Below are 115,581 nucleotides of genomic sequence, written 5' to 3'. Positions count from 1 at the left end.
TTTATCTGTATGGGCAAAGATCACAACTTGTGCACGCTTGAGTTTAGGTTGTGCATTATTTAGATCTTTATGGTGATTTGATTAGGTGAGAGAGAAGATTTGGAAGATGAACTTATCCGCACTTAGGAATGAGAGAACAGACAAAATAATCAGTCACATGCATGTTTGCAAACATGTGCAAAGAAACTGGATGGAATTTGATTAAGTTTGCTTTGAATGATTGAGGTTGAGGCTGTTTGGGGGCAATATAATCTTAGTTGATCCGATGGCCAACTCTATGATTGAACACCAACCTCGATTGTATCTCAGATAATAGTTTATTTTTCGGTCAACATATTTTAGTTTGTAGATATTTTTGTTCATAGTTAGATTCATGAACGGAAAGGTTTTTTTTCTGGCCTTCCCAAACAAGTCTAAGGCTATATAGATTCAAAGAAAAGCAGAGAAAAAGAAAGAAGTCCATGACTCCATGTGATTACTAACGTTAGGGAAAATATATATTATTTTCATGCTACACTCTAATGAAAATATAATAGATTCTATATTAAAAATAGTCTAGCCTTTACGTGGACCAGCCAATTAGTAGTACAAACATGCAAACTTTTCTTTAAAATGTGCTCTTCAAATCACATTTAGTGATATTAAAGGATGGAGGTAGTAGATCACTCTCAGGTTGGATTCAACTTCAGCAGGTTTCGGGGTAGTTTTATGTTGTTATATCGTGCTTACGTTTTATTTTTCAATGCTAGTTTAGGAAACAAGTGGTAAAAAATATAATTCCCTTTTGTGAAAATTAACACTTCCCGGCTCTTTTTTTACATTCCAAAGCTTTAAAGGTTATGACTATACAAAAGTCGGATATGATCGTTTTGCAGCTGATAAGTCGTAGAAATATGAGTTAAGGAAAAAAATAATTAATAGGTAAAACTTCCATAGTTGTATTATTTGTAGTTTTAAAGTCAAAGCTGAAAAATAGACTATGCTTAAAAAAACTACAAAATTAAGTTTCAAATTCTGACTTTGGTTGTGGCTAATCAAGCAGAATTAGCATATGTCACTTCAATTTGTTAATAAAATTTTGGACCACATTCAAGATGAGATATGCGCTAATTTGTTAATAAGGAATGCTAATTTTTCACTTGAATAGAATATCATAATCCCATTAACATATGGTGACTATGTTTTAGAAAATACTATACACCAAAGCATATGAAAAGAAAAGAGTAAATTTCAGAAAACTGCAACTTTAGTGACAAATGTATCAGTTTGCTGCAACTTTAGCGACATGTTTCAGTTTGCTGCAACAATAGCACGGGAAATTATCACAAAACTGTAACTTTTACGTTATATGCTGCTACAGTTTTCTGAAATTTACTCAAAAGAAAATGACAAATAGGAGAGTTTCAGAAAATATATATGTTACCTCCATCCTTGACTAATAACCTGCCTGGTCCTGCCAATGCTGAGGTAGGCAGCGTTCGTTTGGAGGACATTGAGGGAGAAAGCACCTCGTTTTCCGCACGTACGCTTCCCAAACTACTAAACGGTGCGTTTTTTTGTTAAAAATTTTTATAGAAAAGTTGCTTTAAAAAATCATATTAATCCATTTTAAAATTTAAAATAATCAATACTCAATTAATCATGAGCTAATGGCTCATCTCGTTTTGCGTATCTTCTCAATCTACTCAATCCCCTTCTTCTCAAAACACACCCTAGTGTCTAGGGAGCAGAAACTCTTCAATGAAGCTTCCCTTCAATTCAATCAAAACATTCTCTCTCATCTGTTCTCATCTCTCATCTCTGCTCCCTGATTGTGCCTGTGTCTGCATCTGCATCCCCAACAAGAACACAAATGCAAACGTCAAAAATCCTGAGCTCCAATTCTCTCCTACTACTACCTGCCTGCACAACGCCATGCCTGCAGCACTCGATGACGCCTGCTCCCCTTTCTTGAAATGAACAACGCCGCAGCACCGTCTCACCATGCATTTTTCCTTGCAGTTTTATCGGGGTTTTTTTCTTTTTCAGGCCATGTGTCGCTCGAAGCCTGAAGAAACCTGCATTTTTTTTGCTGGGATAGACCGGTCAGTGTCATGTCGCAAATCATAGTACTCCTGACTGTCGATCTCTGAAACAGATGACGATGACAATGTTCAGAAACTTGGACACTGGATACGAGCAGAAAGATTCTTCAACCGAGCAGTGTTTGTTTTGCAGGAAGCTTTTAGATTACAAGGCGAAATGGGAGCTGGTAGATAGATACACCCCATCGAAAATAATGAACTTCTAAGAATAATTGGTTCTCTTAGAACAGAGGAAGTATTGGTGTTCATGATGTGACGAGATTGTCACGCACAATTTGAAAGTTTCTTGATGAGTATTAAACAGAAATTCCGATTAATTTTGATGGACACACCTTGCAAAAAAAACTTGAACATCTATAATGGACAGCCAAAATTTAGGAAAGATATGTTAGTTTTTTTTAAGCTAAAAGATACTACCACCATCAAAAAATATAATGAGTTGAAAATTGTGTTTGGTTGAAATATTTGGTACTAAGGAAATATTTGGAATTAAATGGGAGAAAATTGTGATTGGTTGAAAAGATGAAAGTAGGTGAAAAATTTAAATTCGTGAAATGTTATGATCGTTTGAGAAGAGAATGTAGGTGAAGAAGTGGTTATATTTTAGGACCGATTTTAAATGCTAGAAATTTATATTTTGGGATGGAAGAAGTATGTTATAATTTGATCATATTCCTAAAAAAGAAGGGTGGTGATTAGGGGCTGGTAATTTGTCAAAATACTCCCTCCATTCTAAAATATAAGCATTTTTAGCATAGTGACAAGTCAAACATTTTTAAATTTGACTATTAATAGAAAAAAAATAAAAAAGATCAATCATGTAAAATTGATGTTACTAGATTTATCATTATACAAACTATCATAATATCTAACTCTTTTTATTTAAAACATCTTATTTTTATATATATTGTTGGTCAAAATAGTATCTCGGAGACCATGTCAGAGTTCAAAAATGCTTATATTTTGGGATGGAGAGAGTAGTAAAAAAAAGAATAAGCAATATTAAGTTAATAGAAGTGTAGCTATTTTAAGTAATATCTCATGATCCAGCTGAAGAATCCTTGCAGAGTTTCTGACTTTGCACAGATCCAGCTCCAGAACTTTTTCAATTTCCAACCCTCGGTTGCTTTGGCCTACGCACAATTGCAGTCTTTTTGCATGCATGATCCAAACCTTACAAGTTACAAGAACATGAAAACATCAAGGCTTGTGTTCTGGAACTTGTCAGGACTCAGGACTATCAAATGCACAATTTGCAAGATAAAATACTGGCACTGGATGGAAGATTGGAAGATATCTGCAGGAAAATTTCTTCGTTGTGATGAATGCATTGACACCATCAACATTGCGGTAAACAATAACTGACATTAACAGTAACATTTTAAGAAAAGATGACAGACATAATGGCGTCAAAGATGATAGGCAGATGCCATGGTTGAACAGACAAAAGCTAAAAGTGTCAGCTCAGTTTTGTGCTGCTACAAACTTAAGGATCACCAAAATATCATGAGGTTAACATTGTCGTCGTTGTCATGAGCCAGATATGCCAACAGCTGAACTCGAAGTACCCTGTGAAATTGTGGGAGTTGGGATCAAATACAAGAGTTAGTCATTGCATGCCAGGAAATGCAAAGTGCAATACTTATTAACCCACTGCAAGACAAAAAGGTAGCAGTATTTCTTATATTTCTTTCTTTTTTCTTATGGGTAAAGGATATGCTGCTGGCCTAAATGATCTAAAACCATGTAAACTGTGACGATTATTTGCGGTGCACTTGTTATCTTACCTTTTGTCTTTATGATGAATGAAACAGTGCACTATGGCTGTTCATAGCATAAGGTAAGATTGCACAAATAAAGGTTTTGTCCTCAGCATTATTTATTCAACATTTTCAGTCAGCATGTCAATTGTGTTTATGTGTGTGTAGTCTGGGGTGCAAAACATCAATAAATTTGGTGTCAATAATAAAAATATGATTACAAGACACAGCTACGTAAAGGGAAGTAGGGAACACTGTCATACCAATATATGAAAATAGAAGGTTATTATTTCATTTGTTTCTTACTGAAAGAAAACGGTCAGAACAGGAATAAATAACAAGAGCCCACAGGCGCCTATTTCAGTGAACATATATCATATCTTTATAAAAAAAGCTACCTGATCTGCCACATAGCTTTCCTTATTATGGGCAGCACCAGTTGTGTTGTTCATGACCTAAATATAGGTAAATTTTGTCAGTTTTACAAGACACAAAAACAAACCACAAATAGTTATAATTAGGCCCTCTTTGTTTTTATGAGCTGAAAAGTGTAAGTCTAAAAAAATAAGCAGTTTTTTCTTTTGGCTTTTTTAAAGCCATAAGCCAGTATTACACTATTAAGCTAAAAGCTAGGTTGGAGAAGTTTTTTTTTTTTGGCTTATGTGAGATAGAGGTATAATTTCATCCTTAAATTTAGGACTTTAAATCCATCGGCTTATAAATTATATAAGCCAAAAGCTGACTTAAAAAACTAAGCCTAAACAAAGAGACCCTAAGAAGTAAACACATCAGCCCACCCACATACCGTTAATACTTCATGCATGTTGTCGAGATTAACACACAATATCTCTAGTACCCGCCTATACTCCAACCAGTTGATCAGCCGCAGGGAACTATCCTGCAGCATTCACACACAAGATAATTGCAATAGTTTTAATTACAATATATTCACAGCTATTTTTTACCAGAAATATGAAAAGCTGCACAACTTCCAATTCGATGCAGAAGCAGTAAGTTTACCAAATCTGGTGTCTGCTGCAAATCTAGTTTGATCTCCATGCCCATTTTATCTGCATTTTCCTACAGAAAAGAGTAACTATGAGTTAGGAATTTGTCAAACCATCAAGAAAAATTCGTGAATCCTATTATGTAAAGAAAGTCTAGCTATATACATAAATCTTGTGTTTCATATCATGGATACTTCTGCAATGATTCTCTAGTCGATGGAGCCTATCCATCCACACTTCCCACTTCTTCAATTTCCAACCCTCCTGTCGCTTTGGCCTACGCACAACACCAGCCTTTCTGAATGCATCCAACCGTACAAGCGACTTCACAAACATAAAGCATTGCACGTTGTTGCGGGGGCTGAATCTCACTTGCTTCACTAACTTGCTCGACTCAATCTCAGAATTCTTCCCCATCAACTCATAGAAATATAGGTTCTTATTAAAATCATGCAAGATAATCTTATCACCGCAGATCCAATGTGGTCCTGGAACTTCAAGCATTGATAAGCGAATGTTGTACTTCTGACTCCAGCTTTGCTCTATCTTGCTGTCAATTGTCCAGATATGCAGCTTCCCTGTCTCGTAATAGCTTACAGACACATTGCTATCAACCTCTGTAATCAGCCACTGGTCAGGATCACCAAGCACATAGTTTGCAGGATCAACTGCTGGGAGCTGTAACCACTGGAAAAGTTCTTCACTGAGATCAAAGGTCACAACTGCATGTTTCCAAACACTTTCCTCATCTTCAGTCAGCCAATACATTGCCCCATCAACATTGACAACTCCAGATCTTTCCACACATCTCAAGCTTAAAGCCTGTGGAGTTCTAACATCTCTCCATTTCTCATCACCGAGTGTGTAAACTTGAATTATGCTGAAGCTAGTACCAACATGGAGGTGCTCGTCACGAAGAAAGTGCATTACCTTGTATTGTTTTGTCACTGGGTGAAACCCAAAGCTGTAATAAGAGAAGTGATCAGTCTTTGAGTTCCTGACAGGTTTTACTAGATGCATACATTCACCAGTTGCAAGGTTGGCTATCTTGATTGTTGATTTATCCGAGTATAAACAAATAAGTCCATTGCATGAAGCACATAAAAAATCATCAGGCTCGATCACAGGTACAACCCATTTTGATGGTGACCATGCTTCATCAAAGAGGATTGCTTCACTAGGGTAGAGGAGATGGACTAAATTCTCTCGTTGAAAGAAAAATAGGGGGCGACGTGGCGCACGCTGGATGTGCGCCATGGCAAACTGAGGATCCCGAATAATGCCATCCCATTGCTTGCAGACACCACGGCACCTCAGCAGAGTGCTTACCGGAAGCCTCAGAAGTATCAGTTCAACAATGTCTTGCGGCAACAAGGTCATGCAAATTTTCTTGCTTGGCTGCATTGCCAAGGCTTTCTTAGAAGCCATGGTTTGCTCCTGGGATCTACCAGATCTTCCTGAAAGCAATAATTTCACAAAATTTCAGAACAAACCAAATCGAGGAACGTATAAACCATGCATTTAATACATTTAAGCAATATAATTCAAGTCAATTTTAACTACCACAGAGGTTTTTTAGATAATGGACTATCACAGAGGAACAATGGAACTGAAGAAACTAATCACCACCATATCAAGATTACCCCTTTCTCCTCCTTATGACTGCCCAAAAGCTTCATGGTACTAACATATCTTTGCCCATAAAAGAGGGGGGAAAAACTTTTTTTTTCTACTCTGACAATATCATCCACTCCTGCATTCCTTCGCTTTCTTCCCTGTCATAGTGTCACTCCTCTGTTAGCCAATTTCCAGGATAAGCATGCTCCTACTTCTGAATCTAATTCAGGTGGGATCAATCAAGAAAATTCAAGATCAAACACCCCTCAACTCAAGGAAAGCCATCACTATTCATTTATCAACCTAAAATTCACACAAAATTCTCCCCCACTCCAAGACACAAAATTCTCCCGGAATCCACAGTAACCACACGAAGAACCCTAACCACATCTCATCTTGTCGCCAAGGAACCAACAGAAACCAATACCGAAGTAACACCCACTCCAGAGAAGGCGAAATTTTGCGAAACTTTGCCACTTACGAACGCATCGACGAACCCCGCCGCCGCCTCGGCGTCCGCTCCCCTCGCCGCTGGTGGGTTTCGGTGGTTTCGAAAGGGAAAGAGATCTTATTTTTTTAATTATTTTAGTAGGGAAAAGACAAGAAGTGTATACTACCTTCGTCCAATAATAAATTCATTTTTAATTCTTTACATTTGTTCTGAAATAATTTTATTTTTAAAGTAATTATTACATCAAAATTTGTGAAAGTAAAAAATTAATTGTATTGGAAATAGATAACAAAGTAAGAAATAGTTGTATTGTGATTCGATAAAATAGGAATATATTTTTTTATATTGGAATATGTGTGAGATGGATAAAAATATTGGAAATATCTACCAACGAGAAAGAGGAAGGCCCAGTATGACCCACAAGGCCTAGAAGCACGTTTCTCCCAGGAATACGTTTTTGCTACGGGATTACGAATTCGGAAAAAACGGTTTCACTTTTGGTTTGCGCACTCTTATGCTCAAACTTTGGTTGAAGAAGAGCGAACAGCATGGGCCTCATGGCAGCTTATCTCACATCCTGGTTGGGATCACACTTCTATGCAAAAACTGACCACATTTTTTTTGTTTTTGCAAAGATTTCAGGCCACTCTCCAAGAGGTCTAGCATGTAATCGAACCGTATGAATTTCTAATACAGCGATAAAATTTTCCATGGATATAATAATAGCCATGAAAACTCCATTAGCATAATATAGATGGTGACTAAAACATCACTGGTTTAACATGACAGACAGCAAGAGTTCAAAAATCCTTCAAGAAAACAGAAGTAGAGGTTCTCAAAGAAAAACTAAACGATAGAACGGATAGTAGCAAGAATTCCTGCCACATAGAACCAAAATGCCATGTGAATTTCAGTAATCTTCAAATCGTCACCATCATCTCGCATGGCCACCATCGAGCAGAAGTGTTGAAGGTCGAAGCCACTAAGTAGAAGAACCAGATGTGGGAATCCACACACCCTGTGAAATGGAGTAAAAGTACAAGTGTTTGGTACTATCATCAAGTCTATGGGGGCCTAGCATCCCCACAAAACCTCAAGACAAGGGAATCTCTCAAATTCCAAAAGATAAATATATAATACTGGTTAAATTAACTATAGAAGAATACACCATGAAAGATTGGAAGTGTAGCGAAGCTTGTTCAGTTCACATTTTCACTAGAAGTGTATTTACTAAAACCTTGACAATTTGTTATTTTCATATTGTGAAAATATGCCATAAGTGGATTGCTAGAGTAAAGAACTCATTGAATTCAGTAGCTATACAACTTAACTCGTATACAAGATGGAACAATAAACACATTAGGGAAGTCAGTCATCTGTACAAATGGAGAGAACATGGTTAATTAGTTATCTTGCGAGAATTTAAATTCCTTGTATGTTGCAGATGGGATCAGATCGAAACATGTAAAAGGAGATTGCGACCTGTAACAGAAAAGATTAGCGCCTACATAGACATTTACCTGATCGCGTAAATAACTTGTTATCATCCTTAAGAGGTCACCACCTTCTTGATTTGAGGCAGATAGGCAGGTTAGCTCTGTCAATTAGCAATGTTTCAGCGATATATGTAAATATTGTTTGCTAGAGAATACCTTAACAGTATCTCTTAGTCTATTCGCATAAGCCTTTAAATCATCCAAGTCCTGCTTCTGCTCCAACCAATTAAGACGCCGGAGTGGCCTTGGATGCTGAACTCTCAGGCAAGATATTAGTTACAATACTACTTGCAGTTTACTTATAAACTCCTAATATCATCACGCCTTTGATAATACAAAAGCTTTTCAACTCCCATTTAAATACAGGATTACCTACCTGATTTGGACAATCTGATAGACAACGCAACATTTGATCAATTCCCATGCTTATACACTTCAATGCTTCATCATCCGGTTGACGCAGCAACAGCCAGTTGGTTACTGTGTGGAAATTCTTCCTAGTTACCTACAAAATGCAAAATTGTAAACTTGCATAACAAATATCTATTAACAGTGCTGACAGTTTAACCAACGTACAAGATAATCTTACTCCAAATGCTGCACGTCTTTCCATGTATCCTCTAGCACGCAACGGTTGCTCTCCCATGCTTCCCACTTCTTCAATTCCCAGCTTTCCTGCCGTTTAGGTCTACGCACAATACTAGCCTTCTTGTATGCATCTAACCGTACAAGTGATTTCACAAAGGTGTAGGATTGCATGTTCCCTGGCTTGCGGGGCGTGAAATCTAACAGCCTATCTGCATTGCTCATTTTAACCTCTAGGTTCTTTCCAAGCAACTCACAAGAATATAGGATGCTACCATATTGTTGCGACAAAATCTTATCCCCATGGAAAATATTTGGTCCAAGAATGCACTGCGGTGAGGACTGGATCATGTACTTCTGGATCCACCTTTGCTCTAGATGGATGTGAAGAGTCCAGATCTGAATCTCACCTATAAGCTCTCTGGGCTGATTTTGAGTAGTTTGAGATGTTGCGATGCATACCTTTCCATCTATCTCTTTGATCCAGTACTGATGAGGACCATAAAATGCGAAATCTTCAAGTACTACTGTTGGCAGTTGTATCCGTCCAAAACTTTCTCTGCTAAGATCAAAGGAGATGACTGCATGCTGCCAACTAGCTCCCTGGTCTTCAGTTAGCCAATACATTATTCCATCAACGTTGACTACTCCAGAGTTCTTCACACAGTTCAAGCTTAGAGCTTCTGGGGATCCTACATCTTTCCATTTCTCATCACCAAGTGTGTGAACTTGAATGGCATAGAAGCTGTCTTTTGCACGGGGGTGAGCCTTACGGCTATCACCAAGGAAGTATGTGACCTTGTATTTTTTGGTCACTGGATGAAATCCAAAGCTGTACAACGAGGAATGATCACCAGCCAAATTCTTTGCAGGTTTCTCGAGATGTAGGCATCCACCAGTTGCAAGGTTTATTATCTTGATTGTTGTTGTCTGTGTGTATAAGCAAACAAGCCCAATATTGGATGAACCACAAAGGAAATCATCTGGCCCAATCACTGGCACTGCCAATGTTGACTGTGACCAGGCTTCATCAATGAGGACAGAATCACTAGGGTGCTCACTTGAAACTGACTCTCGAGAGAAGAACAGGAGCGCACAACGGGTCGCAAGCATGAGGTGCGATGTTACAAAATTGGGATATCAGATTATGCTGTGCCACTGCTTGCAAACACCACTGCATCTCAACAAAGTTTTCACCGGAAGGCTCAATCAGGTCTTTCGGGAGGCAGTCGATGAAGCATTCTAATTTCTATTGCTTACTTTACTTGATTCGGATTTCTCAGGAACCATAGTGACAACAATCTAATCCCCCAACATAGTGAACTAGACAATCCTTCTGCAAAAAGGGAACATCTTCAAGATGCTGATTGGGCATGCAGCATGGAGAGTACAGATTGAACTTACACGCAAAAATAACACAGAATATATGCAATCCATGATTAATTCATTTTTTAGTTTCATCTACTAAACAATTGATAAATAAATAATTCGTTAGCATCTCAAACATTATGCCCGCAGCCAAAAAAAAAAAAAAAAAAAAACTCTAAACTAAAATAATCCCAAAATCCTGACCCTTCAGCCAAATGATTTATCACTATCGCCACAAAAGAAGATTTTTTATTAAATTACCATTCCCCTTTCCTCTCTAACTCAAGAAAAAAAAACAGACACCATTTTTACCACTCTACAAAATTCAGATGATGCTTACTACTCATCATCGCGCCCGTCGAACCCTAGCCGCCATTACAGACGGAGAAAGAAACAAAACAGCCAAACCATCCCAAAATCAAGCACGCGATGAGCGCTCCACGGGAGCAAAGCCGGCGAGGGGAGAGGATGGGAGGGAGACTTACGGGAGCACGATCAGATGAACTCCGCGCGCAGCCGCCGCCATTGGTGGGTGGGAGCTCTCCTCCTCCTCCTCTCCTCCGTCGGGTGGTGTGGGCTTCCGCGTCCCACGGCCCAGCCAACGGCCCACCTGGCCCAGTCGTCGCTTCCTCTCTCCGCCAAAAATACGCTTTCGCTTCGGGCTTGCGGGTTTCTTCGGCTCGCGCGCTGTACTATTCCGTTTTCCCTGATAGCTGACGGGTTTTATAGAATACGCCTCCGGAACTGGCAGAGGGGAACGGAAGAGTCTCCTTGTAGAGGGTGGTAGCCTAGGTAGGTCTGCGTCCCGTGGTAGGAGTATCTCCAATAGTCTCTCTAAATGTCTATTTGATCAACTCTCTATTTAATTTAGCAAATTAAATTGTCTTTTACTCTAACAGCCTCTCCATTCGTCCTCTCTATTCTGAGTCTATGACAATTGGGCCCACATGTCAGCCTCTACACCTCCTTTTTTTCCCTCATCTTTCTCCCCTTCTCTCCAAACCCTCCTTCCCTCTTCCATCCGCCTCCGCCGCCCCATCCCCATCCCCACCGCCGCTCGGGCTGCGTCGCCATCCACCGCCGCCGGGGGCTCCGCCCGCCGGTGCTGCTTTCTTCGCCGGCGGTGGTGCGGTGATGCGAGGAGGCGGGCGGCCGCGCGCGGTGGTGCGGCGGCGCGGGGAGGCAGGAGGCGAGACGCCGGCGGCTCGCGACGACGACCTCGACGCCGCTTGGGGTGGAGCTCGGTGGCGGTTGCTCGCGACGACCTCGACGGCGGATCTAGAGGGGGCGGCAATGGAGCTCGGGGCGGAGCTCGGCGGTGGCGGTGACGGTGGCCGGCCGTGGCGACGACGGCGCCCTCGTCACATTTGCGTGCGGCACTGCCGCGTGGAGAGAGAGGGGGGAAACAGGCGTGGGTCCCACATATGGCTAGCCGGTTTTGGCTGGCCAACTTTTGCTAGTCTGGTGGGGAATTTAGCCAACCGAATGGCTTGGAGAGGCATTTGGCTAGTCTGTTGGAGTAGATTTTTTTGTGCAAGTTAGCCAAATTTTAACTTGGCGAGCCATTTGGCTAGGCTCTTGGAGATGCTCTAACTGTGATAATAAGGCCTCAAGTTTATCAACAGCTTCATCTCCTTGCATCCGAGCTCAAATCTGCATATGCTTCTCGCCTGGTAAATCATGGGAAAACGCATTGCCTGTGTTCGCATGAGCGGGATGGGAGCTTATTCCCTTCGCACGGAAAACGAAACGATCCATTAGCACATAATTAATTAAGTATTAGCTAATTTTTTTTAAAAAAATAGATTAATTTGATTTTTTAAGCAACTTTCGTATAGAAACTTTTTTTAAAAAAACACACCGTTTAGTCATTTGAAAAGCATGCGCACGGAAAATAAGGGAGAAGGGTTAGGAACAAGGGGTTGCAAACAGGCCGGTTCATGGACGGAGACCTGGATGCTGTATTCCAGGGACCACTTATGTTCAGACTGAATTTGAAGAACCCAAACATCCAATTCTTTCAGAAATTTCTGCATTGTAGCGGCGACACCGGGGGACATTGGCTGTGGAATGGAGTGGTCACAAGACACACCTTGCCATCTACTCCTTCTGTTTTATATTAGGGTGAATAACTAAAGTGGTTCTCTAAGTTTCACCGAAGCTCAGTTTAGTCCTTGATGTTTCAATCTATCCATATTAGTCCTTCAAGTTTTCATTTTAGTTCAAACTTATCCTTAAACCAACAACTCTTTTCATAAATGACACTTATACCCCTCATCATTCACATATATAAGAGAGAAATTGCATGCTTAAATTTTTTATAGATAATACATAGTATATTATGTAAAACGAAAAAAAATTATGTACTAGCAAGTGTATATGATAGCAATTGCTTAAGTTTCATATGCATATGTTGAAATAATGGGAAGTAGATCTATAATATTGTTTATTCATGTTGGCTTTCTCTTTTCTAGTATATAGATGTATACAAATTAAGAGCAAAAATGATATTTTCTAATAGAAATATTGACTAGAAATAGCCATATGGCATATTAAGTGGACCCAAGGATGATTTCAAGCCAAAACAAATATTTGAAGGATCTATGTGGACAAAATGAAACGTGAAGGACCAAATTGAGCCTTCGCTGAAACTTGAGGGACTAAATTAGCTATTCACCCTTTATATTATAAGTCGTTTTGACTTTTTTTCTAATCAAATTATTTTGGGTTTGATAAGTTTACAGAATAAATTAACCGAAGCCTGACGAGTATCTCCTCGATAACATCTGGTGTCATTCTTATGGCAGGAGTTGCCATTGGGTGCAGTACAGACAACAGTGTTTAGACCAGTGTCCATTACAAGCACCTTTCCTCTCGGAAGGTTGCCAAGTCCTGTAGAAAAGCTAATTAAGGATGAAAATGTAAGCCACAAAACAGAAAGGAAGATACAAGCATCTGTTATCAATGGATGACTAAACCATGGAATCACATTTTACCTTGTAATCTTATCTGAAACAAGTCTTTTACCTTGTAACGAAAGAAAGCACTTCCTCACTAATCACATCTTATTTAACTGAAGAGAGGCAATATGCATTTCTTTTGAATAATGAACTATGGTAACTTGTAGTTAACCCTCTATACATGATAAAGAAATAGCGATATTTCGGTACTCTCTATTTATAATATTATACTATCAGTTGAAATGATCTGAATTGTTCGTTATTAAAGGTAACTTAGTAATTTAGTTAGGGTAACTTTATCATTTATATTTTTTTCTGACTAAATCGATCTACGGTCATCCATTGTGATGGCATCGCTCATATTCCATCGAAAAAACCTAAAAAGAAGGGGAAAAAAGGTTTGGTCGATGCTAAATGACGATTATACATCTCCATACTTCTTTTTTTCAATAGCGCCTCTCCACGTTTATACTACCACTAACTAGGGTGGTAGTATAATTAGATCCGAACCATTTAATTAAATAAGATCAACAGTAACCCAGTTATTTTACCGAAATTTCCTCCGATAAAAGAAAAATGCCATCTGCTGCACCAGAAGAAATACGTATCCCTGCTAGTACTGCTAGTCTACCACACGTAGTATTCGCTGATCCACTCGCCTACCCACTTGACCACTCACCACAGCGGCAACTCTCTCCCTCTATCTCCTTCTGCCGCCATGGTTGGATCCAGCTACTGATCGAGCCATCGTCGTCGTCGGACGTCCATTTCACGGCCTTGTTTTCACGCGTCAGTCGTAGTCGCCCTCGTCCTCATCTCCATCCACCTCAGACGCTCTCTGATGATGTGTCGACACACGCACACACGTCGCTGCCATCACCCTACAAAAGCGCAAAACGACCCGTCGCTTGCAGTAGTAGTACCGCCACTTGCGTCCTTGACGGAACGTACCCAAACATGCTTCCCCCAAGTGGGCGGTCTCGTATTTTCGCTTATTCTTACGTTTATTAATTAGAATTTTAATTTTTAACTTTAAATTTAAACTTGATTTTAAGAACTTTTTTCATCAAAGTTTAGTTTTTAGCTATTGTTTTTAGATCGCTAGGAAGACGTATGTAGAAGTTTTATTCATAAATTATTTTCGTTTACAGATATGCCGTTTGGCTGTTTCTATAAAGTCATCCACAATGTAGTCTAAAATTAGTTCATAAGTAATAAAATATTTCATTCAGCCACCTAACCACATTGTGGAACTAGTCCATAGCAAAAAAATAGCAAAAGTCACCCATAAGCATATGGGTTCCCCGTATAAAATAAAATATTTATTTATCTCTATTTTCTTTCCTCCTAATACTAGTTGCTATCTTTATACTTCCTCTGTCCAAAAAACAAATCTAGGACTGGATGTGATATATTCTAGTACGATGAATCTGGACAGATGTATGTCCAGATTCGTAGTACTATAATGTGTCACATCTAGTACTAGGTTGATTTTTTATAAAACAAAGAGTATATTGTGAAGATAGTAATAGTTATAATCCATCTATATGGGTACTATCGATATGAACTACTTTTGTTATATACATTGTTACTGCTTTAATAAGCGAAACAATGGGGACAGGGCTTGGCTGCCTCCTTCACCTGTCACCGGTACCGGCGCCGCCCGAGACTCGGATGCTCCGCGCCCGCCGCTGCCGGCGGCAAACCGGCGACCAATTCTGTTCCACCGCCGGCGAGAGGCGGCCGACCCCGCCGCCGCGCATTGGCCCCGCGCGACGGCGACGGCGATGGCTGCTGCTTCCTGCTCCTGATGGTTTGCCAGGTTCACCGCTCCGGGACACAAGACCAGTCCACCACCACCACTACGTCGCTCTCCAGCACGAGACGAGCCACGTGGCGACCACGTGACCTGGCGGGGCGGGGGGGCCCACCTGACCTGCCGCGCTGGGTGCACCGCACCGCACGGGCGGCGGCGGAAAGCAACGCCCGACGCGGCACACGTCAGCGGTCGCGGCTTCGCTTCGTGGGCGCGCGGCCACGTCCCCCCCCCCCCCCCCACCCTACACTGCAGGCCGGGCCTACCTACATAGCCCACTAGTACGAGCCATGCACCCATCTGGGGGCCCATCTTACCATCCTCCCCTTCTCTCTCACACCCACCCCTCTCCTTGTCCCTCCATTTTCACCCATTGGTAGATGACGAGTCAGATGACTAAGGAATTATTCGTTTTGCTCGTCGAACCAATTATACCAAATTTTATTAATGCTAAATTTTGATATATTTTAACTTTTATCAAATTTCAGTAGTGTTGGTTTTATTTGTTTGTATAATACTACCAGTAAAATGCAGCGGAACATCACTCATTCACCAAAATATAGTACTAATATTGAGAATTTAGTAAGGTTGATAGTGAACATGCACTAACCAAAGTCAATGACTATAAACCATACATATTGTTGCATAATTTTATATTTCACCCTTACTGAAACCTTCTAGAAAAAGGTGGTGGCCGGAACGTAACCAGACGCTTCCAAGCCGAAGAAGAAAAAACCGATAGAAATCAAAAGGCAGCATGGATCGATGATAGTGATCAGGAGAAGTATAGACTATAGAGTAGACAAAGCGTACAACACAAGCACCCACTTGACGAGCCCAACAAGTTGGGCAGGCAGGCAGAAAGGAAAGAGAGCAGCAAGCACGGCAACAATGCACGCACGCACGCACGCAGTCATCGGATGCCTCCTATCTATCGCTGTGGATTAGCGCCGCCCACATCATCCCCCATATGTAATTACTCTAATCTAATCTTCTCATCTCGATCTGGTCCACACGGCCAAAATCTCCACCCGGATCTCGCTTAACCGAGTCGTCATTACACTCGAAGCATCCATCCCATCGATTTACAAATTAATCCCCTCCAAGTAATTATAAGCCGGCTAAATACTGAGATGGAGGAGAGAGAGAAGAAGCAGACTATAAACTTACAGCCGGTTTGGACACAAGAATAAAAAAAAACTCAATGAAAGAGACAAGTGGACCATGTATTAATTATAAAGAGCTAACAATATATGGGTAGACTGAGAAGGCTACAAATAACCTAATACTCAATCGGCTATATTATTAACCTTGCTCTCACTAATCTAATCCTCCTCTGTACGCTAATTAAACTAGTCCGTTAGGGGGCGGGGTTCGTTAAATGTGGCTGCGTAATTAGGCGCTAATCACGCCCACCCATGCATGTGCTGTGCCGGTGTAATTAAACAACCACCCAGGACACAACATAGTACATTAGTACTGCATTAGTACCCAGACTTTGATTAATTATATCATCCGGTCGAGATAAATTAGGCAGTTAATTAGAGCAGGTACAATAACAGGCTATAAACCAGTTACAAACATATTTTAAGAAGATAAATCAAGAGAGAGAAGAGCAGCAGGTTACAGATTTATAGCTAGCTGTAGCACGGACTTCAAGACGTAGTGTGTCTATGACAGGTGGGACTAGATATTAATAGTGTAGCATATAACTATTGTATGAATAAGCTATTAGATTGGCTATAAATGAATTAAAGCTAATAGTTGGCTATACTATTGAACTTGCTATTAGGAAGAACTAATGCGAGAGCCAATGCGATGGTTCGGCGTGTTCAGGTTGTCCGGGATGCACCCCAACCGCGATGGCTTCTCTGACCCCTCGTCGGCGAACAAGGCTGGGAAAATTAATCACAGTACAAAAATTAATTAATGATCGATGCAAAATTAGTTAAGGCATATGGCATCTTCAGACTTGAGTTCATTTGGTGCGCTTAAAATTAAATTGGCTATCGCAATCTCCGGCCCGAGATCGATGTGAATGTTAGTTTAGGTGAGGAGCTAGCTAGCTAGTGGCTCGATCGGCGTATGAACGGAAATTTGCACTTTGAATTTGGCGAAATGGTTACAATATTCGAGTTATTAACCGACATGCTAGTGGAGATGAGCATTTGAAAAATGGGCCAAATCTTCTTCGCGATCCAACCGACTGTTCGAGGCGGTGGCACGCATGGCCTGGCCACGCTTGCTAATCCCCGAGTCAAGCCGGTGGCGAGGTCAAGTTCAGACACAAAACCAACATCAACAATTTTTTTTGTTGGAAGCGCGTACATCTAGGCAGGCGTGCAGTGATTATATTACTGCCAAGTGTGAGACGAGTGGCAGTTTAATCAGTTAATTTTTCCGGGTTAATCACCAGGTCCGAGAAATGGATTTTTTTTATAGATAACATGAACAACTTTATTCAACGAGACAGAATTTAGAGGATATACCCAGTACATCGCATGAGGATACAACTTAAGCTAAGAAAACCATCTCTAACAAGGTAGAGAGTAACCACTCTAAGAAAGCAAATTTTCTGAAGAGATAAAACAACAGTAGAGAATCAGATCGACAGAGTTGAATCCTTTGGCCTCCATTGATATGCACACCGCTTGACAGACTGGAAGGCTCCTACAGCAGTCACCACGATGAGCATTTCATACGCTGTAAGAGCGAGTATAATAGCAGGCTACAAGCTAGCTGTAAGCAAGAGAAGAGAATAGAAGAGAGAGGAGAGAGGAGAAAAATAGACTACAGATTTATAGCCAGCTGCAATACGGACTCTAATACGTTATGTATATATAAGAGAGGTGTGACCATATATTAATAGCTTATAGGTAATTATTGTATGAATGAGCTACTCTCTCCATTCCAAAATATAAGGCACAACCACACTTAAACTAAAGACCAAGAAACAATTATTATCACCTCTGAATCATCCCAACTAATATAACACATGCACCCAATAGAATTAAACATCTTGTGATTATAGGATTTAAAAAATAATAGTTTAGGAGAGAGGAGGTGCTATTAAATGTCATGCATGCATGCACGCCTTATATTACGAAACACCTTTAAAAAGTGGTTGTGTCTTATATTTTGGAACGGAGAGAGTATTAGATTGGTTATAGATGATTTAGAGCGGTAGTTGGCTATGCTATTAATCTAACTGTGAGACGAGTGGCAGTTTAATCAGTTAATTTTTTCGGCTTAATCGCCAAGGTCCGAGAAATGGAGGAGCATTTCACACGCCGTGGCACCGACTCCGACATCGCGTCGCGTCGCGTCGTCTCGTCTCTCTCTCCATCTTATCGCCTCGATCGCCAGCCTCGAGCGACACGGGGAGCGCCGCGGCAGCCGCCGCGTGTGACGCGTCGCGCCCCCGGGCGTCCCTGCCTCGGCCGGCACCGCCGCGCGGCGCGCTCCAGAGCGCGCGCGCCCACACCCATCGCGTCGCGCCGCGCTCCGCGGGTCCCCCCCACGCGCCTCTCGCGGACACCGTTGCGCGCCGCGCGAGCCATGCACGCACGCACCGGACACCGATCGATCTGACGCCGCCGCCTTGACCGGCTCGCGCCGATCGAGCAGACGACGTTGCTGGCGGAAAGCCCAAGAAAAATGACAGACACAAAAACACCTCCGAATTCTCATCACATTTTCGCCGATCTTTGATCTGAATTGTGCCCAAATCCACCAATCATAGCTAACGACGATGGAATTAGAATATGTTCCTCCATTAATCCGACGCATTCTGCATTTTGTACACATTACATATGATGATTATTTGGATCATTTTAGCTAGAATCTCTGAATAATTGGGGGGCTTCTCTTGAGCCGTGCACATTATTGGACGCCACGAACCAAAGCAAAGCCGAATTATTGGGCGCCCACGAACCGCACATGTGGGATGTCTCCCCCCGTTTGCCGATCCGACGGCCGGATGCTCGTCGGGGAGAGGACCCGACGGCTGGGATGGCCTCCGCGGCTCGCGTCACCCCACCCCGAGCTATAAATGCGGTTCGAGCCACCCCCCAGGCTCTCTCCCACTGTACGCAAACGCTTCCCACCCTCCACTCCTTCGCGTCGATCTCCCCGGAAGAATCGTAAATTACAGATAGGTCCTCGGATCGAGCGGGCTGAGATATTCGAGGGGGTTTGCTGCAATTTGTTGTGTTCGTCGGCGGCGAGCGAGAGAGAGAGATGGGGATCTCCAGCATGCCGGCGCCGAAGGATAGCCTCGTGCTGTACGTGCTGTACAACGCGGTGGTGTCGGTGGCGGCGCTGGCAGGCGTGGTGCGGGCGGCGCTGGTGTTCCTGGGGCTCCCCACGCCGCCGTCGCTGCTGCTGCTGCTCGGCGGCGAGGAAGGGGGGGAGGACGCGGCCGTGGCCGTGTCGGTCTCCGCGGCGGCGGCGGCGGCGGTGGGGCCCAGCCTGGCGGACACGTTCAGGGCGAGGTTCCGACCGGCGCGGTTCGGCCGCCGGCGCTGCGGCGGCGGCGCGACGGCGGACTGCCGCGTCTGCCTGGTGCGGTTCGAGGCGGAGGCGGTGGTGAACCGCCTCCCCTGCGGCCACATCTTCCACCGCGCCTGCCTCGAGACATGGCTCGACTACGACCACGCCACCTGCCCGCTCTGCCGCTCCCGCCTCCTCGCCGACTCCTCCTCGCCGCCGGCCGCCGCCGCCGCCTTGGCCCGGACTTAGCGAGTGAATTCGATTCGACTCGATTCGATTCTCCGACGAGCCGCCCCGCGCCGGCTACGCGCCACCGTCTCCGGGTGGCCTCCCCGTGTGGGCGTAGGAAACTAGAGAGAGAGCTCTTTGCCTTTTTTGCACTTTCACCCCTCACTTTGTCCCTTTTTTTTCCGTTTCGGGCGGTTTGTGCCTGTACCGTGTAAATACCTCGCAGCAAGAGAGTGCTCCTACGGGTGTAGCACTTTTTGTGAGCTTTGTGTATAAAACCTTCTCGGAATAGCAACCAAAAAAAGAAAAAATCGCATTTACACTGTTATTTATTTATATATTTATTGAATTTCATGCAAATGATATTGTGGAGTATATAGAGGAGAAATGATTTGGGGGGGGGGGGGGGGGGGGGTTTCTTCCGGAGAGACGGCAAGGAGAAATGATAGAGTAATGGAGTCAAGTGGACGGGTTGGTTACTTGATGGGGTTTCTTTTTTGTGATGAGAGAGGGGAGGGGGGAGACAAGGCGCTGAAAGGCACGGCAGCGGGAGCGGTTGTTTATGCGCGCGGGTCACATGGATACGTGCCTATCAACGTGGGGCCCACCCCCACCCCCACCCCCACCCCCACCCCCGGTGCGTCCGTCCGCATCGCCCGCTGGCACATGCGCCCCCCAACCGGATTCGGTTCCTCTGCAGCAGTGTTCTTGGTGTAACTGTAACTTAAGCGGCCGTACTACGGCTGTTCAGATGACATCCAACGGCTGAGATTATTAATTAGTGAAGACACTGTTTGCAACAAATAAATAAATACTCCCTACTTCCCTAAATGTTTGACGCCGTTAACTTTTTTAAACACGTTTGACCGTTCGTCTTATTCAAAATTTTTTATAAAATATGTAAAATTATATGTATACATAAAGGTATATTTAACAATGAATTAAATGGTAGGAAAAGAATTAATAATTGCTTAAATTTTTTGAATAAGATAAACGGTTAAATATGTTTAAAAAAGTCAACAGCGTCAAACATTTTAGGATGGAGGGAGTATGTTTATAATAGCATTGGGACTGTAGCACTCAATCTAAACCGTTTCTTGAAAAAAGAGAGGAAGGGATGAGATAGCATGCAGTCACTAACTTGTAGTTGTAGTAGTCACCGCATGTGATCTCAATCCCCTGCAACCTTGTTCTTTCTTCCTCCTCGCTGCTCATCCCTATCTCCTTCCCCTGGCACAACATGATCCATTTTTTTGAGAGCTTTGAGATTCTAATAAGCAAACTAAGAGTAGCTAAATACTACTCTCTCCCTATCCCAATTTAATCATTATCTAAGCAAATAGAGCAATTTAATCATCACTCTGAAATTAATCTTCATCGATCAAGATACTACATTGCTTCGTGTCCCATAGGTTGCATCGTGTTTTAAGTATTGCATAGAGGTGCACCAATAAAAAATAATCTTGGCTGGTTGCATACAGCGTATTCAATGATACCTATTTACCTTTTGCATAAATAGAGGAAGAGAATGATCACAGGATGTTCATTTTGGGAAGCAGGACCAAATATTAGATGATGATTAAATTGGGATGAAGGAAGTAACAAGAATTTATAAGTATTTAGTTTCTTTGTCTATCACTTCTAGTTTGTTTATGGATTCTTCATAATAATAAATTCTTAAAATCTTGATGGGATTTTAAAATATTTTAGGAGCTGAAGATTCTGGAAGAAATTACAGCTGGTATAATCTTCTTAAATATATATAATCCTCGACAATCCCCTTTGATCTTATGTATAGGGTCTCAGAAATGTCTTTGATACAAGTATATTGATCTTGTGCATAGGGTCTAATAAATTGTTTGCCGATGAATGCCGCTTGGGAGCGGTAATAGTTGGCGGTAATTCCAAATTCGACAAAATTGCTCTTGATTATCGCTCGATAATCAAATGAAAACCAGTAAAATTCGAATAATATTTGCTACAAGTTTGAATTCCAGTTCGATTCCAGAGGATTTTTGTCAATTTGTTGATCACTGCTGCTCGAAAATTGATGTAAACAAGTGAAATTCAGATAATTCTTAACAGAAAATTGAAACTTAATTTTTTTCTATAAAGGCGATGGTTTACTGAGTGGTTTCCCATGCGAGCCGGAATGAATAAAGAAAACGTAAATACCAACCGGTGGTTCTACAAACTTTACTCGTACTCCCTCTATTCCAAAATATAGAGCACAACTACTTTTTAAAAATATTTTATAATATAAAGCGTGTATGCATACATGGCAATTAATTAGCATCTCTTCTCTCCTAAATTATTATTATTTAAATCATACACTCACAAGATGTTTAATTCTATTGGGTGCATGTATTGTATTAGTTGGAATAATTCAAACAAAGAGGTGATAATAATTGTTTATTGGTCTTTAGGTCAAGGGTGGTTATGCCTTATATTTTGGAATGGAGGGAGTATCAGGTATAGATAATTACACGGTAGTTTATTTAGGAAGGCCATAAAACGTACTTTGCTCCAAAATATTCAAAATTATATTTTAAAACAGAGGAGTAGCTAATTGTACATTTTCTTTTAATACATGGATGGTGAGATGGTAGATGCTTTCGATGCAAGTTGCAGCTTTGCAACCAGCCTTGATCCTATCTCTTTGCATGAGATTTGCTTCGGTTGATTTTTTTTTTGTTAAATGATATTTATTAACATGATTTAGTAATAGCAAACATAAGATGCTCTCTCTGTAGTACTGTTCATTAATATGCAAGTCAAAGAGTAATTAAGAGTTAAGACCTAGGGTCTATTTGGTCCAACTTCAAGCTCTATTACTTTTGATTTTTTTTTTCTGAACGGCCAAACAGGTTGCTTGGCGTTATATTAATAGAAGGAGATTAAGTACACAACAAAAACTGAAGAAAAATAAAAAACTGTACAATGCTGACTGCAAACATGTTTGCACATTAGTCCACCTTGCACCTCATGGCAACAATCTCGCAACGTGCTTTGCGCCGACCAAGCTCCAACAACCTAACTCGTTCTGAATTTGGTTGATTATTTGATGGGTTGTCGCTTCCTTGCCTCAGAACATTCTCGCATTTCTTTCTCTCCAGATTTCCTAAGCAACTAGCAGGAAGATTGATTTGAGCCCTTTGTGTTTTGTTGCTTCTGGATCGCTTGTTCCTTGCATCCATCAATCTAGCAGATCCTTGCTAGTGCTCCACCTCGGGATGATGTGCCCTTATCGTAGCCAATGGAGCATGTCAAACCAGACTTGCTTCGAGACTAGGCATTCGAATAGCAGGTGGTTGATGGTTTCAAGGTTTCAAAAGCATAACTAGCAGAAGTAATTGTTTGGCCACCCCCTGATTTGCAAACTATCTACTATCCATACCTGATTTTGAATCGCAAGCCAATTGAAGATCTTGCATTTTGCTGGGGCCCATGCCTCCCAAGATAATGTTGCTGACGGCGGGGTTGTCATTCTCTCAAATTGGTAAAGATAGACAGATTTTGCGCTGTATTACCCATTTGCCGTCCATCTTCAAGTAATCAAATCCTCCACTCCTTCTATCAGTTGTGGGCATTGAAGTGCTAAGACCTCCCAAATCTTTATGTATTCTGAAAGAATGGTGATAGTGAGGTTATGACAGATGTCATTTATCCACCTTCCATGTTGCAAGGCATCATGTGCTGTGTGGCTTTTCCTATTGGAGTGCCTGAAGTGGTTCGGCGCTAGACTTTTGAACCTATGTCCGCCAATCCAGTTGGATTCCCAGAAGTTCGCCTTTCGCCCATCCCCAATAACGACTCTAGTCGATACCGCAAACAATTCCTTATCAAGATCATCACATGGTGTTTCGGTTCTTATCCAGGGTTTATTTGGCGCCTTCCATTCATACCTAAGCCATCTTAGTCGCAAGGCTCTAGCAAATTTTTCCAGGTTGGGAACTCCAAGACCGCCATAGCAGAACCTCATTACTTTGCATTTGCGCCCCACGCATTTCCTCATTACCGACCCAAAGGAAGCGTCTTCTTGCTTTGTCGATTTCTTGAAGAAATTGTTTTGGCGGCTTCAACACCGTGAGGACATACGTTGGGATGGAACTTAGCACCGAGTTGACCATAACCCGGCGCCCTCCTATGTACAACATCGATGGATTCCAACCTGATAGGCGGCCTTTGATCTTATCCTGCACCGGCTGGAGATGTACCTTGCGAGAAACCTAACCAAATGATTTCAGCTTCACGAGCTAGCTAGAGTGATCTCACAAAATAAAACAAGAGAGCTGAAGTTGGATTTAGGTAGCTTCACAACTCCATTTTATATTCAACTCTTAAAGTTAAATTTAAAAGTTACTCCCTCCGTTTTAGGTTATAAGACGTTTTGGTCAAAGTCAAACTAATCTAAGTTTGACTAATTTTGTAGAAAAAAGTAGTAATATTTTTAACCCAAGACAAATATATTATGAAAATTATTCAATTATAGATTCAATGAAACAATGCTGGTGTTGTAAATATTACTACTTTTTTCTATAGGGTTAGTCAAACCTAGAGTAGTTTGACTTTGACCAAAGTCAAAATGTCTTATAACCTGAAACGGAGGGAGTATATATGGCTGTGTTTAGTTCCTTTCAAAGTTAGAAGTTTGGGTTGAAATTGGTACGATGTGACTAAAAAGTTGTATGTATATGATAGATTGATGTGATGAAAAAAGTTGGAAGTTTGGATTTAAAGTTTAAATCTAAACACAGCCTATGTTAATGAGCGGTGATGCAATCATGCAAAGAACCCATATGTCCAATAACAAAGGAGGTGCTCCAGTACATACTCCTACGCACAAACTAGCAGCAAATGGTCGTTGTCAAACCAAGTTTGCAAGTTTGTTGCGACGTCGAATTCAGGTTGACATCTACGACTTGTCCAGCGTCAGCGTCGGCCGATCGTACGGCCTACGCAGCTGTAAAACCGGCGATAAGTATTGTGTGCATTATTTTGAACGAGACGGTGCGAGTTCTATTGATAAAGTAGAAAAAAATTACAAGATTACATCCCTGGAGGGTCGTAACCAGGAAAAGGAAAAAAAATACCACCTCCCGCACACCGGACCGGCCGCTGCTAAGCGTGACCGACCGCCGCTAGACCAACAAAGGAACACAGACAAGATCGTCCTCTAAGGGATGCCAAAAACGACATCTTCAAGAAGAGAAACGACGGAAAAAAAACCGCCGCCGCCGTCCGTCGGGGCTCAAAGGAGCCGAGACTAGGCTTTTGCCCGGCAACCGTCCTTGAGAGGTGAGGCAGTACGACAACGTCCTCAGAAGGGGAAATGAACCATCGTTGTCGGCCCGGCCAAGACCGGACTAGTTTTTTTTTCATTAGCATCTCTCAAAGAAAGCGAAACGGTATTTTTGCAGGCACAGCTATTTATGCAGCCGAAGAAACACTGCTGTCTGTCGTGTGAGCTGCAAAGCTCGTTTTGCTCACTTGTTTTCCATGTGTGCAATTGAATTTGTCAGCAGTTTGTGAGGAAAATATGCTGGAACGAGTTCCAACAACAATGATGCTAACTGCTAAGGCAGAGAAATCAGAGTAGTTTCAATGAAACTACGGAATTTTTTTGATCAAAGCACTTTGGTTGTTTTATGCATACATTCCATGGGGGACATGGGCGGATATAAGGAGACGACGATGTTGCTGACCTCGGTCAGGAGAAGAAAACGATGTTGATGACATGCTGCCTCGCGTCACTGCGGCCTGAAGATCCGTGTGTGTGTTATTTCCGTGCGAATTGCGGCCGATTTGTTAATAAGTGGAACGAACAAAATAGATTCAGACATGTAAGCTGATTTCAGCGGCAGAAGGAAGAAACTAGGAAGGCGCCGTTCTCACTTCCCATACTTGTCTTAGCTGTTTCTCATCTTGTCAAGTAGGAATAGTCCTTAGGTTTATTTGTAAATATATTTTTTAATTACAATAGATCCTTTTGTTATTACAAATATATTCTTTTCAATTTATTTTACAAATTCATCCTCAGCATAAATGATATTGCTATCACCCCCCTTTACATCAGTGAATTAACTTCCACGGGGAGACTAGGGGATGGCGTCAATGTCTTTGATATCATCAGGGGTCAGTAACGTTGGCACCGCGAAAAGAGTTTATTCTGGTATACGTTTTTTAGGGTTTATTTGTAAAATAAATTTTTAAAAAGGACAAAATTTTGAAAATTCTCCATAGACTCTCACTGAGATGCAGGTTCTGAACCAATCAGGAATATTTGTTTGGCTGCAGCCTGCAAGTCATAGCTAGGACAGGCGAAAAGTACGGTTCAGAGTTTCAGACTTGTACAGTCAGTCAGTCTCATTCACATACCAGTAAAAATGTTCCACATGTGTCAACCTCGATGAGAAAATTCTGTCCTGTTACGTCGAATTCAGGGGGGGAAAAAGCAATGCGATGGATCATGCAGAAAACAACAATTCTGAAGAGGATAGGATCGTATGGCAATGGAGCTAGTACAAAACTGTTGGAACTTCCAACCAGATTTTCTGCCCAAATCTCAGATGTCAGCTTGTGCAAACATGCCCAAATCGTTGCGGATTTGGATGCAAATTAACACCTTGCGCTTCCCGAACAGGTCAAAATTCCTTGAAACATTAACGGAGTAGTACTAGCAACGCTCAAAGTGATTCACAAGTTTTCGTTGAATCTTTTTTGTTCTTGTTTTGTTTTACCACTGCATCACTTGACAGGGATAGTTGAGGTCAAGGAAAGTACCCCTGAAAATGACGGCCTAAATCCCAGGTCAAAGAAAAATGATTACCCTGCTCTTGTACCGGAGTACTCCGAATTATAATCTCTATCTTTTCGCTTATATTTATTAGGCAAAATTTAAATTTTCAACCTAAAATTTAGAGTTGATTTTGTGGTTTTCTCATCGAAATTTATTTTTCAATATTTGTTTTTAGACCGTTAAGAACACATATATATATATATATATATAAAAGTTTTATGCACAAATCATTTTTCGTTTGTAAATATGCCAATCGATGGGACCGTTAGTGTACTACTGCCGGTAAGAAACTTGCATTAAAAATGATAATGACAATACACCCAACTAATCCAACGATGAAATGTCACCGAGAGACAACATGGCGTGTCTGATCTGATCATCTGATTGAGCCGATGAAGAGACAACACTCGAATCAGAGCATGTATGGAGTCTACTCCCTACATAAAAAAACAAACCCTAGATTTCCGTATCCAATGTTTAACTGTTCGTCTTATATGAAATTTTTTTATAATTACTATTTTTATTGTTGTTAGATGATAAAACATGTCCGTGACTTGTTTTTTTAATTTTTTTTATAATTTTTTTAAATATAAAACGGATGGTCAAACGTTGGACATGGAAATCAAGGGTTTGTCTTTTTTCTTGAACTGAGGGAGTATAGAAGACAAATTGTGCATGCAGAGAGAGGATAAGAACAGAAACACTGACGATGAAAAGGCGTACTAGGGAGTGGGATATTCGGTGTCGATTTTCCAGTCAGATTCAGAGTTTCAGACAACTTCCCCTGCTTTCGCGGGAGCCACTGCGACGTGATGCGCTCCTCCTCCTTGAGCTGAAACTTCTCCATTGGGCTAATACTGGATCAGTAGGCCCAGTTGGCCCAGCTGTATTTCTGAAGCCAACACTGCAGCAAAGCAACAGCCAACAGACATCTGAGTCATCTTTGTTTTGCCATGTGCTTATTATAAACTGTAACGGTTTATCAGCTAACAAAAAATAATTTATGGATGAAATTTCTGTATATATGCTCTTAGCTATTTAAAAGCCACAAAAAACCCTCAAAATCAACTGAAAATTAAGTTTTTAAAATTCAAAATTTGACAACTGCTTACAAGCTGAAAGCTCAAAGACAAATGATGGGCTATGACAGCATACAAGTGTTTCAGTCCCTACTAAACAACAGACGTTCTTAGATCATCGCCAACAGTATCTTGATATCATTTCCTACCTGATAATTTGAAGATCTTTTGGTCAAAAATCAGTTCCAACCGATCCCTCGATCACTCTGCTGGAGGGCTGGAAATTTTAGCACCTCAAATTTTGTTTAAGATTCCCAAAACTAAAATTTTGAGATGCCGTTGGTGATGCTTTTCTAGTTTGTGCTGCATGTCTAACGTAGTAATGAACAATTAAAATCATAAAACTGCAGTGGCCACTGAGAAGTCTGAGATACGAGTACTTGCAATGTCAGGTACATGTATCAGTAGCAGCATTTTCCTCTGAACAAGATGTATATGATCAAGAACATTCAGCTACATGGAGAGCAGCAGCTCGAAGCCTCCAACAAGTACTCATCAACAAATCCATTCAAGTAACACCGGTGGCTTTGAAAATTGCAGCACAGATAAGAGTCATGGAGACAAGAGTATGAACTTGAGTTAAGCAGTTCAATGGAAAATAGCTCGGGGTTCCAGAAATGAGCTTACAAATCTACAGCTGAAGAGTACCTCATAACCAGGCATATATATGCCTGGAGGAGCTCTACATGTTTCTCTTTGTTTCGCGCATCAGCTCAAATGCACAGTTTCGGATTTCAGAAACCACAAAAGAAAAAACCTAGAAAAATTCAAACTCTAGATAATTGTCTGAGCCCTTCTGGTTGGAAGCTGGTGCAACCTTGCCATTCGTTGACGGCACCTGCTTCGGGCGACAATCGAGCTCAACGGGCTTAGGAATGTCTGGAGGGCTCGCGCATCTTATGAGCGCCCAGTTGACACCCTCAAAGAATGGATGCTGTTTTATCTCAGTAGCCCCACGCTTGTAGCCAAGTCGGTGCTGAGGGTCCTTGACCAGCAATCCCCTTATCATGTCCCTTGCCGAGAAGCTCACTATTGGGGATTCTGGGAACCGCAAGGGCTGGCCAACGACATTGAAGAGCGTCGCTCGATTGCCTGAACCCTTGAAAGGGGTCTTGCCAAACAATAGCTCATACAAGAATATGCCAAAGGTCCACCAATCCACCGCACTGCCATGGCCCTCGCCTTTAATTATTTCTGGGGCCAAGTACTCATGGGTGCCGACGAAGGACATGGACCGAGCATCAGTTGGTTCAGCGATGAGCTCAGGGAACAAGCTAGCTTGGTTTGCAGCTTCAGGCTTTGATTTCTCTTTCTTGGACTTCGATTTGGACTTAGACTTGAAGAACCGTGGTCCAAAGCATGTGGTTGGAGCAACACATGATGGCTGAATGCACGATGGCTCTATGCAAGCAGGCTGGACACAGTACGCTGCATTATTCCTCTGCAGTGCATCTAAACCAGGATTTGCAGACTTGATCACAGTTGGGCTCACTGAACAGCGAAGAGAGAGGTCAAAGTCGGAAAGCATGATGTGGCCGTCCTCCCGAACTAGGACATTTTCTGGCTTCAGATCACGGTATATGATACCAAGCATATGCAGGTACTCCAATGCTAGGAGAACCTCTGCTACATAGAACCTGAAAGAAACATCAAGAGATTGAGTACCAGTTTAAGCTAAATGCTTGCATAAACTTTTTTATATTGAAGATTGATTTGGCAAAGACTGATAACAAACAGGCCCCAAGTACCTATATTTTTTCTACCCATGTAATTCAACAATAATCGAAAGAATTAGACCAGAGCAGCTTAGAGTTCTCTAATAGAACAATACATACAACATGAAACACAAAAATATTTCACGAGCATACTTCAATTTCCTGGCTATCTTGTGCGCAACAAATGGGCTGTGCATTTGTATAAACACATAATGAGTTTTTCTTTGGTCCTTGGGAGGTATTGAATAGTAGTATATGTACATCACATTGTTAATCAGGAGGTACATACCTCTTAGTAGAGGTATTATACCTCCCAATTAATACTAAAAATACCTCTACCCCCAAGAACCAGAGAAATGTCAGAGAGATGATACTGCTAATAGTACACATACTAGCATTTAGTCAACAAATTATTCATGATGATATAGTGATAAATTTATGAAAAAGAAGAAGAACATACTTTGCTGCTTGCTCTGAAAAATGTTTTCCAGGCTGCCTTTGTCGAAGAGTGTGGAGGTCCCCTCCAGGGCAGAATTCCATCACCAGACATGAAAATTTATCTGTTTCGAAGTGAGTATATAGGGTTGGTAGAAATGGATGATCAAGCGACTGCAGTATCTCAAGCTCAGTCTGCGATCGAAGAAGCTTCTTCCGACTTGCCAAAGATGCCTTATCCATGACCTTCATTGCAAAGTAACTCCTAGTACCACTCAATTCTGAGAGATACACGCTGCCAATATCTCCCGAACCTAACTTCTTAAGCAATCTAAAATGGTTTAAACCAAGAATGCCATCCTTGGTTTTGACCGTCTGGATCGCTTCCCACCTTGAATCATTCCCTTTGTGTGGCTTTGTGGTGGCGCTGCTCATGCTGCTGCGTGAGCTCTCATCACTTATGTCGCTGCTCGTGCTCGCGCGACACATGCTGCTCTTCCCACTCTCAGTGAAATTAGCCCTGTCACTTGTCTTAGCACTACCACTGGTCTTCCTCAAACTATTCGTCCCATCACTCACTTTAGCAGAAGCAAAACTATCGCTCGTACTACTCTTCTGTGACGTCTTCTTCTCCTGATTCCCATTACAATCCAAGTTTTGGATCTCCTTCAGTTCGCCGGAATCTTCCTCCTCCGCGACTAACGAATCATCCAGGATCCCAGACTCCGAAGAGAGGCCTGAAAGCTCCTTGTCCAGCGTAGATGCCGGAGAACCTTGCTGCTGGTCAGATGGTGTTCGCTCCTCGGAAACCACCTCAGCATCACCTCCCTGTTCCCCAGTGCCCTTCGGCTTTGCCGCTTGACCAGGCATGCTTTGCAGCGGTGATTTGGACGACATGAACTAAGCAGTTTATCAGAAACAATCAAGCGCGGAATCGGACAGCAAGGTGAACAAAATCCCTCCACCCCCAAATTCAAACAATCAAGCGCGGAATCGGACAGCAAGGTGAACAAAATCCCTCCACCCCCAAATTCAAACAATCAAGCGCGGAATCGGACAGCAAGGTGAACAAAATCCCTCCACCCCCAAATTCAGTACTTCAGCAGGGCGGTCAATAATTCCTCATCTGAAAAAAAAGGAGAGAAAAATTTCCCCATTAGCATTACCATGTTACCAACATAACAACTAGGGTTTGTTCCACAGTCACTCCGATTTCATTCACACAAACAAACAACTCGAGGGGATCAAGAATCCAACCAAAAAAAAAGGAGAGATAAAAACAAAGCGGCACCGATGAACCAGCCGGTCAAATCGAGCAGAAACCCACCTGAACCTTTCGAACAAAGAGAGAACCCAAAAAAAAACAGAAAGGGAAAAAAAACTTTCCGCGATTCAGGATCAAAGAAACACCTACGGATTCGACAGATCCAGCACCGCCACATCGCCACTCTCCAAAAAGGGGAAGAAGAACAAGAACAAGAGAGTGCTTGCTAGGAGGAAGAAGAAGATGAAATCACGAGGCCCCCGGCATTTCCCACAGAAATAGGGGGTGGTGGGGAGGGGAGGGGGGGAGCAGTGGGCCAGAAGAAGAGGAGATTAATAACAAAAGCTGGAATCTTTAAGATAATTCCCTCTCCTCGGCTAAAGGAGGAGGCAGCCACAGCACAGCACAGCACAGCACAGCACACACACTGCTGCTCCTCCTCCTACTCCTACTATACATTGCAGCATGCAACCTGGAACAGCACAGCACAGCTGCAAGCTCACAAGAAGCAGCACACCATGACACCCCTCCTCCCCCACAAAAAGGAGAAGAAGAAGAAGCAGGAGTCGTATGAGCACACACAGACACAGACACATGTGGTGTTTCCTCACCTCCACATCCCACAGGCATGGGAGCTCTGCCACCAAGTCGCCATTGAATGCGGCAGCGGCGGCGGCGGTAGATTTATATAAAAAAAAGATTGGATCTAGAAAGTGATGTGGGTGGCACACATTAAAGCAAAGCAAGAAACAGATCAAGAACGAACATTTCCTACATCCCCCACACCTGAGGAAAATGACACCCCCCAATCCGGGAAGGGAGATGGGGGTTGCAGTGGAAGGAAGTACCTGTGCTAGGGCCAAGAAGAGGCCATGGCAGTGGCAGGTTGTGGAGAGGGGAGATCTTCACAGATGGGATGCTTGCTGCCTGCTCCACCGGCTAGGGGATGTTCAGCTGTTCATTCACCCAGCTCTCTCTCTCTCTCTCTCTCTCTCTCCCGGACTCCATGGCAATGGCAATGGCAAAAGGCAAAGCTGGAGCTGCTGCATGCTAGTGGTGGCCTTGGGGGCTCAATTTGTGTGGGGCTTCAGGGTTCAGGCTGCAAACTGCAAAAGTGCAAAGGGACAAGGGTGTGTGGAGAAGAGAATTGAGGAGGAGAGGACGGGTCAAAGCCTCTCAAAGCTCTAGTGAAAAGCTGAGCTCAGGATTTAAAGATGTCTTATGGTAGGTGGAAAATCATTTTTCTATCTCATTTGCTAAACATGGCCTTTAGGTGTTTTGGTTTAACTCATCCATCTAGGCCATGTTATCTTCGGTTATTCGCAGGAGTATTAAAATTGATTAATTATTTGCTCCCAACTTCACAAAACATGATTCTTATACCGTACTACTAAGGCTGTTTTTTTAAGGAGTTTAAAATTATGAGAGCTTCTGAAATTTTTCTATTTTTCTGAATTCTATGGATTGTTAAAATCCAAAAATGGTAATTTCGATCGTTTAGGGGAGTTGGAGATTCTAGATAAACCAAAAAGAAGCTTCCCAAACATAGTCTAAGTTTAAGCTATTTATCAGCATAATTTTACTATTCTTAAGGAACTACTAAGAGGTATCATAATTTTTAATGTAAAATTTGGTCATTACATATACTTAAATATCTCGAGGTATTTTCTCAAGGATTGCTTATTCTCATATAAGTAATCGGTGATAATAATTCGCTAAAAAACTAAATCAACTGGGCCCTAACCTCTCTTTTTTTTTCTTACAGTAGGATTTTAAGACGGCTCATTAATCTAATCTTGCTTGTGCTTTTAGGACTTTGGGGGTGAGTGAGTGAGTGGTGACTCACTAATCTTTTGCTGGTTAATGCTTAAGACTACCAACTAATCTAATCTCGGTGTTGCTTCGGCATTTGGGGTGAGTGGTAGCTGCTGGTATAGCGTGCACTGGCGACGTTCTCTCGTGGCCCGGACCCAAAAATATTATCCACGGGGCTAGCTTGGAAAAAATCTGAATGGGAAAATTAATCCTGATAATTCACTTTACTGATTTCTAAAGAAGTATCTGGAAATTCGTAGGGAGAAGGATTTTACTGGATTTTTTTGTCAGATAAGTGCAGTTACTCAACAAAGGCTACCCAAGCAAACTCATATGCTTGTACTATACGATGCATCCATTTAAAACATGATTTTTTTTTTTGGGATCTTTATGTGTTAAAATCACATGTTCTATGATGTATGCGTAAAAATTTCTTCTTCTTTTTTTTTTCATGTCCAAATTGTCAACCTCTTATGTAAGGCTTCTAAATTATTCTGGTTTTCTTTCCTTCGGGAAAAAATAAACTATTCTGGTATGTCCAAATTGTCCTTTTATGTAGAGTGGTTTCCTTTTCTTCAATTTCCTTTTTTCTGGTGATAGCCAAACTTTAGATTTCACCAGCCACTGTTATTTAGCTGCACTGCAAACGATTGTGTTCACTAACCAGTGCCGAGTAGCAATAACCATGCAATCACCACTGATCAATCAAATGGTTTCCAGTCTACAGCCGGCAGTTTCGGTAATGGGGATAAACTATGTTGCTACTATCAGCATTATCTAATCTGTAATGTCCAAAGCTTACCTTGAACTAATACATCTTAAAATCTCTATTAGAGTGGGGCTAACCAATTAAGCTTACTTTGATGGGCTGGTTAATCTCACTGTGGGGTTCACCAATCTTGAGAGCTAGCAATAAAGCTAGAGCCAAGAAATTGTAATCATAGCTGCTACAATCGAGGGCTTTGTGCTTAGGTCACATGTATCATTAACAAGGGCATGAGAAATAAACTATAAAGAACAGTTCCATGAGCAAACTCAAGGTACACATGGAAAATTACTGTGTGATTACTGAAAAGAGTTGTAAAACTCATGCTTTAGGGTTCATCTTTTTTGCAAGATTGAAACAGTGATATTTTTTCTTGAAACTGTTGGTGTTTCTTGGCCAACTGGTGCCGGTTGCAACCATCATCTGACCAAAATTTTCATATCTAGCTAAGCAGTCAGTGAGCAAGGCAGGCAGACTTAGCTATCAACCAGGAATTTGGTGAATCAAATCAGAAAACCACATCAAAACTGGCACGTAGATTTCGACAATTCCATCAGAATCCATTGTCTGTAAATACTGTAATCTGAATCTCCACCATTCGCCTCCTGAAATCTGAACATTGCAACTGACCAAAACAGTTTGGCACCTCCAAGCAGACAGCAACCTGAAAACAGCCTATCGACAAGCAATTCGGCGACGCTCTTAAACATATGCATCTATATCTCCCTATCACTGTACATACACTCATATAGATACCACGTGGTCCATGGATCTACAGATACATAATTCAGAAAAATTTTTGGAATCTTTGAAGTGTTAGGCGTTAGGTATGCAGAACTCTGAACACTTGACCGTTCTCTCGCTCTTAATTTCAGTTAAACTAGCTGGGTGGCCCGCGCAATTGCGCGGCTAACACCCAAACAAAATCATATATTTTTTTAAGTATGATTTTACTTAAAATTTATTAAATAGCTATCTCATTGTCTTAAGACTTTGAAAGACCAAACCTTATCATCATCGTGTTTCTAATTATATAGTTTTTAAAAGTCACACCAGTTGTTACCCCTTATGTCTCATCTCCTTTTTTATTTGCTTGCTCGATCTACCACTATTTCTATTCATTCTTATTGGAACCTTTAAAAATTAGATTTTATAGTTTTTAGAGTTTATTGTCACGTTGGGTTTCATTTTTATAATTTCTAGATGTCCCGTCAAACGTTGCTATTATACTCCTCTACGACACGTCCACTGTCTTATCTCTTTATTGTCATTAAGAATTTAAAAATCGAACATAATTATCGTTTAACTTCATTTTTACTTTTTAGAAGTCCCGCCAAACCGTTAGCGGCTTTGCCATTGTAATCCTCTACGGCTCGCCCGTTGCCTCCCTTCTTTATTTCATTTTGATTTTAAAATCGAACATGATTATCATTGGTTTTTTTACTTTTCAGAAGTTCCGAACCTTTAAAAATTGGACTTATAGTTTTATTTTTAATAATTTTTAGAAGTGCCATCAAATGATGTCACTATGTCCCTGATCTACAGCCGGTCCGCCACCTACTCTTTATTGTCATTATGATTCTAAAAATTGTTTTTTTTATTTTCTACAAGTCCTGGCAACCGCCTTACTTGTTTGCTTCACGGCCTCCCTGACGTCTCTCCTTTTAATCGTCATTAGGATTCTATTTGGTGTTTTATTAACAATTTTTATATGTCATATCAACCGCCACCACTCTACTCCTTTATAGGCATGTTACTTAATATATCTCGTCATGTGTTTTATATGGTTTTTTATTTTAATAATCTTTATTTTTATCAAAAATTTTAGTTATTTATAATTTGTATTCCTAATTGAAATATTAATTTTCTTTTTCTAATTTTTAGAATTTTTTTAAAAAATTATTTAATACCGTATTGTGTTATTTTAATGTTTTTATTTTTTATTTTCAATTTCAGTTATTTCAAAATTGTATTCTTACTTTGAACTCTCTTTTATTGTTTTCTAACTTTGGATATTATTTTATTTTTTATTCTAAATTTTAATTAATCTCGTATTGGGTTCTTATATGGATTCTTTTTTCAGTATGCTTATTTTTAATTCCGAATTTCAGCTAATTTTAAATTGTATTCCTACTTGAACTCTTCTTTTAATATTCATTATTTTTAATTCCGAATTTCAGCTATTTTTAAATTGTATTTCTAGTTGGACTCTTATTTCCTTTTCTAATTTTGGATTTTATTTTATTTTTATTTTGAATTTTGATTAATCTCGTATTGGGTTCTTATATGGAAACTTCTTTCAATATTGCTTATTTTTAATTCCGAATTTCAGATATTTTTAAATTGTATTTATATTTGGACTCTCCTTTCCTTTTCTAATTTTGGATTTTATTTTATTTTTATTTCGAATTTTGATTAATCACGTATTGGGTTCCTATATGGACTCCTCTTTCCATATTGCATATTTTTAATTCCGAATTTCAGCTATTTTTAATTGTATTTCTACTTTAACTCTTTTTTTTCTTTTTTTCCGATTAATGTGGGAATTTCTAGCCCCACGGTGAACGTGGTGCCTTCGTTTCGAGCTGTCTTAATAATATAATAGATAGATTCTACGGACAATGGAACAGTATATTAGTGACCTGTGAGATGAGATGGATAGCTAGGCAGGGATTATTAATTAACAAATGGTGATGATTAGTTTAATCTCTACACAACAAAGGCTAGGTTTGGAGCCATGAGCACTGGCACATGGAGCCCCTCATGGCCAAAAAAGCTAGCTCCAGTAAACAACTCAACTAAGATGGCCTCACCTTCAAAAGAAAAGAAAACGAAGAAAAAAAAAGATGGCTTCAGAGACTAGTACTACTGTTTGAAATTCAGAGGCTGCATGTGCAGATGTACAACCTGGATGAATGACTTGGAACTTTGATGACGACAGAGACAGATCAGACCAGGTAACTAGTACGAGTTAAGTGGAGATTACAACTACTAACAGTCTATCAGAAGTGATGACTGGTAAGTTTAGTATGCACGCATATGCTTGTCATTTGTCAAGATGATGCAAAGTCACAGATTGATGTTGAAGTGTTGAACGGTGCAACGAAGAGATGAACAATCTGGTCGTCGGGTTAATCTGTCCCAAGATAAACTAGTAAAGATGATGGTGATGGGAAATTCAGAGTAGAAAATTTTGCAGTTGTTGCAGAAGATGCCCAACGACAAAGCTCACAAAAGAGACGGACTTTACCGGTCACCTACATACAACTACAAGTCTAAAGATAAGCAATCGAATTAGGATAAGCCAGGGAAGAAAAAGCACAAGACCTGCAAAGCATGACACGCACCAGCAACTTAACTGATGTGCAGAGAAACTAACACCATGGAGGCAGACAGAATGAAAGAAAGAGATTGTTCAGATGAATCCAAGAAGGCAGGAGAGATGTTGGCATGCAGTTGCAAGATGATCAAAAGCAATCTGGTAGGTTTTGGCAGGCAAGAGAGCTTCAGTTCAGCTGATCAGGAGATGCAGCAGCATCAGCAAATTCAGTAATGCATCCAAGCATGGATGAAGCGAGAGCACGACGCCATGGACAGCGACATGGCGTGTGATGTGATGTGATCCTGGTGTGCTGATACGCAGCACATGCCGGCGCCAAAGTTGCAGGCTTCTTGCAGCCGCATGCAGGTTGTTTAATTTTCTTCCCCCCCTTGCTTTTCTGAAAGAAGAAGAAGAAAAGTTCAGACATAAATCTCCATTTGTTGGTTACAGATTTGATGCCGAGAAAAAAGGTTGCAGGTGTGAAAGGAAATCCCACTTACAAAAAGAAATTTCATGCGGGGAAAAAAAAAGGCAAGAAGTAATCAATGGAGGCTGTACAGGAGAAGGCCAAATTGGCATTTGTTTTTAGTTCCAACACACAAGACTGAAACCAGAAATTGTGAAGAATTTTGGCTGACAATTGGTTGGTTTTGCTTTGGATAAAAATGAAAAGGAGGATACAATCCAACTCCAATACTCCATCGAATGAATTTTACCTAAATTCCAGTGTATATGCATTGAATGATTCCAAATCAAAGAAGATAAAAGGTTCAGAAATAATATACAGGCTATAAAGAGAACAAAAGAAACAAGAAATAGAGATCGTATAACTGGGCCTGAATCAAATTGCCAAAATGAACCTAGATCAAATTAACAAGACGGGCCCAAATGGGCCTACACGAATTTATCAAAATGGGCCTAAACTAATTTATCAAATAAGTCTAAGGGTACGTTTAAGAGATGAAGATTGAAGAAAATTGACAATATACACAAAACTAGGTAAGTAATTAGTACATGATTAACTGAGTATTAATTATTTTAAACTTAAATATAAATTAGTATGTTTTTAAAGTAATTTTACTTCATTTTTTTTAAAGAAAATACATTAATAATTATTTTAAACACAAAAATGGATTAAAATATTTTTTAAAGTAACTTTACTATTTTTTTTAAAAAGATTAATTGTTCAGCTGATCAGAAAGCGTGTGCGTGGAAAACGTAGAATTTTCTCACACTATCTTCCTCTCTCTCAAACACTGCTCTAAACCAATTTTACTAAATGGGCCTAACCAAACTGCCTGTATGGGCCTAGGAGTACATGGGCCTAAATCCATAGGCTCCCGTCTAACCAGTGGGCTAACCCACTTCCCATTCTCGAGGGCTCGTGTCTTGTCCGAGTCGCCGGCGGCGGCGGCGGCGGCGATGTTTCGGTCGGCGCTGCGCCGGGGAGGGGCGGCCGTGAGGCACGCCGCGTCTTCGTCGTCGTCGGCGGCGGCGGCAGCGGACGGATCTCCGGGTTCCCTTCTCCGGCGGAAAGTGGCGGAGCGGGAGCGCGCGCGGAGGCGGCCACGGGACCCGTCCCGCGACGAGTTCTTCGTGGCGACGCCGGAGTCGCTCGCGTGGCTCGACTCGGCCTCCCTCCCCATGGTGCTCACGGCGGCCGCCATCGCGCTCTTCACCAAGCTGCTCATGATGGTATCCCTTCTCCCGCCGCGCTGATTAGCCTTGTCACTGGGGCGATGTGCGTCCCCCACCCCTAGGGTTTACTTGCTGATGATGCTATCTTGCTAGCGCTGTGTGTTTGCTTGAAATCCGAGTGAGCCACATGATGAATGCGCCTGTGTATGACCACATTATACACTGGATTAAATTCCCATGCTGCGTTTGCGAATTGCGACGGAGCCATTTTGCTCTATTATGAGCGTGTGCAGCTGTTAACCTTTAGGAACAAGTAGAAATGTCTTTCGGAAATGATTTTGTAAAGTAATTGAAGATTGTTTGGATATGGAAAATAGATAGATATAGAAATGCCAAGATTTTCTTTAGTTGTTTGATGTCTGTCTGAATGTATAGTTTACAGAAAAATGTTTCCTATGGGATAGGGCTTGTTGAAATCTGCAATTCAATCATGGCCTTTGGATATGCATTTTTGTTTGATATTACACTTCAATCCATATTTGTCTCACTCCAATTTCACTTCATTACCCATGAGCTAATAACTGCCTTAAGTTTTGATGGTAAGATTTGGGAATTCTTCTTGACTCTTGTGAACTAAATCAAATTAGTTGTTACCAACTGCATGATGTGCCCTTCCATGGGAAATGACAACTGTGCTGAATTTTAGTTGTATGTTGTGGGAAGGAACATGATGCAACAGATCAAGAAAGGGGAGAACGCAAGATAAAGAATAGCCACCCTGATCAAGGAAAAGTAAGGATGCTTACGCGTGAAGAATGGGATGAGATCCAAGAAGTCAGGCCAAGGACCCCTTTTGAATCGAAGTTAGCTCGTCCTCATGCCCGTATAAGAACTGGGGAACCAGTACGGCTGGTTAGTAGCTGACATAACTTCTACATCGATGCATTTCCCCAATATTAATTTTGATATTCAGAATTAATTGAAGTTGGCATTCTGATATTCAGAATTGCTTCATCTACACTGTCGCTTCCATGCTGAAAAAAATAAGTGTTGATGATATATGCTAGATAGTGATATCGTTACATGTTTAAACAACCGAGAGCTGCAAGACTTCCTTGCAGCTTGGTTTGACTGGCATCCTAAGCTAATTAAGTTACTTCTTACCTGTATACAGTTTACAGTTTTATGCTTTTAACCACCTTTCTTTACATAGCTTATGTTAATGCTTCTCTTTATAACCCTTCTTTGTAGGAGGATGTCAAGGATTGGGCTACCGATATGATCATGGATGCTTTTACTAGAGCAGAAGAAAGTGCTAAGAAAAAATGATTCAGAAGTAATGGACAACACTAAATACGTATGCTTTGAGGTTCACCTGAATGCATAGTTAGTTAACTTTTCTTTTAATTTCGGTTCCTGTAAATGGCCACTTTTGTGAGTCATGATATCCGTGTAGAATAATATTTATGTACTTCCTCCTTTTCATATTATAAGACTTTCTAGCATTGCCCATATATTCATGTCTAGATTCATTAACGTATATATGAATGTGGGCAATGCTAGAAAGTCTTATAATATGAAACGGAGGGAGTAGTACCAATATATGCTTTTGGAACTGCACAAAGCTGCCCCCAAGCAGCCCATGTCTGTCTTGGCCTGAGCACCAGAGATTGAAGTTAATTGTACCATTTTCATTTTCATAGATAAATGGCTGATGGTCCAGCCCAAACCCAATAAATTGTGAGTTCGAGTGGCTCAATGGCCCAAACTGTCACCGGTTGAGCAAAAGTGGTGAAGTTCTCAAAGGTTTCTTCTGAGGTGGTGTTTGGATCACAGGGACTAAATTAGTCCCTGTCACATTGGATGTTGGGATACTGATTAGAATTATTAAACGTAGACTATTGACAGAACCTATTTCATAACCTTGGACTAATTCGCGAGATGAATTAATTGAGCCTAATTAATCCATGATTAGCATATGTGATGCTACAGTAAACATGTGCTAATTATGGATTAATTAGGTTTTAAAAATATTTCACGCGAATTAGCTCTCATTTATGTAATTAGTTTGTAAGTGGTCTATGTTTAATACTCTAAATTAGTATCCAAACATCTAATGTGACAGGAACAAAGTCCCTGATCCAAACACCCCGTCTGTTACAATACTGGCAAGTGGTGAACCACACCAAGGATCCGTGAATCTTCATCGTCAGTCCGGCCAGGTTCATCTGGAAAGGTAATAATGTACTTACTGTATAATCTCTTTAACCAGAGTTTCGGCACTCCTCGCTCTCGTGATTGGGCGACAATCGCGTGAGTCATCTGAGTTTGGATAGAGAGGCCAATAATTCCCATCTGAGTTTGTGACTTGGTCCTGATTGCTCAGATGTGCTTGGTTTTCTCACTTCGCCATCTTTTACTCCTTGGCCGATACTGCCACATTTACTGTGATTCCCTCGATGCACGCGAGTGCACGTCGTTGACGCAGACGCCAGACATGGACCGATAGAACAGGGACAGTTTTTGGAATCTGATTCGCTGAGTGAAGAGTGAAGTGGCATAATAGATTTGTTTGTCATTTGTGAATATTTTTGGATGAAGACTGATGGATGATAGATTTGTTTGTAAATGTGGCTGTTACCAGTTATTCCCTCTTTCCTTTTATATACTATCTCCGTCCTAAAATACGAGGGATTTTAAATAGATGTGAGATTGATGGTACTTTGACACTTTAATCCCTTATATTTAGGGATGAAGAGAGTATGATATTGGGACTAACTTAAAAAAATCAGAGAAAGTATACTATAAGGGCTTGTTCTTTTTATTATTATTAGCTGTGGGTTATTTGTGTCACGCTTTTATTCAAATGTTTTTTTTAAACAAAATTTACATCAACATTGCTTGAACCACTTGTTCTAAGCCATCTGTAAGGTGTATATATAATAGATACTCCAATATTTTATTCATCGCTACAAACAAATCTATCATCCATCAGTCTTCATCCGAAAATAATATAGGTCCTCAATCTCTCACTTATTAGTAATATGACAAAAAACACATCACCCTCAAAATCCTAGATGTTTTTCGTTTCGGGAGGGTCAATAACTGGCTATGGTTCCACAATATTCACAAAGGGTAAATATCTGGTGATAGTTCAACAAGATTCGGACATATGTTTGTCTCATTGTCCATTTTCCATGGATGTTTGGACGGATTATGGCAATCACTTATAGCATGAATAAAATATTAAATTACCTCTATTTTTAATATATGATACCGTTGACCTTTTAATAATTTTTTGACTATTTGTTTTATTAAAAATTTTCTGCAAACATAAAAGACCTTTAATATAAATTAAGTCACAACAAAATTAATGGCAATCACATATCTTTTTTTCACATACCTTTTTTAAATAAGATAATTTGTTAGACATATTTTAAAAGTTAATGACGTTATATATTAAAAAACGGAGGTAGTATATTATAAACTAAAAATAGCTTAGAACAAGTTATTTAAGCAATGCTAGCATTTTTTTTTGCGGAAATTGTACTTAGTATGGCAAAAATAATTTAACATAATCCATCAAACATATTCTAAAGACCGTACCTTCGTGGTCCCCAAAGAAACATAAATCTTTTACTTTTCTGCGATACAAGTAAAGCATGTTTTATATTTGAGTAAAATACATGACCGGTCCTTAAACTTGTTGTGTGGTGTCATTTAGGTCCGTAAACTTGAAAATTTTACGTTTAGGTTCATGAACTTGGTTTAATGTACCACCCTTGGTCCAATCGTTCTTTGACCACGTTTGACCGCCAACATGGCATGCCACGTATGCAACACTTTTGTGCTCAACTCCCTCCACATATACCTTCGCACATAACTTTGCCCTGACCAGTGCATTTCAACCCAAATCCTCCAAAATATCCCTAAATCGGCTAGGGTTTCAACGGTGAGGCTAGCGGAAGGAGGTCGAGAGGTAGCTTCTGCGGTGGCCTCGGCGGTGAGAATAGCGGTAGGAGGCAGCGCAGTGCACAGTGCGGCCGGATTAGTGGCGGGAGGCAGCGCAATGCGTCTTCCACGCTAGGCATCCCCATTGATTCTCCAAGCTCGTCCCCGTCTTGAAGTCGCCGGAAGAAGGTGTTGTTGATGAAGTGCCCGTTGCGCAAGGATAAGGTTATTTTGGAGCGCAGAGCAAATGGCAATTGTTAATCAAGACCACATTTTTTATATATGCAAGGAGAAAAATGAGGAGGAAGAACGATTTGAGGATTTTTTTTTTGATTCTGGTGTCACTATATAGCTATAAGGAGATATATGCGACGTGTTGTAATATGGAGGGGGCTGAGAGTAAAAGTGTTGCCTATGTGGGATGTCACGTTGGCGGTCAAACGCAGTCAAAGGACGTTTGGACCAGGGTGGTACATTAAACCAAGTTCACTGGGCGTGCAATTTTCAAGTTCACGGATCTAAGTGACACCGCAACACAAGTTTAGCGGCCATGTATTTTACTCTTTATATTTTAAGTATGTTTGCTTTCTAGAAACATAGTACAAACACAGAAGTTCACAACGCGCGCACACTCACCCTGCCTTTCTACGTCTGCTACCTCTGAGAAAAAACTAGCCATAAATGCGGGCACATATGTTAAATCTACGATTTAAATCCGGGTGGGTTGGTTCCACCACAAGCATTTAACCAGTTGAGGTACACTCACTTCGTCGTAAATACGAGCACATGTGTCAAGTATATTTGTCATAACCCAAACTTGAGTTTAAGAATATATATGTTTGAGATCTCCATACCATATATACAATCTACCCAAAACCCCTACCGATATGGTTAAAACTCCTCTAAGAAAAGATAAAAACTTAACCTCTGAGAAATATTCCCACCAGCCCATGTGCTTCAAAAATAATAGCACCATTAATATAATATTGCACATTCACAGATTAATTGGAAGGACATGTAATGACGTTAACTTTCATGAATCATACACGCACTAATTAATTGAAAGACGACAAGAAAAGGTTCCACAATTTCCTCTTCCTCTTGGACGACGCTGTCAACGTTGTACCAACAGCAAGTAATTAATGTACAAAAAGTGGAATCTATATCAAACTAAAAGTGCACATTAGTTTTTTTAAAAAAATTTATTCGTCAAACAAAGGTGATCGCCCGGCCCCGGCCGGCTGCTAACTCGAGTGTCATATAGCACTATAATCAAATGCCATGGTGAATTAACTTTACGTGCACTTTATATATATAATCCATAGAGGATTGGATTGACTCGCCAATCACTAGCTAGCTATATGGTCCATCCGTGACTTGAGTTCTGATGACTAATATTCTTTTCTCTTTTTAGTCATTACCAATTTACCATATACATGTAAGTCATGTGCACATACTATCTTCGTTCTAAAATATAGGAGATTTTATCTATATAACTATGTAAGACAATATATCTTATATTTTAATATTTTAGAACGGAGCTAGTACCTACTCCCTCTGTCCAAAAAAAGACAAACCCTGGTTTCCGTGTCCAACGTTTGACCGTTCGTCTTATTTAAAAAAAATATGAAAAAAATTAAAAAGACAAGTCACGCATAAAATATTAATCATGTTTTACCATCTAACAACAATGAAAATACGAATTATAAAAAAATTTCATATAAGACGGACAGTCAAAGTTGGACACGGAAACCCAGGATTTGCCTTTTTTTTGGGACGGAGGGATTAAGTGGCTAAGCATACTCTGTCAATACATACTCTAATCCTACTACCTCAGTCCCATAAAAATTTCTGCCTTTAAACATTTGTCGCATAAAAATCTTATTTCTACTAATATAGGACCCATCAAATTGATTACATTTTCTTGAAATCTTCCTTTCTTCCATCTCATCTCTAATCCGTTGTCTCAACCTTCTTTTTAATCAATCTTATATATGAAATGCGTGCATGCACTATGTTTGTTAAATAAGGTTATTATAGTCTATCCTCCTAATTTATTTTTAATTTCCTACTTCCTCCGTTTCACAATGTAAGTCATTCTAGCATTTCTCACATTCATATTGATGTTAATGAATTTAGACATATAAATGCTAGAATAACTTACATTGTGAAACGAAGGGAGTACATATTTAATTTTTATGGGACGGAGTTAGTACTAAATTTCTATTGAAGCATGTTTCTAGGAACTAGGATTTAAACTCGGGATGGATTTATGTACCCACCGGTATCAGCACACCTCCGGTTGTTTCTGTGACGATGAGGACATAATATTCTTCTAGTACCATAATTCATCATTTTCCATGCAGATCTAGGCACATATCTTCATCTAGTTTTCAAAAATAAGAAAGTAAAAATAGCTTTGCTACACGTGCACATGCGGCTGCACGCGTTCAGCCAAAGGACAAGGGCAGCATCACATACTGTACAATGTACATCATATGAGAACTGTCATTTATGATTTTATTCGCTCCATGGAAATAGGATGGAGGCACCAGATGAAATGATCACGCGACGTGGAAGAACGAAGGCCACACTTGACGATATACAGTATTATCGTGTGGTGTTTCTAGATTCATTAACATCTATATGAATATGAGCAATGCTATAAAGTCTTATACTACCTCTGTTTTTTAATAGATGACGCCGTTGACTTTTTCTCACATGTTTGACCATTCGTCTTATTCAAAAAATTTATGCAAATATATAAGATATAAATCACACTTAAAAGTATCATGAGTGATAAAACAACTCATAACAAAATAAATTATAATTACGTAAATTTTTTGAATAAGACGAATGGTCAAACATGTGAGAAAAAATCAACGGCGTCATCTATTAAAAAACGGAGGGAGTATTATAGAATAAAGAGAGTAGTAGCCAATCAAGCAGCTGGCAAGGTCTGTACGCGAGCAGTAGGATCTGTCCATCTGAATTACTATTTTTGTCCATCTGAATTACTAGTACTCTACTTATATGTCCATCTGAATTACTATTTTTGGCTGCGCTTGGCGACAGGATATGCATTACAAACAGCATATGCAGTCTTGTCCACTCCTGAGTCCTAAGTACTTCATCTGTCCGATAAAAAATCAAGTGAGGATTCCCGAGATCTATATCTAGATTCATTCTCTGAATTTGCTTTTTCCGTCCTAATATATAATTATATATATATATATATATGTATATATATATATATACATATCCTAATACAACGAATCTGGATATATCTCAGTCTAGATCTGTTGATTTAGGATATATTCCATCCACTCTCGTTTTGTTTTGACGATGTAGATTTTGGGACGGAAGAAGTAGAAGTAGTAGTAGTTGGTGCATAGCTAAAGATTTATCGTACTTATATATTTAAAAAAAAACTATGTTCGTGAAGTCGCAAGATATATATCCCATAACGAGTTTAATATATAGGTTTATGCACATAATTGCATACAACATAGTAAAAATTAAATTGATACCTATGTGTCTATTCTCTTTATCCCAAAATAAATCAATCTAATACATGATGTGACACTACCTAGCACTATATATTTAATCTGATTTATAGTATTAGATAGTGTCACATCATATATACTAAAATAGTTTATTGTGAAATGGGGAGTAATTTTTTTAAAAAAAGAGGATGCAGTAAAAAAAATAATAAAAAAGGAGGAGTTAACACTATAGAATCACAAGGAACTGAAGGCAACATCGAACAAATCTTTTCTTTTTATAAAGCTAATATCCACTAAACATCTAAAACTCAACATGCAAGCATAGTATTTATTACCACTCCTAAAAACCTGTATGCAAGCATACCACATCAACCCGTTAAACACACATGCAAGCATATAGTAATTATGTCTACGATTTATTTCATTCTAAAACTAAACATACACATGTTAAATCATCATTCTCAAATCATTTTCATAATATTTTAATTCAAATCATTTCATCATTTCTCTAATATCTAACATATATCCCGTAAGAAAGCACGGAGTATCATCTAGTTGAGGGAATGTTGAAGGCAAAATGTAGTCAATCAAATTAAGGGATATTGTCATGTCACGTATGCACCACTATGATTAATTCGTGCGCTTACCCCACACGATCTATATATATAAATATATAATATACATATATGATCCACGCGAGACAGCGAGACAACAACTGCTAAACAAAACGGGAAAAATAAAATCCGTATGTTTGAGAAATGGAGTCTCTTGGTCATGGAATCAATATCGATGCGTGTACACGTACGTGAAATTCGTATGTAGATGTGGACACGGTGATATATAACAGAATATCTTCCTGTTCTTTTTGTACCACCAAAAAAAATATTCGGATGTGTGCTAGTGCATACGATATTTTTTTTAATCTACGGAATTTGAAATTAAATTGGAGTAGCAGGCTTGCTACACAACTGTCCTTGCAGCCATATATATGGCATATTCGTATCGTCTCTGCATGCCGACGACGGTGACTGGCCTACTACCATTAATTAGCAAATAACACTGCATATTAAAACCATTCTACCCAAACATATATATATATATATATATATATATATATATATATATATATATATATATATATATTCAGATGTACTCCCTCTGGTTCTATTTTAATTGACGTTTTGGACAATGACACGGTCTATAAAATATATCTTTGACCTTACTTTTCTATTATAATATATACAATAAATAAATGCATGTTTACTTTTATTATAGTGCTTTAAAAGACAAATCTATATATGTTGTTTTAGTTTCTTTAAACTAAATATTTTTAAAGTTATTGATGGTCAAAGTTATAAAAATTTGATCTCAACCTTGTCAAAAACGTCAATTAATATAGAACCGAAGGGAGACGTAAGACATTGAACCTTACTAACCCAGTTATATTTAACACCCTAGCAACAGTTCTTGTCATGAAAAACTGCTGTTAAGGCGTTAAATATAATGTTGTCACATCAACTTCAACTTGTTGCCTAGAGTTTCCTATAAAAACGTGTTGTCTAGAGCTTGACTATACTAGTACGCATTTGAAGGGGTATTAGAGTTTATTTACGAGACTTACATCATATATTAGACTCATAAATTTCTCGATCAGAAGATGCATACGCACACAAACAGCGAATACATGTCTTAACATACGCTAAAAAGATAATACTAAAGACACCCTTAACGTCATTAAAATCCTATGAAGACGCCCTGACATACGTGTAATATACTGTATTAGTAGGCACCATTAAATTAATACTAGTGGGTGAAGTTGTATACCCATGACTACTCCATCACCACACCGCTCGTGCATCCTCATGTTGCATTAGACTTGTTAAAAAAACATTCATAATAGTAAGAAATAATCAGACGATTATAAGTAGCAACACTCTCATTATAATTTTAATATAAAGTTATATATAATTGATAAGTAATTTTTTAATGAAATCAAGATAATTACATTAGGGTCATACAACCATCTTCAAATCATTTTCGGCCTCTATATAAATAAGGTCCTCATCGGTTGTATATGGCTTGATTATATAAGCTGTAATGGTTTATTAGTGATAAAAAATAATTATGGATAAAACTTTTCATATGTGTCTTTAGTGACTTAAAAGCCAATACTGAAAAACAAACTATATTAAAAAAACATCAAAGTTGACTTCAAATAAAGTTTCAAAATTTAAACTTTGGCAGCGGCTTATAAGCCATAGAACAAACGATAAGGCCCTAAGATCCATAGGGCTCAGAAAACAAGCATCTATACTTCTTTAAATGTTCTCGGTGGTGGTATCGATCCGTTCTGCCTTCCCAACGCCACCACCATCTGACATGTGGGACCAAGGTCCAAGCCACCAACTCCAAGGAGGTCTACACGAGGGCGATCCATCCAAACGTACCAAGAACAATTGGACTTCGTTGGGCTCCAATCCACGCCACTGAGTCCTTCATTGTCCGGAGAAGACGGGAGAGGCAACTACCACGGTCACCGACTCATCGTCCCATGCCGTGTTGAATCCAATGGCAGCCGTGTCATCGTCGTCCTCCGCCGTCTTCAAGCAGTGGATCGAGAGCTGTCGTCGCCCGATATAGGGCCAGCGCCACCTGATCGAGGGCTAGTGTCGCCGGGAGGTACATGCTAGCTGAATCTGGCGGCGGGGTGCCCGTCAACCTCAATCCCTCGCCCTTCTTCTCCCTCCAAGGTGCCCTCTCCCCTTCCTTATCAGCGTCCTCTGCTCTTCATGAGAGGGGAATGCCCATTGTGGAGAGGCTCGGCATCCTCGGCGCCGCCTGAGGGAACCGCTGTCCACTACTGTTGTCGCCAAAACACCACCGAGCAACGGGGGTCGCCTTGGCTTCTTCCTTGCCGTTCCCTAGGTTCTTCGCTGCCGCGTCGATCGGTTTCTTCCTCACCTCGACCCGAGCTCGCTGCGTGCCGGCCAGGGAAGGAGGAGAGGAGGGGCAGCACGGTGGCAGCTGGTAGAGGGGCTGGCCTGCCGAAGAAACCGAGGGGAAGGGAAAGTGGAGAGGAGGGTCTTTTTTTTTTTCCTTTTCTACTATTTTTTTATCAGCTGTCCTCCGCATTCCTTTCCTTCCTTAAATTCCCATGTGCAGGAGTACTACGCAATAAGGAAAGACAACATACAATTCACCTAATTCTTCACTTAGACTAAATATGTACTTAATTAACTTAATAAGCTAGAAATACAATTTATTTTCCGTTGCAAAGCACAAACTCTTGGCTAGTATCCAAAAATTATATAGAAACAAAGTGTAAAGGTCCATCAATCCAAAGACACTTAGTAATCGTCTCCCATACATTTGGTCCTGGATAAAACACTCCCTAACCACGTGCTCCAGTGGCTGACACGGCACCACAACCAAATCTCATCAACCTGGCTTCTAAAGATATATGCTATATAAAATATATTCTAGTAAAAAACAATTTATATAGTATGACGTTATATATGCACATATCTGTGCATCAGAATTGGTTAGTCCATTTTGTCAGCTAGTGATCGATCGAGCTATATATGCATATATTACTACGGATCCTATGCTAGCGAAGATCGAGCTCACTGCTCTCTCCTACACAAGTACACAGAGAGAGTAGCTAGTTAGCCGCCGGCGATGGAGACGACGACGACGGAGAGGCGGCGGCTGTTCGCGACGGAGAAGGTGGGCGGCAGGGCGGTGTACAGGCTGCAGGCGGCGACGGTGGCCGCCGGGATACTGCTGGTGCTCTACTACAGGGCGACGCGCGTGCCGGCCGCCGGCGAAGGGCGGGCGGCGTGGCTGGGGATGGCGGCGGCGGAGCTCTGGTTCGCCGTCTACTGGGTCATCACGCAGTCCGTCCGGTGGTGCCCCGTCCGCCGCCGCACCTTCAAGAACAGGCTCGCCGAGAGGTTGGTTTGAATTTAACTTACTGTTATTTTTTATTTTTTGCATGTTTATTTATTATCTGAAGTGGCATCAAATATACTCTCTTTGTTTTTTTAATATATAACAATATTGTTTTCTTAGATATGTTGATCATTCGTTTTTATTTTATTATGACTTGATTTATCGTAAATGTTTTTTAGTATGACTTTGATCTTTTTTATATTTGTAAAATTTTTTGAATAAAAAGGAATGGTAAAAAGTTAACGACGCCTTATATTAAAAACGGAGGTTGTACAACATAACTACGTGTGTCTTTTGTATGGTTTTGAAAGCTGGTAGCGACTGGCCAAGCATTAAGCAAGTGATTGATTTTTCTTTAAGAAAAACACACACGCCATGCCAGACATACTTCATTATAATATTTTAATAAAACCACGCCATGTCAGATATATTTTATTACAATTTATTCTTAGAGCATCTCCAATCGAATTTATAAAAGAATCTTCAAATTGGAGGTGTTAATAAAATATGGACATATTTCTTTTAAATATCCTAGTACTATGTCGTGCTTTGTAACGTGATGGGAAGAAATACGATTATACAGGGATTAGTTTTATCTATCTGGTGTTTAGATGGGGTAGTTTTTAGGCAGGGTGGGTTTTAAGTGGTGGGGAAATACACTATTGGAAGAGGAAGATGACAACTCCGTTTTTATAACATTTTTGGATACACTATTTCACCTTCTCAAGGATGTCCTCCCTTCCACCCAACACCTCCACGTCACCGTCCTTCTTGTCTTGCTGTGCCTCCTGACACCGCCTCCTAACACGCCATACCTTACAGGCTTTTACACCGTGTTTAGATCCTAATTTTTTCTTCAAACTTACAACTTTTTCCATCACACCAAACTTTCCTACTCACATAAATTTCTAACTTTTTCATCGCATCGTTTCAATTTCAATCAAAGTTTTAATTTTGGTGTAAACTAAACACAGCCTTAGGTAGAGAGAAGCTGTTGCTGCCATCGCCGTTGCAATCTCCAGCCGCTGTCTTCCTCTAGGACAACCGGATTTCCGGCACTCACCTCTAGCGGCGGTGAGGAGGATCATTATTTAAAAACGGATGTAGCATTTGGAATGTCCACATAATCAAGCACAACCGCGTAAAGAGTCGTTCCTCCAACCCAAGCACCTTCTCTTAAGTGCTTAAGGCCCATTTAAACATATGCACCTGCTAAGCACATATGCTTTTTCAGATTAGGACACCTTCTATCTTTTTTTATTTATTTGAAAGGAACATTTCCTATCTTAGTTACAGCTGGTAGAATAAAATGGTTAGTTTTTTTTTATAAGCACTCCTCTCCTTTAAGCATTTGCATAGTTGCATCGGGCATGATCCTAAACGATCCACATACTGGGTAGGTGATCAGAACAGGGACAACCAGTGCTTGGAATTTTGGTTCAAAATTTCGGTAATTTCGACCCCCACCGGCAAGCACAAATCTCTCTGAAATTTTCAATTTTTTGTCAAATATTTGTAAATTTTGTCAAAATTTATTCAAATTCAGTCAAAATATGTTAAAAATTCAAAAAAATACCCAAAATTCTGAAATTTTGGTGATTTCAGTTTTTTCGGCCTCCACCGGCAAAAAAACAGGGTTTCAAAATTGCAACCCTGGGTACAACTGGCATTTTGGGCCCAACTTGTCTAACTCATCATGTTTCTTCAGGGGCGTCACTACTTTAAATCCATATTTTAATTTCAAATTTTATTTCGATAGAAACATGCAAAACTATATATACTCGATTTGTTAAAAAAATCTCATCCAGATTATGGCTCTGAGTGTTCTCAACAGTTAAGGCTCCCATCGGTTGCCATTTTACCCAAAATGGTTTATTTGGCTTATTAGAAAATTAAAATTAATTTATAAGTAAAACTTTTGTAGATTTGTTCGTAGCGACTTAAAAGCCAACATTAACAAAAATTACGTTAAAAGCATTCCAAAATCAACTTCAAAATCAAGTTCAAAAATTCAAATTTTGGCTTATTCTTTGGCTGTTTAGGCCAAACGATGGGGCTGTAACTCAATTAAATCATCACACCATCACGAGGACATTCATTAGTTTTTTTTTTCATTTTGCAACTTAATGTTGTTTTATTGTAAAAATATTATGGCCGAATACACATCGATGTAGAGGATGAAGTTATATCCATCATCGAGAAAACATATATTTCCCACAATTTAACACATTTACCATGTATTTTGGAGCAGATACAAAGAAAATCTACCTGGTGTGGATGTTTTTGTATGCACTGCAGACCCACACGCAGAGCCACCAAGCCTTGTCATCTCTACCATCCTATCAGTCATGGCATACAATTACCCATCAGAAAAAATAAGTGTGTATCTTTCTGATGATGGTGGTTCAATTCTTACTTTCTATGCTCTATGGGAGGCATCCATGTTTGCAAAGAAATGGCTACCATTCTGCAGAAGATATAACATTGAGCCAAGGTCCCCAGCTGCTTACTTCTCGGAATCAGAAGGGCATCACAATCTGTGCTCCCCAAAAGAATGGTCATTTATCAAGGTGTGTGCATTTTTAACATTCTTCTTTAAGGCATTTGTAATTCAACAAGTTGGACATAATTAAAATCAGCTCTCACATAATGAAATATATATACGGTTCCCCTAGGTTTCGGTAAAATAGGAGAAATCAAAACTCTCATATGACTGGCATGACTTTTTTTTTTCAGAACCTGTATGAAGAAATGAGAGAGAGAATTGATTCGGCTGTCATGTCAGGAAAAATTCCTGAAGAAATTAAACTAAAGCATAAAGGATTTGATGAATGGAACTCGGAAATGACCTCAAAAAATCACCAGCCAATTGTTCAGGTAAGCCTTTCACGATTATGATTTTAAATAGTACTTTTTTATATATATTTGAGAGGTTCTAAATGTTGCTTCTTTCCTAGGTTCTGATAGATGGGAAAAGCCAAAATGCAGTTGATGACGACGGAAATGTGCTACCAACACTGGTATACATGGCGCGCGAGAAGAGCCCTCAGTATCACCATAACTTCAAAGCCGGGGCATTGAACGCTTTGGTGTGTTCACTAACGTTATTTATTTATTTTTATGTTAAAACAAGCCTAACAATACTCCCCCTACTTTCATTTTAGGTTGCCCTTATATATCTTCTTATAAATGCAAAAACACTGCAACAAGATGCACCATGTTTTCATTTTTGAATTAAAAAAATGAAGTATCCAGTAGGTTCTACAAGTAACCACTAACCAAAAGGTCATCAAATGTTATTTTCTCATGTATCAGATGCTATGTGGATGTAGTCAATAATTGGTCAAGAATTTTTTTATGTATCAATTGCGCACCATTAAATCACCACATACAATTTATTGTGCATCATTCATTGCACAAATTGGTCACAAAATTTTCTCTAGTATTTTAATGTTCAATATATATATTCCTTATTCCTGGAAGTATTTTAAAATATGTTAATTTTTTCGTTAAATGCAGATAAGGGTATCAGCACTGATAAGCGACAGCCCTGTTATCTTGAATGTGGACTGTGACATGTATTCCAACAATAGTGATTCAATCAGAGATGCGTTGTGCTTCTTCCTTGATGAAGAAATGAGCCACAAAATTGGATTTGTCCAGTATCCTCAGAACTACAACAATATGACCAAAAATAATATATATGGGAACTCTCTCAATGTTATCAATCATGTAAGTTCCATATATCAAATCAAACTGTACTTAAATACATTCCCATGCTTGCAAAAAAAAAGAAATATGCTATCATATTTCTACACTAACAAAACAAATTTAATGTAAAGGTGGAGATGCGTGGTTTGGACAGTGCTGGTGGATGTCTCTATATTGGCACAGGATGCTTCCATAGAAGAGAGATCCTTTGTGGTAAGAAATTCAGCAAAGATTACAAGGAAGACTGGGGCAGAGGAATAAAGGAAAGAGGACATGAGAACATAGATGAGATTGAAGAGAAGGCAAAATCTTTAGCAACCTGCACTTATGAACTTAGGACACAATGGGGCAATGAGATTGGAGTGAAATATGGTTGCCCAGTAGAGGATGTCATCACTGGATTGGCAATACATTGCCGAGGATGGGAGTCAGTCTACATGGAACCTCAAAGGGCAGCATTTGTGGGTGTAGCTCCAGCAACACTTGCCCAGACAATACTGCAACACAAGAGATGGAGTGAGGGCAATTTCACAATTTTTCTTTCAAAGCACAACACCTTCCTGTTTGGACATGGAAAAATCAGCTTGCAGCTACAGATGGGCTACTGCATATATGGATTATGGGCAGCCAATTCACTGCCTACAATCTACTATGTTATGATTCCAGCACTAGGTCTTGTCAAAGGCACTCCCCTATTTCCAGAGGTACCGTTAAATTAAATGATAAGCCATACTTTGATTTCATTTTTGTCATTAAAACTTATTTTTATTATTGAAACTAACACTACACTTACATGACATTTAGATTATGAGTCCATGGGCTACACCCTTCATATATGTATTTTGTGTGAAGACCCTCTACAGTCTTTATGAGGCATTATTATCTGGGGATACATTGAAAGGATGGTGGAATGGACAAAGGATGTGGATGGTGAAAAGAATTACCTCATATCTATATGGCTTCATTGACACCATCCGAAAATTGTTAGGATTGTCAAAGATGTCATTTGAAATTACAGCAAAGGTAAGTGATGGCGATGAAGCAAAGAGGTATGAGCAAGAAATCCTTGAGTTTGGGTCATCATCTCCTGAATATGTGATCATCGCAACTGTCGCATTACTGAACTTCGTCTGCCTAGTTGCAGGGCTAAGTAAAATAATGGCAGGTGTGTGGAATGTGTTTTTACCCCAGGTCATTCTATGTGGACTGATAGTGATCACTAATATCCCAATTTATGAGGCAATGTTTGTGAGAAAGGATAAGGGGAGAATACCATTACCAGTCACACTAGCTTCAATTGGCTTTGTAATGTTGGCATTCCTGTTACCAATAGTTTGAGGTCCTAAAATGGGAAGCGATGCCTTGTAAAATGATTATGGAAATAAATTGCACTGCCATTTCTTTCAATTTTTGTTGGGATAAACTCTACCTGACATATTTCTTGCACGCTGATAATCATCTACCTACAGATGGCTAGCACAGATATTCAGAAGAAGGAGAAAAACATAAATTTCACAAGAATTTGTACTACAAGAATGCTGAGAAAGCATCTCTGAATTTCTCGTATAAAACTCAGAATTAATTAGTGCACTGATCTGCCACTACTTGGAAGTTGGAAAGAGAAATAGAGAAGCCAATAATTCCAGGTCCCAATTGTGTCTTGGTGACTTCGGAAAAGCTAATTGGCGAAGACGCACCAGTTACCTTGCTGGCGCGCACGCCGCGCGGCTGGCGCGTCTGCGCCTCTCCACGCGTTTTTTTCTCGTTTTTTCTGCCGATTTTTTCCTAGATTTTTTTTTAGAATTTGAGTTAAAAGTTTTTAAGATTTTGAATTAAAAGTTTTTTAATTTTGAGATGAAAATTTTCAAATTTGAGTTGAATGTTTTGAATTTGGATATGAAAGTTTTTAAATTCGATTTGAAAGTTTTCAAATCCTGACTTGAAAGTTTTCAAATCAGACTTGAAAGTTTCAACATCTTCTTAGTTCAAAAATTTTTAAATTTAAGTTTAAAGTGTTCAAATATTGACTTGAAAATTTTTCAATTAGAGTTTCAAACCTTGAAAGTTTTCAAATATTAGTTGAAAAATTTTCAAATCCTTAATAAATCTGAGTTGAAAGTTGCAATCAACTTTAAAAAAAGAAATATACGCATGGCGGTTTTTATCTTAAAGAAGGAATGTATATAGCTTTTTTTTTATCCAAAACTAAGCGCTAAAGCGCTATAAATACGGTGAAACGCGTGCCGCTTCAGTTCCTAGCGCGCACGTGTGAGGTAGGAATCCCATGGTGACTTGCTACCTGATGATTGCGTGGACGAGTTCACGAGTACTTGTTTTCCACTCCTCACTCTCCATCTTCTTCAACAGTTGCACTTCATTCGTCGCTTACTCCTGGTCGTTACACACAAGACAGAAAAGAGACGTGCATGAGCTGAATGATAGTAACAGTTGCGGAATTAATCTGATTATGTGAGTGAATTGGCATTTTGAACTATTTCCTCTATCATAAAATATACTCACTTTTGTTTTATAGTATAGTTCGATTTAACTTTTTCTAGTTAAATTATTTCAATTTGTAATCAAGTTTATATAAAATTTTAGCAACACCTATAACACCAAATTAGATTCATCAAATATAAAATTAAATATATTTTAATAATGTATTTGTTTAATATTGAAAATATTGCTATATTTTTTTCTATTAATTTGATCCAACTTAAATAATTTTGATTAGAAAAAAAATAAAACGACTAATAATATAAAACGGAGAGAGTAACAACATTACATGCTTCTTCCGTCCTATAAAAAAACCAACCTAGTACCGGATATGACACATTCTATTACTACGAATTTAAACATTCATCTGTCCAGATTAATCATACTAGAATATGTCACATCTAGTTTTATGGGACGGAGGGAGTATAATTTAGTACAGTACTACAAATTTATTTGGATAGCATCGATACCAGCTGACGGAGGGAGTATACAGTAATTCATGTTAGCAATAAATTCTTTTGGAAGGAGCTCAGAATTGGTCGGCAGCAGAGTGGCGCGAGCTCTCACAGCCTCTCACTTATAATAATATAATAACGAAAAATATCAAGTGATCTCGATGTTAGCCGCCACTTAGCTCAACGAAGTGCCTATGAAACAGACATAACTAAAGCTAAATTTTGATTTGTATGAGGAGCCTAACGATGATCAAGAGCTATATATATAACTAAATCAAGCGCTCACTGCTCACTGCTCTCTCCTGCACTTAAGCAACAAAGCAATTAGAGAGAGCGTAGAGCTGATCGATCGGCCGGCGATGGAGACGACGGCGGCGGCGACGGCGGCGGAGCGGCGGCGGCCGCTGTTCACGACGGAGGAGTTGGGCGGCAGGGCGGTGTACAGGGTGCAGGCTGCGACGGTGGCCGCCGGGATACTGCTGGTGCTCTACTACAGGGCGACGCGCGTGCCGGCCGCCGGCGAAGGGAGGGCGGCGTGGCTGGGGATGGCGGCGGCGGAGCTCTGGTTCGCCGTCTACTGGGTCATCGCGCAGTCCGTCCGGTGGCGCCCCTTCCGCCGCCGCACCTTCAGGGACAGGCTCGCCGAGAGGTTTGAATTCAAAAAATTAGTTTACTTTTGCATGTATTATTATTATTATTATTATTATTATTATTATTATTATTATCATCATCATCATCATCATCATCATCATCATCATCATCATCATCTAAAGTTATATCTACATACTACTTCCTCCGTCCCCAAATAGTTTAGTTATCTTATAAGTTTAAATTTTATCCCACAATACTTACTATTACTTAAGAGTACTACTTATCACATCAGTCACCTCCAATTCAAATTTCTACACATTCTACCCTCACCACACTCTTACTTCCATTTAAAGAATGGGTAATATAGTTTTTACTTCTCAAATCTTAATTTGTATTAAACAATCTAAAAAGATAAGTATTGTGGGACGGAGGAAGTAATACTTAATATATTATTGCTGGTAAGGTTCTGAAAATTGATGACAAACTGGCGAGTCATATTCACAAGATTTAGAACACATAAGCACCTGCTAAGTATGGATCGATGCTTAATCAAGCACAGATATTATAAACACCCATCCTTTTATCTTACGTGATGGGATAAAATGGTTAGTTTTTATTTTTAGTTGTATTGGACATGGCCCTATTATAAACGACCCTTACCAAGCAGGTAAGGTAGTCGGTACATGGAAAACTGGCCAGGATACTTTAAATACATCCTCCGTATTTCAAATTCAAATTTTACTTCGACACGGACATAAAACCTATACTCGATGTGTGAAACGATCTCATCCAGGGACTCTGTGTTCTCACAGCTAGCTCAATCAGATCATCAACCCATCATTATGATTATTTCTGTTAAATATCGAACTGCATACATAAACCAATAGAATGTCGGATCGGGGGTTTTCTCTTATTAGAACTCCATCGATTCGCAGGATAGGAAAAATATATGAATTGAAATGGTACGATTCTCCAATTCCACAAGAATATAAAAAATACAGGAAAGAAGATAGGAACTATTTGATAGTGCCATAGGAAAAACAAATGAAAGTTTACAAAGAGCTCATACTCTCTTACTGTTTTTCCTATGAAATGCGAAACATAGTAATGCAATTCTATGTAAAGTTTCCTTTCTTTCCCTACAAATCAAAGTGACAGAGAGGAAAAAATTCATAGGAATTTGAATGCTGCGAAAATCCTTTGCCAATCCTATGAATCAAAGGACCCTTATAAAAAAGGGGACTTCGGTAAAGCAAACTCTCTCCTCCTTCAGCACATGCTTAGTTAAGTAGAAATGAGTAGTACTGCTTGATGCTCCGATCGAAAACAAAATAGTGGAGCGATGCCAGTATGATCAAGTATGAGTTAGAAGGTCAAAAAGAAAAAGTTCCGAACTTCAACAAAAAAGTAGCCTTAGCTTGGCGCAGGAATGGGGCTAAACGCATTTCTTTGAATCTAAGGTGTTATGGAATCAATTAATCCTTTTCAATATCGGGATACATGGATGGATATATCTTTATCCATATATCTTTCACAATCAATCACAAATACTTAATTTGGTCACGAAACAAAGCACCGCTTTGCCCAAGGAAGCAAAGGTAGAGCCAAGTGCCGTGTGGTGTGGTGTACGCACTTCTAGGCCCTTCTCGTGTACTAGATCACCCAGTGCTTCGGGTACTACAAACCCTCTACCATCTATTATAGTAGGGCTATTTCATCAATTATCTATTTGCATTAAACTTATTTTTACTTAGCTATGTTCACTAGTTTGTTTTTTTCTTTTCACAACTTAAAAATGTTTCTTTATTGTAAAAATATTATGGCCAAAACATTTTTGACGTAGAGGTTGGTTTTATATCCATCATTGAGAAAACATCTATTTCCCACAATTTAACACATTTACCATATCCTTTGAAGCAGATATGAACAAAATCTACCTGGTGTGGATATCTTTGTATGCACTGCGGATCCACAATCAGAGCCACCAAGCCTTGTCATCTCTACCATCCTATCAGTTATGGCATACAATTACCCATCAGAAAAAATAAGTGTGTACCTTTCCGATGATGGAGGTTCAATTCTTACTTTCTATGCTTTATGGGAGGCCTCCATATTTGCAAAGAAATGGCTACCATTCTGCAAAAGATATAACATTGAGCCAAGGTCACCAGCTGCTTACTTCTCAGAGTCAAAAGTGCATCATAATCTGTGCATCCCAAAAGAATGGGCACTGATCAAGGTATGTGCATTTTTATAAGCATAATTCTTCGAGATTTTTATAATCAACAGGTAGGCCACAATTAAATCAGCTCTCACATATGACTAGAACTATATATGTCCTAGTCATAACTTCATAGTGCTCAATATTTGGCATGGCAACCGATTTTTTTTTTGGCAGAACCTGTATGAAGAAATGAGAGAGAGAATTGATACAGCTACCATGTCAGGAAAAATTCCTGAAGAAATGAAGCTAAAGCATAAAGGATTTGATGAATGGAACTCAGATTTTACTTTGAAAAATCACCAGCCAATTGTTCAGGTAGGCTTCACTGTCCCAGAAAACAGCACAAAGTTTTTCACTATACAAATTAAAGTAAAGAAGTTCATAACACTTCAGTTTTGATAATTTGAGGTTCTAAATATTGCTTCTTTGGTAGATTCTGATAGATGGGAAAAACCGAAATGCAATTGATGATGATAGAAATGTGCTACCAACACTGGTATACGTGGCGCGCGAGAAGAGGCCTCAGTACCACCATAACTTCAAAGCTGGGGCATTGAACGCTTTGGTGAGTTCACTAACTTGGTTTAACATTTGAATATTAAAACAAGGTTAACTAATTTATTGTGAACTCCCTAATCTCATTAGACGTTACCATTACCAATTTTCTTATAAATGCAAAAATAGTGCGACAAGTTGTTCCACATTTTCATTTTGAATTTTAAAAAATGAAGTATCTAGTAGGTTCTACAGGTAACCACTAACCAAAAGGTCATTAAATTATATTTGCTTTAGTAAGAAAAAATGCATATAGTTGAACAATGGATGAATTCAATCAACAATTTATCACATAATTTTCTCAATTATCAATTCTGCATATTAAACTACAACATACGATGGAGTGTGCATCATTCAGTCAACAATTGATCATAAATTTTTCTCAAGTAATATTTTGATGTTCAAGACATGCCTTGTTCCTGAAAATATTTTTAAATATGTTAAATTTTATCCTAAAATGCAGATAAGGGTATCATCAGTGATAAGTGACAGCCCTGTTATCTTGAACGTGGACTGTGATATGTATTCCAACAATAGTGATTCAATCAGAGATGCGTTATGCTTCTTCCTCGATGAAGAAATGGGCCAGAAAATTGGATTTGTGCAGTACCCTCAGATCTTCAACAATATGACCCAAAATGATATATATGGAAACTCTTTCAATGTTAGCTATCATGTATGTTCTATCAAACTGTAACTTCAATACATTTTCATGTTTGCAACAATTTGTTCTATCATTAAATTCATATCTTTCTGCGCTAACAAAACAATTTAATGTAAAGGTGGAGATGTGTGGTTTAGACAGTGTTGGTGGTTGTCTCTACATTGGCACAGGATGCTTCCACAGAAGAGAGATCCTTTGTGGTAGGATATTCAGCAAAGACTACAAGGAAAACTGGAACAGAGGAATAAAGGAAAGAGGAAAAGAGAACATAAATGAGATTAAGGAGAAGGCAACATCTTTAGTAACTTGCACTTATGAGCATAGGACACAGTGGGGTAATAACATTGGAGTGAAATACGGTTTCCCGGCAGAGGATATCATTACTGGATTGGCAATACATTGCAGAGGATGGGAGTCAGCCTTCATAAATCCTAAAAGAGCAGCATTTTTGGGTTTAGCCCCATCAACACTTGCCCAGAATATACTGCAACATAAGAGATGGAGTGAGGGTAATCTCACAATTTTTCTTTCAAAGTACTGCTCCTTCTTGTTTGGACATGGAAAAATCAAGTTACAACTACAGATGGGCTACTGCATATGTGGATTATGGGCAGCCAACTCACTGCCTACACTCTATTATGTTGTGATTCCATCACTAGGTCTTGTTAAGGGCACCCCCCTATTCCCACAGGTACTATTAAACTAATGCTAATTGCTAAACCATACTCCCTCCGTACTCGTAAAGGAAGTCGTTTAGGATAATGTTTAAGTCAAACTTTGGGAATATAAATCATGAATAACTCTTAAGTTGTTGAGTTTGAAAATGTAAAAATTATATGAATAGATTTGTCTTGAAAAATGCTTTCATAAAAATATACATATATCAGAAGTCAAAGTTATGTTTGGGAGACCATGTCGCTGTTCAAAACAACTTCCGTTACAAGTACGAAGGGAGTACTTTGATTCATTTCTATCATTAGAACTTATTGTTTATTATTGAAACTAACACTACACTTATATGTCATTTAGATTATGAGTCCATGGGCTACACCCTTCATATATGTATTTTTTGTGAAGACCCTCTACGGTCTTTATGAGGCATTATTATCTGGGGATACATTGAAAGGATGGTGGAATGGACAAAGGATGTGGATGGTGAAAAGCATTACCTCATATCTATATGGCTTCATTGACACCATCCGAAAATGTGTAGGAATGTCAAAGATGTCATTTGAAGTTACAGCAAAGGTAAGCGGTCACGATGAAGCAAAGAGGTATGAGCAAGAAATCCTAGAATTTGGGTCATCGTCTCCTGAATATGTGATCATCGCAACCGTCGCATTACTGAACTTCGTCTGCCTAGTTGGAGGGTTAAGTCAAATAATGGCAGGTGTCTGGAATATGCCATGGAATGTGTTTTTACCCCAGGCCATCCTCTGTGGAATGATAGTAATCATTAATATGCCAATTTATGAGGCAATGTTCCTAAGAAAGGACAATGGGAGAATACCAACAGCAGTCACACTAGCTTCAATTGGCTTTGTAATGTTGGCATTCCTAGTACCAATAGTTTGAGGTCCCTAAAATGGGATTTGATGCCTTATAAAACATTGGGTGTTTCTGATGATGATCATGAAAATAAATTGCATTGCCATTTCATGAAATTCTCTTGAATATTTCACACATGTTAATGATCATCAGCATATAGATGCCTAGAACAGAAGTTCAGGAAAAAAAGAACATATAATTCACAGGAAGGGAGAGGCATCTCCCTCTTCCTCAAAAATATAATTCAGAGGAACTTCTTTTTTGGGAACATGTGATCAGGTATTATGACCTGTGACATATAACTTCGGGTATTATGTTCCTACATGCAGATAAGAGGTAGCATGACATTACACGTTTACTATAGTTCCTGCATCAGATATGCATAGTCAAATGATTCGTATGAGCTAGTGATCGAGAGCTATATATATGTTAGCCAAGTGCTCACTGTAGAGAAAACGCATATAAGCAGCTTAATTTGCTAGAGAGAGAGAGAGAGAGAGAGAGAGAGAGAGGACAGCTGATCGGCCGGCGATGTAGACGACGACGGCGGCTATTGGCGAAGGAGAATATGGGCGGCAGGGCGGTGTACAGATTCCATTCCAGGCGGCGACGGTGGCCGCCGGGAAACTGCTGGTGCTGTACTACAGGGCGACGCACATGCCGGCCGGCGGCGAGGGGAGGGCGGCGTGGGTAGGGATGGAGGCGGCGGAGGTCATGTACACGGTACACCGTTTACTGGGTCGTCACGCAGGTAGGCCGTCCGGTGGTGTGCCCCGTCCGCCGCCGCACGTTCAAGGACAGGCTCGCCGAGAGGTTGGTCACTTTTGTGCGTTACAACTGTCTCTCTCTTCAAATTGGATCCTCGTACACGCATAAATTTTGACATGAATGATCATCAATCCTAACACATAAATCGAACGGTCAAGAACTTGGTCTCTCTCTTTCATATTACAAGAGTATGCTGTGTTTAGATTCAATGGTGAAAAATGTTGCCGTGTCACATCAGATATACAGACACATATTGAAAGTATTAAACGTAGTCTAATAACAAAACAAATTCCAAATTCCGCCTCTAAACTGTGAGACGAATTTATTAAGCCTAATTAATCCATCATTAGCAAATGTTTCATGTAACACAACATTGTCAAATCATAGAGCAATTAGGCTTAAAAGATTCGTCTTGCAATTTACACGTAATCTGTGTAATTAGTTTTTTTTATCGATATCTAATACTTCATGCATGCGTCCAAACATTCGATGTGACAGGATGAAAAAACTTGCGAGGGGATCTAAACAGGCCCTATATATATACTCCTTCCGTCTAAAGAAAGACACTGTAGGGAGATGAATCTGAACCGTGCATGTTTTCATCCATAGAAATTGGCTTTTTTTTTTTATGAAACAGAGTTGCATTGGGATTTTGTAGTATCTTTATTTTGTGTTGAAATTGTTGCTCTGTTTTTTTATAAATTTGGTCAAACTTGAACATGTTTGACTTAGTACAATCGTAAAATGACTTATAATATAAAAAGAAATGGAGATAGTATATTAAATTTTGTAAAATAAAAAAAAGACATGTATATTACCGCTCGTCTACAACTCCACACTGAGGGTGTGTTCGGCACCACATATTCCCAACTCCTCTCCCTAGTATTACGCGCGCACGCTTTTCAAACTAGTAAACAGTGTATTTTTTGCAAAAATTTTCTATACAAAAGCAGTTTAAAAAATCATATTAGTCTATTTTTGAAAAAGAGTAAAGTGTACAGGCGGTCCTTAAACTTGTAGGGGTATGTCATCTAGATCCCTAAACTCTCAAAATACATATTAAGTCCCAGAACTTGTCATAGTGTGTCATCTAGGTACCAAATCGCCACAACCCCTTTAGGATCCTACGTGGCGTTGATGTGGCATGCCACACGGACATAATGTGGCATCATTTTGACTGACAAATGGGACCCATTTAAAGTTTTTCCATTTTCTTTTTTCTTCTCTTTTTTTTCCCTTTCTTCTCCTTTGTCTGTAACCCGAGCAGAAGAATGGAAAAAAAGAATAATGAAAAGAAAACGAAAAAGGAAAAAAAAAGAAACGAAGAAAAAAAAAAGGGCATGTCACGTCCATGTGGCATGCCACGTAGGATCCTAGAGGGGATGTGTCGATTTAGGACCTAGAAGATACACTTTGACAAGTTCTAAGACCTGAATATGCATTTTGAGAGTTTAGGGACCTATATGACACAACCCTACAAGTTTAAGGACCGCCAATACATTTTACTCTTTGAAAAAATTAGCTAATACTCTCTCCATCCCAAAAAAAACTTAATTCCTAGGTTTCCATGTCTAACGTTTGATTGTCCGTCTTATTTAAAAAAATATGAAAAAATTTAAAATGATAAGTCATATATAAAGTATTATTCATGTTTTATCATCTAACAATAATAAAAATACTAATTATAAAAATTTTATATAAGACGGACGTTCAAACGTTGGACACGGAAACCCAAGAATTGAGTCTTTTTGACGGAGGGAGTACTTAATTAATCACGCGCTAATGGATCGCTCCATTTTCCGTGCACAAGAGATTGGTTCTCATCTCCTTCCTACAAAGGCAGCCTAACGGTGTCTCGCTTACAGTGTTTGAAATGTCAGTTGACCGACCAAATTTGGATTTCAAAAAACTGATGTAACGAGCCTTTCAACAAAGATCAAGATGCACAAATCTTATATGTATCCTTCATGTCTTAATACAAAGATATGCAAATCTTATACCGTATTCTCCATATGTTTATACACATGCGCAAATCTTATGTTAATTCTTAAAAAAAAAAACATTGCAACAAAGAAATCTCATGACTGGACAACCAGGACAGCAGTTTTTTTTTCTTACAACATCATTTTTTCTCTCAACTTCTCATATCATAAGTCATAACTTTTTTTAAGGGCCTAAGTTATAACTACAACGTGTAGGAACTCGCATATTAATGCACCAAGAAAATATAATAAAAAAACTATTGCGGCTTAGAGTTTCAGGGCTCAAAATATTTCGTGCATATAATGGTATTCCCTCTGTTCTTTTAATATACGACACCATTACTTTCTCCTCAAACTTTGAACAGCAATATTTATTCAATTACTTAGTTATAAGTAAAGTGAAAAGAGTACCCCCTAGATCTATCCAAGTACTTAAGTGTGCCTTGTATATTTGTCTATTTGCACAAACATTTCTAGAAAGGACAAAAAAGTCAAACAAATTAAAAAAAATCAAAGGTACCATATATTTAAAACCGGAGGTAGTATAATAGGAGTATATAGATTCTGTTAGCAAAATATATACAATAATCTAAAAGATCAACATTTCTTATCTCAGCTTTACTAAAAATGGCTGCAAAAGGAACAGAACTATCTTTTGTACATGAAAGTGTGTACAGAAAGAGATGTATTGTGTAATATGGGTTCGTTGTATTTAGCCTCCCAGGTCGGTATATCAAGGAATCTCAGAGATGAAATGGAAACCAATCCTATCCTACCGTAACAATTGAATCCTCTAGAATCCTATCGGTATACTCTAACAGTACACAACAAAAAATTGATGATTTATGCTTTGAATTTAGCAAAAGGACTTCAGAACATGTCCGGTTTGTTTCTAGTATATTGATCTCAAAAAATTGAAGATGGTAAACTAAAGGAAGGTAAAGGTAGACCAGTTTAGCTAGCTTAAATCATTGAAGGGAAGATCTCTTTAAAATGTGTTCTATTGTTTTACACACGAGCCAACATTCAAACAGCTATTTACCACAATAAGCCTAAACACATTTAACATGTCATTTGGAGCATGCATGAAAAAAAAGCTGGATATCTTTGTATGCACGGCAGACCCACACTCAGAACCACCAAGTCTTGTCATATCTACCGTCGTATCAGTCATGGCATACAATTACCCGTCAAAAAAATTAAGAGTGTACCTTTCTGATGATGGAGGTTCAATTCTTACTTTCTATGCTCTATGGGAGGCCTCCGTGTTTGCAAAGCACTGGCTACCATTCTGCAAAAAGTTATAACATTGAGCCAAGGCCACCAGCTGCTTACTTCGTGGAGTCAGAAGGGCATCACAATCTGTGCACCCCAAAAGAATGGTCATTTATCAAGGTATGTGCATTTCTTAACATTCTTCTTTAAGACATCGATAATCAACAAGTATGGGATGAATATGCACTCACAGATAATTACGGCTTATAATTCTCAACATTTGGTATGGCAACTGATCTTCTTTTATCGGCAGGACCTGTACAAAGAAATGACAGAGGATTGATACAGCTGTCATGTTAGGAAAAATTCCTGAAGAAATTAAACTGAATCATAAAGGATTTGATGGAAGGAACTCAGAAATTGCCTCAAAAATCATCCGCCAATTGTTCAGGTAGGCTTTACTGTCCTAAAAATTTCATGGTTACAAAGTAAAGAAATCCATACTACTTCCATTTTGGGAATTTCAGGTTCTAAAAAAAATGTTGCTTCTTTGATAGATACTTATAGATGGGAAAAGCCAAAATGTAGTAGATGATGACGGAAATGTACTACCAAGCCTGGTATACATGGCACGTGAGAAGAGGCCTCAGTACCACCATAACTTCAAATCTTGGGCTATGAACGCTTTGGTGTGTTCCCTAACCTTGTTTAGTTTTACCTTGAAACAAGGTTAACAAATTTATTATAAAATCCCTACTTTCCATTAGAGGTTACCTTACCCATTTTGTAATAAATACAACAATGCAACAAGTTGTTCCACACTTTCATTTTGAAAAATGAAGTATCAAGTAGGTTTCAGTTAAAAAAAAAAAAAGAAGTATCTAGTAGGTTCTACAAGTGCAACAACCAACCAAAAGGTTATGTATTGCTACTGTTTGCTTCAGTCAGAAAAAAAATGCATGGAGTTAGAACCATATGGTCAGTTGTGCATTGTTCAATGAACAATTTATCGCAGCATTTTCACAAAGTATTCTAACATTCAGGAAATGCCTTAGTCCTGAAAGTATTTTAAAATATGTTAAATTTCAATCCTGAAATATAGATATGTAACAACCCTATTATCTTGAATGTGGACTGCGACATGTATTCCAACAACAGTGACTCAATCAGAGGTACGTTGTTCTTCTTCCTTGATGAAGAAATGGGCCACAAAATCGGATTTGTACAGTACCCTCAGAACTATAACAACATGACCAAGAACAATATATATGGAAATTCCCTCCTTGTTCTCAATGAGGTAAGTTGTATCAAATTGTACTTTTAATACATTCTCTTGTTTTTAATAATCTATACTACCAATATACATTATTCGGCTAACAAAACAATTCAATGTTAAGGTGGATATGTGTGGTATGGACAGTGCTGTTGGCTCACCCTACATTGGTTGTTATGGGCATGGGCCAAGGCCATGCAACAGTTTAGGCATGATAAAATAGAAATAAGTCACATAAATATAGGAGATTACCTAATTAGGAAAGAGATGAGGTTCATTAGAAAGCTAGAGACAGAGATTGGATTGGTTTATATAATACTAGAGACTAGTTCCTTATGTATCTAGTCTGTCCTCCCTATATATATAAAGGGACCCCATGGACTATAATCAATCAATCAATCTCTAAAGTTAGCCCTAAGCCTCAGAGCCTCTTTTAGCTCAGCAGAGAGAAGCCCTGCCTCTGCTATTAGAGGGCGAGCGCCTATCCCCCGGTCTTAGGACCCTTACCCTAGCCAATCCATAACATTGGTACTGGACGCTTCCATATAAGAGAGATCCTTTGTGTAGGAGGTTCAGCAAAGACTACAAGGAAGACTGGGAGAGGAATAAAGGAAAAAACACAGGCAGACATATATGAGATTGAAGAGAAGGCAAAATCTTTAGCAACCTGCACTTGTGAACATAGGACACAGTGGGGAAATGAGATTGAAATAAAATATGGTTGCACGGTAGAAGATAATCTTCACTGAATTGGCGATAAATTGCAGAGGATGGGAGTCAGTTTACATCAATCCTCAAAGAGCAGCACTTTTGGGTGTGGGTCCAGCAACACTTGCCCAGAAAATACTGCAGCGCAAGAGATGGGGTGAGGATAATTTAACACTTTTTTTTTCAAAGAACTGCCCCTTCTTGATTGGACATGGAAAAATTAAGTTACAACTACAGATGGGCTATTGCTTATTTGGGTTATGGGCATCCAACTCACTGCCTACGCTTTATTATGTTATGTTTCCATCACTAGGCTTGTGAAGGGCACCCCTCTATTCCCAGAGGTAATATTACATGATAAACCTCACTTTGGTTTCATATTGCTCTTATTAAAACTAATCCTATGTTTATATGCCATTTAGATTATGAGTTCATGGGCTACACCCTTCGTATATGTATTATGTGTGAACTGTGAAGAATATATACAGTCTATATGAGGCATTATTATCAGGGGATACATTGAAAGGATGTTGGAATGGACAAAGGATGTGGATGGTTAGAAGAATTACCTCATATCTTTACGACCTCATTGATACCATCCGTAAGTTGCTAGGACTGTCGAAGATGACATTTGCGGTTACAGCAAAGGTAAGTAATGGAGATGAAGCAAAGAGGTATAAACAAGAAATCATTGAACTTGGGTCATCATATCCTGAATATGTGATCATTGTAATTGTTGCACTACTCAACCTCGTCTGCCTAGTGGAAGTGCTAAGTCAAATAATGACAGGTGTATGAAATATGCCATGGAATGTATTTCTAACCCAGGTCATCCTCTGTGGAATGATAGTGATCACTAGTATCCCAATTTATGAGGCAATGTTCCTAAGGAAGGACAAAGGGAGAATACCATCATCAGTCACACTAGCTTCCCTTGGCTTTGTAATGTTGGCCTTCCTGATAAAATACTAGATATTTCTTAGAATAAATTTTCTCCTGATATATTTCATGCATGTTTAGTGATCATCTACCTACAGATACTAGCAGAGAAATTCACTAAAAAAAGCACATAATAGTATGATACACAGGAAGTGTACTTGCATTATAGAAATTCCTTAAGTACCTTTCTCCTGTAAAAGTACATGTTTAGTATTACAAGCATTTCAACAAATGCTTATAATGTAACTCTTTTGTGTCCTCAAAAAATATATTTGCTGACTAAACTGAATCAATAAATGCCAATTTACATTTGGATGTAAACATCCAATCAGATTTCACCATTAAGGCAGTAACTTTAGAGATTATCTTTTAAGTTTTAATCACCGAGGCACCAAGTACGACCATTTAAATTATTGGAGAACTGAATACAAATTGTGACTCCGTGTGGTCCTAAGAAAGAAAACATGTGCTCAGGTGAAGGCCAAGTCAGCAGGTATGGTTTTGGGTACCTCTAGCTCTCAACATATATATCTTGTGGTACATCATCATCAAAATGCAGTTTGCCTGCCAGGAATCAGGATGACCTCAGCATTCTTCATTGTGACAGCTTATCTGCATACAGAATGAGAAGCAATATGAAATTATGAAGACCAATTTTCTTCTCTCTCTTTTATGAAGCCAAAGAACCATGCTGTTTAATGAGTAACGTGAAAGGAGAGATTACATGCATGTGCAGATACTGCAGATTTGCTTCTTAGAGGAGCAACTCGATGCACAGTGTTAGAAAAATAGAGTGGTTCTTTGTTATAATAAATCTCACCTATTTGTTGAACTCCTAGAGGACGGACCGAACAAGACGAGCAGCAAATGCCCCATCAATAGAGTGCTTAGTTGGACTTGAGGAATAGAAACCCTCATCTGTGACAAATTCAGCAGGAACATATCCATGCACGCTCTGTAGGACAAAGTCCTACAGCATAAAATTGATTTACAACATATCCATGCATAGCATAAAATATTGTCAAAAGCGAAATTATTAGTGCGAAAAAATACAACATTATGTGGCAACTCCATTTTAGTATATAAATGATGTCAAGGTTATAGAGATGGTTCACTAAAAAAGTGGTAAAACATGCTTAAATGTTTACATTTCGTGGAGACTTAATATGCTTGAAAGCTATATTACTGTTAAACTCACATCTGAACTATCAGGGTTAACAATATTAAAATGTAGTGTGAATGATGGGATCTTCCAAAAGCTGGATTAACATGTGCCAACAGCAACTGATTTTGTGATTATTACCTCGTTAGTTGAGATAAGTCAGTCTAAGTTGCACCAGAGATCATGTGCTTTTAGCACGTGTTTTACTAGCATGCTCAATATTACCAACAACACTGTAAACCATAAGGGACTTATTTTCTCAAATCAAACTTAATATTGAGTTTATTAACTTCCAGTAAATGATCCACGTTTGATGTTAAGACGAACTAGTACCGGATGCCTCTGAACAAAAGCAGTAATTCTGTGCTTGTTTTCTTCAGGGTCAATGGAACATGTACTGTAGACTAATATACCACCAGGCTTTACTAACCTACAGGCAAAACCAGAAAGTAATATCAGATGTTAGCCATATAAATTTTCTTTCACAGATTTGCAGGAGAAGGAATCCCACATTGATGCAGAATCAAGAAGCTCATCTTGCAAACACATTAGCTCCTCCAAATCTTCGAATTGTCTATTCCACCGCAAGTCTGCCCTCTTGGGAACGGAAAAAGGATTAAGGATTATCAGTTCATCAATCATTTGTTATTCAAGATTTAGATTAGTTCAGTGAAAGCAAAATAATGAACTTGCTTAACAAAGATACCTTGGAAAGAACTCCTAACCCAGAGCATGGAGCATCCAACAGTACCTTGTCAAATGTTGCAGTGGTTTCCTTCTGCAATTTTTTCATATGTATAAGCCTCCACATCATACATTTGGATAACGATTAGTAATAAGCTCATAACAGCCACTAGTCATATTCCTAATAAATACTTCCATTGGAGTGCAGTATCCTTAGATTTATGGGGACTTTCTATATTCTTGTTCCCCATTTTCTGGTTTAGAAACAAGGGATTTCCTCTTAAACTTACAGCATATAGTCGAAGATCAGCATGGATGTCACTGATCATAGCATCAAGATTGTGTAACTTTGCTGCCTCCATGAGAATTCTCAACCGACCTTTGTTTATGTCAAGTGCCCATATCTTCCCTGAATCAGACTACATGGTAAGTCCACAATATCAAATCTCTAAGCTACTATCATCCATGATGACCTGGAACTACCTCTAGATGGAACGTCAAAATGAGTTCTCATAAAACTATTTTGGACATGTGAGTTATATTTGCTTGTAATAAAATGCGAGGTTTCCTGGAATTTGCTCTAAAAATTACAAATGCTGGTTCGCGTTGCTGATGCAAAAGGATGAACTCATGAACAGTTACTTATAGCAATTAAACATTAAGAAAGCCACCACATTCTTCATTTTAACTCCATGGACATACTGCACTCACTAATTTTATATCTGACAAATTAACTAGATCTCAACAACCAATGTCTGCAGGTGCTCAATATTATAATAAGTTAATAAAAGCAGTAAGATGTGAAAAGTAATTCATTTCAGTGTGTCATTCTTTTTCTCGGAAACGCATGAGAACTGTGCTTCATTTCATTAAGGTGTGCGTCATTTTTTATGGACATAACATGCTAAATACATTGTCTATTTATATGTGCCATGTTCATAAAAAAATAAGTTTCCTACAACTACCTTGTTATGAGTGTGATATCAACAGATGATTGAACCCTCTCTCAATTCCATCTTCTTACCTTGTCCCGATAAACGGGCTGCCATGAACAAAGTTTTGCCACCAGGTGCAGCACAACAATCAATGATTGTTTCCCCAGGTTGTGGATCGACCACAGACACCACAAGACCTACAATAGATTCTTCATGTCTTAGCATAAGCTATCAAGTGCTTACTCAAATGAGAAGTACCACTATCACTTAGACATGGAAACCTCAAGGATAAAGGAAAAACTCAGGTTAATGGAAGTGACGGACAGTAAAACTGAAACGATTTCCATAGTCATAAGCCATGTACAGTTATTTGCAGTCAACATCACTTCAATATAGTAATCTTATTGTACTAATTAAGGCATATGCTTAGCGGTCAAGAAATAACTATCATAACTTGCCTGCACTCTCATCCTGCACAGCACACATGCCTTCTTTCAGTAGTCCAGCTTGCAGGACAGTCTGTACATGGAACAAACTAAGATAATTCTGAAATAATATCCCAAGAGGTATTATCAAGAAAATAAGAACAGTAAAAGTAATGTTCATACAAAAGTATGCAAATATAAAAGAATGCAGATATTTTGTTATGTATAAAGGGCACAATGGTGGTGCTCCATCTCCAAAGTTGCAAACCACAAAGGCTTCAAAAAAGTTGTTTCTTTCAAAATAAACGAACTTGTACAGCTACTGAGATACACAACTTGACTGATCCAATACATGTGGTGATCAATACTTATACTCTGAACAGTAAAAGAAATAATAATCATTAAACATCTAAGGCATCACAAGTATAAAATTATCTCCCCTTTCTTGCTACTGCACAAACATTATTTCATTTCTTATAAGTTCTTTTTAGATCATCTGCCTCTCAGCCTCACTTTCTTAGAACTGCAATCAATGTCGATATCTTATGTGCACGAACAAATTTAGGTTTTGAAACAGTGCTATTTTGTAAGTATACTGAACATATTGCGTTGTAGAAAAAAATACAAGGATGTCAATACATCATATTGATTTAAGTTTAACACAGCACTAGTGACTAGTCGTTGATTGAAAACCAACTATCAGTTTATTTACCTGCATACCCTCCTGAATACGGACAAATTCATCCATAGTTGACTTCTCATAATGAACCTACATAAAAGGAAATCAAATTATCTAGCAAATAATCAAGGCAGAATGTGACATCAATATGGATAAGGTATTAGAGTCCTGAATAGCTCTATATAATGAATTTATATACCCCGCAGCGAGCCGAATGACATAATTAAATGCCATTGCATAATATAGCACAAGGTACATGTTATATTCATTCTTGCTTCCTAATGAACTTTATTAAGCCTTATATTGATCAAGCAGAAGGTACTAAAGCTTAATGGAAGCACCTGCAAACTTTCCAATCGATCTATAAGATCAGCCCTTGTATACCCATTTGCTGTGTTGACCCTATGATATAAGGCATAAAAAAGACGAATCAACCATATGGACATGCATAAACAGAGCAGGTGACTGTATATTACAGTACATCATTTGGCTTAAAACCTTATACTGAAATGAGGATCACTGTTATTCCATTTCATTAATTTTAGAGCTTCTTCTTTGCCCAGAAAACGAATCCATCTTCTCACCATCCACTGCAGAGAAGAAAACAAATTATAGATTAAAAAATGAAATTTCTACAGATATTCTGTTGTGTTCTTAACAAATATTTGCCAGATAGAACTAGTAGATTGAATTCCACGTGAGTCCACAATCCTAGTTATCAAGGGCATTGATTGATAATTGGTCAAGTGGAATTGGTATGTTGATTAATGAATAATGTAGCACACAGAAAACTAAGAAACAGAAGCAAACTAAAGTTTAGAGGGTAAACGAAACTTACGACAGGATGAGAATAAATAATGGAAAGTGCGCGAGCTTGGGCACGATCATCACCTTCTATCTTTGGAAGAGGAAGAGAGTTTGCCTCCTGAATTGAAAAAACAAAATAACGATACTACAGTGCAATCCTACTGATCAGGCTGGCTAGATTAATTCTAATCCATACCTTTAGCAGTAGAAGTTTACGCAGAATTGCATTCACCAGGTTCCCAGCACCAGGCCTTAGAGCTACTTTAGCAAGCCTTACATTCTAAAATTGTGATTTGAAAGAAGCATTACTAGATTCTTTACATTTGTCAGGTACGTTAGAAATACAAATGGTAACAGTATGACATGCCTATCTCAAAGAAAGGACAAAATGCAAAAGATCAGTGAAACAGGTGAATCAGCTTCAGAATATTATAACAGCAGTATCAACAAAATTCACTTTATTAGGTTAGATATAGTATACTGGCAAATATCATAATTTAACAAAAATGTAGCATGTCCAGGAACATAATCATCCTCAAAAGCCCTTTTATCGCCACCATCCATAAAACTCATAATAGTACTACAGGAAATGAGAAGGAAAAGTACAAAAACTGTGGAGAAATCATGTTTAAATGTATTATCATTACCATAAAACAACAGCATTCATACAAACTCCGTTATGGAACAAAGCATACAGAGAAAGAGATATACGTTTCCACATTATTTTGCTTTTTGATACAAAATTTGATATGGTTGGCATAGACATGAGCTTTTTAAGGCCCTTGGGAGCTCCCAAGGAGCATATAAAAAATCAACATACCTCATCAACAGCAGCATAAGCTGGCACATTGAGCTTGAGAATTTCAAAGAAACCAATTCGTAATATCTGAAACCAAAAATGCTAAACTTCAGAGATTCTACAGTGTGGAGTTAACTACTGTAGTTGCAGGCCAAATTGTTTGGTATTTTCCACATTTCATCTAACATGCAATGGTATTTTCCAATTTCCACAGCTTTGTGATGGTACTTACCTAATTTTCTCAATATAGGTTGTCAATAAAGAATATAGTATACTGTAAGAGATATAGAAGAAACCTGCAGAAGTAGTGGTTCCATCTCCCTGAACACCTTCACCTCACTACAGAGTGACATGATCAGATAATCAAGGTACCGTTTCCAACGCACAGTTCCAGCGACTATGACAGTAACCTACAATCCAAGTATAACAGAGTCATACACAAGTCTTCTAAGGAATGTTGTCAACCCATGAACACATTATTTCAGCATCATTCACACATTATATCATATGACGTACGAGTAGACATAAGTGAAGAAAACAACACTGACAATTAGTTAGGTACATGTTATCAAATAAAGAAAGGACAATATCACATATGGTCATTCTGCAGGCCGCCTCCTACTTTATCTTTTACTCAAAACTCAACAATTGCCGTTTGATAGCTATAACCATCATGGTGCAAACCTTCTTGAACAAATCGAAGTTGGTGAATAGAATAACAAAGTAACATGCGGAATATGTAATTTTACCAATCTTATATCCCTGTTATCCAAACACCGTATGCTGAACCCTAGTGTCCTTTCGACATAGCTCATCTCATTCTCTCCGGAACTGTTTCCTTTCTCATTCAAAAGGTCCACAAATGCCTTCCCCTTCTCAATCCTTAGCAACCTCACTGCTGCAACTGCTCCAACGACACAAACAATGCAAATGATAAAGACAAATAAAACCATGAAAAATTAAAGCATGGCCAAAGAATTAGATAGTAAACTAATGAATAATAGATACAACAAAGAACCATTAAATTTTCTTGCTAACATAGTACCATATCATTAATGTTTTACCTGCTCTGTGATGAGATACCTCCAAATTTACATTTGAAACCTTAGTCCTCCCTAAGAGAAAAAACGAATTGGGTTAAAGAAGTGAATAGCTCTCGTTATTCAAGTAGTGATGAGATACCTGCTCTTTCAGTAGGCATCTCAGGACTACGATTTGGAACTCTAGTAATTCCTGAAAAAGATAGAATGTTTGGATTAGTAAAGACTCACATCACTTGCACGATAAGTCAGCAGACACCAACAACAAACAACAATGCTTTCAGGATGCGACGAATACAAGTGCTTGCAGGTAGACAAGCAAACAAACAATACACAAGTTTAGTACAGTACGTTCAGTATGTAAGATGTAGCAATCCTGGTTCCTGGATTGAGATTAGAAAGATACAATTCATCACTTCCAGACACACATGACAATGTTCTAAAGTTTAAGGTCATGAAAGTGGCAACTATCTCACTGTGTAAGTGTAACCTTTTGCTCAGTACTCAAATCTACAACTGAAGTATCTGAGGTGGCGTCAATCGAGAATACATGACAGAAGGGATTGCTAGTTCACCTAACTTTCCCCAAGCATGGGTTTCCTTTACTATTTTTGTTCTTTTACCAGAAAATGAGTCTAGAGGCAGCAAGTCCACCTTAGTTACTCCAATAAGCATATGTGTGACTTTTGTATAACACATGCAAATACTATTCCAAAAGTTTGTAAAAGTGACTTCCAGGTGCAAGAATTGCCGACTTTACAAAATGCATCAGGCCATCAGCCCTTCTGTACACATAATCAAACATGTGAAGTTTACCGCTGTGCAACTAGTTTTGAATTTAGGTGAGTATATCTTCATTCCATTAATTGCCAGTTTGCCACATGTGACATAAGGCAGTTGAATGTCATGCAGCCAGTGACACGGTTCAATTTCATATAGGAAAACACTGTCCTAGTGCCTAATCAGTCAACCAAACATGCTTTGCTACACGAGTGATTCTCAGTACCAAGCAGCATTTTTACCTGATCGGCGAGGTGGAGCCTCCGGGCTGTCACGCTTCCAAGTCCTACCTCTCCCTTCGCAGAACAAATGGAATAGACCAAATTTACAGTTTATCCATCAGGTAAATCAGCGGCAAAGCCATAATTAACCAATCAAACAGCACGACGAAGCTGCAGCCTGCAGCAACCTCCAACTCCCCCTCAATTTACCTGCACTTCTCGGATACGCTCCTGGATTAACCCTCGAAACCCTACTCCTCCCTTCCACATAAAAAAAAACAACAACCAACCAAATCCCCCATGAGAGGCAAGCTACAAATGACAGCCCCGATTAACCAAACAATGAGCAATCCCGTGGAAATGCGGGGTACTACCGGAGGCGCCGGAGCTCCTGCGGGCGGCGCCGGGGTCGGCGGAGAGCAGGATGGGCGAGCCGACGCCGACGCGCGAGCGGAAGTGCGGGAGTGCGAGGGCTCCTCCCTCCATCGTTCGCTCGGGGTTTTGGCTGGGGATGGCGTCTCGAGCGCGAGTGGGGAGCGGAGCGGAGATGAGGCGAGGAGGAAGACGAGGAGTGGTGATAGAGAAGTATCGCAGCGATAAAATTGGGCCGGGCTTATCTTCGTGGAGGCCCATATACTCTCCTCGTGGAGGACACGAATTTATTTAGGGCCCATTAAATTTATGGGCCGGATTTTGAAAAGCTGATCCAGCTTTTCACGGGATGGGCCGCAAATTGTAGGAATCAGAGCAATGCGTGGAATTAATCACGTTCAATCCTCGTAATCATTTTTATATGGGATTAATTGAACAAGCCCTAAAATGTTAAGAACGCAAAAAATCATTGGTGTAAACGGCAAAGTATAACAAGACACCGTTAAGCACATATTCTATAAGTGTATAACATTATCAAATTGCAAGTTTCTTTTTCTCATGATCCTTGTTATCATTCAAGGAGTAAAAAACATAAAGGTATGTTACAGTTACTGAGACCTACTTTTAAGAGCAAATACAGGCTATAAGTCAGCTGCAAATATATTTTAAAGAGATAAATAAGGAGAGAGAAGAGCAACGGGCTACAGATTTATAGCCAGCTGTAGTATGGACTCTAAGATGCAGTGTGTGTATGATAGGTGGGACCAGTTATTGATAGTGTAGTATGTAACTATTATATGAATAAGCTATTAAATTGGCTATAGATGAATTGGAGTTAGTAGGTAGCTATACTATTAAACTTGCTCTAATATTACAGTTCTTATTTTTGGCATAACTTTATCCGCTTAGGCTTTTAAGCCCAATTTTTTTGATTTTGTACTTTTATATCGCTTGCTTTTAAGCTAGCTTACCGTTTTGGAAAAGCTCTGAATGAAACGGCTACTAGTTTAGGCTACAAGTTAAAACTATTTTTATACTTATAAAAGCGCAAATAATCAGAGCCAAACAGGTCACTTCACACTCCTTTTTTTTTCCCTTCATCAGTTTGCCCCGGCGAACCCGCGACACGCAGCACGGCGGGGTCGCCGCGTGCTAATGGCGGCGTCCTCTTCCTCCTCCTCCTCCCAGCAGCTGGCCGGCGACGGCGAGCTCATCCTCGCGGCCTGCCATGGCCGGCCGGTCACGGCCTACGACGCGCTGTCGGGCCACGTCGTGGCCGAGTTCCCGGCGCCGGTGAACACGTCGCGGCACGGCCTCGCCGTCGTCGCTGCCCCGGGCGCCGCGGCGCCCTTCGTCGCCGCGTCCCACGTCTGCCCCGTCACGGGCGCCGGCTCCGTGCTCCTCCTCCACTGGTGGTCGCGGGCGCCCGCGCGGTCGCTGCCGGTCCCCGAGCCGGTCGCGCCGCTCGTCGCGGCGCCGCGCGGCGGCTCCCACTCCCACCTCCTCGCCGGCGGCCTGTCCGGGCGCGTCCACGCCATCGCGCTCCCGTCGGGCGACGTCGCGCGCTCCTTCCGCGCCCACGGCGGCAGCGCCCCCGTGTCGTGCCTCGAGCTCAGCGACGACGGCTCGCTCCTTGTCTCCGGCGGCTACGACGGCGAGGTGGCCGTGTTCGTGCTCCTCTCCGTCCTCGACGTCGACGCCGACGCCGACGACGCCAGCGTCTCCGCCGACCTCTCGCTCTACCGCGTGCCGGCGCACGCCGCGCCGGTGACCTGCGTCGCGTGCGGGCGCGGCGGGTGCGACGCCGTCGTGGCCACGGCCTCCATGGACGGCACGTGCAAGGTCTGGACGCTCAAGGACGGTAGCCACCTGCGCACCCTCACGCTCCCATGCACCGCGTTCTCGCTGACCCTGGACCACCTCGCCGCCCGCCTCTTCGCCGGCGGCTCCGACGGCCGCGTCCACGTCGCGTCCCTAAGCCCCGCCGCCATCACGAGCTCGTCATGGCACGCAAGCGGCAACACCAACGCCGCCCTCGTCGGCGTCGGCATGGCGAACGGGAGCAAGAACCTCGTCACGTGCACGGAGGACGGCGAGGTCAGCGTCTGGGACATACCAAGCGGGTTGCTCCTCGCCGCCTCGTTCCGGATCAGCGGCGCGGTGACCGACGTGATGGTGATCAAGAAATCCGCCGCCGCCGCCGCCGCCGGAGACATGGTCAGGCCACGCGACGGCGGCGTGGGCTTCACCGGCGTGCGCGACGGCGAGGCCTGGAGGAGAGCCGGCGAGGCGGCGCGGATGGAGCAGACGCGGCGGGAGTCGGAGGTGGAGAAGGCGAGGTCCGTCGAGCTCGTCGAGATGGCCGTCGGCGGGTACAGGAGATGCCTCCGGCTGATGCTCCGGGAGGTGACCGCCACCGTGGCCGGTGGCGGCCGCCGTCCGAATGACGTCAGCTCATCGGACGGTCACGTCAGTGACTAATACCACAACAACAAATTTTTACATCGATACGAATTGCTGGACTCTTACTACAGAGGTCAACTTCATCTACGTTACGTTTTTTGTTGTTACAATTCCATTAAAATTTGCTTCGATCGCAATTCACAGTTTTTCTCGCACAGATGGTCCTATCACCCACAAGTGAGAATTACATGACACACTCACATATGCCGCAGCAAGTGGCACACTACACTAGCGCTATGCCGCTTAGGGATGAAAACGGAACCGATACTAACGGTTGATATTCATACCATATTTATTTTCGTAAATTTTGCTAGACATAGAAACGAACACGAATAGCTCGGATAAAAAATAAATACTCCCTCCATTGTAGGTTATAAGACGTTTTGACTTTGATTAAAGTCAAACTGTTTTAAGTTTGACTAAATTTATAGACAAATATAGTAATATTTATAATACTAAACTAGTTTCATCAAATCAATAATTGAATCTATTTCATAATAAATTTGTCTTGGGTTGAAAATATTACTGTTTTTTTCTAAAACTTAAAGCAGTTTGGTTTTGACTCTTATAATCTGAAACAGAGAGAGGTACGAATTATGTCAAAATATAAATAAGGATTAAATATGACCGATACACAAACATACGGTATCCGTATTCATTTTTCACCGGAGCAGACAAAAAAACAAACAGCTCCGTTTTCATCCCTAACGCCACTTACCAGTTACCACGACGGGCTCTGCGGAGACCCACGCGCACAGCTGGGACACGCAACGCTGTCTGCCGGATCGCCCATCTCAGCGCCTCGCGCAGCGCCATGGCCGTGACCCAAAGCCGCTCTCGACGCGAGGCCGCGAGCAGCCTGCCTGCGCCGCGCACGAGCCGCTACAGTTTGCGCTGTGCCTGCGCAGCGCAGGGGCCAGGCCGCCCAAGGGCCAACCACGCGCGCGCCCACGCCGAAATTAATCGCCGCGCGCGCGCGCGGGGCATGCCTGGTCCCCGTCGCGTGCCAGCGCCATGCCCCGCGCGCGCGCGCGCGCTCGATTGCCATGGCGTCGCCGTCGCGCCCACGCATATAGATATAGCCACTGCCGCGCGCGGCGCGCCCCTGGCCGCGGCCACGTTCACGCCGCGTTCCAGGGGAACCTGGAGTTAAAGTAGCAACACCCCCCATCACGAGAGCGAGAGCTTACACTGTTGCGGCACACACATGACAAACTCGATCGCACACTGGTGGCTGGCAACAACTATCGTCTATTCGTCTCGCCGTGCCATCCGACGAGCAGGAGCTGTGATCCAGTGGGAAAAAGTTAATTGAGCTGCATCTCCTTTTTTTTCACTTGTGCACAATGCATGATGCATGGGTAGAATTGTAGGAATGCATCGTGAGTCTAGTCTGTTCAGTCTGACTGATCATGCTCTTTCTTTCTTTTGTTTCTTTTTTCTTTTCGTGTTTTTGTTTAGGGAGGATTCAAACGATTGAGCCATGGAGGAGGATGTCATGGGGGAGGGGGACAGTTGAGACTTGAGAGTGATGACAGAAGAGAGAGAGCACAACCCGGCAGCAGCGACGACGGCGGTCGCTTCTGCCAGGGCCGTGTGCTCTCTGATCTATCTGTCATTGCCGTCCATCTCGCCACCCCGGTCGTCGTCTCTCCGCCATGGCCATCGACGAAGCATCGTGCATCTCAGTTCGGAGATTTGCTACGGTCCAGCAAAAAGTACCTCGAAGTACCGGTGCCTCGAGGTATATTTTGTTGGACCGGAACAAATCTCATATAATTAATGTTTCATATTTGTTGTGATACTTTTTGTGCGCTACGAACTCGAGTGTACACCGCCGGACACCGGGACAAGCACGGCGATCGCCGGCGAGGGTCGGACACGGTCCCGGCCGGATGAGGCGGTGGCGAACAGGTATAGCGCCGGAGCAAGCGGCAAGCTACGACGACCATAGTTAACGGCTATTCTTCTTCCTGAAAACTGGGAGACATACAGAAGTTCTTCCTGAAAACTTTTCGTTTACCTGTTGATTTTCTGGTTGTATCTCTCGAAAGAACAGAAAATTGTTAGTTACACAGTCCCATACTCTCATTCAATCATTTCACTTCCAACACGAGTTGATTTCGTCACTTTGAAGAGATTGTGTGCCAAAATCACGTAGTTTTCGTTTCCAAATGTATTGTCGTGGTCACTTTGCCGTCTGGTTTATATCCATAATCTCGGTAATTACTGTACTGCCCAGAAAGGTTTTCATAAACATAACTCGGCTGGTACAAATTGGTTATGCCCAAATATGTATACAAATGTGGCAACACATGTCCTGCTAAATTCTAGTATTCCACAAGAAACAAATTTTCTGCTACGTTGATTAATTTTCTAGCATACAAGAAAATGCCGTCCAAGCATATGCACAACTGTTGATGATGTAATTTGGCAATGACGTATTGCCGATAGTCCGTCAAATGGAAACTTATCTGAAGCCACGTTGTGGTATGTGAACTGAAAGAACTGGAGAGAACAGGCAAGAGAAGACAAATTCAGCAGCAGTAATAACCGAAATAAATTTATGACAGAGATGAGCTGGAGGTTACCATCAGATAAGTTGAAGGAGCACTTTTGTGCAAAAAGTTCTCTAGGGTCTAAACTCTGATTGGACAACAAGAGTTTATCCAAGTTTTCTTTCCTGCAAATCAGACAACTTTGTAAATAGAAAAGCTAGAGGACCAGTACTTCATTATGAACACAGAAGCAACAAGCAGCAAAAAGAAGTATGCAAGTTGTTAAAATAGAAAATATGTTCAACATTTATGTAAAGAAGCTTCCATAGCAACAATATGCTAATCAGTGTTAAAATAGAAAATATGTTTAACATTTATGTAAAGAAGCTTCCATAGTCACTTCACATCGTGCTCAAAAGACTATCATGTAATCTTTGACATAATACGGAAGCTACATTTGTTTCCCACAAGTGATGAGCTTTCACATTAGGCATCAGTGCATCACATCAAACACACAACTTTTTCTCAAATAAAGGCTGCAATTTTGAACAGGGGATTTGATTAGATGGATACATACCGAGCCCACGAAGGAATAAATTTCCTCCTACGTCTGGATTCTTGCTCATGTTCAAAATCATCATCATCCTCTTCATCAGAATCCTTATAGGGAGACATTTGGTATGACTGAAAGAAGTTTTCAGAAACAACACAGGAAGTAATACACTGTTAGAACTATTGTTGACTCTAGAACAAAAGCTATGAAGAGCAAACGGGTCAACTTGGCAACATTTAGTTGTTTTGCTCCATCTGCAAATAAAACTATTGGTGTGTGTATCTAAACATTTTGCCCACATTCTAAGGCTTATGAATTACGACATCAGTTACACAGTAATATACACAATAATTGACCAGTACCAATAAATACAGATTTCTATCTATGCCCCTCTTTCACAACGAAGTTAAATAAACAAAGCGTACCTCTTCAAGACTGTTTGGAATATTGGTCATAGCAGGTTCGGTAGTTCTCCCATCAGGTTTTGTCAGCTCTATATTATCCTGCAATAATTAATGTATTCAGTAACAAAAACATGTTCTAGGAAACACTGATAGAAATAAAATATTTTGCTTCTACTCACAGATGTTTTTCGACAAACATCTTTCTCATCATTCACAGCAAGACTTTTTTCTGTAGGCTGCTTCTGTTGTTTCCGAGCCTCCTCAGTGCATTTTCTTTTTCTCTGCTTTTCCTTCCTTTCCTCCTCTCCTCTTTGCCGTTTTTTAGCAGCCACATCGGCATCTCTCTTCTTCTTTTGTTCCTCCTGTTTTTGCTTTAATTCTTTCTCTTGCTTCAGTCTTTCACGCTCTAGTTTTGCAGCTGCTTTGCGCATTTCACGTTCATTTTGTTTCTTTTCTTCAAGGCGTTTTGCAGCTTCAGCTGCCTCAAGTGCCTTCACTCTGACATCTTTTTTCACTACAAGACAGAAGTCCAATTTATGAAAGCTATATATGAGCACCATTCAAATTCTTTTTAAGCTCAAAGCATCACTAGCCAAATGGACTAACATTTTTTTAAATAAACAATGATATTAAAAATACTAGCACTTACCACATGCTGTTGTAGGTTGCAACTTTGGTTTTACAAGAGGTATAAATGATGTCACATTGGCAACAATATTGCTAGGCTTAGATTGTTTGTCAATATTGGCTTCACTCTGGTGTCTTCCATTTCTGTTATGTAGTTCTGTCCTCCTTAATCTAGGATGAAGGGAATCAGACATTTTTCTCTCTCTCTTGGTTGAAGCAGCAAGACTGTTTTTTGGCTTATCGTTGGCATGACCATTTATGAGATCTGTCTGATGATTGAGCTCATTACCTGTATCCAAGAATATTGAGGAAAGAGAGGCAGAATTTACAGTGTTTTGACATAATCCAGTGATATCCTGAAGTGCTTTTCTGCCAGATGGCAACTGATGCGAGTAACTCAAACCAGCAGATCCATGTAACATCCTTTGGTATTCATTTTCTTCTGCGATGCTGCTATGTTCATCAATTCGGAAGCATTCTAGTTCAGGAATAGAGCCCATATGTTCTGAACTAGATCCAGATCTAGCTGACAGTTTCCCCAGGCCATATTTTTCAACTGATGGGGTCAATGGATTGTCATTGTTCTCTTTTGCACTGCTACCATTTGAAGAACATGAAGCTGTGACATCATAAATAGAAAAGGAATCATCAAGTCCCAATTCACATGCTCCAAAAATGTCAGTTATGCTTCTATCATTATTTGCTCTGTATTGTTGCAAATCATCAGGGAAGTTTATAGGCTTCCCAGACATGGCTGACAATAGATGGCTCACACCACTTGCTGTGTTAGTGTCATAATTTGAGAACTTTGAACTGAGGGTGACTAATTTTCTGGACTCACAAAGGGCTTCAGATGTCTTTGTCTCAGCACATGGGCTGTCAAATTGGATAGGAACATCAAATCGCTCGAATTCCGGCATTGTGTCATAACAGTCAACAGATTCATCCCCATCTTGCGTAGTAATAGCAGCACCAGACAACAAACTTCCCTTTGAACCATTACTTTTACATCTCCTGTCAAGTTCTACACTGGAGCCATAACTTAAATTCTCACGAACCAATGCACTTGGTGCATGTGTTTGATCACCATTTTGATCCGAAACATAACTTGCAGATATAGTAACTGAGCTCTCTCTAGAATAATTTTCTGAATTTAATATTACACTCTGAGATGCAATGTTATCAATCTGAAGAGTCATTTGCTGGTGTACCACACTCGAACAAGTATCATTTGCGTGTTTACCTTCTAAGCAAGGATTTTCCTGCCAACAAAGACGATTTTTCAGTGCATTAAATTCTGATTCACAACCAAAAAAGTGAGCATCGCCTAACATACTGGCTAAAAATGCTAATAAATTATTTTTTATGAAAATGAGTGCAATATTACATGCAAAACTACATTACCATTGCCCTGCTGTATGCAAAATTTAGTTATGATCTAATTGTACCCATATCACTTACTCCAAAACAACAAAATGGACAGGCTACATGGCTGTATATTCAAGATTTATTAGAAAGTAAAAGTATAACAGATCCTACGGCCAGTCTGAGCATCACTAGTTCAGTACTTAGCTGCATATTATCTCAATAGAAGAGTATGATTGAGCTCTTCAGGTGAACTAAAATTTGTAAGATTTCAGAACAGAAAGGAAACAGAGCACTTGATGAACACGTACCTCTTCTGCGCATGATTTCTCATTATCAATTAAGGTACCATAGCAGCTAGGCAAAGCAGCGGTTGTTTTCACAACATCTAATGTATTTTGTAACTGTCCTGGAGAATTCCCATTTTCATTATCTAAACTAGCCTTATTATATCTTTCAGGAGAACTGCTAGTTTTATTATGGATACTAGATACTGATATCTTGCCGTGACTCACAGCATTCCTCTCCTCTGACTTGAGAGACATGCTCCCAGAGGACCCTAAATCCCTTAAGAAGTACCGGCCTGAAGGCTGAGACTTCCCTGAGAAATTTCCAAGGGGTAACACATGATTGTCAATATCAACTTGGTGGACCACAGACAATGAATTTGTGTTAGGAGAGCTGGAGAGAGCAGCATTTGATTGACGCTTTATTCTTCTTCTCTTAGATGATGGGCCACCGTTTACTTGAACTCCATCTGCATCTGACCTCTTCTGGCCACAAGCAGCACTTCTTCCTTCTGACTGGAGCAGATTAATTTTCTCATGTGACATCAAGCTACGTAAAGAGTATCGAACAGAAGGTCGTAAAGATTTGATTTGCTTATTGTTATCTGCGGTGCATCGATTAGCATTTATTTGAACAGCATTATCAAAAGGAGAGGTTTCTTGTTCTGTTCCTGCAAGATTAGAAACTATGTAAGCACGTGCCAGAGTGGCAGTTGCTATAAAAGACAAATTAAGATAATTCCTACAAGTAATAAGCGCAGTACCATCTTGTTGGAGATCTTCCGTGCAGTTCATGGCACAAAACCCCCTGCTCCTTTCTGTTGTGTGCATCACACCAGTTGAAATATTGCTTTCAACCTTTTGCCCTGCAGACTCATTCTTTCCGGAAGAAAAACCAGATGCTTCAGTCAAACCCTTGGGTTTTTTCTGAGAACTGTTGAGCTCTCCAGAATGGCAGTTCACCAAGTCGTCTGCCTTCATTCCTTTCAGCATCTCATTATGTGTACCCAGAGTGTGGCCCAAGGGAGTATCCTCATCTGCAAAACCATTGAGTTCCATAGGTGGTCTATCCAATAAATATTGCTCCTGGGACGGCGGTTTCTCTATGGATACAGTGGTGCCCTCAACAGCACAACCATTGGAATCTTTGTTATTTTGTGATTTACAACAAGAGAAGCTCGGTTGATAAACATCACCAGAATTAACGAGTCGAAGTGGAAGCAGATCTGGGCTTGCAGCAGACCTAGATGGGGAGCATTGGCTATTTGTATCATTTGAATGCGGAAGGTGGTCTAAACCAACCGCTTGCAACAAACTGTCCGGCAATATTCCTGTTGATAGAGGAGGCCGAGAACTACTGTCAGCTGGTTGCACAGATCTACTGCGTTGACAAGGCAAGACATGAGGATCAGAGCTCCGTTGTTCAAGAGGAGTGGAGTTCCGAGAGGCAAGATTTCTTATTCTTTCGGTGCTTCCTATGGTATGCAATGCATCTGTTTTAAGCAGTGGATTGGCATCGGGGCATGCTTTCGTTTCTTCCTTTTCAAGTAGTTGGCTGACCTTAGAACATGGTCCTTCCAGAGAATTGATTTCAGGATTACAATATGTATCCTGCTCAACTAATGGTTCACTCGTGTAATTAGGTACTTCAGAGGAAATGGTTGGACACGGGTCCTTGTTTCGAGAATGCGTGGGACTAAGATCAGGACTGCCACATTGAAGGTGCTGCTTCAATGTTGCACTGTCAGTGCTTAAAAGTCCCAATGCAACACCATCAACCAATGAGCTTCCCACGGAACGAGGTACATGATAACAGCCAGTAGAAGATAGGTCTTCATTTAAAGGATGTGCCTCAGCAAGATCAAGATGGGCACTTTCCAGTGGCTGCCCCATTTTTTCACTTGAAAAATTCATGCATACTGATTCAACACCTTCAAATTGAAGAATTTTGGGCTCAACAAATAGATGAGTTTCAGGGAGGGGATGGCACACGCTATCTGCAACTTGTGTTCTTGATGAATCTCTAGCGGAGCAGTCATTAGGAACCTTGAAGAGACTGTCAGAACTAACAATCTTGTTTTCTAGAACCAGAGATGGGGAACAATCTAAGTGAACTCCTTCACTTCCAAGACCACCCTCTTTACTGCACTTTAAGAATTCAGCTGAGTTCCTCTTGTTGGTATAAATATCATTCTCCTGACCTCGAAAAGGGTGTGTTGCTCCAGAATTGTTTCCATCACCACCACATGGTTCAGAGGATGATGATGTGGTGGTCCTGTTTAGCCGCACGCCAGCAATCTTAGACCTCTCCATCCTGTTTTGCAAACCATCACTACTTCCACCATTTGCAGCTTCATCCCTTTCACGTAAGCGGTCTTCGATATTCCTTTGCCTCGACCTGGAACGTTGAATCCTTGAAAACATGTTGGCTTCAGCTCTAGTGTTGACAAACTCCTCATTAACTTTAGTCTGCTCTTGCTGGACCTCTTGATGTTGGTCAGTATCCAGAGAATTACAAGCAGTCCATAGATGGCTATATCCACTTGGAAGCCCCACATTTCTTAAGGAAGTACTAGGAACAGCTGAAGGCTGATAGACAGTTCTATTGATTGCTGGTGTGGTAATATGGCTTCCAGTGAAAACAAACTCCGATGGCGCTGGTTTGCCATTCAGCCCTGCATGTCAACGAGGCATTTCAGCATTCAAACAAATTTAAGATAACAGAAAAGTGCATAAGAACAAAAACGAACAACATGCATGGCCCGAAATATACTACTGTATAAAAAACTCTTATATTCCTTCCAATGAAAACACAACTTGGTTCAAACTACTTTCCCTCGGTTTATAATTAAAAGAAATTGGAGACCTTCTGCTGTTTCGGCAATTTTAACTGCCAAATTTTAGCAAACAAGCTCTAAATCTGTGCACTACGAGGCCCAAAACTTTCAAAATGCAACGGATAAGAACGCTAACCAGACTAATCCAGTACGAAATGTTCGCAACGCTAAACTAAAACCGAAATGGTAGCTAGCATAGGTAAAATTAAGCCTGCGCCACCTTAAATCTACCAAAAAATCCCATCAACTTGCCCAAGCCTAGCTTCAATCGCAAACCCAAACCCCACGGAAAATGGAACCGAGCGAGAGGAAAAGGGGGCAGCAGCAGCAGCAAGCAACTCACCCTGCGGCGCAGCGGGGCGCGACGGGAGGAGCCACGGCGGGGGGGGGCGGCCGGCGGCGAGGAGCGCGCAGGCGAGGGACTGGTCGTAGGACTCCACCTGCTGCCGCATCTGCGCCGCCACCCAGTCCCGCCGCTCGAACACCTGCATGAACAGCTCCTCCATGGCGCTCCCTCGAGGTGGGTCGGTCGGCGGCTGGATCGGACTAGGGTTTGGGCATTCGAGGAGGCGGGCGAGGGGGAGGCCGATGCGTTGAGTTTGAGAGAGATGGCGGAGGAGAGGAGGGGATCGGGAATTTTTGAATTTGGAGAGAGGAGGGCGGCGACGGGGGGCGAGAGATCTGTGGCGAATCCGCTGCGTTGCGGAGGATGTGTGGGGAGGAGGGGGGGACGAGGCCGATGCGGGGAAGTGATCGGACGGCCAGGAGGCCTGGAGGTTCGGCTGTCCCGTGGGACCCACCTGTCAGTGAGATAAGCTCGACTCGCCCGAGATGGACCGTCTCCTCTCCGTCATAGGCGGCCCATCTCGGTGCACCGCGAACGGCCCAAGTTATCTCTACCGCGAACAATTGACCGGCCCATATTTGATTGCTACCACTGGTTCCAGGAGGAAAAGGTTCCCTTTGAGGTCCTCATCGTGTCGTCGAGTTTCAAAATCGTTCGTGAACCGGAATACCATATATAATGCATCCCTAATCTTGCAAAATCGAATCATATTAGATCCTACCCAATATAAAAAAAACCAGGAGCAATAATGCTTACAACCTAATATGACCCTTTTTACAAGACCAGAGATGTCTTATATGGTATTCCGGTTTAAAGACAAGTTTTGAAACCCAACCACACTATGAGTAACCTCAAGTGGACTTTTTCCTACTAGCAAATTCAACACATCTCGATGGAGATGGATGGAGCTAGCAGTCGTGTGCACCAACGTATCTCGGGCAAGAAGGCACAACACTGGAGTTGTTCTTCATCGTGTCGTCTCTCCGGTGAGACCTGGAATAGTACCTGCTTCTTGTTATCTGGGACAACACTGGTAATAAATTTCAGATGTCACTGTAGAAGAATTCAGGAATCACACACAGGGTCACTGCATGCCGGCTAGAGTTAACTCCTTTGATTTGGAGAAAACATATAAATTTTGGAGGATTTTAATCCTACAAATGTCTTTGAAATAAAGTATCAAATACTATTCTATCATTTGAAAAGACTTACCGAGCAGGGTTTCAAGGCTAATGTAATCTATCAAGAATCCATTACTGAGACACAAATGCATAAGATTTATCTATCCAGGTTGTAGTTTACCTCTAGCCAAGAACAATCAATTTCAATAACATAAGGTGAACTATGTGTGCAAACCACGCGGTACAACATTGCATTGTTAGATATCAGGGTTCACTAGCATAACCTGATAAAACTATTTATGGTTGAGAAACTGGGACTTCTTGGAAATTTGTAGTCAGGTTATATCATACAATTAGTAAAACAAACATGTGAGTTTCAGATACTATTCTATCATTTGAAAATCCTATAACTAACTTTTTTTCCCCGCGTCGCCTCCCCGCGAGGGCGGCACGGGCGGCAACAGCCCAAGCCGCCGCTGCAACCCACCACCCTCGCCTCTTGCCTCGCCGCCGCTCGAGCGAGGTGCCGGCAAAGTGTAGACCCCCGATTTTGGAAATCGGAAATCTTCTGTGTTTATCCGTACCAATCCTTGGATCAGTAGTTGGTACACACATACATAGTTGGATCACAACATATCACGAATGAGTTCAGGCTAAAAGAGTTAAATACTAACATTAGGGCCAGGTAGGCCAACAACTATTAGAGAACAACAGCGGAAGACAAAATATTATAAGGGCCCGGTTAACATGCCCCAGGCAGTCGACTGGGGAACGAGACCTAGAACAAGACCGCACTCCGATCATCTTGTTAGATACGCAAGCGTACCGACAAGGGCTTCTCTTCAACACTCTCCTAAAAGATATATAAATAGCAAGGGTGAGTACCAACCGTACTCAGCAAGCCACCACAGCAACAATGCACATGATATGGGTATTCAAAGGATGGCTATGGTTCTTTTGCGCAAAGCAAGTTTTGTAATTCTTTTCACAAGCCTAAGATCTAGCATAGACTGATCAAATTTTAGTACCAGTATTCACATTAAACAACGACGGTTCTGTCCACCATCCATTGTGATCCCAAGGATAGCTTCCTGCCATTGAGTCGTCATGGTTTTCTGAGGACGTCCACCTTCCCTCCTCTCAGGAAGTGGCTCCATCAGTATAAAAAAATCATCATGCAATAACCCATCCCACACAAGTTAAGAATTTAGAGTCTAGCCAAGTGTAATACACGTCCCGGTGCTCAATAACCGCGAGCACGGCTATTCGAATAGATTTGGTTTACTCACACTGCAGTGGATGTACACTTTATCCGCACTCCGCAACTGCCCAACACATGAGCCTCGTCCCAACACATGAGACGCGTCACGACAAAGCTTTTCGATAACCTCGCATTGGCAGTACCCGCTCCATGAACTTTACATCCTCATGCACTCTAGGCGTACATGGTTTCTAGCAGTGAGAGAAGTTCTGGCGCACCCGGGAAGGAAAGACTCACACATGCATTAAGTTATAATTATGTTTAAATTCTCACATGGCAGTCCTACCGATGGCGACACCACTGTAGACACCCGCCTCGCGGTTCTACCAATGGCTGCCCCACCGTAGAGCCCCTGCCTCACACATCAAGAAACCACTATGCATGGATACTGCCTCCGCTCAGCTATATACTCCGCTAGGTCTATACCCATACGAGAAGTGCAGTTGTACGGGGGGTCGTTTCATGCTTAACTTCATGGCTCGGTCCTTAATTGACCGGGGACGGTACTAGCCTTTTCCGGATACCACCCAAATCCTCCGTCCGCCCCAGTCGAAAACAGTTGTTTAATTTTATTTCTCCTTTCACAAATCATGTCATCAACATCATGGCAATGTGGCGCTCATGTCTCCACATGCCGCATCTCAATTACCCTCCCAAAGGTAATTGCCCAAGAATATAGCATTTGATAAATATGAGTATGCATGATTCTTGAGTAGCATCTCTAAGCATTTGTCATAGTTGACTAGGGACTCATACGTAATCATGGTTACAAGGGAATAAGGGTAAACAATAATCAAGGTATGGCATATTCACAAATAGGATGTTCATCATTGCATGCATTCTTATTTGTAAATAAAAATAATTTCGTAATTGGGATCAACATGTTCAAGGGATAGTGATGACTTGCCTGCTCAGGATAATCCTTATTCTTGATATAATTCTTGATCAACCTTCACCTCCTGGAAGTTGCAGACGTTGCCTCACGACTAACCGATACACAAGGTCTATAATACGCGAGAAAAACCAATATTCAACAACAATCAAATATGCACAACAAAATGTACTATTCGTGTTTGCTAATGGATTCCAATCATGCTAAGGGCTAAAGTTTCTTAATCTTTCTGTTGTTATCGTGGTCTATTTAGGAGTTAACCAACATAGCATTTATGGTATACATATACATTTGGCTAATCGGTGGTTTAGTCTATCAAATGGTTATGGAAGGATTATGACTATATATGCATCTATCTAAATAGCACGGTTACATACCAGAGGTTCTGTTGTTAGATGGATTTAGGATCAATCAAATAATGAATTATTTGTATTATTATTTAATTGATGGAGGCTTTACTTTAATTATGAACATATTTTACTTGTCACAATAAATTATAAAAGGTTAATAATTATCCATGCTTTGTATGTTAGAGTTGTTTAGGTTAATCATATTATGGTTACAGATTATCCCATCACAAAATTTTACAATGAATAATCCTAATTTACAGTTGAACTATAATTATAATTATATGAGGTCAAGATTTATAACTAGTATTTATCTAATATACATGTTTGTTATATAGTCCCTCTAATTTAATATATGCAACAAGCAAATTAATACTATACCGTATAGTTATAATGGGATGTACAGTACAGGTGTGTGCACAATATCTTACTATTGAATCATTTATTTGAATAGTTGCTATTTACTACGAGCTACACAGTACATGTGATTTTAAGTGGATTTATGAGTGAGTTACCATCTATACAACTTAAGGGTCGATTTCCAACCTAAACATATACTACTGTATAGGAAATGCCGTTAATTAATTTCGTGCGGGTGATTTTAGTCACACTAGCTCTGTTATTATCTCTCATAAACAAGTTAAAGACTCATCTACGTGTGTTCAACTTTTAGTCACATAGTATGAGGCTAAACATTATTTATACAATTTGGACGTCATGAGTATAATTATATATTGACATATATTAATAAATAGCACTAGTATTTCCTATGCTTTAATTAATTTGAAACAATGCTCCTAATTAGTTTACATAGGTTTTACAGTGAAAAGGCGTGTTAAAGACAATTATTTGACATCTACTTTATAGTACAATATCAATTTTATTTATTAGCACATTTTTAACTATTATGCATTATCTTAGTATTAATTATTTAATAAATGTATTTTATCAAATAGTGAATTATATACCATTGGAAAGCTTATGAATTTAGATAAATTTAGGTTCAAGTTTCACTCAAATCCGAGTTAAAATGAGAGAGTTATGCTAGTTTAAAGATTCAAATTTGAATTAATCGAGAAATTGCAAAAAGGTACTGTTCATAAATGATTTAAATTTAATCCGAAGTCTGTTCTAACACTAACAGCTGCTGACACGTGGGGTCAAACCTTTACTTTATTTTCCACCGAATTAATTTTCTAAAGGGAAATAGGATGAGCTAATGACAAGTGGGGCCCACATGTCATAGACTCGAGACCATAAAACTTCTATAATTAGATTTTTAACCACCCGGACCCACATGTAATAGACACAACTAATAAAGATTAAGAAGGGGATTACTATTCACCAATTACGTGGGGCCCACTCTAATCTCTCCTCTCCTTCCTCTCTCTTTCTTCTTTTCTCTCTTTCTCTCTCCCGGCTCCTTTCTCTCTTCCTCTCTTCTTTTCTCTCTCTCTCTCCCTCCCGGCTTCGTTCTCCCTTCCTCTCTCTCAGCTTTTTGCCCTCTCGGCGGCAACGGCGGTGGATGCAAGGGGGGGGGGAAAGGCGGCAGCTCACCGTCAACGGCGACGATGGCGATGGCGGCGCAAGTCGCGGCACGGCGCGGCGGCTTCGAAGGCGGCGGCGCGGCGGCACGACGACGGCGGCGCGTGGAGAAGGGGAGAGGGAGAGGAGGAGGGAATGGAGTGGGGTGGAGGAGGGGGAAGGGGCCGGGGTTTTTTTATAGGGGAGAGAGGGGGAAAAGGGAGAGAAAGAGGGGGGGTGAAGCGACGGCGGGGCGGGCTCGAGGCGACGGCGGCACGCGCGGCGCGGCCGTGGGAGCGACGGCGACAGCGCGCGCGGAGGGGAGGGGCTCGAGACGAGCGGTGATGCAACGACGATGCGCGACGACGCGATGCAACGGCGACAAGACGCGACGCGCGGGGCTCGAGGGGGAGCGCGGGGCTCGAGAGCGACGCGACGGGCGGGTGACGCGACGGCACGGCGACACGATGGCGCGGCGGCGTGGGGCTACGCGCGGCGGGCGAGCGGCGCGCGGTGACGGCGATGGCGGCGCGGCAGTGGAGTCGACGCAACGGCGATGGCGATGGCGACGCGACATGACGCGGCGGCGCGGGGCGCGAGTGGCGCACGGCAGCGGTGCGGGCGACGACGATGGCGACACGAGCGGCAGCGGGCAGGGGGAGGAGGAGGGCTAGGATGGCTAGGAACCAAATCGAACACCTAGGGGGCTAATGAACAGTGCTAGCCGGCTATTTAACCCTAGTTTAGCCTATTTCCTATATAAATTTTATTCTATAAATCCTAATTTTCACACAAATGAAGTTTACTCAATATTTGTGTTATTCTAACCAATGGATTCACCCTAGATTAATATTACCCATATTTATTTATTTATCGCACAAATGAATTCTTTTTAGATTAATTTGAGTTATTGGCCCTAAGGTGAACTTATATATTTTTTTAAGACTTTGGGGTAATATTGAATTTAATATAACGACTTGTCATGATTAATACATTAGCAGATTGGTCGAGTTTAGTTGTATAGCAATATATTTTATACGGATAGGTTTAATCTATTTATTCTATAAATAGTAAATTGAGACTCGGCACAATATTAATCTAATTGTTTAATTAAAACCTCACATAATTTCATAAAGCTTAATTTAATTATATGACCATTATTTCATGTGAATTGGTTTACCTTTATATAGACCATTATGGTTTAGTAATATCCCATTAATTACTCCTAGTGAAACTATCTTATAGATAGAGTTCCATTATAATTGGTCATCATTTCATGTGTATTTAGATGTCATGGCACGCAACACATGGTTCAAGTATTTAGTAATTAATCCTTAATTTAAATTAGTAATTAACCTTCCGTTTGTCTGGCTTTGTTTTCTTGTGCGTAATTATTTGTAGGGTTAGCAATTAAATATTATATTCTCGTAAATTTATCTATTACTTAAATTTTAGATCCTTACTTTACTTTCTTTGTGATCATTTATGGTTTGGCAAGCAATAGCAATCATAACAACTAGCATGATGCAAAAGTTTTTAAAAAGTTCAAAATTTTAGTGATTGTTATTGTCTTGAATTTTCAGGATGTTACACAAAGCCAGCGTCTCGCCAGGACGGCGGCGGCGGGGCTCGCAGCTCTCGCTCCTCCGGTTTCCGACGCGGGCGGACCCGAGGGCGGAGGTCGGCGGCGTCGTTTCCTGCAGCGGGCGGAGGCCATGGCGGCTCGCGGCGTTGGGCGGAGGAGGCGTCGCCGGCGGGGCACAGGGAGTGGCGCACGGGAGAGGGAGCAGCGGCGGTTGGTAGAGATGGTGGTGGTGGAAGTCCCGCCAGATCCACGCCTGGATCTGGCGGGGAGGTGACTGGCGGCGGGGCCTGCTGGTGGCGGCGGCGACGGTGGCGCCCGGTGGAGCAGAGGTGGACGAGGTCCGACTCCGTGACGGCCGGATCCGGCTGGACGATGACAGACGGCGATGGGTGCATCCTTAGATGCACGGCCAGCGTCGGGGCGAGCGGGCAACGGAGGCAGCGGCTGGCGGCGATGGTGCGACGGCGTGGAGGCCGGCGGCGGCGTCGTCGGGGCGGTTGCTGGCTGCTTGGTGGCGGATGACGACGGTACAGCGGCGGTCTGTGGAGGCGGTGGTTGCCGTCGGTGGCAGCGGCGATGGCGACTGTGACTATGGAGGCAGTGGTGACGTCGGCGGCGGGAAGGAGTCGGGTGCGAGGTGAGGATGGCGACGGCGAGGTGGCTGGGCGTTCGGCAGCAGCGGCTGCGGTGGTGGTGACCGCGACTGCTGTCACCGGAGGCATGACGGCCTCAGACGGCTAGCCGAGGGCGTGGGAGACGACTGCATCTGGCCGGCGCGGCATCGTTTGGTGGAGGGGTCGGAGACCGGCTTGGCACAGAGAGGCGCAGCCGATGGCAGCGGAGGCTGGCTCAGCGCGAGAGGCGTGGGCGGCGGAGATGGAGACCGGCTTGGCGCGAGAGGCGCGGCCGATGGAGGGAGGCCGGATTGGCGCGAGAGGCGCGTCCGGTGGAGGAGGCCGGCTTGGCGCGAGAGGCGTGGCCGGCAGTGGAGGAGGCGACCTAGGTGTGTGGAGGAGCTGCCGGTGGGTGTGACGCGGTCTTTGGCGCACAAAGGCTGGCCGGCGAGGGTCGCCGGTGCAGGGGTCCCACATGTCGGCAGAGCTTGTGTGGAGGTGGAGCATCAGTGCGTTAGCCGTGGATTCGCAGGTGGTGAGCAGCGGGTGAAAACCCAGTCAGGCCTTGGTCGGACCGACAACGATGGTTCATTACCCCTCCTGAGGGCGTTGTCATGCTGTCTCACCCCTCAAGGGTGATTGCCGGGCGAAAGCCCAGTCTTGGCTCTTTTGAGCCCCGATGGACGGCGGTGGCGGTTTTCCGTCGCTTCTCTTCTTGAAGACGTCGTTTTGGCATCCCCTAGGGGGCGATCTCGTCTGTGTCCTTTTGTTGGTCTAAGTGGCGGTCGGTCACGCTTAGCGGCGGCCGGTCCGGTGCTAGCCTTCTCCTGGGTTTGTATGTTGGCGATGTCGGTGAGTGGGTGGTGGTTTTTTTTTCCTTTTTCCTGGTTACGACCCTCCAGGGTTGTAATCTTGTAATTTTTTCATGCTCTATCAATAGAACTTCGCACCGTCTCGTGCGAGTCGTTCAAAAAAAATTTGAAAATCCTATGGAATGGACAATCCTATAGAGATTTTGGAGGAAATTTAGCAAGAGCTTTAACATCTTGGAAAATTTCCTTCGAGTCTATCTCTCTCACCTGATTTCTATGTTTCTCCTGTGATCCAATCAAACGGTTATTCCTGTGTTATGCAATACTCTGTTTTGCATTTTATTCCTGTCAGATTCCTCTGTTTTTCCTATTTCTATGGTTTTTTTTTTATTCCTAGGATTCAAAGGGGCCAACATTTTCAGAAGAAATGGCACCTGCAGTTGCAGAGAAGCGGAAATGAAGGGGTGGTCTGCAGAAATTCTTCAGAACACTACGTAGGACGAGTGGTCGAGTGGAGGACACAAACATGAAGATCTGCAACGCTGCATGATTGAAATGTAGGGGGTAAAGAGGGTTCAAGACTTCGATATATTGCCATTTCATCTCTGATATACAAGAACTCGTCGATTAAAGACAAATGCATGCGGTAAATCCTATTTCCTGTGTTCTTGCCCGCTGCCGTTTTCGTGTACAGATCAAGTCTTGCAGGTTGCTTCCTGTCATTGTGATCGTCTGATCGATCGATGGCTCAATGCACAGTTGCTTCCTGTCATAAACCGCCATCATCAACCTCAAGGATCACTGGTCTTAGCCTACAAGAATTATTCTTCATAGTTCATACTTCATTCTTCCGTGCGCATGCAGCCCGCATTGGGATCCTCTGCATTGGAGTACAAAATGCAGAGATGCTACAGTAAATTGCATTAGAAGAAATCTGCACCATCCATTTATAATCCTATGCCAGCCCATGCACTTGCAACCTTGGCGAGCTCAAACGTGTAATTTACTTCAGATCTCATCTTGGGTATTGTAAAATATAGCAATCTAATAGTAAATCACAAAATGACTCAAAGATGAGCCAATCAGCCAAACACAAGGTGAGAGCAGCAATCCAACTATATATACAGATCGCTGAGAAATTAACAGTAGAGCTAACTAGATAGTCTGCTCTGCACCAGCACCATGCTTAATTATCAGTGTATTATATTCCTGTACACCATCACTTTACACATAAGAATGTCGTCGTATGTGCAAAGCATATATATTTTCAGGATGTGTCATACGTAAAGCATCTAGCAAGGGATCAATGAGAGAATATGATATGATACTTAAAAGATTTTGTTCACATATTAAAAGGAGAAAAGGCCAGTGTTGTATCAGTGGAAGGCCATTTAAGTAGTAAAGCTCGTGGATAATGCCGCTGTTATAGAATTCGCTCCTTCTGTGTATGGGATTCATGGAGGCTTGGCTGGATGGAAGCTGGCATTAGGTCCTCACATGGCGTGCACATTTCTCTCTGAAGCAATACGTTACTCTCTCCTCGAAAAAGACATGGAGGCTGCTACGGATCGGATGTCCGATCTTGTGGAAATCGTCAGACGGTGTTGCACCGTGTTGTTGAGAGATGTTTCACATGTTTCATCTCTTGATAAAAAAATATTTCAATAAAAAAGTTCCAAATGTTTCACTGACAGAGAAAAATGTTTTAGATATTTTGCAAAACATCAAACGGTGTTGCACCGTATTGTTGCAAAATGCTTTACATGTTGCACTCCTCGATGAAAAATGTTTCAGATGTTTCATCAATCAGGGAAAAATGTTTCATCGCTTCAACGGAGGTGTTTCAACCAAATGCAATTAGAACATATCGATTGCAACATCAAGAATCAATATATGCAACATCGAATCAAAACAAAATGAAACACCTTAATACACAAAGTGCAACACAAAGCTAAACCTACCTCCGTCTTCTTTGTCAACTCCGGTTGCTGCTCCTCGGACGACTAGCGGCATGAAGTGAGCGACCTCGTCTAGGACTAACCACATCAACGTCAGGTATCCCCGGCGGCCATGTCTAGCGTCGTCGCCGCCGCGTCTTCGGGATGACGCCTTGCTTCTTCGTGGGCACCAGCTGCAAGGCCAACCACACGTCGAGGATGTAGAGACCGAACCGGTTGACGAGGCCGGTGGTGAGGTGCCGGTGGTGGTGGTAGAGGTTGGGAAACCGGCCTCCTACTATCGTATCTCGGGGGTCAGGAAGGCAGCGAAGACAAAGAGAGCGAGAGGTAGAGACGAAGAGAGCGAGATGCGAGAGAAGGGAATGGGGATAAGTTCGAGGATTGGGAGGAAAAGGTGGGAGATTGGTTCGGTGCTGGGACCCACTCAATGATGCGTCTGATATTTCATCCCACGTCGAACGCTCGAGATTAAGCATTTTCGAAAAGACCTATCACTCGACACCAGTATGAAAAATCAATCACTAATTTTTGTTGACCTTTTTTCCATGTATTTTCAAATGTGTTCACTTGCATATATTTATATTTTTATGCTTTCCTAGAGGAGTATGTATTGCTTGTCTGTTTTGTGACTAGCTTGGCAACATTAATTTGTTCTATTTTTCGCTCTCCCTATGGGTTTTGCTGGATTCTTTTAATTAATTGCAGTTATATGGTTTTCGGGTCTTTTTTTAAGAAAATTAAGTCATTTTTTTCTTCCTAATATTAAGTAGGACCTCTTTGTTCTCGAGATTATTTCTCGTGGTTTACCTTAAAAAATATTTTCTGATGAATATTAATCCAATGGTTAAAATTAATTACATATGGGTATGGTTCAACAAAAATATTGTCTGAACACACTTTGCTAAACAGAGGCACTCATACACGCATGCTTGTTTCGATTGTATCCACTATATATACATTCACCATCCAAAAGGACCAAAACATCATAAACACGAACAAAATCCATCGAACTAAGAATTACAGAGCACTTCCATCAGTTTATTTCATGGCACATGCCCACTATAACATACATAATAATTAATACTTCATCCGATTCACTATGTAAGACTTTATAGCATTACACATATTTATATAGATGTTAATGAATCTATACACATGTATGGTTAGATTCATTAACATCTATATGAATATAAGCAATGTTAGAAAATCTTACACTGTGAAACCTGAAATGGAGGAAGTAGTGATCAATCACAAGCTTAAGTACTACATCTCTTGGATCATATAGCCTGTAGTAGCTTAACCACACTGGCAATCACACACACAGAAAAAAAAGAAATAAAAGTAAAACCAACAAATTAAAGACGATCGAATCAGCGATGATTAATTAATTAATTAACCGTGGGCGTCCGGCGCCCGGTCGGCCGGGATGCCGTCGGCGGAGGCAGGTTCGGGGTCGGCGCCGACGGCCAGGGTGTTCGCGGCCGACCTCGCGACCTCGCCGCCGCCCTGGACGAGGCCGCCGTCCGCCGCGGCGCCGAGCGGCGCCACCGCGGCGGCGGCGGCCAGCAGCAGCAGGAGCGCGGAGGCGAGGGCGAGCGGCGGCGCCGCCTGCTGGCGAGACATGTGTGCTCTCCGGTCGTGTGGCGGCGACGGCGCGCGCGGCTGCAGGCGGCGGGCGCGGTCGATGTGTGTGCGTTGGTGGAGTATGTGTGTCGTCGTCGTGGATGGAGTCTGTGTATATATAAGCCAGCGAGAATGGTAGAGCGATGTGCGGATGACGAGGGCGAGGACGAGGCGAGGTGTCTGGTGAAGTGGTGAGTGGTGACCCGATGGTCACGGAGCATGGCGTGGCAATTGCATGCATGTGCCGGAGCCAGATTGCATGAGTGGTCTCGGGCTGTAAACATCTTTGATCACTTACATTAACATCCACCCATTTATTTTATTTCAACGCATTTGCGAAAAGAAATTTTACATGACAACTAAACAGTTATAAAAGAATTTTAAGAAAAACTGATAAGATAAATTCGTATGTAATATCTTGTTTCACAAATAAAAAAAATGCAAGTTCAAATTCGGTTTCTGTGAGTTATAGAAAAAAAAAAAGAAATCAAACTATAACCAGTAAATAGTAGACGTATATTCATGGTTAAAGTTAATATTTTAGCTACAATTTATATAATTTGAATTTCAAATCGTATGTCTTGAAGGGATATGTTATATATCAATCTACCTTGTTATTTTTTTCTAAAAAAATTCATAATCATTTAGTTGATATACAATAAATTGGTAGACATTCATCCAAGCAATTAGAATCCATCTCCGTCTCGAGCGGGAAATGGATTCGAATCCCTCCAACCGGATGTCGTGTATTTCTCTTGTTATAATATATATAAGTATTCCTTATATTATATTTTAGGCCTTGTCCAAATACATATCTAGAAATGCTTATATTATAGAATAGATGTATTTTTTTCCTCTCAACTTCAATGAAAGTGGTTATGAATTCTTCATCGTCTGAAAATATACATTTATGGCTATGTATTTTGATATATTACACCAATTCTATGTGTCCATATACATCTTCAGTAGTTCTTATAGTTTGGGACCTTGTATAGATAGACAGAAATGCTTATACTCACTCAAGTTGATAATAATCCACGTTTTGGACAGGACTAGCTAACAGCCAACTTTAAAACTTTTACTAAAACAATTTCCAAAATATTTGCCATATAAATATGGAGGCCATAGGTAAAGGTTAATTTTTAAAATTACTTCAATAAAAACATATTCTTGTTGATATTTATAACGGAAATTAGTGACCAAAGTTATATTTTTAGAGATTGTGTCCTTCTCTAAAACAATAATTATTTTCAAACAAAGGGGAGTATTTTGAAAGAGAGGGACTTATTTTTTTGCTCTCAAATTCAATGAAACAGTCGGGAGTAATATTTTAGGATAGAGGGAGTATTTTTAAAAAAGAAAATTAAAAAAGTATAAGTCTATAGTGATATCTTCCTCCACCAAATCTAAGTTTGAGATCAATCTACATGTTGAGAGAGAAAAGGAAAAATCTAGGCGTGACTAGTATAAATGTTCATTCGTGGATATGTCTTTTTCTTTTTCTCTTCATGATTTGAGTTTGAGTTTAGATTTAAAATTGTGGAGTGGTATATGTATGTTGTAGCAACGTTATTAAATGTTTTGAGATACTTTACATAGCCATTTAGATTGTATTTGAAAAGTGATGAGGGGACATCCCCGTAACTTAAAAAAAAATATGTTTCTGATATGCTATCATATTACTATCATGTTTACTTATAGAGAACCCATATAAAATGAACGTGTTTTCATATACAAATCCAGTTTATTTGATACTACCTCCGTTTTTTAATAGATGACGCCGTTGACTTTTTCTCACATGTTTGACTATTCGTCTTATTCAAAAAATTTACGTAATTATTATTTATTTTGTTATAAGTTGTTTTATCACTCATAGTACTTTAAGTGTGATTTATATCTTATACATTTGTATAAAATTTTTGAATAAGACGAATGATCAAACATGTGAGAAAAAGTCAATAACGTCATCTATTAAAAAACGGAGGGAGTATATATCATAGACAACTGAACCAGACAAGAAGTGGCAACATTGATCAGACACACACAAGCAAGCGTGATTAATTACATATACTAGTAATTAGGTAGTAATTAATTAGGTATATATGGAATGAAATGGCCTCCAAAAACTCTGACAAATTAAAGTCACAAGGAAACAGCCACTGTAATACTGTAAATATATTAAGCGTTGGCGCCACCCGGCGACGGGTTGACCGGGACGCCGCCGATGTCGGAGCCGACCCCGAACGCGTTGGCGGCCGCCGACTTAATCGCGGACCCCGCGCTCTCCAGCTTCCCTTCCCCCGGGACTCCGGCGCCGCCGTCGTCCGCGGCGGCGAGCGGCGGCGCCACCGCGGCCACCAGCAGCAGGACAGCCGACGCGAGGGCGATCAGCGCGCGAGGCATGTCGTCGTCCGTCCGTCCGTCCGTGCGCGCGTCGTGGCCGCGGCCGGTCGGGAGTTGTTGTTGCTAGCTAGCTGCGGAATTTAATTTGCAGGCGTAGGTCGATCGGTGGCGTCGATAGATTCGCAAATCGCAATGCCAGTTTCGATCGGGCCGGAGGGTGGTGGTGGTGGTGGTGGTGTATATCTGGGCGGCGAGGAGATCGCCGGAATGGGAGGAGGAGGAGGGCGGAGGCGAAGCGCGTGCAGCAGCCGCGCCGTATGTTTCGCCGGTGCGCGCGGGTGGTCGAGCGCGCGTGCCAAGCGGGAAGGACGGATTAACTTGGTTTGTCTGAATGAGTGGTCACCCGGTGGATCCGTGGTAATGCTTACTCCTCTCTAAAAAAATACTACTCCCTCCGTCCTAAAATAAGTGCAGTTTTAGCACGGTTCATGTTCAACGTTTGACCGTTCATTTTATTTAAAAAAAGATTATGATTAGTATTTTTATTATTATTAGATGATAAAACATGAATAATACTTTATGTGTGACTAATTTTTTAAATATTTTTCATAAATTTTTCAGATAAAACGGATGGTCAAAGCGCTAAACACGGATATTTATGGCTGCACTTATTTTGGGACTGAGGTAGTACCTCCATATTTCATATTTTAATGTATAACGCCATTGATTTTTTTTCCAACATTTAACTATTCGTCTTATTTAAAAAATTTATGTAATTATAATATATTTTATTATGACTTGATTCATCATGAAATGTTTTTTAAGTATGACATAAAAATTTTCATATTTGCACAAATTTTTTTAATAAAATGATGGTCAAACGTTGGTTAAAAAGTCAACGACGTCATACATCAAAATAAAATATATGGAGGGAGTACTAATTTAGGTGAAGATTTGATACAACCGTCTAATGAATTGGATATGAGCTTGTTCAAAATAAATTAGGTGGTGTTAAATCATTACCTACGTTGATTTTTTTTAATGGAGTATGGCTGAACAAAAAGTTAAAAAAATAATAGGGAAACCAAAAGTTTCATTCATGAGCATATAGGGTGTGTTTAGTTCACGCTAAAATTAGAAGTTTGATTGAAATTGAAACGATATGATGGAAAAAACTAGTTTATGTGTATAGGAAAGTTTTGATGTGATGAAAAAGTTAAAATTTTGAAGAAAAAATTTAGAGCTAAACTGGGCCCTAACTTAATTAACTGTGGATGGCAGGCATATGCCAGCATTAGATGCGTGGATGGCAGGTATGATGTATCATGATTTTTGATGTGGCTGTGCACGTGCAGAATGTCAAGGGCTACGAACGAGGACACGATCATTAATCATAAAACTTTTAATTTTTTTTAGAGGAAGTTGTGCTTTATTGATTATGATAAATCATTACACAGTGTCTCCGAACACACTCTGGGATAACATTACGATAGATACCATTACTAGAATGCGCACAACTCACAAGACCGAGCTAGTAAAATGAGTTGCGACATTCGACACATGACAAACATAATTAATCACTATGCCAACTAAAGATCGGTCCATCAACGACGACTTAACTCTCTGCATGATACTTCCTCCGTTTCACAATGTAAGACTTTCTAGTGTTGCCCATATTTATTTAGATGTTAATGAATCTAAATATATATATGTGTTTAGATTTATTAATATCTATATGTATATAAATAATGCTAGAAAGTATTACATTGTGAAATAGATCGGAGTAAATAGTAAGAATTGAAGCTGGCCTTTTGGAAACATTCGTCGCGAGTGAGAGCCACTGCGCAGCGTAGAGAAGGATTTAGCAAGCTCCGGTATGGTATCATCTTTTGTTGTCATAATGCACAAGAAACTATTCTCTCCACTTCACATGTTAAACACCTTCAGTATTTTAGAGGGTTGCTATTGCACAACGTCTATGTACCAAATGATATAATACCTGTTAGGTATCAGATCCGATACTTTAATATTATCAACTAATAATTGTCGGTAGCAATTGATATCCTTCTTGCCACTGGATCCAACCTGAGCACGCGTTATCGACGAGGGTGGTGGACAAAAATAGTCTCGTGGCCTCTTCCTCTACCTCCTGTTCACGGCACAAACTCTATACTACGACACTAGATTTGACTCCCATGACAATAGGGGCGTAACTAGGGAGACGGGATGCCATAAACGAATACAATATTGACAGTCACATACTCTTTATACTAAATATTAATGTATTTTTAAAACCTATAGAACTATTTGTATGTTGAAACGGAAGAGTTAGCCAATATGATGTGTGCGATGACGCGCACTATAGTAGAAAATGTCCAATCCATCACGGAGTTCGTTTGCGAGAAGAATTGTAGATGACCAGGGTTGTAAACAGTTGATTGAAACATGATATACCAGAGCCAGTAACACCTTCTTCGATTCCGTTTTTCTCCATTTTCACAGTTGTTTTTGGCTCCTTGGAGAGGCTTATGCGTGATGGCTATTTTGAAGGAAAAAAAAAACTCATCGCAAATCTACGAAATCTTGCATAGGTCATGCCACCGCCTGACACTTAGGTGTGTTTTTTTTCCGAGAAAGGCCTCCTAATGGTAACCTAAATCCGTTCATTGTAAGTTGAAGTTGATGGCGCGGATCCGAATAACAGACCGAATGTACTCGTATGAATTTGGATCGCCTAAAAATCAATTTCGAGTGGATTTGGATTGCGCATAATCGTATTTCAACTACACGATCCAATGTAACAATATAGGTAGCTCATACAAATCGAAAGACAGATGGGCTCTTGTGCGACCATCCTAGCAGCAGGCTGCAGGCACGCGTGTTATTTTCCAAACGAATTTTAAATTTAAATCCTGTAATCCGACCTATGGGCTCTTGTGCCATATTGGGCTTTCAAGCAGAGACCAGACGAGCAGGCCGAATTATGCGAGCTTCTGCTGGAGCATTATATCGGCCCAATACAGCGGCAAGCTATTTGATACTTGTGCTTTGAAATATGCTAGAACAAATATAAAACTGTCCATATCTCAAATTAGTAGACAACAATTAAAAACTGTTACAGGAGAAATGAAGTCCAAAGAACACAAATACGATAGGCTGCGATTACAAACTAATTAATCTAGAGAATGAGAAAATTTCATCCGAAAAAAAAAAAACGAGGAGAGAACAAGTTGTAATCAAATCGCAGGACGACGACCATATATATATCCTTATTAATCGCTCCAGATCATCAATCAAATTAACGGATTGTTCACGACGCGAGGTCGACGAGGCCGGCCGGCCGGCCGGCCGGGCTCAGTTGGAGGAGTCGTCGTCGTTGTCGTCGGAGAGGCCGTCGATCCCCTCGCCTGGGCCGGGCGCCGCCGCCGGCCCGTCGGGCCCCTCCGCCGGCGCGTCGGCGGAGGACGACGACGACGACTCGGAGGAGGGGGACTCGGCGGATGACTCCTCCGCCGCCCTCGCCACCGGCACTACCACCATGGCGACGAAGAGGAGCGCGGCGAGGAAGAGCGCTGCGCGAGGCGCCATGGGTATAAATCCAAGTTTCCCGAGATCGATCGATCGAGCGAGAGATCAGCTGCTTGCTGCTTGCGTGCGGTGGCGTTGCCGATGGCGACGCGATCGATCGATCGATTGATTGATGGTGCGATGCGACGAGGGAGAGGGTGGCGGTGGCGGGAGCGGTATATATTGTGGGGGTTCGCGGGCTTTTTTTAGGGCGGGAAACGGCCGGCCTCTCGTGCTCGGGCGGTGGCGCGCGCTCGTCGCTAAGCTAAAGCTATTTTTTCTGGTGCTGATGAGGTGTGGCCGTTAGATCTCCGCCACGTGGCTGATCGTGCGGCTAGAATTGGTCTTCCGCCCCAGCGCTGTAACGGTGAGGCGCTGAAGCATTTCTCCGACACAAGTACACAACGTCCAGGTGAGATTTCCTCTTTTTTTTTTAGACGACTACGGATCGGACGTACGATGCAATTGTTTTCGTCGGACGTCTGTTCTACTGGTGGATCCATATCCACCCCTTTATGTCCATCTGATTAAAAAAACTATTACATGCGCATGTAGAGAAGAGCGACAACAAGAAAAGTTTATGTACCAAATGAGAGAGGTACATGGATAGTGACAAGCTTCAAACTATTTTTTCTCGAAAACCATTTATCCAATTTACAATCTGATTGCACTGTTGCATTCGTTGTAATTAAATCTATATAACAAGATATCACGAACAAAAAACTATTCATTAGTTGATATATCCTGATTTCCCGGATGTTAGGGTTTTGGCGACGCCCGAGTGATTGGGCGGCGGCGGCCATTGTTCGTGGAGAGCGATGGATTTGGATGGAGTTCTACTCCGATCTGATGGTAAGTTTGGCAGGGCTTTCGCTCGTGCTTTCGGATTGTTCTTGTTTCTGCTTTTCTACGGAGAAATCAACTTTGTTCCTGGTGATCGGATCAGCATTCAATCTCCAAACGCTGAAATTCCTGTCCAGAACAGATAAGGATACATCTGTAGGGTGGGTTCGATTATGGGATATCTGCAACAAACCTGCAGTAATTGGATATGGAATACAAAGAAGATATGGTTTTGGTTGGTACCCATGGTGGAAGTTCGTCAAAGATCCGGACTCGGAGGTTCTATCATATAAAACAGGAGGAGGGTCGTCCGGGGGGCAGTCAATCCTCCTATCTTCCAAGAAGATATCTCCCCATATTCGGTTCCTAGGGTTTGCTTGGAAAGGCTGTAAAAGTACGATCATGGCGTCTGTTGGCGGTGGGGGCGATAAAAGGATCCTCGATAAGATGATTACCCGCCCGAAGCCAACAACATAAGTTGTGATCGAAAGTTCTCAACAGCCGCCGGGGGATCCATCAGCGAAGGGGAAACCAATGGCCTCGGCGTTGGTACTTGCATCTCAGGAGGTTGGAGAAGGCAGTCGGGATAGGGATTCCCATGGTACCCTGGAGGGTGATGCTGAAGGTTTCTACACTGAAGGTCCAGGAACCTTCACGGAGGGAGAAGTCTATGAGGAAGAAGAAGATGCAATTGAGGTGAATCTTGAAGATGAAGAAGTCAAGCTTGCGGGTCAATGGACAATCCTATCAAGGTATTACTCAATGCGCACACCAATCCCCACAGCTCTTTTTGATGATATGCGCAGAGCATGGAGGCTGAAATCTGGTATGAGTTATAAGTCGCTCAGAGATAATCTGTTCATCGTTACCTTTACATCTGAGGGTGACTATCAGTTTGTAGTTCAAGGGGGTCCATGGCTGCACAGGGGGGACGCCTTATTGGTGGCCCAATTTGATGGGATTATAAGCCCGTCGCAGGTACCTCTTGAGGTGGTACCCATCTGGGTTAGAATCTATGATCTGCCCTTGGTGTTGATGACGAGGGAAAGAGGAAATCTCTATGGTAGTAAGCTTGGTCACGTTCGGGAGGTGGATGTGGAGAATGACGGCCGTAATAAACATGATTTTTTCCGCATCCGTGTGGATCTCCCTGTTAAGCGCCCCCTCCGGAAAAAGCTTGCCATTAAGATCAAGGAGCAAGGTAGTGAGGTTGTCAGACATTTTGACTTACGGTATGAGAGGGTGCCCCACTTCTGCTTCATCTGTGGGTTTATCGGTCACTCAGACAAGGACTGCAAAAAGAAACTACTGACAGGTGGACAACCCTTCCAATTCTCTGCAGACCTACGTTGCTCCCCTTTGAAACCGTTTAAGAGGAAGATCAGTAAAATACAACCAGTGCAGTCTTCAGGTGTGGCACACAAGCTGTCCTTCAGGAGTGCTGGTAGTGCAAGCTCTACATCGTCCAGACAGAAGAATGGTGAGCAATGGGATGAGGCGATCCCACCGAGGGTGGATGCACATGATGGATTTGAGTCCAAGGAGAAAGCAGGAGATGGGAAGATAGATCAACTGCTTGCAGAGAAGGCCCGTAATTTGTAGGTTTCGGCACAGACAGGTCCGGAACAGTACGGTGAGTTGTCTCGGGAGGTTATCACTGATACAGTTGTTGATCAGCTACCTTCGGAGGAGATGATTCCGGCGATGAAGAACCTGCACCAGCAAGCTTCCTTTGGAGAGGGCTCAATGGATGAAACTAATAGTCAACACAAAAGAAGAACAACAGAGCAGGGAGATGGCAAGCATTCTGGCAGAGTCAAGCAAGCACTGTTGGAGTACGGCAAGGCAGCGGAGGAGAGTAAACAGCTTCAGCTAGCTCCTAGCAGCACTCCACGAGCGTTGAAGAGGTTTAAAAAGGAGAAAGGGGAGAGCATAAAGGTGGAAGACAGGGAAGCAACCAGCTCGGGGGCTGCTGGTAAACTGACGGGATCTGTGATTGGATCCCGTCAGGAGAAATGAGTTGCTTGTCATGGAACTGTCGGGGTATTGGGAACGCCACGACAGTTCGTGATCTTTGTACCTTGGTTAAGGAGGTTGGTTCCCATTTAGTGTTTTTATGTGAGACTAGACAAAAGGTGGAAAGAATTAAGCATTTGCGTAATAGATTGGGTTTGAAAGGTTTTGCTGGGGTCAGTAATGAAGGAATGTGCGGTGGTCTTGCTCTTTTCTGGCACGAGTCTGTTTATGTGGAAGTTTTAAATATGAATGAAAGACATATTGATGCGTATGTGAGAATGACTGTGGATGGTCCTTTGTGGCATGTTACTTTTGTGTATGGGGAGCCTCGTGTTGAGAATAGACATCGTATGTGGACCTTTTTGGAAGATATAAGGCAATCCTCTGATCTTCCATGGTTGGTTATGGGAGATTTCAATGAGGTGCTGTGGCAATACGAGCATTTCTCCAAGAGACCTAGAAATGAGTCTCAGATGAGAGCTTTCCGAGATGCTTTACATAGCTGTGAATTGCATGACCTGGGTTTTAGAGGACTGCCTCATACTTATGATAACAAAAGAGAGGGGTGGAACAATGTCAAAGTTCGCCTCGATCGTGCTGTTGCTGACGGCAATTGGAGAGATGTGTTTAGTAATGCCCAACTATCTCACTTAGTGTCCCCTTGCTCTGATCATTGTCCAATTGTGTTGCAATTGTTGGGTGATTCTCGGACCCAAGGGAGGAAGAAGTGCTTGCAGTATGAGATCTTTTGGGAGAGGGAAGCAGCAATATCTGAAGTGATAGGTGAGGCCTGGAGTGAATATGGGACAAAGGAGGATCTGGGGGAGATTAACAAGGCTCTCGGTAAAGTAATGATAGCACTTCACTCCTGGAGCAGAACCAAATGCAAAAACGTTGGCCATGAACTAGAGAGAGCGCGGAACAGGTTGTCCAACCTCCTTGAGGCAAACGCTGATGGGGCAACAGTTCGACAAGTGACTGACAACATGAATGATTTGTTGTATAGGGAGGAGATGCTCTAGCTGCAGCGTTCACGAGTTAGCTGGCTGAAAGAAGGGGATCACAACACCAAGTTCTTTCACTCCCGAGCGGTGTGGAGAGCCAAAAAGAACAAAATTTTGAAGCTGCGGGACTCCGAGGGAATTGTTCACAGTTCGACAACAGAAATGGAGAGAATGGCAACTGATTACTTTCAGAAGTTGTACACTACTGACCACAAGCTTGGACCAGTCCAAGATTACTAGGCTCTTCCAAACTAAGGTTTCAGCTAAGATGAATGACAAACTGTGCGAGGATTTTACAGAGGAGGAAGTCGCCACTGCTATGTTTCAGATTGGCCCAATTAAGGCGCCGGGCCCCGACGGCTTCCCGGCTCGTTTCTATCAGAGGAACTGGGGTGGCTTGAAGAGTGACATTGTCAGGGCAGTGAAGGAATTTTTTAGGTCAGGAATTATGCCAGCGGGGGTTAATGACACTACAATCGTGCTCATTCCAAAGATTGATCAACCCACTGAACTAAAAGACTTAAGACCGATCAGCCTGTGCAATGTGATCTATAAAGTGGTTTCAAAGTGCCTAGTGAACAGATTGAGACCCCTCTTGGATGAATTAATATCTGTTAACCAAAGTGCATTTGTACCTGGTAGAATGATCACAGATAATGCTCTTCTAGCCTTTGAGTGCTTCCACTATATCCAGAAGAACAAGAATCCAAACAAAGCAGCAAGTGCATACAAACTTGATCTGTCGAAAGCGTATGACAGGGTGGATTGGGGCATCTTGGAGCAGGCAATGTATAAGTTGGGTTTCGCTCACCGGTGGGTTAGATGGATTATGGAGTGTATAACCACAGTGAGATACTCGGTTAAATTCAATGGAACCCTTCTTGATTCATTTGCTCCATCTCGGGGACTTTGTCAAGGAGATCCCTTATCTCCCTTCCTATTCCTGTTCCTGGCCGACGGACTATCTTTGCTCTTAGATGAAAAGGTCCAGCAGGGGGTGCTTTCTCCTATTCACATATGCCGTAGTGCTCCGGGTATCTCACACTTACTGTTCGCAGATGATACTCTGTTATTTCTCAAGGCTGTACCAGAACAGGCAGAGGTGATCAGGGAGGTTCTTAATGACTATGCAACTGCTACAGGTCAGCAGATAAATCCCTCGAAATGCTCCATAATGTTTGGGGACTCTTCCTCAGAGTTAGTTCAGGAGGCTATCAGGGATACACTACAAATTGCTAATAATGTTTTTGAGGATAAGTACTTAGGCTTCCCAACCCCAGATGGAAGGCTAAAGAAAGGAAAATTTCAGAGCATCCAGGAAAGAATTTGGAAGAGGCTGATACAGTGGGGAGAAAATTATCTTTCAAGTGGAGGAAAGGAGATTCTGATCAAGGCGGTAATCCAAGCTATTCCGGTGTACGTCATGGGAATTTTTAAACTCCCAGAATCTGTGTGTGATGAACTTACAAGAATCACAAGAGGTTTTTGGTAGGGTGGTGAAAAGGGGGCGCGGAAAACACACTGGAAGGCTTGGGATACGCTGACTAAACCCAAGAATTGTGGTGGCTTGGGTTTCAGGGATTTCAGATTGTTCAACCAAGCTCTGTTAGCCAGGCAGGCCTGGAGGCTAATTGATTCTCCTGACAGTCTTTGTGCAATGGTTCTGAAAGCGAAATATTTCCTAAATGGAAATCTTACTGACACAAGTTTTGGCGGGAATGCTTCGCCGGGCTGGAGAGCAATTGAGTTTGGTTTGGAATTGCTGAAGAAGGGGATAATATGGAGAATTGGGAACCGTCGCTCAGTCCGTATATGGCGTGATTCATGGATTCCGTGTGATCACTCAAGATGACCGATCACCAAGAAGAGTAACTGCAGAACCAAATGGGTAGCTGACCTCCTAACAGATGCAGGCGAATGGGATGTCGATCGGGTTCGACAGATATTCTGGCCCATTGATGCTGAAGTTATACTGAAAATTCGTGTTCCCTCTCAGGATGTAAGCGATTTTGTGGCTTGGCACCCAGACAGATTAGGGAGGTTTTCAGTCCGAAGTGCTTATAGCCTGGCAGTTTCGCTTGCTTCTGAGAATGCTTGTTCAGCCTCATCTGCAGTCGACCGTAGTAAAGCATGGAACATGCTTTGGAAATGTAATGTGCCTCAGAAGGTAAAAATTTTCGCTTGGAAGGTGGCATTAGATTGCCTTGCTACCATGGTGAACAAGAAGAGAAGGAAATTGGATGTCACGTCCAGAAATTTAGCCCAAATTTCCAGACTATTTTGTGTATTAAATCCCTGTCCAGGACCAGCCAGGGCACACAAAACGGCAAGTAATATACAGTTCCAAACGTAAATAAAGTGTAAATACTTACAGAAGAGGCACTTAGTCCTCACACCGAAAGAGAACGACAGCAGCGGAAAAAGGCGATCCTAGCAGGGCTTCAGCTCCACTCCACAGGCAAAACTCAACTGGGGTCTGAGCCTTGGTCTTCTAACTTCGTCTTCAACTCAGAAGCACTACACTTCTGAAAAGGGGGAATAATAGCAAGGCTGAGTACAACCACCGTACTCAGCAAGCCACACCAATGATGCAGACGTGCAATGGGATACAAGGATGGCTTGTGGCTATTTGCATAAAGGCGATTGTAAAACATTTTATTGAGCAAAACGGTAAAACTATTGAGTAATTAAAGTAATATTAAATCTCCACTGATCAACGCTACACCACGTTGAACAGGCCCAACCAACCCACCTGAAGTACAGTGCATTGGGTCGATTTATTAAGTGTGAGACTAATCACGGTGATTCTGGTCGATCGCCCATAACCGCGGGCACGGCTATTCGAATAGTTTTACTCAGGCCAGAGGTGCACAACTGTACCCACAAGACACAATCCACCGGCATGTTACCGTGCCCGGCCGGACACGTCACCATGTCGGGTGATTGTGACAAGACCCTTCATACAAACCGCTCTGACCAAGCACACCACACCTCAGGTTTCACCCCCGCCCCCAGCAGGCAGCGGGCAGTCCCCTCTCGTGCCTAGGTGAATCCGGAAGCGACAGAGGCCGTCGCAGGGCCCGCCCCGCTCGATCATGCCCACCCTCGCCTGGATGCGTCAGCCAGAGAAAAGCTATACTTCAAGTCAGGTAGTTACCCATTCCCGCTTGTGGCAAGCGCTGTATGTCTTCCAGTGCATCCCGCGAACCGGTCCTTAATCGCCATGGGTGCGACCAGCAAAACCATGCACCCACAGCCCACCATTCAGTCGTATTTTAGTTGGATAATTACGACCATGAAACATGGCCAGATGTCTCGAGCACGCAGCTCATCATGATACTAACATGTCTAATACTGCAATTATCCCATCAACTGAGCTAGTGGTAATTAAGCATGGCTAAGCATAAAGTTCTAGCTAGATCAACATAAGTGACACAAGCTAGTCGAATTATCACCCACGGTTGACGAAGGACATATATCAAATAATATGGCACAAGCAAGCCGATAGGTAAACCCTGGTCCCATGTAATTAGTAAAACAATGCATATTTAGTTGCAAATACTAAAACATTTATAAATTGGGATCAACATGCTCAAGGGGAAGTGTGTGACTTGCCTTGCTTCTTCAAACAATCTTCCAAACTCTTATCCTTGCGACCGCGATCTTCCGAAACGACGGATTCTACACGCTGGCACGCAAAACGAGGAAAAACTCTAATAAAAACCAAGGAAACAGTGCATGAAAAGTAAACAAACATGTAGAGCTCAATTTTAGATGAATTTTGCAAGTTGAATGGCCCAATTCGGAGTTCGAATGAATTAGATATGAATTTTAGAAATTTTGAGCCATTTAAATGGATTTCTATAATTAAACTCGATTTATTGCGCAATTATTAAATATTTTCTCAAAGGAAATGGCATTCGCTGACGTCAGCAAGGGGCGCCAGCGCCGACAGGCGGGCCCAACGCGTCAGCGGGTCAAGGAGGTGCGGGCTTGGACCGGGTTCACCAAATGAGCGGGCCCCACGCGTCAGCGGGCAAAAGGATCTAGCCCACCGTGGACCGAGTCCACGATAGAGGTGCAAGGCAGAGGGGTGGGTTGGCTCGCTGACCAACCTGACCAGACGGCGGCGCGCGGCCGGACGGCCACCGGCGGCGACACCGGCGGCGGCGTGGCGCGGCGCGACGGCGACACGCATGCGGCGGCCGGCGGGCAAAGAAAGAAAAAGAAAGGGAGGGGAGGAGGAGGGAGATGCTCACCGACGCGGGAAGGACGACGACGACAATGGTGATGGCAGCGTCGGCCCGGCGAGCGAGGGGGCAGCCGGGGAGCGGCGAAAACGAGCGGAGGAGGCGAAGAGGGAGGCGGCGGAGCTCACCGAGGGGCATGGCGGCGAAGGAGGCGGCTAATGGGGCTCGAGCAGAGGGAGGCGGCAGCACTCCACGGGGCGAAGACGACGGCGGTGATTCGGCGGTCTGCAACGAAGGTGGAAGAGCGGCCGGGGTACCACGCGATGTGGCAAAGCCGACGGTGGCGGGGCGCGGCTTGGCAGTGGCTGGAGCGGCGAGGAGCGGCGGCCGGAGCTCGTCGGTGAGTGGTGGAGAGAGGGAGCGCGGTGGGGAGGTGGTTCCGGCGATGAAATGGGAAAACGGAGCGGGGGCCGAGGTGCGGCAAGGTACGGCGAAGCCGGTGGTGCAAGCGGCGCGGCGCGGGGACGTCGACAGCGGCGGCGGCGGCCGGCTGGAGGGTCGCCAGCGATCAGCGGCGCTTGGGCTCGCGTGGGGAGAGCGGGAGAGAGCGCGGGGAGTGCGGGAAAGTTGGGGAAAAGGGAGAGGATGGCCGGGGGAGTGATTTTATAGGCTCGGGAGGGAGTGGCTCAAGCCGGGATGGGCGGCAACCGGCGTCGAAGTGGGAGGCGACGTGGAGCTCGTGAGGAGGTCAAACCGGCGCCTTTTTTTTGGGGGGAAAGTGGGGGAGATGGTGGAGGACGTGGAGGGGGACCGATTTTACTTGGTTTGGGCGCGAGGACGCGAGCGGGAGGGCGCCGGATTTGGCGGGACATGGGCGGCAACCGCCGGCCATGGCGGCTTCGGCCTGAGAAGCCGAAGGTAGGAGGAGGACCTGACAGGTGGGGTCACCGGGCCCACCTGTCGGGGAGGGAGAGAGGGGGAAGCCCAGTGGGTTATTTAGACTTTACGCGAGGGGAAAACGATTGGGCCGAGAAGGGAGGGGTCGGCCCGAGAGGGAGGAGGGAAGGAGAGAGAGGCGAGCGGGCCAAGGAGAGGAGGAGGGGGATTGGGCCGGGCGGCCCTAAAACAAAGAGGAGGAAATTTTATTGCTTTTCTTTTTATTTTAATTGATAAAATAAACTTTGTGACTTTAAAATTATTTCTTGAGCTCCGAAAATTCACGGAAAAATCCGGAGAGTATTTTAAGGCACAAAGAATATTACAAAATATTCCCGGCCAATGATTTTTAAAAGGAAATTTTTAATTCCCTCAGTAATTCACTTGATTAAATTGATTTAACTTTTATTAAATTTCTAGAAAATGCA

At 41.5% G+C, this 115,581-nt stretch overlaps 11 protein-coding genes and 1 pseudogene across 25 annotated transcripts; 6 read left to right on the top strand and 6 right to left on the bottom strand.

Annotated features, from left to right (window-relative positions):
* Window positions 1-3,446: 3,446 nt before the first annotated feature.
* LOC127784740 (F-box protein At3g22700-like) lies at window positions 3,447-7,072 on the bottom strand. Of its 6 annotated transcripts, XM_052312087.1 has the most exons (7): window positions 6,950-7,044; window positions 6,495-6,626; window positions 5,017-6,308; window positions 4,865-4,924; window positions 4,650-4,742; window positions 4,243-4,299; window positions 3,447-3,653 (listed from the first exon to the last, which is right to left on the bottom strand). In XM_052312087.1, the coding sequence occupies exons 3-7, from the start codon at window positions 6,277-6,279 to the stop codon at window positions 3,615-3,617; spliced, it is 1,512 nt and encodes a 503-aa protein (XP_052168047.1). In that variant the 5' UTR covers window positions 6,280-6,308; window positions 6,495-6,626; window positions 6,950-7,044; the 3' UTR covers window positions 3,447-3,614. The 6 variants fall into 6 exon arrangements, 4 of the variants coding, with proteins under 4 accessions (XP_052168047.1, XP_052168046.1, XP_052168048.1 ...); XR_008019585.1 differs by lacking the exon at window positions 6,495-6,626 and having other exon boundaries at window positions 4,650-4,737; window positions 6,950-7,072; XM_052312086.1 differs by lacking the exon at window positions 6,495-6,626 and having other exon boundaries at window positions 6,950-7,072.
* A 570-nt stretch (window positions 7,073-7,642) lies between these two features.
* On the bottom strand, window positions 7,643-10,939 carry LOC127784741 (F-box protein At3g07870-like). 3 transcript variants are annotated; one of them, XR_008019588.1, is made up of 4 exons: window positions 10,854-10,939; window positions 8,992-10,336; window positions 8,792-8,920; window positions 7,643-8,667 (listed from the first exon to the last, which is right to left on the bottom strand). XR_008019588.1 is itself a non-coding variant. In XM_052312090.1 (3 exons), exons 2-3 carry the CDS (start codon window positions 10,111-10,113, stop codon window positions 8,917-8,919), a joined length of 1,113 nt encoding a protein of 370 aa, XP_052168050.1. In that variant the 5' UTR covers window positions 10,114-10,336; window positions 10,854-10,939; the 3' UTR covers window positions 7,643-8,916. The 3 variants fall into 3 exon arrangements, 1 of the variants encoding a protein (XP_052168050.1); XR_008019587.1 differs by having other exon boundaries at window positions 9,005-10,336; XM_052312090.1 differs by having other exon boundaries at window positions 7,643-8,920; window positions 9,005-10,336.
* Window positions 10,940-19,225: 8,286 nt separating this feature from the next.
* On the top strand, window positions 19,226-20,212 carry LOC127784403 (probable E3 ubiquitin-protein ligase XERICO). Its single transcript, XM_052311694.1, has one exon. It carries the CDS (start codon window positions 19,384-19,386, stop codon window positions 19,882-19,884), a length of 501 nt encoding a protein of 166 aa, XP_052167654.1. The 5' UTR covers window positions 19,226-19,383; the 3' UTR covers window positions 19,885-20,212.
* An 8,092-nt stretch (window positions 20,213-28,304) lies between these two features.
* On the bottom strand, window positions 28,305-30,788 carry LOC127784402 (serine/threonine-protein kinase D6PK-like). Its single transcript, XM_052311693.1, has 2 exons — window positions 29,917-30,788; window positions 28,305-29,378 (listed from the first exon to the last, which is right to left on the bottom strand). The coding sequence occupies exons 1-2, from the start codon at window positions 30,786-30,788 to the stop codon at window positions 28,499-28,501; spliced, it is 1,752 nt and encodes a 583-aa protein (XP_052167653.1). The 3' UTR covers window positions 28,305-28,498.
* Window positions 30,789-38,360: 7,572 nt separating this feature from the next.
* On the top strand, window positions 38,361-40,484 carry LOC127783924 (uncharacterized). Its single transcript, XM_052311082.1, has 3 exons — window positions 38,361-38,753; window positions 39,420-39,608; window positions 39,948-40,484. The coding sequence occupies exons 1-3, from the start codon at window positions 38,361-38,363 to the stop codon at window positions 40,023-40,025; spliced, it is 660 nt and encodes a 219-aa protein (XP_052167042.1). The 3' UTR covers window positions 40,026-40,484.
* Window positions 40,485-49,707: 9,223 nt separating this feature from the next.
* Window positions 49,708-55,222, top strand: LOC127783988 (cellulose synthase-like protein E6). The gene is made up of 7 exons (XM_052311155.1): window positions 49,708-50,106; window positions 52,356-52,674; window positions 52,841-52,981; window positions 53,062-53,193; window positions 53,624-53,836; window positions 53,947-54,519; window positions 54,620-55,222. Exons 1-7 carry the CDS (start codon window positions 49,832-49,834, stop codon window positions 55,151-55,153), a joined length of 2,187 nt encoding a protein of 728 aa, XP_052167115.1. The 5' UTR covers window positions 49,708-49,831; the 3' UTR covers window positions 55,154-55,222.
* LOC127783989 (uncharacterized) lies at window positions 52,625-77,328 on the bottom strand. Of its 8 annotated transcripts, XR_008019418.1 has the most exons (26): window positions 77,140-77,328; window positions 76,976-77,026; window positions 76,787-76,840; window positions 75,907-75,957; window positions 75,789-75,839; window positions 75,474-75,628; window positions 75,021-75,134; window positions 74,746-74,811; window positions 74,122-74,205; window positions 73,957-74,043; window positions 73,617-73,708; window positions 73,460-73,520; window positions 73,152-73,208; window positions 72,473-72,533; window positions 72,104-72,211; window positions 71,370-71,488; window positions 71,102-71,173; window positions 70,907-70,992; window positions 70,729-70,825; window positions 70,054-70,203; window positions 69,743-69,845; window positions 68,864-68,909; window positions 66,565-66,629; window positions 66,310-66,460; window positions 59,443-59,493; window positions 59,285-59,365 (listed from the first exon to the last, which is right to left on the bottom strand). XR_008019418.1 is itself a non-coding variant. In XM_052311156.1 (21 exons), the coding sequence occupies exons 1-20, from the start codon at window positions 77,249-77,251 to the stop codon at window positions 70,069-70,071; spliced, it is 1,713 nt and encodes a 570-aa protein (XP_052167116.1). In that variant the 5' UTR covers window positions 77,252-77,328; the 3' UTR covers window positions 69,081-69,845; window positions 70,054-70,068. The 8 variants fall into 8 exon arrangements, 1 of the variants encoding a protein (XP_052167116.1); XR_008019419.1 differs by lacking the exons at window positions 59,285-59,365; window positions 59,443-59,493 and adding an exon at window positions 62,591-63,249; XR_008019420.1 differs by lacking the exons at window positions 59,285-59,365; window positions 59,443-59,493 and adding an exon at window positions 68,254-68,432 and having other exon boundaries at window positions 63,256-66,460.
* Window positions 56,955-62,455, top strand: LOC127783987 (cellulose synthase-like protein E1). Its single transcript, XM_052311154.1, has 7 exons — window positions 56,955-57,415; window positions 59,278-59,596; window positions 59,756-59,896; window positions 60,015-60,146; window positions 60,600-60,812; window positions 60,919-61,491; window positions 61,830-62,455. Exons 1-7 carry the CDS (start codon window positions 57,126-57,128, stop codon window positions 62,373-62,375), a joined length of 2,214 nt encoding a protein of 737 aa, XP_052167114.1. The 5' UTR covers window positions 56,955-57,125; the 3' UTR covers window positions 62,376-62,455.
* Window positions 67,563-68,946, top strand: LOC127783805 (cellulose synthase-like protein E6; annotated as a pseudogene).
* Window positions 77,329-78,292: 964 nt separating the features above from the next.
* LOC127785375 (protein ROOT INITIATION DEFECTIVE 3-like) lies at window positions 78,293-79,744 on the top strand. Its single transcript, XM_052312806.1, has one exon. It carries the CDS (start codon window positions 78,293-78,295, stop codon window positions 79,616-79,618), a length of 1,326 nt encoding a protein of 441 aa, XP_052168766.1. The 3' UTR covers window positions 79,619-79,744.
* A 1,947-nt stretch (window positions 79,745-81,691) lies between these two features.
* LOC127784773 (uncharacterized) lies at window positions 81,692-88,869 on the bottom strand. The gene is made up of 9 exons (XM_052312142.1): window positions 88,515-88,869; window positions 86,099-88,009; window positions 85,359-86,005; window positions 83,705-84,944; window positions 83,235-83,569; window positions 83,077-83,154; window positions 82,676-82,782; window positions 82,192-82,283; window positions 81,692-82,108 (listed from the first exon to the last, which is right to left on the bottom strand). Exons 1-9 carry the CDS (start codon window positions 88,675-88,677, stop codon window positions 82,071-82,073), a joined length of 4,611 nt encoding a protein of 1,536 aa, XP_052168102.1. The 5' UTR covers window positions 88,678-88,869; the 3' UTR covers window positions 81,692-82,070.
* A 10,649-nt stretch (window positions 88,870-99,518) lies between these two features.
* Window positions 99,519-100,326, bottom strand: LOC127785351 (uncharacterized). Its single transcript, XM_052312783.1, has one exon. It carries the CDS (start codon window positions 100,252-100,254, stop codon window positions 100,024-100,026), a length of 231 nt encoding a protein of 76 aa, XP_052168743.1. The 5' UTR covers window positions 100,255-100,326; the 3' UTR covers window positions 99,519-100,023.
* Between the last annotated feature and the right edge of the window lie 15,255 nt (window positions 100,327-115,581).

Source organism: Oryza glaberrima, chromosome 9 (assembly GCF_000147395.1).
Source record: "Oryza glaberrima chromosome 9, OglaRS2, whole genome shotgun sequence".
Classification (NCBI taxonomy): domain Eukaryota; kingdom Viridiplantae; phylum Streptophyta; class Magnoliopsida; order Poales; family Poaceae; genus Oryza; species Oryza glaberrima.
Note: the sequence above shows the minus strand (reverse complement) of the source record. Positions and strands in the feature narration are given on the sequence as shown.

Coding starts and splice junctions, on each gene's coding strand:
- LOC127784740 (XM_052312086.1), bottom strand. CDS start 6,279: ATGGCTTCTAAGAAAGCCTTGGCAATGCAGCCAAGCAAGAAAATTTGC. Junction 4,925..5,016: donor ATATGAAACACAAGATTTAT/GTATATAGCTAG, acceptor TCTTTTCTGTAG/GAAAATGCAGATAAAATGGG. Junction 4,743..4,864: donor TGCAGCAGACACCAGATTTG/GTAAACTTACTG, acceptor TGAATGCTGCAG/GATAGTTCCCTGCGGCTGAT.
- LOC127784741 (XM_052312090.1), bottom strand. CDS start 10,113: ATGCTTGCGACCCGTTGTGCGCTCCTGTTCTTCTCTCGAGAGTCAGTT.
- LOC127784403 (XM_052311694.1), top strand. CDS start 19,384: ATGGGGATCTCCAGCATGCCGGCGCCGAAGGATAGCCTCGTGCTGTAC.
- LOC127784402 (XM_052311693.1), bottom strand. CDS start 30,788: ATGTCGTCCAAATCACCGCTGCAAAGCATGCCTGGTCAAGCGGCAAAG. Junction 29,379..29,916: donor TTTTCAGAGCAAGCAGCAAA/GTATGTTCTTCT, acceptor TGTTTCTTTCAG/GTTCTATGTAGCAGAGGTTC.
- LOC127783924 (XM_052311082.1), top strand. CDS start 38,361: ATGGGCCTAGGAGTACATGGGCCTAAATCCATAGGCTCCCGTCTAACC. Junction 38,754..39,419: donor TCACCAAGCTGCTCATGATG/GTATCCCTTCTC, acceptor TGTTGTGGGAAG/GAACATGATGCAACAGATCA. Junction 39,609..39,947: donor CTGGGGAACCAGTACGGCTG/GTTAGTAGCTGA, acceptor CCTTCTTTGTAG/GAGGATGTCAAGGATTGGGC.
- LOC127783988 (XM_052311155.1), top strand. CDS start 49,832: ATGGAGACGACGACGACGGAGAGGCGGCGGCTGTTCGCGACGGAGAAG. Junction 50,107..52,355: donor AAGAACAGGCTCGCCGAGAG/GTTGGTTTGAAT, acceptor ATTTTGGAGCAG/ATACAAAGAAAATCTACCTG. Junction 53,837..53,946: donor CTCTCAATGTTATCAATCAT/GTAAGTTCCATA, acceptor TTTAATGTAAAG/GTGGAGATGCGTGGTTTGGA.
- LOC127783987 (XM_052311154.1), top strand. CDS start 57,126: ATGGAGACGACGGCGGCGGCGACGGCGGCGGAGCGGCGGCGGCCGCTG. Junction 59,597..59,755: donor AAGAATGGGCACTGATCAAG/GTATGTGCATTT, acceptor TTTTTTTGGCAG/AACCTGTATGAAGAAATGAG. Junction 60,813..60,918: donor CTTTCAATGTTAGCTATCAT/GTATGTTCTATC, acceptor TTTAATGTAAAG/GTGGAGATGTGTGGTTTAGA.
- LOC127783989 (XM_052311156.1), bottom strand. CDS start 77,251: ATGGAGGGAGGAGCCCTCGCACTCCCGCACTTCCGCTCGCGCGTCGGC. Junction 75,840..75,906: donor GATGCCTACTGAAAGAGCAG/GTATCTCATCAC, acceptor TTTTTCTCTTAG/GGAGGACTAAGGTTTCAAAT. Junction 74,812..75,020: donor TGGAACCACTACTTCTGCAG/GTTTCTTCTATA, acceptor TTTTGGTTTCAG/ATATTACGAATTGGTTTCTT.
- LOC127785375 (XM_052312806.1), top strand. CDS start 78,293: ATGGCGGCGTCCTCTTCCTCCTCCTCCTCCCAGCAGCTGGCCGGCGAC.
- LOC127784773 (XM_052312142.1), bottom strand. CDS start 88,677: ATGGAGGAGCTGTTCATGCAGGTGTTCGAGCGGCGGGACTGGGTGGCG. Junction 88,010..88,514: donor GCGCCCCGCTGCGCCGCAGG/GTGAGTTGCTTG, acceptor GTTGACATGCAG/GGCTGAATGGCAAACCAGCG. Junction 84,945..85,358: donor AGAAATCATGCGCAGAAGAG/GTACGTGTTCAT, acceptor CTTTGTTGGCAG/GAAAATCCTTGCTTAGAAGG.
- LOC127785351 (XM_052312783.1), bottom strand. CDS start 100,254: ATGTCTCGCCAGCAGGCGGCGCCGCCGCTCGCCCTCGCCTCCGCGCTC.